Source organism: Ranitomeya imitator, chromosome 4 (genome assembly GCF_032444005.1).
Source record: "Ranitomeya imitator isolate aRanImi1 chromosome 4, aRanImi1.pri, whole genome shotgun sequence".
In the NCBI taxonomy this organism is placed as follows: domain Eukaryota; kingdom Metazoa; phylum Chordata; class Amphibia; order Anura; family Dendrobatidae; genus Ranitomeya; species Ranitomeya imitator.
In genome coordinates this window covers 627,864,166-628,008,344 of record NC_091285.1, presented here as the reverse complement: position 1 = coordinate 628,008,344, position 144,179 = coordinate 627,864,166, and the positions used below count along the sequence as shown (strand labels likewise).

The following is a 144,179-nucleotide window of genomic DNA, read 5'->3' as shown; positions in this document are numbered from 1 at the left end:
CATCCGTAAATTCCTGCCACTGACAATACCATTGTGTTGACATGTATGATGGTACTTAACATAGTCAGGGGCAGTGTCCGATATTTACCCAAATAAATACTTTGTGCCAAATTACTAGGTCTGAAACTACGCAGAGGAGCCCACCCCTGTACCTAATGATTGCACCCTTTTGGTTTTTCTTTTTGTTGTAATGCGAGACATTAACATGTATTTATTTTTTGGGACTACTAACTGGCAGACACTCATTACAATCGGCCGCCACTGACAACACCAATGGTGCCCACTGCCTGTGTACCCCTGCAAGAGAATTCAAAGTGCCTACAGCCCAAATTTATTATGTTAGGCCTTCGAAGCCTGTCTGCGGTCCCTCCTTCCACTAGGCCTCCACTGACCTGTCTACTGCTGCCCGTGTACCCCTGGAACCAATGTTAAAGTGCCTACAGCCCTAATTTATTATGTTAGGCCTTCAAAGCCTGTCTGCGGTCCCTCCTTCCACTAGGCCTCCACTGACCTGTCTACTGCTGCCCGTGTACCCCTGGAACCAATGTTAAAGTGCCTACAGCCCTAATTTATTATGTTAGGCCTTCGAAGCCTGTCTGCGGTCCCTCCTTCCACTAGGCCTCCACTGACCAGACCAATGCTGGCCGTGTACCCCTGCAACCCAGCTGAAAGTGCATGGAGCCTCCTTTTTTTTCTTTGTTTTATATTTAGAAAGCCCAGATGAACTACGCTGTACCAAGGTTCAAGCTACCCAGTCGACATTTCTTTTGCGAGAAAAGCCATCCCAGCCCTCCACCGGCAAGAAAAAGTCTGCATTGTCAAAGCACTCAGGCAATCAAACAGTAGAAAGGTGCACCTGACAAGAGACGCGTGGACCAGTAGGCATGTCCACAAAAAGTTACGTGTCCATTACGGCGCACTGGGTTAATGTGTTGGATGCATGGTCCACAGAGGACAGCCTACAAAGTCTGTCTGCAGTCCCTAATTCAAATTGTCCTCCGCTGACCACACCACTGCTGCCCGTGTACCCCTGGAACCAATTTTAAAGTGCCTACAGCCTAATTTTGTTATGTTAGGCCTACTACGCCTGTCTGCGGTCCCTCCTTCCAATACTCCTCCACTGACCACACCACTGCTGCCCGTGGACCCCTGGAACCTATTTTTAATTGCATAGAGCATCCTTTTTTTAATAGTAGGCGTACAAAGTCTGTCTGCGGTCCACTATTGAAATTGTCCTCCACTGACCAGAGCAATGCTGCCTGTGTACCCCTGTAACCTTTTTTAAACTGCAGTGAGCCACATTTTTGGTTTAAGGCCTACTACCTGTGTCTGTCTGCGCCACTCAATACAGCTGTCCTCCTTTGAAAAAAGCAGAGCGTCAATAGTCTTGTTTTCAGCCTCTAGGAATTTGAAAACTGCATTGGTGCTACTACTACTTCGGTAGGGCCTACTAACGGTGTCTGCCGCTCCAAGGTGTGCCCCAGGTTTCCTCTCCATTGCTTGGGTCTTCCGACTCTCGTTTAGTAGTTGTTGAAAACTACACTGCATTAGGCTTACAAATTGGGTATGGGGTGTAGAGACGGTGTGTTCCACTCCAAGGTGTTCCCCAGGTTTCCTCTCCATTGCTTGGGTCTTCCGACTCTCGTTTAGTAGTTGTTGAAAACTACACTGCATTAGGCCTACAAATTGGGTATGGGGTGTAGAGACGGTATGTTCCACTCCAAGGTGTTCCCCAGGTTTCCTCTCCATTGCTTCGGTCTTCCGACTCTCGTTTAGTAGTTGTTGAAAACTACACTGCATTAGGCCTACAAATTGGGTATGGGGTGTAGAGACGGTGTGTTCCACTCCAAGGTGTTCCCCAGATTTCCTCTACATTGCTTCGGTCTTCCGACTCTCGTTTAGTAGTTGTTGAAAACAACACTGCATTAGGCCTACTAGTTGGGTTGGGGCCTTCTATCTGTGTCTGCCGCTCCTTGCTGTTCTCCAGTGAACAAAGCTGTGCCGCCGGTTTACTACTGTTGCCAATTTTGAACTGCATTTAGAATACTTACTGATTTGGGCCTACTCTCTGTGTCAGCCTCTCATTCCAGTTGTCCTCCACTGAACAAAACAATGCCCCCTGGTTAGTCCTGTTACCAATTTTGAACTGCATTTAGCCCACTTTATTCTTTGGGCCCATATCTGTTTCCCCCTCATCCTGCCCATTGCCCAGCCAGTAATAGATGAGTCTGCTGGTACATTGACCCATAATGCAACATTCCCCGTGCACGCTACACTGCAAGATTGTGACCCTGCTGAAAGTCAGGTCCCCCTTCCCGCATACCATACCACATTACACGGGGACAAAGAGGAAGGTGCAGATGAAGGTGCAGGTTCCTTCATCAGGTGGGGGGAGGAATACTCGTTGGCGACGTCACTGGCACAGGGCCTCTCATAGTACGCAAAAGTGTTGCTGCCGGTGGGAGGCGCCCCCGCCGTGCAAACACACCGCTGTACTTTGAGGGGCCCTGTGCCAATGCCAACGAATGGGCCCCCCCTGCTTGCTCAGAATCACAGCACTTGCAAAGTTGAAATACTTACCTCTCCCTGCTCCACTGCCGTGACGTGGTCCAGATGTCCTTGGCCCACTAATTGCTTGAACCAGCCGTACCCCCCACAACTTTAGCCAAATGACCCCCAATTTCAAATGCCTTACAATTATTATAAGCTAAATTACGATTGACAAGCTTCAGTAGCAAGAATGGATGTTTTTGCCAATACAATGGGCTCTGTACATGTTTTTCTGGCCTCTACTCACTGCCGACTATGCTCCCCCATTGACTTGCATTGGGTTTCGTGTTTCGGTCGATCCCCGACTTTTCGCGATAATCGGCCGATTCCACTCGACTCGACTTTTGAGATAGTCGGGTTTCGCGAAACCCGGCTCGACTCTAAAAAGGTCAAGGTCGCTCAACTCTAATCCTCACATGTAGCACCAGTCACTGCCTCACAACTGTAAAATACTGATAACTATAGCCAGAATAATTTGTAAAAGTTTCTTTCAAATAAAATCATGGACGTCTGTTATGAAAGGCAATTCAGTACCACAATGGACATAGCGGTCAGAGCACATACAGTGATCTGACAATAACCCAAAATCATAGAACGAGCTCTGAGACGTGGGAACTCTGCAGACCGCAATCCCTAATCCTCTCCAAACAACACTAGAGGCAGCCGTGGATTGCGCCTAACGCTACCTATGCAACTCGGCACAGCCTGAGAAACTAACTAGCCTGAAGATAGAAAATAAGCCTACCTTGCCTCAGAGAAATACCCCAAAGGAAAAGGCAGCCCCCCACATATAATGACTGTGAGTTAAGATGAAAAGACAAACGTAGAGATGAAATAGATTCAGCAAAGTGAGGCCCGACTTTCTTAACAGAGCGAGGATAGAAAAGGTAACTTTGCGGTCTACACAAAACCCTAAAGAAAACCACGCAAAGGGGGCAAAAAGACCCTCCGTACCGAACTAACGGCTCGGAGGTACACCCTTTGCGTCCCAGAGCTTCCAGCAACAAATTAGACAAGCTGGACAGAAAAAATAGCAAACAAATAGCAAAGAAGAACTTAGCTATGCAGAGCAGCAGGCCACAGGAATGATCCAGGGAAAAGCAAGTCCAACACTGGAACATTGACAGGAAGCCAGGATCAAAGCATTAGGTGGAGTTAAGTAGAGAAGCACCTAACGACCTCACCAGATCACCTGAGGGAGGAAACTCGGAAGCCGCAGTACCACTTCCCTCCACCAACAGAAGCTCACAGAGAGAATCAGCCGAAGTACCACTTGTGACCACAGGAGGGAGCTCTGCCACAGAATTCACAACAGTACCCCCCCCCTTGAGGAGGGGTCACCGAACCCTCACCAGAGCCCCCAGGCCGACCAGGATGAGCCACATGAAAGGCACGAACGAGATCGGGAGCATGGACATCAGAGGCAAAAACCCAGAAATTATCTTCCTGAGCATAACCCTTCCATTTAACCAGATACTGGAGTTTCCGTCTAGAAACACGAGAATCCAAAATCTTCTCCACAATATACTCCAATTCCCCCTCCACCAAAACCGGGGCAGGAGGATCAACAGATGGAACCATAGGTGCCACGTATCTCCGCAACAATGACCTATGGAATACGTTATGTATGGAAAAAGAATCTGGAAGGGTCAGACGAAAAGACACAGGATTAAGAACCTCAGAAATCCTATACGGACCAATGAAACGAGGTTTAAACTTAGGAGAGGAAACCTTCATAGGAATATGACGAGAAGATAACCAAACCAGATCCCCAACACGAAGTCGGGGACCCACACGGCGTCTGCGATTAGCGAAACTTTGAGCCTTCTCCTGGGACAAGGTCAAATTGTCCACTACATGAGTCCAAATCTGCTGCAACCTGTCCACCACAGTATCCACACCAGGACAGTCCGAAGACTCGACCTGTCCTGAAGAGAAACGAGGATGGAACCCAGAATTGCAGAAAAATGGCGAAACCAAGGTAGCCGAGCTGGCCCGATTATTAAGGGCGAACTCAGCCAAAGGCAAAAAGGACACCCAGTCATCCTGATCGGCAGAAACAAAGCATCTCAGATATGTTTCCAAGGTCTGATTGGTTCGTTCGGTCTGGCCATTAGTCTGAGGATGGAAAGCCGAGGAAAAAGACAAGTCAATGCCCATCCTACCACAAAAGGCTCGCCAAAACCTTGAAACAAACTGTGAACCTCTGTCAGAAAGGATATTCTCTGGAATGCCATGTAAACGAACCACATACTGGAAGAAAAATGGCACCAAATCAGAGGAGGAAGGCAATTTAGACAAGGGTACCAGATGGGCCATCATAGAAAAGCGATCACAGACCACCCAAATGACTGACATCTTTTGAGAAACGGGAAGATCAGAAATAAAATCCATAGAGATATGTGTCCAAGGCCTCTTCGGGACCGGCAAGGGCAAAAGCAACCCACTGGCACGAGAACAGCAGGGCTTAGCCCGAGCACAAATCCCACAGGACTGCACAAAAGCACGCACATCCCGTGACAGAGACGGCCACCAAAAGGATCTAGCCACTAACTCTCTGGTACCAAAGATTCCAGGATGACCAGCCAACACCGAACAATGAACCTCAGAGATAACTTTATTGGTCCACCTATCAGGGACAAACAGTCTCTCCGCTGGACAACGATCAGGTTTATTAGCCTGAAATTTTTGCAGCACCCGCCGCAAATCAGGGGAGATGGCAGACACAATTACTCCTTCCTTGAGGATACCCGCCGGCTCAGACAAACCCGGAGAGTCGGGCACAAAACTCCTAGACAGAGCATCCGCCTTCACATTTTTAGAGCCCGGAAGGTACGAAATCACAAAGTCAAAACGGGCAAAAAACAGCGACCAACGAGCCTGTCTAGGATTCAACCGCTTAGCAGACTCAAGATAAGTCAAGTTCTTATGATCAGTCAATACCACCACGCGATGCTTAGCTCCTTCAAGCCAATGACGCCACTCCTCGAATGCCCACTTCATGGCCAGCAACTCTCGGTTGCCCACATCATAATTTCGCTCAGCAGGCGAAAACTTCCTGGAAAAAAAAGCGCATGGTTTCATCACTGAGCAATCAGAACCTCTCTGCGACAAAACAGACCCTGCTCCAATCTCAGAAGCATCAACCTCGACCTGGAACGGAAGAGAAACATCTGGTTGACACAACACAGGGGCAGAAGAAAAACGACGCTTCAACTCTTGAAAAGCTTCCACAGCAGCAGAAGACCAATTGACCAAATCAGCACCCTTCTTGGTCAAATCGGTCAATGGTTTGGCAATACTAGAAAAATTGCAGATGAAGCGACGATAAAAATTAGCAAAGCCCAGCAACTTTTGCAGACTTTTCAGAGATGTCGGCTGAGTCCAATCATGGATGGCTTGGACCTTAACAGGATCCATCTCGATAGTAGAAGGGGAAAAGATGAACCCCAAAAATGAAACCTTCTGCACACCAAAGAGACACTTTGATCCCTTCACAAACAAAGAATTAGCACGCAGGACCTGAAAAACCGTTCTGACCTGCTTCACATGAGACTCCCAATCATCCGAGAAGATCAAAATGTCATCCAAGTACACAATCAGGAATTTATCCAGGTACTCTCGGAAGATGTCATGCATAAAGGACTGAAACACTGATGGAGCATTGGCAAGTCCGAATGGCATCACTAGATACTCAAAATGACCCTCGGGCGTATTAAATGCAGTTTTCCATTCATCTCCTCGCCTGATTCGCACCAGATTATACGCACCACGAAGATCTATCTTGGTGAACCAACTAGCCCCCTTAATCCGAGCAAACAAATCAGATAACAATGGCAAGGGGTACTAAATTTAACCGTGATCTTATTTAGAAGGCGGTAATCTATACAAGGTCTCAGCGAACCATCCTTCTTGGCTACAAAAAAGAACCCTGCTCCTAATGGTGACGATGAGGGGCGAATATGCCCCTTCTCCAGGGATTCCTTCACATAACTGCGCATAGCGGCGTGCTCAGGCACGGATAAATTAAACAGTCGACCTTTTGGGAATTTACTACCAGGAATCAAATTGATAGCACAATCACAATCCCTATGCGGAGGTAGGGCATCGGACTTGGGCTCATCAAATACATCCCGGTAATCAGACAAGAACTCTGGAACCTCAGAAGGGGTGGATGACGAAATTGACAGAAATGGAACATCACCATGTACCCCCTGACAACCCCAGCTGGACACCGACATGGATTTCCAATCTAATACTGGATTATGGGCTTGTAGCCATGGCAACCCCAACACGACCACATCATGCAGATTATGCAACACCAGAAAGCGAATAACCTCCTGATGTGCAGGAGCCATGCACATGGTCAGCTGGGTCCAATATTGAGGCTTATTCTTGGCCAAAGGCGTGGCATCAATTCCTCTCAATGGAATAGGACACTGCAAGGGCTCTAAGAGAAACCCACAACGCTTAGCATACTCCAAGTCCATCAAATTCAGGGCAGCGCCTGAATCCACAAATGCCATGACAGAATACGATGACAAAGAACAGATCAAGGTAACGGACAGAAGAAATTTTGACTGTACCGTACCAATGGTGGCAGACCTAGCGAACCGCTTAGTGCGCTTAGGACAATCAGAGATAGCATGAGTGGAATCACCACAGTAGAAACACAGCCCATTCAGACGTCTGTGTTCTTGCCGTTCAACTCTGGTCAAAGTCCTATCGCACTGCATAGGCTCAGGTTTAAGCTCAGGTAATACCGCCAAATGGTGCACAGATTTACGCTCACGCAAGCGTCGACCGATCTGAATGGCCAAAGACATAGACTCATTCAAACCAACAGGCATAGGAAATCCCACCATGACATCCTTAAGGGCTTCAGAGAGACCCTTTCTGAACATAGCTGCCAGCGCAGATTCATTCCATTGAGTGAGCACGGACCACTTTCTAAATTTCTGACAATATACCTCTATCTCATCCTGACCCTGACAAAGAGCCAGCAAATTTTTCTCTGCCTGATCCACTGAATTAGGTTCATCGTACAGCAATCCGAGCGCCAGGAAAAACGCATCGATATTACTCAATGCAGGATCTCCTGGCGCAAGAGAAAATGCCCAGTCCTGAGGGTCGCCGCGCAAAAAAGAAATAACAATCAAAACCTGTTGAACTGGATCACCAGAGGAGCGAGGTTTCAAGGTCAGAAATAATTTACAATTATTTTTGAAACTCTGAAACTTAGTTCTATCTCCAAAAAACAAATCAGGAATAGGAATTCTTGGTTCTAACATAGATTTCTGATCAATAGTGTCTTGAATCTTTTGTACTCTTGCCGAGAGCTGATCCACAAATGAAGACAGACTTCTAATGTCCATCGCTACACCTGTGTACTGAACCACCCAAATGTCTAGGGGAAAAAAAAAGGCAAAACTCAGTGCAAAGAAAAAAAAATGGTCTCAGAACTTCTCCTTTCCCTCTATTGAGAATCATTAGTACTTTTGGCTTCCTGTACTGTTATGAAAGGCAATTCAGTACCACAATGGACATAGCGGTCAGAGCACATACAGTGATCTGACAATAACCCAAAATCATAGAACGAGCTCTGAGACGTGGGAACTCTGCAGACCGCAATCCCTAATCCTCTCCAAACAACACTAGAGGCAGCCGTGGATTGCGCCTAACGCTACCTATGCAACTCGGCACAGCCTGAGAAACTAACTAGCCTGAAGATAGAAAATAAGCCTACCTTGCCTCAGAGAAATACCCCAAAGGAAAAGGCAGCCCCCCACATATAATGACTGTGAGTTAAGATGAAAAGACAAACGTAGAGATGAAATAGATTCAGCAAAGTGAGGCCCGACTTTCTTAACAGAGCGAGGATAGAAAAGGTAACTTTGCGGTCTACACAAAACCCTAAAGAAAACCACACAAAGGGGGCAAAAAGACCCTCCGTACCGAACTAACGGCACGGAGGTACACCCTTTGCGCCCCAGAGCTTCCAGCAACAAATTAGACAAGCTGGACAGAAAAAATAGCAAACAAATAGCAAAGAAGAACTTAGCTATGCAGAGCAGCAGGCCACAGGAATGATCCAGGGAAAAGCAAGTCCAACACTGGAACATTGACAGGAAGCCAGGATCAAAGCATTGATCCACCAACAGAAGCTCACAGAGAGAATCAGCCGAAGTACCACTTGTGACCACAGGAGGGAGCTCTGCCACAGAATTCACAACAGACGTCTTGAAAAAAATTTACGGACAAGGCAAAAAAAGTGTCCTATTTTTACGGACTATCCTAGAATTTCTGGATGATTGGCAATCCTGGAGAACAGTAACAAATTACCTCGCCAGGTTATTATTTCAGGTTACTTACTAATTTGCCCTATATCGGGTTTCTATGATGTTGTAACAGCAGACTGTAAAGCTGGAGTCTTTCATGCAGCTATTGACTGTCTTATTTAGTTGGGTTAATGGTTAGACTGGTTAGTTTTAAATCTGATAAAAAGAATAAATAAATAAGCTTTGGCCAATATTTCCATCCAATTTATGTGTTTGAGTCATTATTTTCGCTGAGATAAAGGGAATTCTAAGTAAATTTCCAGACAGATGGTTATACTAGGTTTGCACATTCCACATGCTCTTCAGCCAGGATCTACCTGTAAGGCTGCGTGTCCACGTTCAGGATGGCCGGCGGTATCGTCGGAGCGGCTTTGCCGCTCTGCGGTAAGCCCCGCCCCCTTTCTGGGACGCGATGATGCCGGATGTGTTCACAGCACACATCCGGCATCATCGCACCCATCGCATAGGGCCCTGTGCTATATCTTGCGGCGACGCAGCGTCGCCGCAAGATATACGGACATGCTGCGATCTGAAAAGACGCGCAGCATGTCCGGATTCGCAGGGCCGCCGCGTGCGTGTTACCACGCATAGTGGAGACGGGATTTCATTAAATCCCCTCCACTATGCTGTAACATCTGGACGCTGCGTGTCTGACGCTGCAGCTCTATGCAGCGTCAGACACGCAGCGTTTACTGCACGTGGAAACATACCCTAACACAGCTTAGCTACAAGGTTGTGTGGGACATCTCCATGGGGGCAATCTGGCTCATCTGTGAGGCGACCATGGTGGTAGTCGTGGCGGGGGGCTGTAGTGGCACCCCACAAAGGAAACATGATGTCCCTTCTGCTGTATGTGCAGCAGAACACTTACTTTAACCCCTTAACTGCCAGAGCTTTTTTTGGTTTTGCATTTTCGGTCTTCGCTCCCATTCTTTATAGAGCCATAACTTTTTTTATTTTTCCATCAATATGGCCATATGAGGGCTTATTTTTTGCGGGACGAGTTGTACTTTTGAACGATACAATTGGTTTTACCATGTCGTGTAAAAATTCCAAGTGCGGTGAAATTAAAAAAAGTGCAATCCCACACTGTTTTTTTGCTTGGCTTTTTTGCTAGGTTCACTAAATGCTAAAACTGGCCATTATGATTCTCCAGGTCATTACAAGTTCATAGATACCAAACATGTCTAGGTTCTTTTTTATCTAAGTGGTGAAAAAAAATTCAAAGTTTGCTAAAAAAAAAAAAATAATTGCACCATTTTTCGAGATCCATTGCGTCTCCATATTTCGTGATCTCAGGTTGTGTGAGGGCTTATTTTTTGCATGCCGAGCTGACATTTTTAATAATACCATTCTTGTGCAGATACGATCGTTTGATCGCCCATTATTGCATTTTAATGCAATGTCGTGGTGACCAAAAAAGTAGTCCTGGTGTTTTGATTTGTTTTCTCGCTACGCAGTTTAGCGATCAGGTTAATGCTTTTTTTTATTGATAGATCAGGCAATTCTGAATGCGGCGATACCAAATATGTCTATGTTTGATTTCATTTTTAATGTTTTATTTTGAATGGGGAGAAAGGGGGTTGATTTGAACTTTATAGTTTATATTTTTTTCATATTTTTAAACACTTTTTTTTAACTTTTGGCATGCTTTAATAAGCTGCCACAACTTCATCGGCTCTCAAGACCTTTGGTTGTCATGCCGACACACTGGTGACTCGTGACACAGGTCACCGGTGTGCGCATTTCCGGCCTAATGGCCGGAAGCGCTTGTTAAATGCCGCTGTCAGAGTTTGACAGCCGCATTTAACTAGTTAATTGCTGCAGGCGGATCGGGATTCCACTCATGGCTATTGCGGTCACATGTCAGCTGTTCAAAACAGCTGACATGCCCCGGCTTTGAGGTGGGTTTACTGCCGGAGCCCACATCAAAGCGGGGGATACTGCCATTGGCGTAATAGTACATCCGATGGCAGTAAGGGGTTAATTACCGGAGTCCCCTCTGGCTCCATATTCTTGGCTTCCAGTTCCGAGTTTGCTCAAATTACTCCAGACTCCATGTCCATACATACCAGTAAAAGATACATTTCTCTAATTTAGCAGACAGTTCTCCCTCCATCTCTATAACACAACACGAACATGTTCCTGGTGAGTGTCCTGGCAAGAAAATTACAATGTCATCAAGGTAAATCACAACATATCTTCCAATGCAATCAGAGAAAATATCAATCATAACATTTTGAAACATAGCAGGTGTATTAGATAATCCAAAATGCATGACAAGGTTTTTCAAAAAGACCCTCCGATATTAAAAACGCTGTTTTCCACTCATCACCCATCCGGATGTGTATCAAATTGTAAGCCTTTCTAAAATCTAGTTTAGAGAACACCCTGGCCCCCAGAAGCTGATTATATAGGTCGGGGATGAGTGGAAGTGGGAAAGTATTTTTAACCGTGATCTTGTTTAGTTCTCGGAAATTAAGGCAAGGACGGAGACCCCCATCTATTTTAACAAATGAAAATCCAGCAGCTATAGGGGAGGAGGAAGGACAGATATGACCCTTCTGTAAACTTACGTTAACATATTCTTTCATGGCAGTCCATTCAGGCCCCGACAAATTGTAAAGGCGAGTTATTGGTAATTTGGTGCTAGGAATAAGATTGTACATTTTTTAGACATTTCTTGTAACAATTGGGGCTCCATTTCACAATCTAATTCTGAAAGTAATCAATTATAGGATTGTGAATCTGCAACCATGGAAACCCCAGAACCAATTCAGCAGGTAAATTATCTAACACAAAACAGGAGATGGATTCAAAGTGGAGTGCTCCCATTTGGAGAGTGAAATCCACCGTTGCTCTCTTGACTAAATTGTGAGCTAAAGGTGCCTTGTCAAGGGCAATGACTTGAATGGGTCTTTCTAAACTAACTGTCCCTAACCCTAACTTCAGAACCATTCCCGAATCCATAAAGTTAGCAGCAGACCCACAGTTAATGAATGCCAATGTTAATAACACCTGGTTCTCGAAGGAACTCATCGTATTTATCAGTATTTTATCAGAGGAAGAAAAATTTACCTGGGAGTCTGGGTGACCTCCTCGGCCGCTACCCAGACTCAGACATTCTCCCAATTGTTTGATAGCTTGAAGATGAGTTGGGCAAACCTTAAGAAAATTTCCAGAGAGACCACAGTATAGGCAGGGTCCGAGATCTTGTCTCTGTCTTCTCTCCGCAACACGAAGACTGGCAACTGTAACCTCGGGTAAATGGACCTGCTCAGGGAAAGTATTACATGTAGCCTGCTGTTCACCACGTCTCTCACGGATTCTGCGGTCCATTCGTATGGCCTGAGTAATGGCCTCCATCAGAGAACAAGGAATGTCGTGGAGGACCAGAGCATCCTTGAGGGTTTTTGAAAGGCCTCTTTGGACCTGGCACCTGACAGCAGCATCATTCCGTTTGAACTTTGGTGGACCACCGCCGGAACTCAGTACAGTAGTCCTCAGCCATACGACCCTCCTGTGCCAAGTTCATGATCATAGCCTCAGCAACCTGTATTCTGTCGGGTTTGTTGTATATCAGACCTAAACTGTAAAAAAAAACATGCATCAACAGAACCATTCTGTGGCTTGTGGGAACAAATAAAATTCCCAAGTCTGAGGACACCCTCACAGTAGGTTATTCCCACTCGCTGAAACTCCTCCCCTGACGACCAGTGGCGTATGGTAAAAAATAACCTACAGCTCTTCCTGAAAACCATAAACTGGTCTTTCTCTCCTTAAAATTTATCAGGGAGGGATATTATAGGTTTGGGAGACCAACTGTACATCAGGGGGTATTGACGTGACAGCCACTGCCAGGAGAGGGAAGATATGGGGGTCTTTATCAGGTTATGTATCTGACCCTGCAACTGATATTGTGTTGACTTCAGTCTCTTGCAATCCTTTGTCAGATCCTGAGTCATCTGTGTCAAATTCACCACCTGGTCACAAAATGTGTGAACAGGATCCATACTGGCGAAAAAGAAAAATGGCCAGACAAAATGTGACGCTAGTCACTTCTCATAGCCAAGCCTTGAGTCAGAATGGTCAAGGAGTCCAAGGTCAAAAGCCAGGAGGGTACGTCATAAACAGAAGGAAGAGATAAAAGTGTGGTCAGGTAATGTTCTGAGGTCAGAGTACCGGGAGGATAACGGATCAGAGCTGAGGGGGTTAAACAGACAGATGGTCAGAACGAAGTCCAAGGTCAGGCAACAACAGATCAAGCACACAGAACTCAAGGCACAGGGGCACAAACCTCACAAGCTGAATGTACAGCTGGCAGAGGTCTGGGAGACACAGCTCAGTTAACTAGCATGGCAATCACCTGGAATAATGAACAGTTGGACATAGTCTAAGCTTCCCAGTCTCAGATTGGATAGTTGAGCTGTCACACAGCTCAGCACGTCCTTGTAACAGATTGGATGGCCAAGCTGTCAATCAAAGTACTGACAGCTTCAGCACACCCCTATACCAGATTGGACAGCCGAGCTGTCAGTAACTGCATCGCAGAAACTCTGAGGGGTGGAACTGTGACAGCACCCAATCAGATGACTGATTTCATTTTCTCACCTGTATAAAGCTGGAATCATGCTGCTAACAACATCCCTGTATTTCTGTACCAGTGAAAATAAGTGAGTTACAATCTGGCAGCTGTCAGGGAAACACAACTCCGCTGCCTCCAACTGTCAGGACAATTACGCAATTGATTTACGAGTGATGAATGGGGCTGGATGTGGAGTATGCTAGGTCTGTTAAGGCCCCTTCACATTAAGCGACGCTGCAGCGATACCGACAACGATCCGGATCGCTGCAGCGTCGCTGTTTGGTCGCTGGAGAGCTGTCACACAGACCGCTCTCCAGCGACCAACGATGCCGGTAACCAGGGTAAACATCGGGTAACTAAGCGCAGGGCCGCGCTTAGTAACCCGATGTTTATCCTGGTTACCATCCTAAAAGTAAAAAAAACAAACACTACATACTTACATAACGCTGTCTGTCCTCCAGCGCTGCGCTCTGCACTCCTCCTGTACTGGCTGTGAGCACAGCGGCCGGAAAGCAGAGCGGTGACGTCACCGCTCTGCTTTCCGGCTGACCGACGCTCACAGCCAGTGCAGGAGGAGTGCAGAGCACAGCGCTGGAGGACAGACAGCGTTAGGTAAGTATGTAGTGTTTGTTTTTTTTACTTTTAGGATGGTAACCAGGGTAAACATCGGGTTACTAAGCGCGGCCCTGCGCTTAGTTACCCGATGTTTACCCTGGTTACCAGTGAAGACATCGCTGGATCGGTGTCACACACGCCGATCCAGCGATGTCCACGGGAGATCCAGCGACGAAATAAAGTTCTGGACTTTCTTCAGCAACCAACGATCTCCCAGCAGGGGCCTGATCGTTGGTCGCTGTCACACATAACGATTTTATTAACGATATCGTTGCTACGTCACAAAAAGCAACGATATCGTTAACAATATCGTTATGTGTGAAGGTACTTTTAGAATTTTATGAGATCCCTAACTTCCAGGATATCCTGGAGGTCCCAGGTGGTAGATATTGTCATGTTTCCTATTGCGATTTTAGCTTTCTATACGGATGAAACATGGCATGGATAGCATCATCCATCAGACCAATATTATGATGGAGGGGTTAGAATGGCCTTACATTGATGTGAGTGAATGTGTTACCTCATAGGAAATTGTGATTTTAGCTAATACACTGTTATGTATAGTACAAATGATTGGATGATCGCAGCTTCAAGTCCCCTAAGGGGACTAATAAATACAGTAAACAGTGAAAATAAATGTCTTTAAAATATGAAAAAAAGTTAATCAGTGTATCAGCTAAAATCACGATCTCCTGTGAAGGCCAGCTAAATGTTGGTTTTCACAGAAATATCACAATGATCAGATCATGGAAACTTCCCCCTGCCGGAATGTGTTACGTGCCGCTGTCAGAGATTAATAGCAGTATTTAACAGGTTTTAACTGCGGGAGGAGCTCCTCTCCACCCACGGCTGTTAGAGGCATATGATGGCTCAATAAATCAGCCATCATCTGCCAGGAAAGATGCATTTGGGGTTGTAAAATAAAATGTGACTTCACTTTCTTACCTTACTTAATATCAGTGTTTTATTATTATAGCAAGAGAAGGGAAATTGGGGAAGGGGAGTCAGCTCATCAGCACTTGGTACAAATGTCATTGCACGGAGCCGTGTACGTCAGGACTTCAGCAAGCCGAACACTGGAAAAAGAATCTTCCATCACTGGAGGATTTCTTTTCCAATGTTCTAATACTGAGTCCCCAAAACATAAATATGAACAAGCTCACTAGATGTAGATAGGCTGAATATTCAGTGCAGACCATAGTATTACACCGAAATCCAAAAATGCATCTTTAGTCCAGCCACAGGAATAGAGCATAAAATCATCTTTATTGAATATTGAATAAAAACATGTTGTAACAGAGTAACATCATAAAATGAGACACCGAGCTGACGTGTTTCGAGCGATTAACCCGCTCTTAATCATGGCGTAAGATACGTTGCATGATGTTATTCTGACGGGCACAAGGGGGCATTCTTTGCGTCTGGAGGAGAGAAGGTTTTTCCACCAACATAGAAGAGGATTCTTTACTGTTAGGGCAGTGAGAATCTGGAATTGCTTGCCTGAGGAGGTGGTGATGGCGAACTCAGTCGAGGGGTTCAAGAGAGGCCTGGATGTCTTCCTGGAGCAGAACAATATTGTATCATACAATTATTAGGTTCTGTAGAAGGACGTAGATCTGGGGATTTATTATGATGGAATATAGGCTAAACTGGATGGACAAATGTCTTTTTTCGGCCATACTAACTATGTTACTATGTTACATGTTTTTATTTAATAAAGAAGATTTTATGCTCTTTTCCAGTGGTCGGTCTAAAGATGTACTTTTGTTGTAAAACATTTATTTATACTCTGCATTGAATGAAACTTGCAACACCAAGAAGGAAAAGTGGAATTATAAAAATCACAGGATGGACAGACATGATACTGATATAGAAACGATGAAAAAAGTGTGATATCTTGATTGAGAAAAGGTGTGACAGTAATCAGACCTCCATGTGGCTAGGGAATTTTAACTCAGCTTCCCAAAAATGTGACAAATCACAGTTAATTTAGGTTTTAAAGGGTGGGGGGGAGGAGCAATCACTTTTTCATACAGGGCCCTGTAGGTTTGGATTTCTTTTTCCCTTAATAATAAAGCACTTCACTTAAAAACTACATTTTGTGAATACTTGTGTTATCTTTGTCTAATGTTTAATTTTTTTTGGTGATCTGAAACATTTAAGTGTGACAAACATGCAAAAGAATAGGAAATCAGGAATGGGGAAAACACTTTTCACACACCTGTACCACAATATATGTACAAGATGCATAACACTTATTCACATGATGTGATTGGAGTCTTCAGGCATAGGAACGAGACAGTCATTGTCCACACCTCTTACAAATGTAGATGCAATCCTTATGTCAATTATTAGTAACTAGATGGTGTCCCGATTCTAACGCATCGGGTATTCTAGAATATGTATGTATATAGCAGCCACATAGTATATAGCACAGGCCAGGACATATTCTTGAATACCCGATGCGTTAATACAGGCCACGCATTATAACAGTGGCCATGCAGCATATAACAGTGGCCATGCAGTATATAACAGTGGCCACGCAGTATATAACACAGCCCACGCAGTATATAACATTGCCCACATAGTATATAACACTGGCCACATAGTGTATAGCAGCCATGCAGTATATAACGCAGCCCACACAGTATATAACACTGCCCATATCTACTATATAATTGTCTAAGGGTCACTTCCGTCTTTCTGTCTGTCCTTCTGTCTGTCACGGATATTCATTGGTCGCGGCCTCTGTATGTCATGGAATCCAAGTGGCTGATTGGTCTCGCCAGCTGCCTGTCATGGCTGCCGCGACCAATCAGCGATGGCCACAGTCCGATTAGTCCCTCCCTACTCCCCGCAGTCACCGCTCACACAGGGTTAATGCCAGCGGTAACGGACCGCGTTATGCCGCGGGTAACTCACTCCGTTACCGCCGCTATTAACCCTGTGTGACCAAGTTTTTACTATTGATGCTGCCTATGCAGCGTCAATAGTAAAAAGATCTAATGTTAAAAATAATTAAAAAAAAAAATTATCATATACTCACCCTCCGGCGCCTTTCCCGCTCCTCGCGATGCTCCGGTGCTAAGGATGATATGCGACAAGGACCTTCCATGACGTCACGGTCATGTGACCGCGACGTCATCACAGGTCCTGCGCGCCTATGCGAGAAGGACCTACCATGACGTCACGGTCATGTGACCGCGACGTCATCACAACCTGGGACCGGAAGCTGGCAACAGAACTACAAGGGGCCCTCGGATCGGAAGGTGAGTATATGTTTAATTTTTAATCTGTGACATACGTAGCTGGCCAATATACTACGTGACTGGGCAATATACTACGTAACTGGGCAATATACTACGTGAATGGGCAATATACAACGTGGCTGGGAAATATACTACGTAACTGGGCAATATACTACGTGAATGGGCAATATACTACGTGACTGGGCAATATACTACGTGACTGGGCAATATACTACGTGACTGGGCAATATACTACGTGACTGGGCAATATACTACGTGACTGGGCAATATACTACGTGGCTGGGCAATATACTACGTGACTGGGCAATATACTACGTGGCTGGGCAATATACTACGTGGCTGGGCAATATACTACGTGGCTGGGCAATATACTACGTGGCTGGGCAATATACTACGTGTCTGTGCTGTATACTACGTGGCTCTGCGCTGTATACTATGTCACTGGGCAATATACTACGTAGCTGGGCAATATACTACGTGGCTGGGCAATATACTACGTGACTGGGCAATATACTACGTGGCTGGGCAATATACTATGTGGCTGGGCAATATACTACGTGACTGGGCAATATACTACGTGACTGGGCAATATACTACGTGACTGGGCAATATACTAAGTGGCTGGGCAATATACTACGTGACTGGGCAATATACTACGTGACTGGGCAATATACTACGTGACTGGGCAATATACTACGTGACTGGGCAATATACTACGTGACTGGGCAATATACTACGTGGCTGGGCAATATACTACGTGACTGGGCAATATACTACGTGGCTGGGCAATATACTACGTGGCTGGGCAATATACTACGTGGCTGGGCAATATACTACGTGTCTGTGCTGTATACTACGTGGCTCTGCGCTGTATACTATGTCACTGTGCAATATACTACGTAGCTGGGCAATATACTACGTGGCTGGGCAATATACTATGTGACTGGGCAATATACTACGTGGCTGGGCAATATACTATGTGGCTGGGCAATATACTACGTGACTGGGCAATATACTACGTGACTGGGCAATATACTACGTGACTGGGCAATATACTACGTGACTGGGCAATATACTACGTGGCTGGGCAATATACTACGTGGCTGGGCAATATACTACGTGGCTGGGCAATATACTACGTGGCTGGGCAATATACTACGTGTCTGTGCTGTATACTACGTGGCTCTGCGCTGTATACTATGTCACTGTGCAATATACTACGTAGCTGGGCAATATACTACGTGGCTGGGCAATATACTACGTGACTGAGCAATATACTACGTGGCTGGGCAATATACTATGTGGCTGGGCAATATACTATGTGGCTGGGCAATATACTACGTGACTGGGCAATATACTACGTGACTGGGCAATATACTACGTGACTGGGCAATATACTAAGTTGTTATGTAGGCAATCCAGTGACACAGTGTGCCAGCAATCAGAGCACATACAGTGATCTGACAACAACCCAAAAACAATAGAACGAGCTCTGAGACGTGGAATCTCTGTAGACCGCAATACCTGAACCTATCCTAACACAACTAAAGGCAGCTGTGGATTGCGCCTGTCACTACCTATGCAACTCGGCACAGCCTGAGGAGCTGACTAGTCTGAAGATAGAAAAACAAGCCTGACTTGCCTCAGAGAAATACCCCAAAGGTAAAGGCAGCCCCCCACATTTAATGACTGTTAGCAAGATGAAAAGACAAACTTAGGGATGAAATAGATTCAGCAAAGTGAGGCCCGATATTCTAGATAGAGCGAGGATAGCAAAGAGAACTTTGCAGTCTACAAAAAACCCTAAAGCAAAAAACCACGCAAAGGGGGCAAAAAGACCCACCGTGCCGAACTAACGGCACGGCGGTGCACCCTTTGCGTCTCAGAGCTTCCAGCAAAAACAAAAGACAAGCTGGACAGAAAAAGTAGCAACAAAAGCAAAGAAGCACTTATCTAAGCAGAGCAGCAGGCCACAGGAAAGATCCAGAAGCTCAAGTCCAACACTGGAACATTGACAAGGAGCAAGGAAGACAGAATCAGGTGGAGTTAAATAACAAAGCAGCCAACGAGCTCACCAGAACACCTGAGGGAGGAAGCTCAGAAGCTGCAGTACCACTCGTGACCACAGGAGTGAATTCAGCCACAGAACTCACAACACTAAGTGGCTGGGCAATATACTACGTGACTGGGCAATATACTACGTGACTGGGCAATATACTACGTGACTGGGCAATATACTATGTGGCTGGGCAATATACTACGTGACTGGGCAATATACTACGTGACTGGGCAATATACTACGTGACTGGGCAATATACTACGTGACTGGGCAATATACTAAGTGACTCTGTGCTGTATACTTCCTATGTAAGCAGGCTTTACCACGTTATTAACCATAGGTAAATGTTCACACTAGGCAGTCAGCTAAGGTACCCATCCGTTCTGAGATTACCTTGACAATTGGTGGATGGGCTCACAACTTTTGGCCAAATCTTGTGCTAAGAATCTCATGTGTTTTTTCATATATTTCACAAGCCATTATGCTATTCCCATTTCATGTATCGCACATTTCCTTGCTCTAGCACAGATTAATTTTGAGTGCAGCCATTAATCTATTTGCTATATGACTTTTTGGTTATGCACCAGTTCAGATTAGATTGCTGTTCAGTCAGTTTTTCTATATCTACTCTGTGCTGTATACTACGTGACTGGGCAATATACTACGTGACTGGGCAATATACTACGTGATTGAGCAATATACTACGTGACTGGGCAATATACTACGTGGCCTGTGCAATATACTACGTGACTGGGCAATATACTACGTGGTCTGTGCAATATACTACGTGACTGGGCAATATACTACGTGGCTGGGCAATATACTACGTGGCCTGTGCAATATACTATGTGACTAGGCAATATACTACGTGACTGGGCAATATACTACGTGACTGGCCAATATACTACGTGACTGGCCAATATACTACGTGGCTCTGTGCTGTATACTACGTCGCTGTGCAATATACTACGTGGCTCTGTGCAATATACTACGTGACTGGGAAATATACTACGTGGCCTGTGCAATACACTACGTGACTGGGCAATACACTACGTGACTGGGCAATATACTACGTGGCCACCATCTAGTAGTATATAACACTGCCCACGTAGTATATAGCAGTCATGTAGTATATAACATCCCACGTAGTATATAGCAATGTGGGCACTATATGCGTGGTTAAAAAAGACTTAAAATAAAAAAACGTTTTTTACGTACCGGTAATAGGATTTTACAGAGTCCACGACAGCACCCACAACGAGAGAGGGGATCCGCCCACCTTCCGGACAGGAACCTACAGGTTAAAAAGGGGCGGTCCTCCTCGCCCTCCAGTTTGTGTTCCAGAGTACAAGGGATACCGCCAATGAATCAGTACATGACAATATTATCTTAAACGCTACTAAATACCACCACCTCTATAGAGTGATCTCTAAGGCACACCTTCCAACAAAGTGCAGGAGTAAGTAACTAAATACGGGGGGGAATGTATGGGTGCTGTCGTGGACTCTGTAAAATCCTATTACCGGTACGTAAAAACCGGTTTTCCTATCGCCACGACAGCACCCACAACGAGAGACTTTCAAAGACTATTTAACTGGGAGGGACCACAGCACTAAGTACTGAACGGCCAAACTGTAAGCTGGAATTAGCAGATAGATCACGGCGATAGTGCTTATAAAAGGTGGAAGGTGATGACCAAGTTGCCGCCTTACATATCATTTCAATGGGGACATCTGCCTTCTCCGCCCAGGATGATGCCATGGCCCGAGTGGAGTGCGCCCTGATGCCTTCTGGTGGTGTTACTCCCCTGGCAGAATAGGCAAGACATATCGCTTCTCTAATCCATCTAGCGATAGAGTTCTTCGTGACACCAGAACCTTTTTTCTGATTCTGGAAAGAAACAAACAGAGCCCTACTCTGTCTCCAGCTTTGTGTCCTATCCAGGTATTCTAATATCGCCCTCTTTACATCTAGGGTATGATATTTTTTCTCCTCTTCTGAACCTGGATTTTCATAGAAAGATGGTAAATAAATCTCCTGACTTCTATGAAATTTAGTTGCTACTTTTGGTAAATATGCAGGATCAGGTTTTAGGACAATCTTATCCTGGAGAATTATTAGATAGGGAGGATCTACTGATAACGCATGTATATCACTGACCCTCCTGGCAGACGTTAATGCTAAAAGTAGAGCTGTCTTTAAAGTTAAATTTTTTATCGAAATAGAGTCTAATGGCTCGAACGGAGGTTCGGTCAACGCCTCAAGCACCAAATTTAGATCCCAAGGGGGTATTCTTACAATATGGATTGGGTTAGAACGCTGACATGCCTTAATAAACCTAGCAACCCATCTATTACCAGCTACATCACTGTTATATAGAGCTCCCAAGGCTGAAACATGAACTCTCAGAGTGTTGACTGCTAAACCCAATTCCCAGCCCTTCTGAAGGAATTCTAAAATAGCTGAAATCGGGGCCTTATCTCCTAATGGTTGCTGATGAAACAAAAGGAATTTTTTCCAAATTTTTGTATAGATCTTTGTAGTAACCTCCTTCCTGCTTTTCAATAAGGTAGTAATTAAAGCATTGGAGAACCCTCTCTCCTTCAGAAGCTCCCTCTCAAGTTCCAAGCCGTTAAGTGAAGAGTCTCCAAATTTGGATGACGAAATGGACCTTGAGAAAGGAGTTCCGAAACCACTGGCAACACCCAGGGATCGGTCACTGACATTGTCCTGAGGAGAGAGAACCAAGGCCTCCTGGGCCAGAAGGGGGCAATTAGGATCACTCTGGCTCCTTCCTCCCGGATCTTCCTGAGAACTATCGGAATCAGACACATAGGAGGAAAGGCATATGCCAGCTGGAAGTCCCAACGGACACGAAGGGAATCCACTATGAATGGTTGGTCTGCTATGTGCAAGGATGCGAACCTCCTGACCTTCCTGTTCTTCCTCGTAGCAAATAGATCTATTATCGGCAAACCCCACAGATTGACTATTCGATCGAATATCTGTTGGTCTAGGGACCACTCTCCCTGACGAAGGGAATGGCGACTGAGATAGTCCGCCTCTATATTGAGTTCCCCTTTTATATGAACTGCCGACAGGAATTGTAAGTGATTCTCGGCCAGAGACAATATCTGTGCTGTAGTGGTCATTAGGGATCGTGATCTTGTCCCCCCCTGATGATTGATGTAGGCTACCACAGTCATATTGTCTGTTTGTATCTGTACATGTGCATTCCTCAGGGATGGTAGTAAGCAAAGAAGAGCCTGTTTGACTGCCACAAGCTCTCTTAGATTTGAGGAATTCTGGGATTCTTGAATCGACCATCGCCCTTGGGTTAGAATGTCTCCCATATGGGCTCCCCAACCGAACGGACTGGCATCTGTTGTAATTACGTTGTTCGGAGTGATGGTCCAGAGAACCCCTTTTGACAAATGTGCCAGATTGAGCCACCATCTCAGATCGTGAAGAGTGGCGGGTGATAGACCGAATTTTCTGCTCAGAGCACCGTGAAGATCTTTCTCTGCTTGAAGAACCTCGTATTGAAGCATTCGAGTATGAGCCTGAGCCCATCTCACTGCCGATATACATGCAGTCAAAGATCCTAGTAGAGACATTGCGTCTCTTAAACTTAAGTTTGGAGTTTTCCTTACAGCCGTGATTCTTTGAATGATCTTCTGCTTCTTCTCTTCTGGTAGGAAGGATGACTGATCTTCTGAGTCTAGAAGAACTCCTAGAAAGATTTGACGTCTTGTGGGTTCCAGTTTTGACTTTTCCCAGTTGACTATCCACCCGAGTTCCTGTAGGGATGATATTATGGCATTTACCCTAAACGTACACTGAGCAACTGAATTTCCAACTATCAAAAAATCGTCTAGATAGGGCACTACAAGGGTTTCCTTTTCCCTAATATGAGCCATTACTTCCGAGATAACTTTAGTAAAAATTCTAGGTGCCATGGATAGACCAAAGGGCATTGCCAAATATTGGAAATGTTTAATCTGATGGTTTACCCATACTGCCATCCTGAGGAATTGCTGGTGATTTCTGTGAACTGGAAGATGGTAGTACGCATCTTTTAGATCCAAGACCGACATGTAGCACCTAGGAAACAAAAGCTTAGTTGTTGATTTAATGGATTCCATCTTAAAAGCGTGGTACTGAAGATATTTATTCAATTTACGTAAATTTATGATAGTCCTAAAGGACCCATCAGGTTTAGAGATTAAGAATAGCGGAGAATAAAAACCCGTCTTCTCCTGATGTTTTGGTACCTCTTCAATAACTCGCTTTGTAAGCAATTGTTGAATCTCTAATTCTAAGGCCTGTTGTTGGGCCGGAGTGTCCAGTGATGTTATCACAAAATGATTTGGTGGAGTTCTCAAAAATTCTAATTTTAATCCTGACTCAATCACCCCCATTATCCAGGCACTAGAAGTAATCTTTTCCCATTTATCTGAGAAGAACTTTAGTCTTCCCCCTACTGGTAGATCAGTCTTATCTGTAATTACGTCTACGTCTTGAGAAAGATGAAGGGTTCTTATAGTATCCACCTTTCTTCTTTTGATCCGATGTTTCCCAGTCGCGATTATTTCCCTGCTGGTCTGACTGGAATCTTCTGAAGGGCATGCGTCTCCGGAAGGCATTCCTAAAAGTGGGATTAAACGTTTTAGGAAATCCCTTTTTTCTGTCTTCTGCCTTTGCAAGGATGTCATCCAGCATCGGGCCGCATAGGTACTCACCCCTACATGGAATGGAGCACAATTTGGCTTTTGCCTGAGCATCCCCCTTCCAGGTTTTTAGCCAAAGTGCCCGTCGGGCTGCATTTGAGAGACCCACCGATCTTGCAGCCAATTTCAGGGAATCAATCGAGGCATCCGCTAGATAAGCCGCTCCTTCCCTGACCTGAGACAGGGAGTTTAACAATTTATCCCTGGGTACTTTTGCTTTAAGCTGTTCCTCCAGCTGAGTCACCCAGACCATAACTGATCTTGCCGTACAGGTGCCTGCGATTGTGGGCTTAAAGGCTCCAGATGATGCTTCCCACACCTTCTTAAGGAGCATGTCAGCCTTCCTGTCTGAAGGATCTTTAAGGAGTCCTACATCCTCTAACGGTAGCGAGCCTGTTTTTGAGGTAAAGGCTACTGCCGCATCTATTTTTGGGATCTTCATCCACTGGGATAAGGTGTCATCCTCAAAGTGGTACCTTCTTTTTGCAGCCGAAGGTAAGAACCCTTTATCCAGCTTGTCCCACTCCCGTTTGACAAGATCTTTAATGGTATCTACCACCGGGAAAGCTTTGCGACTTCTCTGGCTCAGCCCTGCGAACATGATCTCCTGGGTTGTTTTCGGCTCTTTACTCTCAGCCACACCCATAGTCGCACGGACTGCCTTAATTAAGGTCTCCATATTATCTGTGGCAAAGCAAGGCCTTCCTTCCTCATCTGAGGAGGATGGTGATGAACTCTCCGAGCACTCGCCCTCTTGCAACGAAGGGCTGGAATCGGATACCATTTCCATACTACTCTTCTCATGCCGCTTAGATTTAAGAGAAGATTTTATTTCTTCCCTAATTACTTCCCTCAAATCCGATACACGAAGGGGGGCCTCTTCCTCTAACGTACGGCATATACACGTCTGACATAATCTCTTTACATAGGTGTCAGGTAGTGGCTCCGTGCATAACGCACACTGCTTATGTTTGGACTTTGAGGCCTTCTTCCCCTATAACAAAACATAGTATAGAAGACAGTTGTATCAGCCAGTGGCTCAGATATAACACTCACCACTGCTGATGAAATTAGAGTACCGGTTTCTGAGGGGGTGAGGTGCGATGTGACGTGCCAGGATCCTGCTGCCCGCGTGCCACATTTCCACTCAGATCTGCTGCTGCTCCTTTGCTGCTCTCCTTTTCGGTGTTCGGCGTCTCCTGTGGAAGACATGTTGCCGCACACCACTCACCAAGCGCTGCCTTCTTTTCAAAGGTCCCGCGCTCCTCCTCCCGGCCTCCTCCGGAAGTCGTTAGATCACTTCCGGGTCATAAGCGCCGACCTGCTCCCGCAGCGTCGCGCGCATGTGGACGACCCTGGGTGGCGTGCCTTCCCCTGGGAACGCCACTTCGGCGTTCAGCCGCTCCTTGCCAGACGAGGGGGGAAGCTGGACACAGGACTTCCCCCGACGCTGCTTCCGGGCCCCCGACTCTGCCGTTCTCACCTGGACACCGCACAGAGGCTTGGCGGACCCGGGTAGGTGAACGAGACCTGTAGGCTCCCGCCGTCCGGACAGGAACCCAAACTGGAGGGCGAGGGGGACCGCCCCTTTTTAACCTGTAGGTTCCTGTCCGGAAGGTGGGCGGATCCCCTCTCTCGTTGTGGGTGCTGTCGTGGCGATAGGAAAATAAACATGTACTCACCTTCCGAAGGCCAATTGAAGTCCTGGCACATGTGTGCGGTGCACGCGGCAGCTTCCGATCCCAGGGTTGGTATGAGCACATGACCGTGACGTCATGGAAGGTCCTTTTCGCATAGCATCCTTAGCACCGGAACCTGCCGAGGACAGCGCCACGTCGGAGGGTGAGAATAACCATTTTTTAAATTATTTTTATTTTTAACATTAGATCGTTTTACTATTGATGCTGCATACGCAGCATCAATAGTAAAAAGTTGGTCACACAGGGTTAATAGCTGCATTAATGGAGTGCGTTACACCGCGGTATAACGCGGTCTATTTACGCTGCTATTAACCCTGTGTGAGGGCTGACTGGAGGGGAGTATGGAGCGGGCACTGACTGCGGGGAGGAAGGAGCGGCCATGTTGCCGCCGGACTGTGGCCATCGCTGATTGGTCGTGGCAATGGTCATGGGCGTTTTGCCACGACCAATCAGCGACTTGGATTTCCATGACAGACAGAGGCCGCGACCAATGAATATCCGTGACAGAAAGACAGACAGACAGACAGACGGAAGTGACCCTTAGATAATTATATAGTAGATAACAATAATAATTAGTTTGATACAACTGTGGTCATGTTAATTTTTATCCACACCATGGACTATACTGATTATGGTTTACGTAGATCAATTAAAGGGTTGGACTAATTTAACCAACATATCCTCAGTGCCCTTTAACACTGCGCTTTGTCCTACCTTAAGTTGGTCCTGTCAGGGCTACGTCCGAACCCTCTGCAACAGGAATTGGGTATATGAGGTGACAGGGCCGTTGAATATAATGGTGGTGTCTGAGTCATCATTGTCCTGTCGTGCTTCATTTTTGGGCATGTACGCCTACTGGAGACGGACACCCAGGCATAGTCTAGTACATCTGAGTGTCCACCTTCTGTTGGTGTACACGTCTGAAATTGATGCACACAGTGACTCAGACAACACCATTATAGTCAATGGCCCCATTGGCATATATGTCCAATTCCCATTTTGCAGGGTATTCGGACGTAAGCTCTGACGGGACCACTGTATGTGGCAAAGAATGCAGTGTGGAAGTGGCATCACCAAAGTGTGCATTCTTTGTCATTGCACATGAAATTGTATTTGTAGTATTTTTTTTTACTATTGTTCTCTTACTTTTTGCCTTTGATGTGTCCAAATTAAATGTGTTTTATTCCCAGACCGTGGGTCTTGACATGTCATGTGTCGGCCTTTGCTGCCGTAAATGTCTCCACTAGATTTGGTGAGATTGGGCAGTAAGGTCAGCCATACATATTAGATGGCTATCGGCTGCAAGGTCGTTCAGCTGACAACCATCGACTCCTACTTTCTTATACACAGGAGCGTTCTTTTGGCTGAGCGCACCTGTGTTCTCTGCTGATTGACACGTCGGCTGGTGGCTTATCTCTGGGAGAAAAATGTGATCAGCAGTCCAAAATCAGACATGTGCGATCGACATCTCCCCCGACCACCAGTCGTCCGGCGCCCCGTACACCGTCTGCGGAACACGACAATATTGGTGGCTTCATACAACATAACATAAGTCTAAAGTGTATGGCAGCTTAAGGCCTAGATTGGCATTTTGCACCTAATTAATCTCAAAGACCAATTTGATGCTAATTGCATGCAAAGAGTTGTAGTTTTACAGAAATTCCCTTTAAGGCTGCCGTCACACTAGCAGTATTTGGTCAGTATTTTACATCAGTATTTGTAGCCAAAACCAGGAGTGGGTGATAAATGCAGAAGTGGTGAATATGTTTCTATTATACTTTTCCTCTAATTGTTCCACTCCTGGTTTTGGCTTAGGATACATGTCCACGTTCAGCAGGGGTGTCAAACTGCATTCCTCGAGGGCTGCAAACAGGTCATATTTTCAGGATTTCCTTGTACTGCACAGGTGATAATTTAATCACCTACACAAATAATGAGTTGGTGATTAAATTATCACCTGTGCAGTACAAGGAAATCCTGAAAACATGACCTGTTTGCAGCCCTCGAGGAATGCAGTTTGACACCCCTGACGTTCAGGATGGCTGGCGGTTTTGACGGAGCGGCGAACTAGCTCCGCCCCCTTCTGGGGATGTGATGATGCCGGATGTGTTCATTGCACACATCCGGAATCATCGCACCCCACACATAGGGCCCTGTGTTATACCTTGCGGCGACACAGCGTCGCCACAAGGTATACAGACATGCTGTGATCTTAAAAGACGCGCCGCATGTCCGGAGTCGCAGGGCCGCCGCGTGCGTGTTACCACGCATAGTGGAGACGGGATTTCATTAAATCCCCTCCACTATGCTGTAACATCTGGACGCTGCGTGTTTGATACTGCGTCTCTATGCAGCGTCAAACACGCAGCGTTTCCTGAATGTGGACACATACCCTTAGGCTTCCGTCACACTAGCAGTATTTGGTCAGTATTTTACATCAGTATTTCTCAGCCAAAACCAGCAGTGGGTGATAAATACAGAAGTGGTGCATATGTTTCTATTATACTTTTAATCTATTTGTTCCACTCCTGGTTTTGGCTGAGAAATACTGATGTAAAATACTGACCAAATACTGATAGTGTGACTGCAGCCTAAGTCACAGGCTTCCCTAGGGGAGTTTCCTAATTTCAGCAATAAATAGCAACTGACTCTGATATAAACTCAGTTCCTGCATTAAAAAAATCATGTTATTGTGGGAAAGACTTTAACCCCCCTTACCGACCTCCACCGAACTAGTACGGAGGAGGTCGGTACCCCCGCTTTGATGCAGGGCTCCGGCGGTGAGCCCACATCAAAGCCGGGACATGTCAGCTGTTTTGAACAGCTGACATGTGCCCGCAATAGCGGCGGGTGGAATCACGATTCATTTGCCGCTATTAACTAGTTAAATGCCGCTGTCAAACGCTGACAGTGGCATTTAAGTACCGCGTCTGGCCATCGGGCCAGAAATGAGCGCATCGCCGACCCCCGTCACATGATCGGGGGTCAGCGATGTGTCAGCATAACAACCAGTGGTCTCCTTGAGACCTCTATGGTCGTTGATGCCGGATTGCTATGAGCGCCACCCTGTGGTCGGCGCTCATAACAAGCCTGTAATTCAGCAACATAGGAGCGATCTATGCATCGCTCCTATGTAGCAGAGCCGATCGAGTTGTGCCAGCTTCTAGCCTCCCATGGAGGCTATTGAAGCATGGCAAAAGTAAAAAAACAAAAAAGGTTAAAAAAATATAAAAAAAGATAAAATAAAAGTTTAAATCACCCCCCTTTCGCCCCCTTCAAAATAAAACAAAAAAAATCAAACCTACACATATTTGGTATCGCCGAGTACGGAATCGCCCGATCTATCAATAAAAAAAAGGATTAACCTGATCGCTAAATGACGTACCAAGAAAAAAAATTAGAAACCCCAGAATTACATTTTTTTGGTCGCCGCGACATTGCATTAAAATGCAATAACGGGCGATCAAAAAAACGTATCTGCACCAAAATGGTATCATTAAAAACGTCAGCTCGGCACGCAAAAAATAAGCCCTCACAGGACCCCAGATCATGAAAAATGGAGACGCTACGGTTATTGGAAACTTTTTTTTTTTTTTAGCAAAGTATGGAATTTTTTTTTACCACTTAGATATAACGTAACCTAGACATGTTTGGTGTCTATGAACTCGTAATGACCTGGAGAATCATAATGGCAGGTCAGTTTTAGCATTTAGTAAAGCTAGCAAAAAAGCCAAACAAAAAACAAGTGTGAGATTGCATTTTTTGTGCAATTTCACAGCACTTGGAATTTTTCTCCCGTTTTCTAGTATACAAGATGCTAAAACCAATGATGTCGTCCAAAAGTGCAACTTGTCCTGCAAAAAACAAGCCCTCACATGGCCATATTGACGGAAAAATAAAAAAGTTATGGCTCTGGGAAGGAGGGGAGTGAAAACCGCGACAAATCAGCACCTGTGTTCTCTGCCAGGAGATGCAGAATCCGCACCAGAAATTCCTAAGCCTAATCCGCAACGTGGGCACATAGCCTCAATCACTTGCGGATCTGCAGCGTTTCTGCACGGTAAAAAACGCAGCGGATCCGCAGGAAATCCGCAACGTGTGCACATACCCTTAGTCTATGTGCACACGTTGCAGATTTTGCTGCGGATCTGCAGCTGCGGGTCCACAGCAGCTTTCCATGCGTTTACAGTACAAATGTAAACCTATGGAAAACGCAGTCCGCAGTGCCCATGCTGAGGAAAAAAAAGCACGGAAACACTGCGGTTTACATTCCGCAGCATGTCAATTCTTTGTGCGGATTCCGCAGCGGTTTTACACCTGCTCCACAATAGGAATCTGCAGATGTAAAGCCGCAGGTGGACACAAAATCAGCGATAAATCCACAGGTAAAACTGTGCCTTTTACCTGCGGATTTGCTGCGGAAAAATCCACAGAGTTACTTTCTACCTTTCTGAAACGGTTTTTCCATCTTTTCCACTCTCCACCACAAGATGGCGTCCGAAAACACTATTTGTTAATGAAGCGGCCATCTTTATTCACCTCCCACCTTTGAGTGGACCAACATGGCGGCCTGTATTTCACCGGAAGCCGGAAGATTAACAGGAAGTGCCATAGAAGTTTGCACAGCGATGGCTGCCCGTGTGTGTTACGTGCTGCTCCTGTCCGTGCTGCTGGCGGCGGCCGTGTCTCCGGGCCGGGGTGAGAAGTGACAGCCGTTATATCTATTACTGTAGTGACTGACGGAGGGGGGAGACATACGAGCACTTCCGGTCGGGGGTCCTGACACCTGGTGGTCGCTGTCTGCTGGTCGCCTGGCTGTGATAGAGGCCGTGCACTAATATGGCGGCTGTAATGCAGACTATTACTTATAATAACTTATATATGGCCGGTGTAAACAACATATTATCATCTTTCTGAGGGCAGGAAATCCCCCCACCCTGTTATTTTTGATCAGTGGGGTCCCGGCTATCTGTCCTCCCCTCCCCAGTGTTTGATCAGTGGGGTCCCGGCTATCTGTCCTCCCCTCCCCAGTGTTTGATCAGTGGGGTCCCGGCTATCTGTCCTCCCCTCCCCAGTGTTTCATCAGTGGGGTCCCGGCTATCTGTTCTCCCCTCCCCAGTGTTTGATCAGTGGGGTCCCGGCTATCTGTACTCCCCTCCCCAGTGTTTGATCAGTGGGGTCCCGGCTATCTGTTCTCCCCTCCCCAGTGTTTGATCAGTGGGGTCCCGGCTATCTGTCCTCCCCTCCCCAGTGTTTGATCAGTGGGGTCCCGGCTATCTGTACTCCCCTCCCCAGTGTTTGATCAGTGGGGTCCCGGCTATCTGTCCTCCCCTCCCCAGTGTTTGATCAGTGGGGTCCCGGCTATCTGTCCTCCCCTCCCCAGTGTTTCATCAGTGGGGTCCCGGCTATCTGTCCTCCCCTCCCCAGTGTTTCATCAGTGGGGTCCCGGCTATCTGTACTCCCCTCCCCAGTGTTTGATCAGTGGGGTCCCGGCTATCTGTCCTCCCCTCCCCAGTGTTTCATCAGTGGGGTCCCGGCTATCTGTTCTCCCCTCCCCAGTGTTTGATCAGTGGGGTCCCGGCTATCTGTCCTCCCCTCCCCAGTGTTTGATCAGTGGGGTCCCGGCTATCTGTCCTCCCCTCCCCAGTGTTTCATCAGTGGGGTCCCGGCTATCTGTACTCCCCTCCCCAGTGTTTGATCAGTGGGGTCCCGGCTATCTGTATTCCCCTCCCCAGTGTTTGATCAGTGGGGTCCCGGCTATCTGTCCTCTCCTCCCCAGTGTTTGATCAGTGGGGTCCCGGCTATCTGTATTCCCCTCCCCAGTGTTTGATCAGTGGGGTCCCGGCTATCTGTCCTCCCCTCCCCAGTGTTTGATCAGTGGGGTCCCGGCTATCTGTCCTCCCCTCCCCAGTGTTTGATCAGTGGGGTCCCGGCTATCTGTCCTCCCCTCCCCAGTGTTTGATCAGTGGGGTCCCGGCTATCTGTCCTCCCCTCCCCAGTGTTTGATCAGTGGGGTCCCGGCTATCTGTACTCCCCTCCCCAGTGTTTGATCAGTGGGGTCCCGGCTATCTGTCCTCCCCTCCCCAGTGTTTGATCAGTGGGGTCCCGGCTATCTGTCCTCCCCTCCCCAGTGTTTGATGAGTGGGGTCCCGGCTATCTGTATTCCCCTCCCCAGTGTTTGATCAGTGGGGTCCCGGCTATCTGTCCTCCCCCTCCCCAGTGTTTGATCAGTGGGGTCCCGGCTATCTGTCCTCCCCTCCCCAGTGTTTGATCAGTGGGGTCCCGGCTATCTGTCCTCCCCTCCCCAGTGTTTGATCAGTGGGGTCCCGGCTATCTGTCCTCCCCTCCCCAGTGTTTGATCAGTGGGGTCCCGGCTATCTGTACTCCCCTCCCCAGTGTTTGATCAGTGGGGTCCCGGCTATCTGTATTCCCCTCCCCAGTGTTTGATCAGTGGGGTCCCGGCTATCTGTATTCCCCTCCCCAGTGTTTGATCAGTGGGGTCCCGGCTATCTGTATTCCCCTCCCCAGTGTTTGATCAGTGGGGTCCCGGCTATCTGTCCTCCCCTCCCCATTGTTTGATCAGTGGGGTCCCGGCTATCTGTCCTCCCCTCCCCAGTGTTTGATCAGTGGGGTCCCGGCTATCTGTACTCCCCTCCCCAGTGTTTGATCAGTGGGGTCCCGGCTATCTGTCCTCCCCTCCCCATTGTTTGATCAGTGGGGTCCCGGCTATCTGTCCTCCCCTCCCCAGTGTTTGATCAGTGGGGTCCCGGCTATCTGTACTCCCCTCCCCAGTGTTTGATCAGTGGGGTCCCGGCTATCTGTCCTCCCCTCCCCAGTGTTTGATCAGTGGGGTCCCGGCTATCTGTACTCCCCTCCCCAGTGTTTGATCAGTGGGGTCCCGGCTATCTGTATTCCCCTCCCCAGTGTTTGATCAGTGGGGTCCCGGCTATCTGTCCTCCCCTCCCCAGTTTTTGATCAGTGGGGTCCCGGCTATCTGTCCTCCCCTCCCCATTGTTTGATCAGTGGGGTCCCGGCTATCTGTCCTCCCCTCCCCAGTGTTTGATCAGTGGGGTCCCGGCTATCTGTACTCCCCTCCCCAGTGTTTGATCAGTGGGGTCCCGGCTATCTGTACTCCCCTCCCCAGTTTTTGATCAGTGGGGTGTCCTGTATTGGAGGAACGGACTGAATCAGGTATATCTCTTTAACTTTAAAGTCTGACCCTTTGTGCGCTGGTTTTACGGAGACGCTGATACTGCGTCCTGCCCCTACAATCCATCAGGCACTTTAGTATATACGCCCTGGCCGGTGGGTATATTTTGCCCTGCAACACACCTATATATAAGTCCGGGCCCTGCAATATATCAGGCACTTTAGTATATATGCCCTGGCCGGTGGGTATATTTTGCCCTGCAGTACACCTATATATGAATCAGCTATATTTTACCCTATATTTTGCCCTGCAGCACACCTGTATATAAATCAGCCATATACTGATTTATATTGACATATATTCCCTAGTAGTACTATGTACACATAGCCATATAGGGCTCCTGTGCGTAATTAGCTAAATTAGCTTGTGTATTATATATTTCATTCACTTGTACACACATTTATATTTTCCTTCTATATAAGCATCATGATGTTTTATTAGTGAACACATATTTATAGGTCACTATACTTTCTTTGCACATATTGTTGTTATACATTTTTTACTCTGTATATATATTTTTTTTTACATATATTTCCTTACACATATATTCGTTCACACTTTTGTGTTTTATTTTTACTTGCTTATTTTTCTTTTTATACGCACCGATCTTTTATGGCTGTGTACATAGGGATATATGGACTAGATTTAGGGTGTGTCTGTTTCTAGTTACATTGGGTTCTTAGACTTTTTCAGTATATATATATATATATATCCTTTACATATACCATCTCTTAGTATTTTTTACTGTTAGTTCCGTCCGTTTATTTATGTACAATTATATATATTTCTTTACTCCATATACAGGCACATTGTTAGTGCCATTGCTATAATTATTATAATAAAGGCTTATTTTTCATATATGTGTCTTCTATATTTTTCCATTTGGTTCTGTATTGTCTGGGTTTCTTTTGGTAGTGTTTTTACCTCCCCTCCCCAGTGTTTGATCAGTGGGGTCCCGGCTATCTGTCCTCCCCTCCCCAGTGTTTGATCAGTGGGGTCCCGGCTATCTGTCCTCCCCTCCCCAGTGTTTGATCAGTGGGGTCCCGGCTATCTGTACTCCCCTCCCCAGTGTTTGATCAGTGGGGTCCCGGCTATCTGTCCTCCCCTCCCCAGTTTTTGATCAGTGGGGTCCCGGCTATCTGTCCTCCCCTCCCCAGTGTTTGGTCAGTGGGGTCCCGGCTATCTGTACTCCCCTCCCCAGTTTTTGATCAGTGGGGTCCCGGCTATCTGTACTCCCCTCCCCAGTTTTTGATCAGTGGGGTCCCGGCTATCTGTCCGCCCCTCCCCAGTTTTTTTTTTTTTTTAACCAGTGGGGTTCCGGCTATTGGACCCCCATCGGTATACCTATTAGGCGTGGGTCACACTTGCAGGAGTCTCGCGTCTCCATACCCGGCACTTGGGACCGTAGTGTGCGGCTCCATGTATTTCTATGTAGCTGAACGCTCCGGTCCCGAGTGCCGGATATTGAGACGTGAGACTCGTGCGAGTCTCTCACAAGTGTGACCCCGGCCTTATAATCATAGACTTTCCTGTCTGACATTTCCCCTTACCCATCTCTTCCAATATTGCCCTGGCGCCCGTTATCTAATGTGGTGACTTCCGTGTATGTGGCCACAACACTGTGCAGAGAATGCAGGTGATAATAATAATAATAATAATAATAATAATTTTTATTTATATAGCGCCAACATATTCCGCAGCGCTTTACAAATTATAGAGGGGACTTGTACATACAATAGACATTACAGCATAACAGAAATACAGTTCAAAACAGATACCAAGAGGAGTGAGGGCCCTGCTCGTAAGCTTACAAACTATGAGGAAAAGGGGAGACACGAGAGGTGGATGGTAACAATTGCTATAGTTATTCGGACCAGCCATAGTGTAAGGCTTGGGTGTTCATGTAAAGCTGCATGAACCAGTTAATTAATTTTTTTTTTTTTTTTTTAATATAGGTGATGTGTGAGGACAAACCTGTTCCATCAGCTCGTGACTGCGCCGTCACCCCCTCCCCACCTCATCACAAGGGACTTTCTGGTGAACATGTTTACTGTCTGTTACATCTGTGAGCCAAAACCAGGAGTGGGGGGTAAACACAGACGTGGTGACGGGTTTCTCTTATACTTTCCCTCTGATTGTTCCACTCCTGGTTACAGACACCGAGGTAATAACATACAGACCAAATACTGAACATGTGAATGTGGCCTCAGGTTTTCTTTTTCTTGTTCAGATACTCAATTTTTTTTTTTTTTACGACATAATAGGGCTTAATTTTTCTGTTTAATTTTTTGTCAAGGTAAAGACAAATATGCTATGTTTTATATTTTTCACTTTTTTATTTACATCTGCAAAGGACCCTTAGGGTATGTTCACACGTTCCTGATTTCCATCCTTTGTTTTTCAGGACTGTTTTTTAAAAAACTGCAGCTCTTGGCAGAAAACGCAGGTCCTTTTTTTGGTCCTTTTTTTGATGCGTTTTTTGATCCTTTTTTTGATCCTTTTTTTTATGCAGTTTTCTATGCAGAGTCTGTGTGTTTTCTAGGAAGTTTTTTAGGGTTAAAATGGCTGAAAATACCCTACCCCTAACCCTACCCCTAACCCTACCCCTAACCCTACCCCTAACCCTATTCTAACCTTAGTGGGAAAAAAAAAAAAAATTCTTAATTATTTTTTATTGTCCCTACCTATGGGGGTAACAAAGGGGGGGGGGGGTCATTTACTATTTTTTTTTTTTATTTTGATCACTGAGATAGATTATATCTCAGTGATCAAAATGCACTTTGGAACGAATCTGCCGGCCGGCAGATTCGGCGGGCGCACTGCGCATGCGCCCGCCATTTTGCAAGATGGCGGTGCCCAGGGAGAAGACGGCCGGACGGACGCCGGGTAAGTATAAGGGGGGGAGATTAGGGCACGGGGGGGAGGGGGGGGGGGGCATCGGAGCAGGGGGCGGTGGGATTGGAGCACGGGGGGGTGGGATCGGAGCACGGGGGGGCAGCCACACTCCGCCCACGCACTTCCGCCCGCTTCCCCGCACTTCCTGCTGCAGCGGTTCTGCACCACAAACCGCAGTAAAACCCGCAGATATTTTTTTCATCTGCGGGTTTTACTGCGGGTTTGACCTCACAATGGAGGTCAATGGGTGCAGAACCGCTGCGGCTCCGAAAAAAGAAGTGACATGGTACTTCTTTTTTTCCCGCAGCTATTCAGCGCGGCTTTTTTTTTTATTTTCCGCATTGTGGGCACAGCAGTTCCTGTTTTCCATAGGGTACAATGTAATGTACCCTGCATGGAAAACAGCTGCGGACCCGCAGCGGGAAAATCGCGGCAATTCCGCATGAAAAAAAGGATCGTGTGAACATGGCCTTACACCATTTAAATAGCTGTTCATCAGAAATAATTTTTACATACTGGACATTTTTTGTCTCAATGGGGACAGGGCAAGAAGCAACTATTTCATCTTCCAGTGTCTCTTTAGTTTTTTTTTTATACTTCTGTTTTTGCTATTCTATATATTTTTCCCCATTTATTATATACACTCTGCCCTTTTATAAGGTTGTAACCTTTAATGGGGCTTTTGAAGGGTTGTCCAGGCTTTTCAGTAACCCCTCCACGACCTTGGGATTTTGCGTTTTCGCTTTTTGCTCCCTTTCTTCCCATTGCCCTTTTGCGTGTAGCAGAAATGATCATCTGCTATGAACGCCGGTCACGCGCCGGCGTTCATAACAGATCAGTAGTGACAAGCACGGGGGTTTTCTGCAGACCCCCGATTGTAATGTAAACCCATCAGCACCTGGTTATCATGTGACACGGCCGCCAATGGGTGGGGGTTTGACGCTGTCAGAGATTGACTGCAAAATTTAACATGTTCATTGCCGCTGGTGGATCGTGATTCCACGTGCAGCTGTTAAAGGCTCATGACAGCTGATCAGATCGGCTGTCGTGTCGGGAGAGATAAGGACTCTGCGCCGGAGACTGGCCGACTGCTCCCTGGGTGGCACTGTAGAATCCTGATGGCGTACATATAGTGACTGCAGACTTTTATCAAAATCCTGGACAGCCCCTTTAACATATCAATACTTTTTTTTTTTTTTCAAACTTTTCACATGTAACTAGGTGCTGTTATATTCGACTCAGCTATTGAAGAATTTCAGCCTCCCGGCTGGATAGCTGAGATAACCAGTCTAGGATCCAGCAGGTCCTGTTCCTGCCATCCACCCAGAGATCACGTGTTCACTGGGTCTGAAGAGTAAGGCCGGGATCACACATACGCGAGATACGGCCGAGTCTTTCAGGTGAAAACCCAGCTCTGACGCCAGCACTCCAGAGCGGAGTGTGCAGCCGCACAGCAATACATGGAGCCACACGCTCCGCTCGAGCTGGGTTTTCACCTGCGAGACTCGGCCGTATCTCGCGTATGTGTAATCCCAGCCTTAGGGTACCGTCACACAGTGCCATTTCGATCGCTACGACGGTACGATCCGTGACGTTCCAGCGATATCCATACGATATCGCTGTGTCTGACACGAAGCAGCGATCAGGGATCCTGCTGCGAATCGTACGTCGTAGCAGATCGTTTGGAACTTTCTTTCGTCGCTGGATCTCCCGCTGGCATCGCTAGATCGGTGTGTGTGACACCGATCCAGCGATGCGTTCGCTTGTAACCAGGGTAAACATCGGGTTACTAAGCGCAGGACCGCGCTTAGTAACCCGATGTTTACCCTGGTTACCAGCGTAAATGTAAAAAAAACAAAAACACTACATACTTACATTCTGGTGTCCGTCAGGTCCCTTGCCGTCTGCTTCCCGCACTCAGTGACTGCCGGCCGTAAAGTGAAAGCAGAGCACAGCGGTGACGTCACCGCTGTGCTGTGCTTTCACTTTATGGCCGGCAGTCAGTGAGTGCGGGAAGCAGACGGCAAGGGACAGACACCGGAATGTAAGTATGTGCTGTTTGTTTTTTTTTACGCTGGTAACCACGGTAAACATCGGGTTACTAAGCGCGGCCCTGCGCTTAGTAACCCGATGTTTACCCTGGTTACCCGGGGACCTCGGCATCGATTTACCTACGATCACGGCCAGGTCGTATCGCTCGTCGCGATCGTAGGTAAATCGTATAGTGTGACGGTACCCTTAAGAGGCGCCGGCAGTGATTCCTAATCTATATACACAAGGTTCAGGGCTGTGTATACAGAGATTGGAAAAGTACACATGGCAATAAACCTTGTTTTTCTTCTATCTGGTCAGCCTGGTTGTGTGTTACTCCGGCTTCATCATTTTATACAAACTGCTCACACGCCTTTATGATGAGCTTCTGCTTCTAAAACACAGCGTCTTTGGGGTATGTTCCCACATTCAGTAAACGCTGCGGGTTGGACCTGCGTATATCTGCATCGTCCAACCCAGATGTTACAGAATAGTGGATGGGATTTCAAGAAATCCCATCTCCACTATGTGCACACGGGGGCGCCTTCGGCTTCCCTGTGGAGACGGACATGTGGCGCGTCTTTCCAGACCTCAGTATGTCTGTTTATCTTCTGGAGACGCTCAGTCTCCACAATTTAAATATCTCCGTACAATGTATTGGGCGCGGTGATTCCGCACGGTTCAGCGATCACATGCAGAATCACCTGCGTACAATAGACGGCAGCGCTTTGGACGCAGCGGACATGCGCTGCCGATCCTGACTGTGTAGACATAGCCTAACAGCTCCAGCAAAGTGGATGGGATATATAGAGATCTCATACAGTCATGGACAAAAATTTTGAGAATGAGACAAATATTAATTTTTCCAAAGTCTACTGCTTCATTTTTTCTAATGGCAATTTGCATATACTCCTGAATGTCAGAGTGATCAGCTTAACAGCAATTACTGTATTGCAAAGTCAATATTTTCCCAGAAAATGAACTTTAACCCCCAAAACACATTTCAACATCATTGCAGTCCTGCCTTAAAGGGAGCAGCTAACATCGTTTTAGTGCTTGATCCATTAATACAGGTGTGGGTGTTGATGAGGACAGGGCTGGCGATCAATCAGTCATGATTAAGTAAGAATGACATCACTGCACACTTTGAAAGGAGGCTGGTGCTTGGTATCATTGTTTCTCTTCAGTTAACCATGGTTATCTCTAAAGAAACACGTGCAGCCATCATTGCACTGCACAAAAATGGCCTAACAGGGAAGAGTATCGCAGCTACAAAGATTGCACCTCAGTCAACAATCTGTCGCATCATCAAGAACTTCAAGGAGAGAGCTTCCATTGTTGTCAAAAAGGCTCCAGGGCACCCAAGAAAGACCAGCAAGCGCCAGGACCGTATCTTAAAACTGTTTCAGCTGCGGGATCGGACTACCAGCAGTGCCGAGCTTGCTCAGGAATGGCAGCAGGCTGGTGTGAGTGCTTCTGCACGCACTGTGAGGCAGAGACTCTTTGAGCAAGGCCTGGTTTCAAGGAGGGCAGCAAAGAAGCCACTTCTCTCCAGAAAAAACATCAGGGACCGACTGATATTCTGCAAAAGGTTCAGGGAGTGGACTGCTGAGGACTGGGGCAAAGTCATTTTCTCTGATGAATCCCCTTTTCGATTGTTTGGGACATCTGGAAAACAGCTTATTCGGAGAAGAAGAGGTGAGCGATACCACCAGTCTTGTCTCATGCCAACTGTAAAGCATCCTGAAACCATTCATGTGTGGGGCTGCTTCTCAGCCAAGGGAATCGGCTCACTCAGAGTCTTTCCTAAAAACACAGCCATGAATAAAGAATGGTACCAGAATGTCCTCCAAGAGCAACTTCTCCCAACCGTCCAAGAGCAGTTTGGCGCCCAACAATGCCTTTTCCAGCATGATGGAGCACCTTGCCATAAAGCAAAGGTGATAACTAAATGGCTCATGGAACAAAACATAGAGATTTTGGGTCCATGGCCTGGAAACTCCCCAGATCTTAATCCCATTGAGAACTTGTGGTCAATCATCAAGAGACGGGTGGACAAACAAAAACCTACAAATTCTGGCAAAATGCAAGCATTGATTATGCAAGAATGGACTGCTATCAGTCAGGATTTGGTCCAGAAGTTGATTGAGAGCATGCCAGGGAGAATTGCAGAGGTCTTGAAGAAGAAGGGTCAACACTGCAAATATTGACCTGCTGCATTAACTCATTCTAACTGTCAATATAACCTATTGGTACTCATAATATGATTGCAATTATATTTCTGTATGTGATATAAACATCAGACAAACACTAATAAAAACCAGAGGGCAGCAGATCATGTGAAAATATAATTTTGGTGTCATTCTCAAAACTTTTGGCCATGACTGTACACACTGTGCTGCTTTTTTGCTGCGTTAATTGACCTGCGGTTTGTGTTTCATATCCACAACATGCCAATTTCTCTTGCGGGGACGCCGAGTTTTGTGTGTAGATTTCCCCCATAGACTTGCAATTGATGCTGAAAATTAGCACCCAAAAAAAATTGCATGTAATCTGCACATGACTGCATCAACAAAGTTCTCAAAGGCAAATGCCAGAAAGTAGCTTTATTTAAAGCTCGACTTAACAAAAGACAAAAAACGCAATAATATCACAAGTACCAGTAATCTAATTTGAATAATAAGAGCAGAAATGGTGCAACTGAAAAACTGACCAAATGCTCATGGTGGGAATGTAGCCTTAGGCTGTGTTCACATGCAGTGATTTTTCTTCTTTTTTTTTTAAATGCAGAAAAGCTAATTTTACAGAACTAGCACAGCCTATGAGACATTCTGAAATCTCACACTTTGTTTTTTTTCTGACTGAATTTGAGATCTGCGGCGTGTCAACTCTTCCAGTGTTTTTGCATCATTTTTTTTTTTCACCCATAGAAAGCAATGAGAAAATTGCTGCAAACTGGTTTTGCTGTGTTTTTGATGAACAAAACACTTTCTTAAAGGGACCTGTCAGCAGGATTGTGCACAGTAACCTACAGACAGTGTCATGTCGGCGCCGTTATACTGATTACAATGATACCTGGGTGATGAAATCCGTCTTGTGGTTGTTGTTTAATCCTTATTTTCAGTTTTGAGTTAATGATATGCTTGTGCTCCGGGGTGGTCCTGTGGGGTCTTCATGTGGTGCTCTGATTAGATATTCATACTGATGGCTTCTGGCAGGTCACTAATCCCTCACTGACCGGCCCCCTAGTTTACATAATGAATATTAAGTGTATTTTTTAAAAAAAAATTCCCCTTTGGCAGGTGGCGGCATCTATAATGTGAATTTAATTATTATTTTTTTTATGGTATCCAACAAAAATCCGTTGGAAAATGGCGCCGGCCAATAGCTGCTGTTACGCAGGCCGCGCCATCTTGCTAGTGTTAAAAAAATAAATAAATAAATAAAATAAAAAAAAAATTGCCTCTTCCAAGATTGCACCGATAGATGCTACTGTGCAGGTGTGCCCAGCGGCATCTTAAGGTACCGTCACACTAAGCGACGCTGCAGCGATACCGACAACGATCCGGATCGCTGCAGCGTCGCTGTTTGGTCGCTGGAGAGCTGTCACACAGACCGCTCTCCAGCGACCAACGATGCCGGTAACCAGGGTAAACATCGGGTTACTAAGCGCAGGGCCGCGCTTAGTAACCCGATGTTTACCCTGGTTACCATCGTTAAAGTTAAAAAAACAACCACTACATACTTACCTACCGCTGTCTGTCCTCCAGCGCTGCGCTCTGCACTCCTCCTGTACTGTCTGTGTGAGCACAGCGGCCGGAAAGCAGAGCGGTGACGTCACCGCTGTGCTTTCCGGCTGCCCGGCGCTCACAGCCAGAGCAGAGAAGCACAGCGCCGGGGACAGACAGCGGTAGGTAAGTATGTAGTGGTTGTTTTTTTAACTTTAACGATGGTAACCAGGGTAAACATCGGGTTACTAAGCGCGGTCCTGCGCTTAGTAACCCGATGTTTACCCTGGTTACCAGTGAAGACATCGCTGAATCGGTGTCACACACACCGATTCAGCGATGTCAGCGGGAGATCCAGCGACCAAATAAAGTTCTGGACTTTCTTCCCTGACCAGCGACAGCACAGCAGGGGCCTGATCGCTGCTGCCTGTCACACTGGACGATATCGCTAGCCAGGACGCTGCAACGTCACGGATCGCTAGCGATATCGTCTAGTGTGACGGTACCTTTAGTGGAGACATTTGTTTTCTCTAACAAGATGGTGCCGTCTGCGGAGTAGCTGCCATTGGCGGTCCGATAGCTCCTACTGAGCAGGTGCGACAGATAACGGCACCGACCTGACGCTGTAGGTTACTGAGCACAATCCTGCTGACAGGTTCCCTTTAAACATGTACTACAGACAAGTTACACATAATCTGCACAGAAAAAATCCTGCAAAAATGCACAAAAAAGTTGTGAAAATGCAGAATTTTTATTGCCAAGAAAGCAGGTTTTGGTTGCAGAAGAATAAAATGTCACATGTAAACACAGCCTTAAATCGTCAGTGCAGGGAAAAGCGTAGACCTCCTGGATGTTTATAGTCTATGGGTAGTCAGGAAGTAGATAAATTGGGACTTCTACAGCCGTAAGGAAAGCTTCCAACACCCCCCCCCCCCCGGGCCAACTTTAAGGTCTAAAAGGAAAGAAAATCAGAGGAGGAGTGGAAACGGAATTTACAGCCGTAGGTACATGGCCAAAGAGCGTTTATAGGAACTTTCGCTCTCGTCTATCCGCTGGTGTAATCATGAGTTCATAGTCTGTTTGGTTTGTTTATCCCAGTAGAAAAATAATTATCGGCAGCGCATCACCCAGTGATATGGAGGACGTGCTGCCGACAACGTGATACTGTATATGGGCAGAACGGTCATCAATCGTAGCTCCACAGGCTGTATTGGCTGATGGTGCAGTCAGATATGCCGACGTTGGCCCGTCAGTGATTATGGATTATAGCCAACTGATAGCCGGGATTATTGGCCTGTTTACCCTCATGGGGACAGAATAACATCATGTCATCGGCAGCACATTCCCTGTGTAAAATTTGATCACCCAAATAAAACGAGAACGAATGAGAGTTCCTATGACGGCGTGTTTGTTGATTTATCTACTGATATAAATGCGGTTATTCTACTTCTTCCTCTTCTGGTTTGGGGAAGTGAAAAAGTACAATGGCTTGTATTATTACTTGGAGTAGAACAGGCCCCTTTGTCCAGTCCACACTGTGACCCTGGATAGATGATTTAAAAAAACAAAACAGAACTACTGTCCTGGATATACATGTATATGTATTACGACTAGTGATGAGCGAACGTGCTGGGATAAGGTGTTATCTGAGCATGCTCATGTGCTAACTGAGTGACTTTGGTGTGCTTGAAAAATGTTAAGAGTCCCTGCAGCTGTCGAACAGACAATTGAGCCTCGAGGACTTAAAGATATATTTCGAGCGCGCCGAACACACTCTGTTAACACCCAAGCATGCTGAGATAACACCTTATCAGAGCATGTTCCCACACTTATTACGACCTATGGTGACTTCTTCTTGCAGCTCAATGAACATAGGAGAGATCTCATTGGTACCACCAGGAAGGGCCATGGCAGGAATCAGCCGCCTTCTTCATGTCACAGGGAGGTGTTGTGCTTCCCCTTCAGGGTCCTCGGCTGGGGATTAGTGGGGCCGCTCTTGCTGCTCTTCTCCCTGTGTAATGTATAATGGTCAGGCTAACGCGAGTGTGCATACGCCATCTCAGTGTGTAGAAAGAAGAGCATGCCCTCTATTAAAGGGAACCTGTCGCCTGAGCTGTGCTTTACAATAGGGTATTTTTTGTCCCCTGATTCCCTACCTATGCTGCCGAAATACCTTACAAAAGTGTCCTTTTTCGCCTGTCAATCAGGCTGGTCAGGTCGGATGGGCGTGGTCACAGCGCTGTTTCTCCCCCACATCTTGCTTATGTTCCCGTTGGTGGCGTAGTGCTTCTCGCATGCGCAAGTGCCGAATGCACTGCGCAGCTGTAGAAAAAGAGCGCGCTCGCCGCTATTCAGCGGTTTATCGGCGGGCGCGGCCATCGAGTCTCCTGCTTCCCGGGGCTTCAGGAAAATGGCCGCGGGATGCCGCGCGTGCGCAGATGGACATCGCGGCGGCCATTTTCCTGAAGCCGAGTTCGAATCTCGGCTTCAGGAAAATGGCCGCCGCGATGTCCATCTGTGCACACACGGCATCCCGCGGCCATTTTCCTGAAGCCCCGGGAAGCAGGAGACTCAATCTGCGCACGCGTGGCCTCAGGAAGATGGCCGCGCCCGCCGAGAAACCGCTGAATAGCGGCGAGCGCGCTCTTTTTCTACAGCTGCGCAGTGCATTCGGCACTTGCGCATGCGAGAAGCACTACGCCACCAACGGGAACATAAGCAACATGTGGGGGAGAAACAGCGTTGTGACCACGCCCATCCGACCTGACCGGCCTGATTGACAGGCGAAAAAGGCCACTTTTGTAAGGTATTTCGGCAGCATAGGTAGGGAATCGGGACAAAAAATACCCTATTGTAAAGCACAGCACAGGCCCTATTTAACGGTATTTTTATCTCCTACTGAAAAAACGGGGTGACAGGTTCCCTTTAAGTTATTTTTCGGTATGAAGAGACGTACAGGAGGATGGAAACCTGGTAGAAAAGTACCTGGCTGCCCAGAATTTTGTCTTTTGCCGGTGACACATGTTGAGCTGATTTTATTTTAGACAATGTATTATATTGGACAACTTGCTTAACCCCTTTACCCCAAAGGGTGGTTTGCACGTCAATGACCAGGCCAATTTTTACAATTCTGACCACTGTCTCTTTATGAGGTTATAACTCTGGAACGCTTCAACGGATCCTGGTGATTCTGACAGTGTTTTCTCGTGACATATTGTACTTCATGATAGTGGTAAAATTTCTTTGATAGTACCTGCGTTTATTTGTGAAAAAACGGAAATTTGGCGAAAATTTTGAAAATTTCGCAATTTTCAAACTTTGAATTTTTATGCAATTAAATCACAGAGATATGTCACACAAAATACTTAATAAGTAACATTTCCCACATGTCTCCTTTACATCAGCATAATTTTGGAACCAAATTTTTTTTTTGTTAGGGAGTTATAAGGGTTAAAAGTTGACCAGCAATTTCTCATTTTTACAACACCATTTTTTTTTTAGGGACCACATCTCATTTGAAGTCATTTTGAGGGGTCTATATGATAGAAAATACCCAAGTGTGACACCATTCTAAAAACTACACCCCTCAAGGTGCTCAAAACCACATTCAAGAAGTTTATTAACCCTTCAGGTGTTTAATAGGAATTTTTGGAATGTTTAAATAAAAATGAACATTTAACATTTTTTCACAAACAATTTACTTCAGCTCCAATTTGTTTTATTTTACCAAGGGTAACAGGAGAAAATGGACCCCAAAAGTTGTTGTCCAATTTGTCCTGAGTACGCTGATACCCCATATGTGGCAGTAAACCACTGTTTGGGCGCATGGGAGAGCTCGGAAGCGAAGGAGCGCCGTTTGACTTTTCAATGCAAAATTGACAGGAATTGAGATGGGACGCCATGTTGCGTTTGGAGAGCCACTGATGTGCCTAAACATTGAAACCCCCCACAAGTGACACCATTTTGGAAAATAGACCCCCTAAGGAACTTATCTAGAGGTGTGGTGAGCACTTTGACCCACCAAGTGCTTCACAGAAGTTTATAATGCAGAACCGTAAAAATAAAAAATCATATTTTTTCACAAAAATTATATTTTTGCCCCCAATTTTTTATTTTTCCAAGGGTAAGAGAAGAAATTGGACCTCAAAAGTTGTTGTCCAATTTGTCCTGAGTATGCTGATACCCCATATGTGGCAGTAAACCACTGTTTGGGCACATGGGAGAGCTCGGAAGGGAAGGAGCGCCGTTTGACTTTTCAATGCAAAATTGACAGGAATTGAGATGGGACGCCATGTTGCGTTTGGAGAGCCACTGATGTGCCTAAACATTGAAACCCCCCACAAGTGACACCATTTTGGAAAGTAGACCCCCTAAGGAACTTATCTAGATGTGTGCTGAGCACTTTGACCCACCAAGGGCTTCACAGAAGTTTATAATGCAGAGCCATAAAAATAAAACAAAATTTTTTTCCCTCAAAAATTATATTTTAACCCCCAGTTTTGTATTTTCCCTAGGGTAACAGGAGAAATTGGACCCCAAAAGTTGTTGTCCAATTTGTCCTGAGTACGCTGATACCCCATATGTGGGGGAAGAACCACCGTTTGGGCGCATGGGAGGGCTCGGAAGGGAAGGAGCGCCATTTGGAATGCAGACTTAGATGGAATGGTCTGCAGGCGTCACATTGCGTTTGCAGAACCCCTAATGTACCTAAACAGTAGAAACCCCCCACAAGTGACACCATATTGGAAACTAGACCCCTCAATGAACTTATCTAGATTTGTTGTGAGAACTTTGAACCCCCAAGTGTTTCACTACAGTTTATAACGCAGAGCCGTGAAAATAAAAAATCTTTTTGTTTTCCCACAAAAATTATTTTTTAGCCCCCAGTTTTGTATTTTCCCAAGGGTAACAGGAGAAATTGGACCACAAAAGTTGTTGTCCTATTTGTCCTGAGTACGCTGATACCCCATATGTTGGGGTAAACCCCTGTTTGGGCACACGGGAGAGCTCGGAAGGGAAGGAGCACTGTTTTACTTTTTCAACGCAGAATTGGCTGGAATTGAGATCGGACGCCATGTCGTGTTTGGAGAGCCCCTGATGTGCCGAAACAGTGGAAACCTCCCAATTATAACTGAAACCCTAATCTAAACACACCCCTAACCCTAATTCCAATGGTAACCCTAACCACACCTCTAACCCTGACATACCTCTAACCCTAATCCCAACCCTATTCCCAACCGTAAATGTAATCTAAACCCTAACCCTAACTGTAGCCCCAACCCTAACTGTAGCCCCAACCCTAACTGTAGCCCCAACCCTAACTGTAGCCCCAACCCTAACTGTAGCCCCAACCCTAACTGTAGCCCCAACCCTAACTGTAGCCCCAACCCTAACTGTAGCCCCAACCCTAACTGTAGCCCCAACCCTAACTGTAGCCCCAACCCTAACTGTAGCCCCAACCCTAACTGTAGCCCCAACCCTAACTGTAGCCCCAACCCTAACTGTAGCCCCAACCCTAACTGTAGCCCCAACCCTAACTGTAGCCCCAACCCTAACTGTAGCCCCAACCCTAACTGTAGCCCCAACCCTAACTGTAGCCCCAACCCTAACTGTAGCCCCAACCCTAACTGTAGCCCCAACCCTAACTGTAGCCCCAACCCTAACTGTAGCCCCAACCCTAACTGTAGCCCCAACCCTAACTGTAGCCCCAACCCTAACTGTAGCCCCAACCCTAACTGTAGCCCCAACCCTAACTGTAGCCCCAACCCTAACTGTAGCCCCAACCCTAACTCTAATGGGAAAATGGAAATAAATACATTTTTTTTAATTTTTCCCTAACTAAGGGGGTGATGAAGGGGGGTTTGATTTACTTTTATAGCGGGTTTTTTAGCGGATTTTTATGATTGGCAGCCGTCACACACTGAAAGACGCTTTTTATTGCAAAAAATATTTTTTGCAATACCACATTTTGAGAGCTATAATTTTTCCATATTTTGGTCCACAGAGTCATGTGAGGTCTTGTTTTTTGCGGGACGAGTTGACGTTTTTATTGAAAACATTTTCGGGCACGTGACATTTTTTGATCGCTTTTTATTCCGATTTTTGTGAGGCAGAATGACCAAAAACCAGCTAGTCATGAATTTCTATTGGGGGAGGCGTTTATACCGTTCCGCGTTTGGTAAAATTGATAAAGCAGTTTTATTCTTCGAGTCAGTACGATTACAGCGACATCTCATTTATATCATTTTTTTATGTTTTGGCGCTTTTATACGATAAAAACTATTTTACAGAAAAAATAATTATTTTTGCATCGCTTCATTCTCAGGACTATAACTTTTTTATTTTTTTGCTGATGATGCTGTATGGTGGCTCGTTTTTTGTGGGACAAGATGACGCTTTCAGCGGTACCATGGTTATTTATATCTGTCTTTTTGATCGCGTGTTATTCCACTTTTTGTTCGGCGGTATGATAATAAAGCGTGGTTTTTTGCCTCGTTTTTTTTTTTTTTTTCTTACGGTGTTTACTGAAGGGGTTAACTAGTGGGCCAGTTTTATAGGTCGGGTCGTTACGGACGCGGCGATACTAAATATGTGTACTTTTTATTGTTTTTTTTTTTTTTATTTAAATGAAGAAATGTATTTATGGGAATAATATATATTTTTTTTTTTCATTATTTTGGAATATATTTTTTTTTTTTTTTTTTTTTTACACATTTGGAAAAAATTTTTTTTACTTTTTTACTTTGTCCCAGGGGGGGACAATACAGATCAGTGATCTGACAGTTTGCACAATCACTGATCTGACTTGCAGCGCTGCAGGCTTCACAGTGCCTGCTCTGAGCAGGCTCTGTGAAGCCACCTCCCTCCCTGCAGGACCCGGATCCGCGGCCATCTTGGATCCGGGGCTGGAGCAGGGAGGGAGGGAGGTAAGACCCCCGCAGCAACGCGATCACATCGCGTTGCTCCGGGGGTCTCAGGGAAGCCCGCAGGGAGCCCCCTCCCTTCGCAGTGCTTCCCTGCACCACCGGCACATCGCGATCATGTTTGATCGCGGTGTGCCAGGGGTTAATGTGCCGGGGGCGGTCCGTGACCGCTCCTGGCACATAGTGCCGGATGTCAGCTGCGATAAGCAGCTGACACCCGGCCGCGATCGGCGGCGCTCCCCCCGTGAGCGCTGCCGATCGCTATGACGTACTATCCCGTCCAGGGTCAGATAAGCCCAGGGCACCTCGACGGGATAGTACGTCTAAGGTCACAGAGGGGTTAATTTGAAGATCTAGGATAATGAACCGGGATGATGAATTTGGGACAAAGTTATTATTCCTGCAGACATGGCCGCCAATTTCATGGAGCCTGTGATCAAACAAGCACAGGTTAGTAGAAGCAGCATAGAGCGGTGAGACTGGGAGTGAAGCTGAGCACGGATAGGTGTGTAATGGCAGCGAAGGTAGATCTAGTGCCCATAACGTCTATGCTCCGTATTACACAGAGCTTTCCCATGATCTGTAGAGGGTTTTAACGTTCACTATTTGGTCAGTATTTTCCGTCAGTATCTGTAAGCTGAAACCAGGAGTGGGTGATAAATGCAGAAGTGGTGACGGGTTTCTATTATACTTTCCCTCTGATTGTTCCCCTCCTGGTTTTGACTAACAAATACAGTGCCTTGCGAAAGTATTCGGCCCCCTGGAACTTTTCAGCCTTTTCCCACATGTCATTCTTCAAACATAAAAATACCAAATGTAAATTTTTGGTGAAGAATCAACAACAAGTGGACCACAGTTGTGAAGTTGAACGAAATGTATTGGTTATTTTAAATTTTTGTGGAAATTCAAAAACTGAAAAGTGGGGAGTGCAATATTATTCGGCCCCTTTACTTTCAGTGCAGCAAACTCACTCCAGAAGTTCATTGTGGATCTCTGAATGATCCAATGTTGTCCTAAATGCCTAATGATGATAAATATAATCCACCTGTGTGTAATCAAGTCTCCGTATAAATGCACCTGCTCTGTGATAGTCTCAGGGCTCTGTTTGAAGCACAGAGAGCATCATGAAGACCAAGGACCACAACAGGCAGGTCCGTGATACTGTTGTGGAGAAGTTTAAAGCCGGATTTGGATACAAAATGATTTCCAAAACTTTAAACCCTTTCTGACATATGAAATACTATCCCGTCGAGGTGGTATGGGCCCGTATGACCACCGACGGAATAGTACGTCTAACACGATCAGCCGCGCTCACGGCTGATCGCGTTGCTCCAAGCGTCTCCTCCGTCCTCCTCCCTGCAGGCCCGGATCCAAGATGGCCGCGGGGCTCCTTCCGGGTCCTGCAGGGAGGTGGCTTGCAAGCGGGTGCTCAGAGCAGGCACCTGCAAGCCTTCTACAGTGCCTGTCAGATCAGCGATCTGACACTATAACATGATGTCCCACGCTGGGACAAAGTAAAAAAAAAAAAATTTACATGTGTAAAAAAAATTAAAAAAATCCTAAATAAATATTGTTCCAATAAATACATTTCTTTATGTAAATAAAAAAAACAATACAAGTACACATATTTAGTATCGCCGCGTCCGTAACAACCCGACCTATAAAACTATCCCACTAGTTAACCCCTTCAGTGAACACCGTAAAAAAAAGAAATTAGGCAAAAAACAACGCTTTATTATCATACCGCCAAACAAAGTGGAATAACACGCCATCAAAAAGACGGATATAAATATTGTACCGCTGAAAACGTCATCTTGTCCCGCAAAAAACGAGCTGCCATACAGCGTCATCACTGAAACAATAAGTTATAGTCCTCAGAATAAAGCGATGCAAAAATATTTTTTTTCTATAAAATAGTTTTTATTGTATTAAAGCGCTAAAACATAAAAAATATATAAATGAGGTATCGCTGTAGTCGTACTGACCCGAAGAATAAAACTGCTTTATCAATTTTACCAAACGCGGAACGGTATAAACGCCTCCCCCAAAAGAAACTCACGAAATGATGGTTTTTGTTCATTGTGCCTAACAAAAATCGGAATAAAAAGCGATCAAAAAATGTCATGTGCCCGAAAATGATACCAATAAAAACGTCAACTCGTGACGCAAAAAACAAGACCTCACATGACTCTGTGGACCAAAATATGGAAAAAATTATAGCTCTCGGAATGTGGTAACGCAAATAATATTTTTTTGCAATAAAAAGCGTCTTTTAAGTGGGAACAGGATCTGGACTTCCTATCTGACCCGATAGATTGGGAGGAGGGACTGGGTGAAGTATTACGGGTATCTGCCTGTGTCAATCATCTCGAACAATTGAAAAGAGTACACCTTAGATGGTATCAATATCCGGTTCAGGTGGCTCACTATGACCCTGCCGGGTCGGACAAGTGCTGGAGGGGGTGCGGTCACAGGGGAACTCTGGAACACACCTGGTGGTCGTGTCCAATTCTGCAGCCCTGGTGGAGAGATATGGACCTTTTAATTGCACAGGTCTTGGGGATCCAGCTGACTCTGTCACCTAGGCAGGCCATTCTTCACATCGGCCTGGAGGACATTCCACACATACTTCGAGGTACACTATCACATATTCTAATAGCTGCCAGGTTATTAGTCGCCTCAAGATGGAAAGACACTAATTCTCCCAATATTAGTGAATTAATTAATAAACTTAATGTCCACTTCCAATATGAACTCTCCTTGGCTCACTCCATGACTGCCAAAACCAAAAGACAAAATATTTGGCACCCTTGGTTACATAGTGGTCATTCCTCTATTGACCCACACCACCACGTTTGATCGTTTACTTGAGTGGGAATAAGTAAGAATAATTGACATGTCTGTTTTTGTGTTTGTAATATTCTTATTCTGCCATAGTTTGCCAGGACCCCTTGTCTATAACTGAATTGCTAGATAATGTCTTGCGAATGCTTATACTCCTTTCCTCCCCCCTATTCCCCCTACCGTACCTATCCCTCATCCCCCTCCCCCCGCTGCTTCTCTCCTCTACTTCTTCCTTTCTGATTGGTTTGGTTTTTCTCCTTACTTATTTCTGGTCATTTTTAGTTGACCTCTGTTACTGTTATTACTGTTTGACTGCACTGTATTGTTTTGGAAATCTTCAATAAACACTAATTGATTAAAAAAAAGCGTCTTTTAGTGTGTGACAGCTGCCAATCATAAAAACCCGACATAAAAACCCGCTATAAAAGTAAATTAAACCCCCCATTATCACCAAATTAGTTAGGGAAACATAATAAAATAAAAAAATGTATTTATTTCCATTTTCCCGTTGGGGTTACATTTACGGTTGGGTTAAGGGTGTGTCAGGGTTAGGGGTATGATTAGGGTTAGGGGTGTGTTTGGGTTAGGGTTGGAGTTAGAATTGGGAGGTTTTCACTGTTTAGGCACATCAGGGGCTCTGCAAACGCAACATGACGTCCGATCTCAATCCATACAATTCTGCGTTGAAAAAGTAAAATGGCGCGCCTTCCCTTCCAATCTCTGCCGTGCGCTCAAACAGTGGTTCCCCCTCACATATGGGGTATCAGCGTACTCGGGACAAATTGGACAATAACATTTGGGGTCCAATTTCTCCTGTTACCCATAGGAAAATACAAATCTTGGGCTAAAAAATCATTTTTGTGGAAAAACAAAAAAAGATTTTTTATTTTCACAGCTCTGTTATAAACTTTAGTGAAGCACTTGAGGGTTCAAAGTGCTCACCACACATCTAGATAAGTTCCTTGGGGGGGGTCTAGTTTCCAAAATGGGGTCACTTGTGGGGGGTTTCTACTGTTTAGGTACTTCAGGGGCTCTGCAAACGCAGCATGACGCCCGCAGACCATTCCATCTAAGTCTGCATTCCAAAAGGCCACTTCTTCCCTTCCGAGCTCTGCCATGCGCCCAAACAGTAGTTTTCTCCTACATATGGGGTATCAGCGTACTCAGGACAAATTGCACAACAACTTTTGAGGTCCAATTTCTCGAGATACCCTTGGGAAAATACAAAATTGGGGGCTAAAAGAAAATTTTTGTGGAAAAACAAAAAAAGATTTTTTCATTTTCACGACTTTACATTATAAACTTCTGTGAAGCACTTGGGGGTTCAAAGTGCTCACCACACACCTAGATAAGTTCCTTAAGGGGTCTACTTTCCAAAATGGGGTTACATTTGGGGGGTTTCCATTGTTTAGGCACATCAGGGGCGCTCCCAACGAGACATGGCGTTGAAGCATTCCAGAGTTATAACCTCATAAAGGGACAGTGGTCAGAATTGTAAAAATTAGCCCGGTCATTAACATGAAAACCACCCTTGGGGGTAAAGGGGTTAAACATTCCAAGGAGCACTCTGCAAGCAGTCATATTGAAATGGAAGGAGTATCATACCACTGCAAACCTACCAAAGCCCGGCAGTCCCTCTAAACTTTCATCTCAAACAAGGAGAAGACTGATCAGAGATGCAGCCAAGAGGCCCATGATCACTCTGGATGAACTACAGAGATCTACAGCTGAGGTGGGACAGTCTGTCCATAGGACAACAATCAGTCATACACTGCACAAATCTCGCATTTATGGAAGAGTGGCAAAAAGAAAGCCATTTCTCAAAGATATCCATAAAAAGTGGTGTTTAAAGTTTGCAACGAGCCACCTGGGAGACCCCAAACATATGGAAGAAGGTGTAATGGTCAGATGAAACCAAAATACCAAAATCAAACTTTTTGGCAACAATGCCAAACGATATGTTTGGCGTAAAGGCAACACAGCTCATCACCCTGAACACACCATCCCCACTGTCAAACATGGTGGTGGCAGCATCATGGTTTCGGCCTGCTTTTCTTCAGCAAGGACAGGGAAGAGGGTTAAAATTGATGGGAAGATGGATGGAGCCAAATACAGGACCATTCTTGAAGAAAACCTGTTGGAGTCTGCAAAAGACCTGAGACTGGGACGGAGATTTGTCTTCCAACGAAACAATGATCCCAAACCTAAAGAAAAATCTACAGTGGAATGGTTCACAAATAAACGTATCCATGTGTTAGAATGGCCAAGTCAAATTCCAGACCTCGATCCATTTGAGAATCTGTGGAAAGAGCTGAAAACTGCTGTTCACAAACGATCTCCATCAAACCTCACTGAGCTCGAGCTGTTTGCCAAGGAAGAATGGGCAAGAATTTCAGTGTCTCGATGTACAAAACTGATAGAGACATACCCCAAGTGACTTGCAGCTGTAATCGCGGCAAAAGGTGGCGCAACAAACTATTAAGTTAAAGGGGCCGAATAATATTGCACGCCCCACTTTTCAGTTGTTGAATTTCCACAAAAAATGTAAAATAACCAATAAATTTCGTTCAACTTCACAATTGTGCTCCACTTGTTGTTGATTCCAGAAATCACCCCCCAAAAATTTTAATTTGGTATCTTTGTTTGAAGCATAATTGGGAAAAGGTTGAAAAGTTCCAGGGGGCCGAATATTTTCGCAAGGCACTGTAAGGGTATGTGCACACGTCAGTATTTTTAGCGTTTTTTTTGCGGAATTTCGCTATAAAAACGCTATAAATCCGCATTAAAAAACGCTAAAATGATGCATCCTATCATTTAGAATGCATTCCGCATTTTTTGTGCAGATGTATGCGTTTTTTTCTGCAAAAAAACGCATACCGCCAAAAATCCGGACATGCTCTATCTTTTTGCGGATTTCTAAGCAAAAAAGTCATTCCGGAAAAAAAAAAATCCGCGTTAAAACGCGCAAATTCCGCGAGAAATCCGCGCAAAAAAAACCCGCGGATTTCTTGCAGAATTCTCAGGATTTTGTAAGGAAAAAATCCTGACGTGTGCACATACCCTTAGTAATGTAAAATACTGACCGTGAGAACGGGGCCTTAGACCAGTGATTAACCCCTTTACCCCCAAGGGTGGTTTGCACGTTAATGACCGGGCCAATTTTTCCAATTCTGACCACTGTCCCTTTGTGAGGTTATAACTCTGAAACGCTTCAACGGATCCCAGTGATTCTGACATTGTTTTCTCGTGACATATTGTACTTCATGACAATGGTAAAAATTCTTTGATAGTACCTGCGTTTATTTGTGAAAAAAACGGAAATTTGGCGAAAATTATGAAAATTTCGCAATTTTCCAACTTTGAATTTTTATGCAATTAAATCACAGAGATATGTCACACAAAATACTTAATAAGTAACATTTCCCACATGTCTACTTTACATCAGCACAATTTTGGAACCAAAATTTTTTTGTTAGGGAGTTATAAGGGTTAAAAGTTGACCAGCAATTTCTCATTTCTACAACACCATTTTTTTTAGGGACCACATCTTATTTGAAGTCATTTTGAGGGGTCTATATGATAGAAAATACCCAAGTGTGACACCATTCTAAAAACTACACCCCTCAAGGTGCTCAAAACCATATTCAAGAAGTTTATTAACCCTTCTGATGCTTCACAGGAATTTTTTGAATGTTTAAATAAAAATGAACATTTAACTTTTTTTCACAAAAAATTTACTTCAGCTCCAATTTGTTTTATTTTACCAAGGGTAACAGGAGAAAATGGACCCCAAATATTGTTGTACAATTTGTCCTGAGTACGACAATACCCCACATGTGGGGGTAAACCACTGTTTGGGCGCATGGCAGAGCTCGGAAGCGAAGGAGCGCCATTTGACTTTTCAATGCAAAATTGACTGGAATTGAGATGGGATGCCATGTTTCGTTTGGAGAGCCCCTGATGTGCCTAAACGTTGAAACCCCCCACAAGTGACACCATTTTGGAAAGTAGACCCCCTAAGGAACTTATCTAGAGGTGTGGTGAGCACTTTGACCCACCAAGTGCTTCACAGAAGTTTATAATGTAGAACCGTAAAAATAAAAAATCATATTTTTTCACAAAAATTAACTTTCCGCCCCCAATTTTTTATTTTCCCAAGGGTAAGAGAAGAAATTGGACCCCAAAAGTTGTTGTGCAATTTGTCCTGAGTACGCTGATACCCCATATGTGGGGGTAAACCACTGTTTGGGCGGATGTGAGAGCTCGGAAGGGAAGGAGCGCCGTTTGACTTTACAATGCAAAATTGACAGGAATTGAGATGGGACGCCATGTTGCGTTTGGAGAGCCCCTGATGTGCCTAAACATTGAAACCTCCACAAGTGACACCATTTTGGAAAGTAGACCCCCTAAGGAACTTATCTAGAGGTGTGGTGAGCACTTTGACCCACTAAGTGCTTCACAGAAGTTTATAATGCAGAGCCGTAAAAATAAAACAAATAATTTTTCCCTCAAAAATTATTTTTTTAGCCCCCAGTTTTGTATTTTCCCGAGGGTAACAGGAGAAATTGGACCCCAAAATTTGTCCAAAATTTGTTGTCCAATTTGTCCTGAGTGCGCTGATACCCCATATGTGGGGGGGAACCACTGTTTGGGCGCATGGGAGGGCTCAGAAGGGAAGGAGCTCCATTTGGAATGCAGGCTGAGATGGAATGGTCTGCAGGTGTCACATTGCATTTGCAGAGCCCCTAATGTACCTAAACAGTAGAAACCCCCCACAAGTGAGACCATTTTGGAAACTAGACCCCTAAGGAACTCATCTAGATGTATTGTGAGAGCTTTGAACCCCCAAGTGTTTCACTACAGTTTGTAACGCAGAGCCGTGAAAATTAAAAAAAAAAAATCTTTCCCCCCAAAATTATTTTTTAGCCCCCAGTTTTGTATTTTCCCAAGGGTAACAGGAGAAATTGGACCCCAAAAGTTGTTGTCCTATTTGTCCTGAGTACACTGATACCCCATATGTTGGGGTAAACCCCTGTTTAGGCACACGGGAGAGCTCGGAAGGGAAGGAGCACTGTTTTACTTTTTCAACGCAGAATTGGCTGGAATTGAGATCGGACACCATGTCGCGTTTGGAGAACCCCTGATGTGCCTAAACAGTGGAAACCCCCCAATTATAACTGAAACCCTAATCCAAACACACCCCTAACCCTAATCCCAACAGTAACCCTAACCACACCTCTAACCCTGACACACCCCTAACCCTAATCCCAACCCTATTCCCAACTGTAAATGTAATCTAAACCCTAACCGTAACTTTAGCCCCAACCCTAACTGTAGCCTTAACCCTAGCCCTAACCCTAGCCCTAATGGAAAAATGGAAATAAATACATTTTTTTAATTTTTCCCTAACTAAGGGGGTGATGAAGGGGGGGTTTGATTTACTTTTATAGCGGGTTTTTTAGCGGATTTTTATGATTGCAGCCGTCACACACTGAAAGACGCTTTTTATTGCAAAAAATATTTTTTGCGTTACCACATTTTGAGAGCTATAGTTTTTCCATATTTTGGTTCACAGAGTCATGTGAGGTCTTGTTTTTTGCGGGACGAATTGACGTTTTTATTGATAACATTTTCAGGCACGTTACATTTTTTGATCGCTTTTTATTCCGATTTTTGTGAGGCAGAATGACCAAAAACCAGCTATTCATGAATTTCTTTTGGGGGAGGCGTTTATACCGTTCCGCGTTTGGTAAAATTGATGAAGCAGTTTTATTCCTGGGGTCAGTACGATTACAGCGACACCTCATTTATATCATTTTTTTTATGTTTTGGCACTTTTATACGATAAAAACTATTTTATAGAAAAAATAATTATTTTTGCATCGCTTTATTCTCAGGACTATAACTTTTTTTTTTTTTTGCTGATGATGCTGTATGGCGGCTCGTTTTTTGCGGGACAAGATGACGCTTTCAGCAGTATCATGGTTATTTATATCTGTCTTTTTGATCGCTTGTTATTCCACTTTTTGTTCGGCGGTATGATAATAAAGCGTTGTTTTTTGCCTCGTTTTTTTTTTTTTTTCTTACGGTGTTTACTGAAGGGGTTAACTAGTGGACTAGTTTTATAGGTCGGGCCGTTACGGACACGGTGATACTAAATATGTGTACTTTTATTGGTTTTTTTTTAATTTAGATAAAGAAATGTATTTAGGAAGGCAAAGTTTGACCAGCTTAGAGATGCCCTTAATCTGGTAGACTGGGACAATATCCTCAGAAATAAGAATACAGATAATAAATGGGAAATGTTTAAGAACATCCTAAATAGGCAGTGTAAGCGGTTTATACCTTGTGGGAATAAAAGGACTAGAAATAGGAAAAACCCAATGTGGCTAAACAAAGAAGTAAGACAGGCAATTAACAGTAAAAAGAAAGCATTTGCACTACTAAAGCAGGATGGCACCATTGAAGCTTTAAAAAACTATAGGGAGAAAAATACTTTATCTAAAAAACTAATTAAAGCTGCCAAAAAGGAAACAGAGAAGCACATTGCTAAGGAGAGTAAAACTAATCCCAAACTGTTCTTCAACTATATCAATAGTAAAAGAATAAAAACTGAAAATGTAGGCCCCTTAAAAAATAGTGAGGAAAGAATGGTTGTAGATGACGAGGAAAAAGTTAACCTATTAAACACCTTCTTCTCCACGGTATTCACGGTGGAAAATGAAATGCTAGGTGAAATCCCAAGAAACAATGAAAACCCTATATTAAGGGTCACCAATCTAACCCAAGAAGAGGTGCGAAATCGGCTAAATAAGATTAAAATAGATAAATCTCCGGGTCCGGATGGCATACACCCACGAGTACTAAGAGAACTAAGTAATGTAATAGATAAACCATTATTTCTTATTTTTAGGGACTCTATAGCGACGGGGCCTGTTCCGCAGGACTGGCGCATAGCAAATGTGGTGCCAATATTCAAAAAAGGCTCTAAAAGTGAACCTGGAAATTATAGGCCAGTAAGTCTAACCTCTATTGTTGGTAAAATATTTGAAGGGTTTCTGAGGGATGTTATTCTGGATTATCTCAATGAGAATAACTGTTTAACTCCATATCAGCATGGGTTTATGAGAAATCGCTCCTGTCAAACCAATCTAATCAGTTTTTATGAAGAGGTAAGCTATAGGCTGGACCACGGTGAGTCATTGGACGTGGTATATCTCGATTTTTCCAAAGCGTTTGATACCGTGCCGCACAAGAGGTTGGTACACAAAATGAGAATGCTTGGTCTGGGGGAAAATGTGTGTAAATGGGTTAGTAACTGGCTTAGTGATAGAAAGCAGAGGGTGGTTATAAATGGTATAGTCTCTAACTGGGTCGCTGTGACCAGTGGGGTACCGCAGGGGTCAGTATTGGGACCTGTTCTCTTCAACATATTCATTAATGATCTGGTAGAAGGTTTACACAGTAAAATATCGATATTTGCAGATGATACAAAACTATGTAAAGCAGTTAATACAAGAGAAGATAGTATTCTGCTACAGATGGATCTGGATAAGTTGGAAACTTGGGCTGAAAGGTGGCAGATGAGGTTTAACAATGATAAATGTAAGGTTATACACATGGGAAGAAGGAATCAATATCACCATTACACACTGAATGGGAAACCACTGGGTAAATCTGACAGGGAGAAGGACTTGGGGATCCTAGTTAATGATAAACTTACCTGGAGCAGCCAGTGCCAGGCAGCAGCTGCCAAGGCAAACAGGATCATGGGGTGCATTAAAAGAGGTCTGGATACACATGATGAGAGCATTATACTGCCTCTGTACAAATCCCTAGTTAGACCGCACATGGAGTACTGTGTCCAGTTTTGGGCACCGGTGCTCATGAAGGATATAATGGAACTAGAGAGAGTACAAAGGAGGGCAACAAAATTAATAAAGGGGATGGGAGAACTACAATACCCAGATAGATTAGCGAAATTAGGATTATTTAGTCTAGAAAAAAGACGACCGAGGGGCGATCTAATAACCATGTATAAGTATATAAGGGGACAATACAAATATCTCGCTGAGGATCTGTTTATACCAAGGAAGGTGACGGGCACAAGGGGGCATTCTTTGCGTCTGGAGGAGAGAAGGTTTTTCCACCAACATAGAAGAGGATTCTTTACTGTTAGGGCAGTGAGAATCTGGAATTGCTTGCCTGAGGAGGTGTTGATGGTGAACTCAGTCGAGGGGTTCAAGAGAGGCCTGGATGTCTTCCTGGAGCAGAACAATATTGTATCATACAATTATTAGGTTCTGTAGAAGGACGTAGATCTGGGGATTTATTATGATGGAATATAGGCTGAACTGGATGGACAAATGTCTTTTTTCGGCCTTAGTAACTATGTTACTATGTTACTATTTAGGGGAATAATATATATATATATTTTTTTTTACACATTTTGAAATTTTTTTTTAACTTTTTTTACATTGTCCCAGGGGGGGACATCACAGATCGGTGATCTGACAGTGTGCACAGCACTCTTTCAGATCACCGATCTGATAGCAGTGCAGGCTGCTTCACAGTGCTTGCTCTGAGCAGGCTTCTGTGAAGCCACCTCCCTCCCTACAGGACCCGGATCCGCGGCCATCTTGGATCCGGACCTGGAACAAGCAGGGAGGGAGGTAAGACCCTCGCAGCAACGCGATAGGCAGCTGACACCCGGCCGCGATCGGCCACGCTCCCCCCGTGAGCGCCGCCGATCACGCTGGACGTACTATCCCGTCCGTGGTCATGGGGGCTCACCCCACCTCGACGGGATAGTACGTCCGATGTCAGAAAGGGGATAAACCAAATTCTTGCAGGGCATCTTATTAGCTATCAAGCTGATAGAAGTTCCCAAGTAGGGCTATAATAAAAAAAAAGGAAATAAAATGTTTTTACATTTGGCCTTTTTTTTTTTTTTAAACTGGCGTAGCTCAGCTGGGTCCTGGCCAAGTGCGCCCCATCTACTATATAATTGTCTAAGGGTCACTTCTGTCTGTCTGTCACGGATATTCATTGGTAGCGGCCTCTGTCTATCATGGAATCCAAGTCGCTGATTGGTCACCGCAAAACAGCCATGACCAATCAGCGACAGGCACAGTCCAGAAGAAAATGGCCGCTTCTTACTCCCCGCAGTCACTGCCCGGCGCCCACATACTCCCCTCTGGTCACCGCTAAGCGCTAACACAGGGTTAATGCCGGCGGTAACGGACCGCGTTATGCCGCGGGTAAAGCACTGCGTAACCGTTGCTATTAACCGTGTGTCCCCAACTTTTTACTATTGATGCTGCCTATGCGGCATCAATAGTAAAAAATCTAATGTTAAAAATAATAAACACCCTCCGTTGTCCGCAGAGCCGGCCGCCATCTTCCGTTCCCGGCGATGCATTGCGAAATTACCCAGAAGACTTCGAGACCGCTATGTCATCTGGGTAATTTCGCAATGCATCCTGGGAACGGAAGATGGCGGCAGCCGTGCGCCTATCGCCGGAGCTCCGCTGGACCACACGAGGTGAGTATATAACTTTTTTTTATTTTACTCATTTTTTTAACAGGAATATGGTGCCCACACTGCTGTATACTACGTGGGCTGTGTTGGATACCGCGTGGCTGCTATATACTACATAGGCAGTGTTTATATACTACGCGGGCTGTGTGATATACTCCGTGACTGGGCAATATACTACGTGGCTCTGTGCTGTATACTACGTGGCTCTGTGCTGTATACTACGTGGCTCTGTGCTGTATACTACGTGGCTCTGTGCTGTATACTACGTGGACATGCATATTCTAGAATACCCGATGCGTTAGAATCGGGCCACCATGTAGTAAATTCATCATAATTTACATCACAAAGGTGGAGTATAATTTCCCGCAGTGGCGCACAGCTGCTAAAATCTGCGCCAAATTTATTAAGATGGACACGACTCATGGTGACAGGTGCCCGGGACTAAGATTTGCCAAATTCAGTAAAACTGGTATACAAAACTCCGTTCATAATGAATCGGCAATGGTTATTACTTTTTTTTTTTTTTTTCCCCTTGGCAAAAATTTATATTTAATATAAAAAATAAGTCCCCACATATTAAAAAAGGAAAAAAAATTTGATTAAACAAGCAATAAAAAAAGAACTTGAGCTTCTAAAAACGTGTGGGGGGGATGTGTTTGCTCATGAACATGGGGTGAGTGGGGAATGGCCCAGTATAGAACTGGTTAAGGGGCAAAATAGACCCCAATGCTGTATTGGCTAATGTTGGGGCGTTTTGTTAAACGTTAAATGGAACCTGATGTTATGGGTGATACAATAGTGACCTGTCATGTCCATATTTTGATATGGTCAACGTGCCTGATGCTTCATTCATGATGACGTTAATATCATGGATTTGTTACTGAGAAGCCTGCTATGTATTCATATATTATGTTGTATCTTTTTATTTTTTTGTTTGTTTTTTTACAGCTGCACCCATAGAAACATCTGATGGAGAAACTCTGATGAGCGAATGGAAGGTAGTAGAGGTGGACCAGTCAGATGACATGGTAAATATGAAGGCGGTCGAGGAGAATTCCTTGACTGGGCCACAAAACGGCACCCAACTCGAGAGCCAGCCGGAGGCAGAGACTGTCCAAGAAGAAGGCACAAATGTGAACACCACACAAGAAATAGCAGATTATGACAATGGCGGAAACTCTGAGGATGAACAAGAGTATGAATCAGAAGAGCCCTGGTGGGAGGAAGAGGATGACTGGATGGAGAAAGATTCTGCAATGAAGGAGCTCAAGGAGGATGGAGATTCCAAAGCTGAGAAGCCCCTTTGGGAGACATGGTTTGATGCAGTGCCCAAAACTGAAAGGCCACCATGGGACTTGAAAGCATCGGAAGAGGTTGTAATGGAGAAGCCCCAGGAGTGGGAAAAGTTTGATGTGAAGGTGAATAAAGGAGGAGATGAGGCTCCGTGGTGGGCATGGCCTGTAACAATGAAGCCCTGGTGGGGAGCAGAGACCAAAGCTGAAAGACCCTGGTGGGAGGAAGAGGAAAAAGCTAAGGAGCCCTGGTGGGAGAGGGGTGAAGAAGTGAAGATTCCCCAGGACAACGAATGGTTCCCAACAAAGAAGCAAGATGAGGCTAAAAAAAGACTAGAGGACCCCGATGAGTATGATGCATTGGAGGTTTACATAGATAATGATGTGGATACCGATGATGTCCTTGAAAAAAGGCCAGTCCAAAAAGAAATCTTTCCACCTGAAATGAGAGAGCACACAGTTTTCCACGAGAAGTCAGGAAGCGTCTATTTCTGGGCCTTCTTAGTTACCTTAGCAATCCTAGTTGCCGTGCTGTTCATGGTCTATCACAAGAAACGCCTATCACAGCAAAAGGTGAACAACTCAATTAGATTTTTTTCTTCTTTTTTGTGTTGACGGGTTGTGTTGTTGAAAGCCTTGTCAATTCTGAATTATTAGCCGGGGGTATTCCATTAGGACCCCTCATGCATTACACTGAGGAGTCTCTGGCTCCTCCATACATGACATTGATTTCTTTGTGTAATGCTTCATAATACTGTTATTCATGGCCCCAGGCTGCCTCTTACATCTGAGCCCACTCGCTGAAGGGTTGGCATGTCAGGTATTCCTCTAATCTTTTTTTTTTTTCTGTAATGATCACAGGTAACATTTAGTGCCGATATGTTTAATGTGTAACTTCTTGCTTGTTTCCTTCCTTTCTCAGAGATTCATTTTTGCACTGGAAGGAGGACTATTTGGAGACAAAAAGCGTCCGAATTCAGGGGAGTACCAGAAATTGGATAATAAGGTGAGAATGGCAAGAATGTGGGGTGCGACAAGTGCTGTAATTCTTTTAGGCATGTTTCATACAAAATTGCTTTACTACCAATCAGTCGTCATGTGTAGCCTTGGAGGGCAATACAATAAACCTCATATTCACCCTCCATAACTGGAATATTATGGGTAACCCTATACCCTGAGCTACACCAATATGATAAAGCAAAATGGGATGGAGGATGTGATATTGAAGACTAGGAGGGGAATTCATAGAGCTAAAAAGACTGAGGGGAAGAAGTGTCCTGTCCTTAATAGAAGTCTCACAAAGTCATTGATTTTAGCAGTATTGGATAACCATAAAACTAGACTTGGACTTGTATTGTATCGCTAAAATGATTAAAAGAAAATCCACACTGTACTCCACAGCAAGCAGAAGATAATGAAGAATAAAGAAATATTACACAGTAATACGACAAGAAACAAAGTAAAGAGGACTTGTCAATGATACAAGGAACGTGTGCGCTTGTATCTCTGTACAAATGTTATACTCGATCATAAGTGAACAGAAAAAGACTAGGAGGAAAAATACAGCGCAATAAGGTTTTATCCAAGGGAGATAAAACTGTTTAAGGTTCTCTTTTTTTTTTTTTTTTTTTTTAATATAGCGCTAACATATTCCGCAGCGCTTTACAGTTTTTCACACATTATCATCACTGTTCCCGATGGGGCTCACAATCTAGAATCCCTATCAGTATGTTCTTGGAACATGGGAGGAATCCGGAGAACCCGGAGGAAACCCACGCAAACACGGGGAGAACATACAAATCCTTGCAGATGTTGTCCTTGGTGGGATGATACAAAACCTGATTTATTTGTGTATACACAACATTTCAATCGCGTATACATCCAGCTGCTGCAGGACCAATGGGTCTTCAGGCCAGGAAAACACAGATAAGGAAGATTTGTGGATAATCTGCACTACTGGTATCTCATGTAATAAATCCAAAAAAGTACACACGGTTATTCTTTATTTAGTCTACGCGTTTCAAAGTACTACAGACAAGAAAAGCCTTTTCATAACAATCCTTTCAAGGCTGCTGTTATCCCAGATGCTTGTGCACCTTTTTCTACCACACTTTTTCCTTCCACTCAACTTCCCATTAATATTCTTGGATACAGCACTCTGTGAGCAGCCAGCTTCTTTAGCAATGACCTTTTGTGTCTAAGGCTAAGGTCACATTGCGTTAGTGCAACCCGTTTAGCGCTAGCGGGTTGCGCTATCGCAATGTTTTTAATGTGGCCGCGTCCCGGGGTCGCGGTAACGTCCCCGCTCTCGCAGATCCCCGATCTGCGAGAGCGGGGAACGGACCGCGGGCGCGCCTCGGATGCTGCAAGCAGCGTCCGCGGCGCGCCAGGAAACACCGGCGCGTCGCTAGCGCGTGCCGAACATGGCACGCGCTAGTGCTGCGCGTTCCCATTGCCGTGAATGGGCGAGCTAACGGACGCGTTGCACGGCATTAATTTCGCCGTGCAACGCTGTCCGTTAGCGCGTTCCCATTAACGCAATGGGAACCAAGCCTTACCCTCCTTGTGGAGTGAGTCAATAACTGCCTTCTGGACATCTGTCAGGTCAGCAGTCTTCCCCATGATCGTGGAGCCTGCTGAAACAGACTAAAGGTACCTTCACACTGAACGATATCGCTAGCGATCCGTGACGTTGCAGCGTCCTCGCTAGCGATATCGTTCAGTTTGACACGCAGCAGCGATCAGAATCCTGCTGTGATGTCGTTGGTCGGAGCTAGAAGGCCAGAACTTTATTTCGTTGCTGGACTCCCTGCAGACATCGCTGAATCGGCGTGTGTGACGCCGATTCAGCGATGTCTTCACTGGTAACCAGGGTAAACATCGGGTTACTAAGCACAGGGCCGCACTTAGTAACCCGATGTTTACCCTGGTTACCATCGTAAAAGTAAAAAAAACAAACTACATACTTACCTTCCGCTGTCTGTTCCCGGCGCTGTGCTTCCTGCACTGGCTGTGAGCGCCGGCCAGCCGGAAAGCAGAGCACAGCGGTGACGTCACCTCTCTGCTTTCCGGCCGCTGTGCTCACAGCCAGTGCAGCAAGCACAGCGCCGGGGACAGACAGCGGAAGGTAAGTATGTAGTGTTTGTTTTTTTTACTTTTACGATGGTAACCAGGGTAAACATCGGGTTACTAAGCGCGGCCCTGCGCTTAGTAACCCGATGTTTACCCTGGTTACCAGGGGACTTCGGCATCGTTGGTCGCTGGAGAGCTGTATGTGTGACAGCTCTCCAGCGACCAAACAGCGACGCTGCAGCGATCGACATCGTTGTCCGTATCGCTGCAGCGTCGCTGAGTGTGAAGGTACCTTTAGGGACATTTTTAAATGCTTAGGAAGCCTTTGCAGGTGCTTTTTAATTTACTTAGATAATGACTTTTGGGTTTTCATTGGCTGTAAGCCATAATCATCAACATTAACAGAAATAAACACTTTAAATAGATCACTCTGTTTGTAATGACTCTATAATATGAGTTCACTTTTTGTATTGAAGAACTGAAATAAATTTAACTTTTTGTTGATATTCTAATTTAGTGAGAAGCACCTGTATGTATGGCAAAGCTGGTACAAATAGCGGTCAGGCCAAGTAGTTTATGGCTGGAGATATCTAAGGTTTATGGGCACTGTTGGCAGATGGACGCAGTACCTCCAGCACCCACAGAATGAGGCTAAGGATCTAGCCAAACATAAGACCGCTCTTGGAAGAGTTCGCAAGTTATGGTATTACATTTTTAAGACTTTATACATGAGTCAAAATGACATTTCTTCTGTTTTTCAGATTTGATCTATCTGCAGCCATCAGTACAATTTGTCAGCCAGGATGTTGCCGCCCTAAATTCTCGGCTTCTACTCAACACTCCACTAATGTCCACCATCAATCTCTGGAGCGAATGTGACCATATACGATCGTAAACAGGCTGACAGAAGTGCTGAATGAAGGCTTGGATTTCACTGGTGGTTGGGATCTGAGGGGGAAAAATGCACTTATAGAAATAATTTGTATACATGATTAATCTTGTGATCTGATGCTGACAATTAGCTCTTTTTGTTGTTTTTTTTTTTACATATTTTACACTGTTTTCTCATATTTAGCTTTCTGGAGACATTACTGCACCTTACAATGCCCCTAGATTAGAGAGAGGCTCATCGGGTTAGCTCCAAGGTTGTCGGACCTGTTCAACTGGGCCCTTAGACGCCAGCTGAGGTGGGTGTCTTGTAAAAGGTGCAGCTTTGACACCCGCTAGGACACCATTGTGAGAATGGTTTTCAAGCTGATCTGCTCCAAAATCCTGAAGAAAAATGCTTCCAATAAGAAAATCCATTGTGCTTTACATACAGCAAGATTTTTTTTTTTTTAGTATCTTTCTAATGAGATTTTGAAAATCTCGCTGTGGAAATAACAAAAGTGGTGTCATTTCTGTGAGGTAGACTACTTGACACCACCAAGCTAAAAGGAAAAGAAAGAAAAAAGTCTTAAAACTCATCAGATTTTTCTATCTCTAAAAAAGAACAAAAAAAACCCCCTGAATATACCCTCATTAATTGTCATAAAATGGCAATTTGCACTTAAAATATAGATTATTTGCCATTTTAACTACTGCATTTAGTGCAGCTCACAGAATTATGACTATGATCTGTGTAAAATAATACTCTTACAAGAGCCACTATAATCCCTTTTGTGGGATGGGAGAAGTTCTTACTGTGGTCTCATGCAGTCGCTCAGTAGAAGACTGTCCGAAGCAGGAGACCCTTCTCAACTATTTCATAACAGAGCATATGAAAAATGGATTGTCAAGTTGAGGCCAGCCCTAATGAGGACCTTTCATTTCTCATTAATTTTTTAGCTGGTGAAATGCCGCTGTTCTCCTGAATGCGCTGTTGTTTTTCTTTTGTTTCTACGCCTTTCCGTTCCTGAAATATGGCCTCCTATTGCCTGAATATAAAGCTAGTTTTGTTGGCCAAGGGGGCTTGGTCTACAGCTCTTCTCTGGTTGTCTTTTGAGGACTAGCCCCCTTGACTATCAAGCCTAGATTTACATACAGGGAAGAGAAGGCCATATTTCAAGAAGGGAGAGATAGGAGTAAATAAAAAATGTCACCAGATTCGGGAGAACGGCCGCATTTACCCCAGGTAAATAAAAATACGTATTTATGGCATTGAGCGTCCCTCTTTAAAGGGAGAGCATATTAGGATATGCCATGCCTTAATGATCGGTGGTGACACAATCTCTGGGACCCCCAACAATCCTGATGAAGGAAACTTTGTACCATTATAGCCCTACATCACAGCCCCATCCACCCGTTGTTGGGGCCATTCATGTGAATGCGGACTCCTCCATTTCTCTCTTAAAATGGATAATGGCTCCACTTCCTCAGTTTGATGAGCCTGGTTAACAGCAGTCGCTTATTTGCTGTGGTACATCCATGCCCCCCAAAAAATTGAGGCCAAAAAATCTTGGGCACATTCCCTTTCATGAAAAAAAAAAGTGTTGCTTGTGTCAGACATTTCTTAAAAGAAAAAAAAAATCTTTGTGTCTTCAGTCTCGGCGCCATTTTACTCTTCCACTTCTATAATAATCCTTTTTTTTAAAAATAAATGATTCATGTTCTTCAGTTCTCCGAAGAGCCTTTCCCCCCTTCATGTTTAAGGGCGTTTATTGTGTGATCTTGGTGATTGTGCTTTTTTTTTTATATATTTTAAGGCTTTTATTAACTCCTTTGACTTATGATTTTCATATCTTGGGCTATGCAGTAGGTGCCTGTAACCTGTACACAGTACAGGCGGACATTTTGTGGCTTCCAGGCGGACATTTTGTGGCCTCCGTGCAGACACACACAACGTGGAGGTAGTTTCCCATAGCAGCCAATCAGATGAAAGGTTTCATTTTCTCACATGTGTAAATCGGGAATCTTGTTGCTATGGGCGACAACGTCCCTGTATTTCGGGCCCAGTGAAATTAATAAATTACAAAATGGCCGTCTCCTTTGTTTAGGTGAAAGGGCAACGAACTGACTCAGGGAATAAGAAAGCTCCAGCTCGTGTGCCTTTCATAATAGAGTGCAGGATATATTTAGTCATACGCTTTTGAAGGGGAAAAAAAAATGTTTGTACTGTAGTAAACGTAGAGGAACACTTTTCTGTTTCCGGAGCACCTTTTCTGAAAAAAATGTTGTGCCATTTTTGTTGTTCTTCCTGAAAATGTTTGGGGAAACTATATATTTTTTTAATATGCTGTTTGGTAATAGTTTAATAAGTTTATTTTTACAAATAGTTTATTTACTTCAGGCCATCGGGTTTCACTCAGGAATAAAGGGTTCTGTATAAATTGCCGGAAGGTGAAATGATTTGTTGATTTGATAAATAAACCTGAAGAATTTGCACCTTTCATGACTGGTCTTTTGGTCATTTTCTGTGTAAGTCCAAGTTCACACAATCAGTATTTGGTCAGTATTTTACCTCAGTATCTGTAAGCCAAAACCAGGAGTGAAAACAATCCGAGGAAAAGTGTAATAGAAACACGTCACCACTTCTCTGTTTATCACTCACTTCTGGTTTTGGATTACAACTACTGAGGTAAAATACGGAACATGGAAGTAATCTAATATTCTGTATGTTATGGGCTGTGAATTGATCTGGGGTCCATATTTTATTGAAGGTCATATTTTTCCAACCTACTATACCACAGGCCTCTTGGTGTTAATACTGACTATCTCTTAAAAACACCCATGAAGTCAAAATCGTAACTACACCTGTAGATAAGTTTCCAAAATGGGGTCACTTAAGGGAGGATTCTGCTCTTGTAGCACTTAGGGGCTCTCTATGTGGAGTCCACAAACTATTCTACGCTCCAGGAGGCAAATAGCGCTCAGTCTATCCCCCCGAGGCTCGCTGTATGGCTAAGCAGTACTGTACAGCCACATATGGGGTATTTCTACATTCAGCAGAAATTGTGGGACACATTTTGGTGCTATTTTTACCCATTTGTGAAAATGGGAAATCTGGCGCTAAAACAAGATTATTCTGATTAAACATTTAATTATTTTCTCTTCACTGCTCAATGGTATACAATTCTGTGACATATGTGGTACCATTATGATCATTGCACCCCAAGATGAATTGATTGAGCGGTGTAGTTTGTAAATTGGGGTCACTTATTGGGAAGGCGCTCCTTCCCTTCTGAATTTTGCACTGTGCCTTTAAACTAGTTCCAAATTACATGTAGGGTATTGGCACACTCAGGAAAAATGGACCACAGTTTGATGTAAAAATTTCTCCTATTAGCCCTTAGAAAAATAAAAACTTGGGGCTAAAACAACATTTTATTGGTTAAAAATTAATTTATTCATTCTTCACCACCCAATGGTATAAATTTCTGTGAGGTAAGTGTGTTGTCAATATGATCACTGCATCTCTAAATGAACTCATTAGGGGGTGTAGTTTGTACAATGAGGTCTTTTAAGGGGGGGGGGTTCGGCTGTTCTGGCACCTCCGGTGCTCTGCCAGTGTGACATGGCACCCTCAAACAATTCCAGCACAATCTGAACTCCAATATGGCGGTTTTTCCTTTCCGAGCTTTGCACTGTTCCCAAAAGTAGTTTTTGACCACATATGGGGTATCGTACTCGGGATAACTTGCACAATACATTTTGGGGTCTCCATTTTTCTCATGTTATCCTTGTGAAATTGAAAAAAATTGGGGCTAAAACAACTTTTTGTGGGAAAAATATTTTTTTTGCTTTTTCAAAGATCAACGTTGTAAAATTATGTGGAGCACCTGTGGGTTTAAGGTACTCGCCATATGTCTAGATAAATTCCTTGAGCTGTCTAGTTTCCTAAATGGGGTCACTTGTGGGAGGTTTACATTGTTTAGGCTCATCAGGAGCTCTCCAAATGCGACAATTTCATCAAAGTCTGGGTGCCAAAACATCACTCCTTCCTTTGAGTCTGGGTCACTCCTTACTTTCTGAGCCTTGCTGTGCACCCAAACAGTAGTTTTCCCCTACATATGGGATATTTGCGTACTCATGAGAAATTGCACAACATATTTTGGGGTCCATTTTCTCCTGTTACCCTCGTGAAAATTTGGTTATAAAATATGACATACCAACAAGAGTCAAACGCAATAAACAATGTACTAAAAAAACCTCAAGTAGCCTAATTTACTTAACAGGTGTAGAAATGGTGCAGAAAATTTGCACCATCAAATATCTTTAAAATTTGGTATTGGCATACTTATGCTGACCTGGAGAATCATGTTGCCAGGAAATTTTTACAGCACAATGAAATTCATATAAATGAAAGACAAAAAAAAAATCAAACATTTTTTTTTCTTTTCACCATTGCACTACACATGGATTTTGTTTCCTTATTCCATTCCCCCCCCCCCCCCCCCCCCCCAGTAAAATGACGGTGGGAATTCACAACAAGAATTAAGCTCTCCTACACCTATGTTGATGGGGGGAAAAAAAAAGTTATGGTACTCTCCACAACCAAAAGAATACCATACCCACAGCAGGGAAGCATGGTGGATGCAGCATTGGACTTTGGGACTGTTTTTCGGCTGCTGGCATTAGGGCTTTAGTTAAGTTTAGTTAAGGGGGAGGAATTTGAACAGTTTCAAAAATCTGTGAATTTTATAACCAAACCTTCAGGCCTCTTATAAAAAGCTTAAGATAAAGAGAAATTTCACCTTTCAGCATGACAAAGGACGCTAAGTATACCTCCAAATCAATAAAAGAATGGCTTTGCTAGAGGGTCAAAGCTTTGGCATGGCCGAGCGAGAGCCCAGACCTGAATGATTCTTCAAAAATGTGATAAAATGGCCCCAAAACATATTTCACACTACAACCCATTTTAGTCATGTCAGGATGGGTTGAAAAATAGAAAGAGGTGGCACTCACTATCCGGTAAAACATTCCTTTACTTAATAACACTGGTACAGCGGGAGAGGAGCAGACAATCTGTGAACGATGGACGTTTTGTGCTAGCTGCGCTTCAACGGGCATAGGATAGAAGGTGTCCGCTCCTGTTCCGCTGTACCCGTGTTATGGACTAAATTAAGGAATATTTTACCGGATGGCAAGTACCACTTCTTTCTCAGTTTTTGGACTATAAATGATTCATTTTTTGGTGTGCACCCGTATTCCCTCAGTTGTCTGGTGTCCAGCCTACACCCAGGTAGATTTCAATCTCAGCTGAGGAAGTCACAGAAGAAAGTGCCGGCAATGCACCATTTTTTTAATGGTTTCAGGAAGGGTGGAAGACTCTAAAAACACCATTCGAGATGAGCATCAGCTGACAGAAGAGCAGCATCGTGGGCAAACATAACTCACTCAGCCAAAGAGCAGGACTGTGACGTGAGAAGAAATAAATCTGTTTGGCTGACTTAGCACAGTGTTTTTTTTTTTTGTTTTTTTTTCCTCCAGCTTCATCCTTCATGCTTATCTGTAAATATGTTCTGCTCAATCATGCGGACAGCTTCATAACAGGACAAGGAGACTGACTGAGCAGAATTGATGTACAAATAAGCATGGAGGACAATGAAACTGAAAAAAATAAACTCTTGTACTCAGTGAGATTTATTTTTTTCCTCATGTCACAGCTCTGTTCCTCGGTTGTGTGAGGTATATTTGCTCAGCATTCTGCCCTTCAAGTCAGTCGATATTTGTCACGAGCAGTGTTTCTTTAGTCTGCAACCTGTAATGACGTGACCAGGAAGGGGTGGCAGTTTGAAAAATGTAATTGGGGCAGGCTTGGACCGTTCTACTGGGAAATCCCTCAGTGCGCCCTTGAGCTAGAGTGCACTTAACGTGGTTGCACATAGTACAACGGGCAGAAGGGTCCCTGCATGTATAGGCGCTAGTTACAGCTAGATGGGCTTCCTCATAACGGGGTCACGTTCTCCCTGCCTCGCAATACCTAAATATGCTGCCAGCCTATCAGAGGTCAGTGGCAGCAGATGACATCACTGCATTGTGCTGCCTTCAACATGAGATGGAACACTAAGGAGGAGCCACTTGTGGAACTAATGATAATTAAGTAGAATCATATTTATTTATTTTTTTACTTCCATGAGCACCTGAGTGGGGGATATTATACAATATGCTGCCCAGAGAGAGGGACATTATATTACATCGGGGTCCAAGAGGAGTACGTTAGATTATATAGGAGGCACATGAGGGAGATATTATACAGTATGGGATCCAGAGGGCCCAAGAGTGGGACTTTACATGAGGACCAGAGAGGGGGCATTATACTACATGGAGCCCAAGAGAAGGACATTATACTACATGGGGCCCAAAAAAATGGGAACAGTATACTGTATGGGGACCACAGGGGAGGAGATTATACTGTATCACGCCTCAGAGGTGGCTATTATTACTATTTTTGAGGTCAGAACGGGAAATGTTAGTGTAAGGGGTCACCTTAACAATGCCCCCCACATTAACAATGTTGCCTCATACATTATTATTATTTATATAGCACCATTCCATGGTGCTGTACATGAGAAAGGGGTTACATACAGGGTTATAGATATCATTTACAGTAAGCAAATTTATGATGGCAGACTGGTACAGAGGGGAGAGGACCCTGTCCTTGCGGACTTACATTCTACATTATTAATTTACAAGACCACAATTTTTCACTGTTCCAGCTGTATCAAGGTATTATTATATGGCTGCCACAAGGAAGGGGGGAATCACTCTTGAATTTTAACAAAAAGGACATTACCACTGTTTGGGGGCACAAATAGAAATGTTGTTATTATACGGAGACCACTAAAAAGGACATATGCATTAATACGGTATGGGTGCCATGGGAAGGGCATTTCTACTCTGAAAGGGTCACAAAGGACATCACTACTGTAAAATATTTTCTTTTTGGTGATACTGCTACTGTGCAGGTCACCAGAGTGGCACAATGGCACTTTTCTTTTTCATCTCGTGCAGTGTAGAAGTGGGGAAAAAATGGGGAAGTGCTCTAGAAGCAATCTACCATATATGTTTGTGTGTTATATTCTGCAGAGATGAGTCATAAGTGGACCAACGTCATAGCGAGCTGCATCGGATGAAAACAAAAAGTGTAAATTAATGACTTCAATTGGAGATGTTACTTGTGAGTCACTGGATTACCTGTACACTTACACTATAAATTATCTACGGAGCTTCATTGTAGAACTGTCACTGGTGGTTACCTGTATACTACACACTATATACAGATCTGTATACAATGTTACTCATGATCACTGTATTACCTGTACACTGAAGCTCCTGTGTATGTCACCGGTGATTATTATATTACTTACCTATACACTATATACAGAGCTCCTATGTATAATATCACCGGGGATCCCTGTATTACCTGTACACTATATACAGAGCTCCTGTGTATAATGTCACTCGTGATCCCTGTATTACCTGTAAACTATCTACAGAGCTCATGTGTATAATGTCACCGGTGATCATTGTATTACCTGTACACTATATACAGAGCTCCTGTGTATAATATTACCGTGATCATTGTATTACCTGTACACTAACACTATATACAGAGCTTCTGTGTATAATGTCACTGGTGATCCCTGTATTACCTGTACACTATATACAGAGCTCCTGTGTATAATGTCACTGGTGATTCCTGTATTACCTGTACACGATATACAGAGCTCCTGTGTATAATATCACCGTGATCATTGTATTACCTGTACACTGACACTATATACATAGCTTCTGTGTATAATGTCTTTGGTGATCCCTTTTAGTACATGTACACTATATACAGAGCTCCTGTGTATAATGTCACTCATGAGCACTGTATTATCTGTACACTATACACAGAGCTCCTGTGTATAATGTCACTGGTGATCCCTTTATTACCTGTACACTATATACAGAGCTCCTGTGTATAATGTCACTGGTGATTACTGTATTACTTGTACATTATACACTATATGCATAACTCCTGTGTATAATATCCCTGGTGGCAAAATTAGTGTTTGTACTGTGGATTTTGTTAATGATAAGTATAGAGGTAATATTTGGTCACTATGTTGTTGTAATATGTGGCCTTTGAGCTGCATGTGACCCTTGTATGTGGTAATATTCAGTCACTGTGGGGGTAATACAGTATGTGGTCTGGTCATGGTGTGGCGGTGTGTGACCCTTGTATGTGGTATTATTGGTATATATTAGTCTTGGTATATTGGATTGTGGTGTGTATTGAGGTCACTAGTTCTCTCTGATAACAATAAGGGGAAGATTCTTTATTTCTATTAGAGTTTGAGGCCACGTTCAGTATTTGTTCAGTATTTTACCTCAGTACTTGTAAGCCAAAACCAGGAGAGGAACAATCAGAGGAAAGTATAATAGAAACACGTCACCACTTCTGTATTTATCACCCACTCCTGGTTTTGGCTTACAAATACTGAGGTAAAAAAACTGACCAAATACTGAACGTGCGAGTCTGGCCTACAGGTAACCTGAGAGTTTCACTTTTTTTTTTTTTTTTTTTTTTTTTTTTACTGCTTCTAACAAGCTTATTTCTTTTGCTTTCTGTTTAACAAATTTCCATAAAATCATTTATTTAATTTGGTCAGAGATAAGAAAATCAGCAGGTGAATCATTTTCTTCTCCCGTATTAATTGTCCCACTAATCCTGTTAATACCTTCCTGCAGGGCCGGACTGGGACTAAAATTCAGCCCTGGCATTTGAAGTTACACAGGCCCACTTGTCACATGGTGACTGTATAATATCTTTGCACACTTGTAGGCAAGGCCGGTTTTAGGCAAAGTGGGGCCCTAGGCAAAGTTTAAAATAGGGCCCCAAATGCTAACATATTGCACATCACACAAAGCATTTCGGTTGTATTTACAAGCGCTGAGTTCAGGCCGCTAAATGAGTTTGATCGACAATACTGAAGTTGTTCAACGCTTGTTTCCCGGACTCTTTCCACCAGCTGAGGAATAATGATGGGACAAGAACGATCACTAATAGATCACTAACAGATCACCATATAGTATCATGTTATCAGCAGCACATCTACAGTTTACGCCGGCGATGTGCTCCTGAGAACAATGATTTCTGTTCCAGCAAAAACAATCTGAATATGCAGCATTTTACTTGTTTAGTAAAATACACCTCATAGTCCTCCATATATTATAATGTGCACCACAGTCCTCCACATAGTATAATACACTCCCTATAGTCCTCCATATATTAAAATACACTGCTCAGTCCTCCATATAGCATAATACACTCCTCATAGTCCTCCATATAGCATAATACACTCCTCAAAGTGCTCCATATAGTATAATGCACCGCCATAGTCATCCATGTAGTACAATTCACTTCCCATAGTATAATGCACCCCATACTTCTTCATATAGTATAACGTATTCCCCATAGTCCTCGATACAGTATAATGCAGCCCACATATAGTATAATGCAGCGACCACTCTACAGAATATAATGCAGCCACCCCAGAGTATAATGCAGCCACTCCATAGAATATAATACAGCCCACCTCCCCATAATATATAAGGTAGCCTGTTATGATAAGGTAATTCAGTACCACAATGGACATAGAGGTCAGTGCACATACAGTGACCTGACAATAACCCAAAAACATTGAACGAGCTCTGAGACGTGGGAACTCTGCTGACCGCAATCCCTAATCCTCTCCAACCACACTACAGGCAGCCGTGGATTGCGCCTAACGCTCCCTATGCAACTCGGCACAGCCTGAGAAACTATCTAGCCTGAAGATAGAAAATAAGCCTACCTTGCCTCAGAGAAATACCCCAAAGGAAAAGGCAGCCCCCACATATAATGACTGTGTGTTAAGATGAAAAGACAAACGTAGAGATGAAATAGATTTAGCAAAGTGAGGCCCGACTTTCTGAACAGAGCGAGGATAGGAAAGGTAACTTTGCGGTCAACACAAAACCCTACAAAAACCACGCAAAGGGGGCAAAAAGACCCTCCGTACCGAACTAACGGCACGGAGGTACACCCTCTGCGTCCCATAGCTTCCAGCAAGCAGGAAAAAAACATAGACAAGCTGGACAGAAAAAAACAGCAAACAAAATAGCAAAGCGATACTTAGCTATGCAGAGCAGCAGGCCACAGGAACAATCCAGGAGGAAACAAGTCCAATACTAGAACATTGACTGGAGGCCAGGATCAAAGCACTAGGTGGAGTTAAATAGAGCAGCACCTAATGACTTCACCACATCACCTGAGGAAGGAAACTCAGAAGCCGCAGTACCACTTTCCTCCACCAACGAAAGCTCACAGAGAGAATCAGCCGAAGTACCACTTGTGACCACAGGAGGGAGCTCTGCCACAGAATTCACAACAGTACCCCCCCCTTGAGGAGGGGTCACCGAACCCTCACCAGAGCCCCCAGGACGACCAGGATGAGCCATATGAAAGGCACGAACAAGATCGGGAGCATGGACATCAGAGGCAAAGACCCAGGAATTATCTTCCTGAGCATAACCCTTCCACTTAACCAGATACTGGAGTTTCCGTCTTGAAACACGAGAATCCAAAATCTTCTCCACAATATACTCCAACTCCCCCTCCACCAAAACCGGGGCAGGAGGATCAACAGATGGAACCATAGGTGCCACGTATCTCCGCAACAATGACCTATGGAACACGTTATGTATGGAAAAAGAATCTGGAAGGGTCAGACGAAAAGACACAGGATTAAGAACCTCAGAAATCCTATACGGACCAATGAAACGAGGTTTAAACTTAGGAGAGGAAACCTTCATAGGAATATGACGAGAAGATAACCAAACCAAATCCCCAACACGAAGTCGGGGACCCACACAGCGTCTGCGATTAGCGAAACGTTGAGCCTTCTCCTGGGACAAGGTCAAATTGTCCACTACATGAGTCCAAATCTGCTGCAACCTGTCCACCACAGTATCCACACCAGGACAGTCCGAAGACTCAACCTGCCCTGAAGAGAAACGAGGATGGAACCCAGAGTTGCAGAAAAACGGCGAAACCAAGGTAGCCGAGCTGGCCCGATTATTAAGGGCGAACTCAGCCAAAGGCAAAAAGGACACCCAGTCATCCTGATCAGCAGAAACAAAGCATCTCAGATATGTTTCCAAGGTCTGATTGGTTCGTTCGGTCTGGCCATTAGTCTGAGGATGGAAAGCCGAGGAAAAAGACAAGTCAATGCCCATCCTACCACAAAAGGCTCGCCAAAACCTCGAAACAAACTGGGAACCTCTGTCAGAAACGATATTCTCTGGAATGCCATGTAAACGAACCACATGCTGGAAGAACAATGGCACCAAATCAGAGGAGGAAGGTAATTTAGACAAGGGTACCAAATGGACCATCTTAGAGAAGCGATCACAGACCACCCAAATGACTGACATCTTTTGAGAGATGGGAAGATCTGAAATAAAATCCATAGAGATATGTGTCCAAGGCCTCTTCGGGACTGGCAAGGGCAAAAGCAACCCACTGGCACGAGAACAGCAGGGCTTAGCCCGAGCACAAATCCCACAGGACTGCACAAAAGAACGCACATCCCGCGACAGAGATGGCCACCAAAAGGATCTAGCCTCTAACTCTCTGGTACCAAAGATTCCAGGATGACCAGCCAACACCGAACAATGAACCTCAGAGATAACTTTATTCGTCCACCTATCAGGGACAAACAGTTTCTCCGCTGGGCAACGATCAGGTTTATTAGCCTGAAATTTTTGCAGCACCCGCCGCAAATCAGGGGAGATGGCAGACACAATTACTCCCTCTTTGAGGATACCCGCCGGCTCAGATAAACCCGGAGAGTCGGGCACAAAACTCCTAGACAGAGCATCCGCCTTCACATTTTTAGAGCCCGGAAGGTACGAAATCACAAAGTCAAAACGGGCAAAAAACAGCGACCAACGAGCCTGTCTAGGATTCAACCGCTTGGCAGACTCGAGATAAGTCAAGTTCTTATGATTAGTCAAGACCACCACGCGCTGCTTAGCTCCTTCAAGCCAATGACGCCACTCCTCGAATGCCAACTTCATGGCCAGCAACTCTCGATTGCCCACATCATAATTTCGCTCAGCAGGCGAAAACTTCCTGGAAAAGAAGGCGCATGGTTTCATCACCGAGCAATCAGAACTTCTCTGCGACAAAACAGCCCCTGCTCCAATCTCAGAAGCATCAACCTCGACCTGGAATGGAAGCGAAACATCTGGTTGACACAACACAGGGGCAGAAGAAAAACGACGCTTCAAGTCTTGAAAAGCTTCCACAGCAGCAGAAGACCAATTGACCACATCAGCACCCTTCTTGGTCAAATCGGTCAATGGTTTAGCAATACTAGAAAAATTGCAGATGAAGCGACGATAAAAATTAGCAAAGCCCAGGAACTTTTGCAGACTTTTCAGAGATGTCGGCTGAGTCCAATCATGGATGGCTTGGACCTTAACAGGGTCCATCTCGATAGTAGAAGGGGAAAAGATGAACCCCAAAAATGAAACCTTCTGAACACCAAAGAGACACTTTGATCCCTTCACAAACAAAGAATTAGCACGCAGGACCTGAAACACCGTTCTGACCTGCTTCACATGAGACTCCCAATCATCCGAGAAGATCAAAATGTCATCCAAGTACACAATCAGGAATTTATCCAGGTACTCTCGGAAGATGTCATGCATAAAGGACTGAAACACTGATGGAGCATTGGCAAGTCCGAATGGCATTACAAGATACTCAAAATGGCCCTCGGGCGTATTAAATGCAGTTTTCCATTCATCGCCTCGCTTAATACGCACAAGATTATACGCACCACGAAGATCTATCTTGGTGAACCAACTAGCCCCCTTAATCCGAGCAAACAAATCAGATAACAACGGCAAGAGGTACTGAAATTTAACCGTGATCTTATTTAGAAGGCGGTAATCTATACAAGGTCTCAGCGAACCATCCTTCTTGGCTACAAAAAAGAACCCTGCTCCTAAAGGCGACGATGACGGGCGAATATGCCCCTTCTCCAAGGACTCCTTCACATAACTCCGCATAGCGGCGTGCTCAGGCACAGATAAATTAAACAGTCGACCTTTTGGGAATTTACTACCAGGAATCAAATCGATAGCACAATCACAATCCCTATGCGGAGGTAGGGTATCGGACTTGGGCTCATCAAATACATCCCGGTAATCAGACAAGAACTCTGGAACCTCAGAAGGGGTGGATGACGAAATAGTCAGAAATGGGATATCACCATGTACCCCCTGACAACCCCAGCTGGACACAGACATGGATTTCCAATCTAATACTGGATTATGGACTTGTAGCCATGGCAACCCCAACACGACCACATCATGCAGATTATGCAACACCAGAAAGCGAATAACCTCCTGATCTGCAGGAGCCATGCACATGGTCAGCTGGGTCCAGTACTGAGGCTTATTCTTGGCCAAAGGTGTAGCATCAATTCCTCTCAATGGAATAGGACACTGCAAGGGCTCCAAGAAAAACCCACAACGCCTAGCATACTCCAAGTCCATCAAATTCAGGGCAGCGCCTGAATCCACAAATGCCATGACAGAATATGATGACAAAGAGCAGATCAAGGTAACGGACAGAAGAAATTTTGACTGTACCGTACCAATGGTGGCAGACCTAGCGAACCGCTTAGTGCGCTTAGGACAATCAGAGATAGCATGAGTGGAATCACCACAGTAGAAACACAGCCCATTCAGACGTCTGTGTTCTTGCCGTTCAACTCTGGTCAAAGTCCTATCGCACTGCATAGGCTCAGGTTTAAGCTCAGGTAATACCGCCAAATGGTGCACAGATTTACGCTCACGCAAGCGTCGACCGATCTGAATGGCCAACGACATAGACTCATTCAGACCAGCAGGCATAGGAAATCCCACCATGACATCCTTAAGGGCTTTAGAGAGACCCTTTCTGAAAATAGCTGCGAGCGCACCTTCATTCCATTGAGTGAGTACGGACCACTTTCTAAATTTCTGACAATATACCTCTATCTCATCCTGACCCTGACACAGAGCCAGCAAATTTTTCTCTGCCTGATCCACTGAATTAGGTTCGTACAGCAATCCGAGAGCCAGGAAAAACGCATCGATATTACTTAATGCAGGATCTCCTGACGCAAGAGAAAATGCCCAGTCCTGAGGGTCGCCACGTAAAAAAGAAATAATGATCCTAACTTGTTGAACTGGGTCACCAGAGGAGCGAGGTTTCAAAGCCAGAAATAGTTTACAATTATTTTTGAAACTCAGAAATTTAGTTCTATCTCCAAAAAACAAATCAGGAATAGGAATTCTCGGTTCTAACATAGAATTCTGAACCACAAAGTCTTGAATATTTTGTACTCTTGCCGTGAGCTGATCCACACATGAAGACAGACCTTTAATGTCCATCGCTACACCTGTGTCCTGAACCACCCAAATGTCTAGGGGAAAAAAAAGGCAAAACACAGTGCAGAGAAAAAAAAATGGTCTCAGAACTTCTTTTTTCCCTCTATTGAGAATCATTAGTACTTTGGGCCTCCAGTACTGTTATGATAAGGTAATTCAGTACCACAATGGACATAGAGGTCAGTGCACATACAGTTACCTGACAATAACCCAAAAACATTGAACGAGCTCTGAGACGTGGGAACTCTGCTGACCGCAATCCTTAATCCTCTTCAACCACACTAGAGGCAGCCGTGGATTGCGCCTAACGCTCCCTATGCAACTCAGCACAGCCTGAGAAACTATCTAGCCTGAAGATAGAAAATAAGCCTACCTTGCCTCAGAGAAATACCCCAAAGGAAAAGGCAGCCCCCACATATAATGACTGTGAGTTAAGATGAAAAGACAAACGTAGAGATGAAATAGATTTAGCAAAGTGAGGCCCGACTTTCTGAACAGAGCGAGGATAGGAAAGGTAACTTTGCGGTCAACACAAAACCCTACAAAAACCACGCAAAGGGGGCAAAAAGACCCTCCGTACCGAACTAACGGCACGGAGGTACACCCTCTGCGTCCCAGAGCTTCCAGCAAGCAGGAAAAAAACAAATAGACAAGCTGGACAGAAAAAAACAGCAAACAAAATAGCAAAGCGAAACTTAGCTATGCAAAGCAGCAGGCCACAGGAACAATCAAGGAGGAAACAGGTCCAATACTAGAACATTGACTGGAGGCCAGGATCAAAGCACTAGGTGGAGTTAAATAGAGCAGCACTTAATGACTTCACCACATCACCTGAGGAAGGAAACTCAGAAGCCGCAGTACCACTTTCCTTCACCAACGGAAGCTCACAGAGAGAATCAGCCGAAGTACCACTTGTGACCACAGGAGGGAGCTCTGCCACAGAATTCACAACAGTAGCCCCCATAGAATATAATGCAGCCCCTCATAGTATATAACACAGCCTCCCTCTTAGAATATAGTATACCCCCACAATAGTGTACAACAGCCACATAGTATATAACACGGCCTCCCCCATAGAATATAATATACCCCCCATAATATATAGCACAACCTGTATAGCAGATAACACAGCCCACGTAGCATGTATACAGCACAGCCCACATAGCAGTATATAGCACAGCCCACTTAGCAGTATACAGCACAGCCCACACAGTAGCATACAGCACATCCCACACAGTAGTATACAGCACAGCCCACACAGTAGTATACAGCACTGCCCACACAGTAGTATATAGCACAGCCCACAAAGTAGTATACAGCACAGCCAACACAGTAGTATACAGCAGAGCCCACAAAGTAGTATACAGCAGAGCCTACATAGTAAAATACAGCACTGCCCACACAGTAGTATACAGCACTGCCCACATAGTAGTATACAGCACTGCCCACATAGTAGTATACAGCAGAGCCCACATAGTAGTATATAGCACAGCCCACACAGTAGTATATAGCACAGCCCACACAGTATACAGCACAGCCCACACAGTAGTATACAGCACAGCCCACACAGTAGTATACAGCAAAGCCCACACAGTAGTATATAGCACAGCCCACACAGTTGTATACAGCACTGCACACATAGTAGTATACAGCAGAGCCCACACAGTAGTACATAGCACAGCCCACATAGTAGTATACAGCAGAGCCCACATAGTAGTATATAGCACAGCCCACATAGTAGTATACTATGGTGGTGATGGCGAACTCAGTCGAGGGGTTCAAGAGAGGCCTGGATGTCTTCCTGGAGCAGAACAATATTGTATCATACAATTATTAGGTTCTGTAGAAGGACGTAGATCTGGGTATTTATTATGATGGAATATAGGCTGAACTGGATGGACAAATGTCTTTTTTCGGCCTTACTAACTATGTTATGTTACTATGTTATACAGCAGAGCCCACACAGTAGTATACAGCACTGTCGACACATTGGTATACAGCACTGCCGACACAGTGGTATACAGCACTTCCCACACAGTGGTATACAGCACTGCCCACACAGTGGTATATAGCACAGCCCACACAGTGGTATATAGCACAGCCCACACAGTAGTATACAGCACTGCCCACATAGTAGTATACAACACAGCCCACATAGTAGTATATAGCACAGCCCACATAGTAGTATACAGCAGAGCCCACATAGTAGTATACAGCACTGCCCACATAGTAGTATATAGCACAGCCCACATAGTAGTATACAGCAGAGCCCACATAATAGTATATAGCACTGCCCACACAGTAGTATATAGCACAGCCCACATAGTAGTATACAGCAGAGCCCACGTAGTATATAGCACAGCCCACATTGTAGTATACAGCAGAGCCCACACAGTAGTATACAGCACTGCCCACACAGTAGTATACAGCACTGCCCACATAGTAGTATACAGCACTGCCCACATAGTAGTATACAACACTGCCCACACAGTAGTATATAACACTGCCCACATAGTAGTATACAGCACTGCCCACACAGTAGTATATAGCGCAGCCCACACAGTAGTATATAGCGCAGCCCACATAGTAGTATACAGCACTGCCCACATAGTAGTATACAGCAGAGCCCATACAGTAGTATACAGCACTGCCCACATAGTAGTATATAGCGCAGCCCACATAGTAGTATACAGCACTGCCCACATAGTAGTATACAGCAGAGCCCATACAGTAGTATACAGCACTGCCCACATAGTAGTATATACCACAGCCCACACAGTAGTATACAGCACAGCCCACACAGTAGTATACAGCACTGCTCACATAGTAGTATACAGCATAGCCCACATAGTAGTATATAGCACAGCCCACACAGTAGTATATAGCACAGCCCACATAGTAGTATACAGCACTGCCCACATAGTAGTATACAGCACTGCCCACACAGTAGTATACATCACTGCCCACACAGTAGTATACATCACTGCCCACACAGTAGTATACAGCACTGCCCACACAGTAGTATACAGCACTGCCCACATAGTAGTATACATCACTGCCCACACATTAGTATACATCACTGCCCACACAGTAGTATACAGCACTGCCCACACAGTAGTATACAGCACTGCCCACATAGTAGTATACACCACTGCCCACATAGTAGTATACAGCACTGCCCACATAGTAGTATACAGCACTGCCCACATAGTAGTATACAGCACAGCCCACAAAGTATATAGCACAGCCCACACAGTAGTATTTAGCACTGCCCACACAGTAGTATATAGCACTGCCCACAGTAGTATACAGCCGAGCCCACACAGTAGTATACAGCACTGTCCACATAGTAGTATACAGCAGAGCCCACATAGTAGTATACAGCAGAGCCCACACAGTAGTATACAGCACTGCCCACATAGTAGTATACAGCAGAGCCCACAGAGTAGTATATAGCACAGCCCACATAGTAGTATACAGCTGAGCCCACAGAGTAGTATATAGCACTGCCCACATAGTAGTATACAGCAGAGCCCACATAGTAGTATACAGCAGAGCCCACACAGTAGTATATAGCACAGCCCACATAGTAGTATACAGCTGAGCCCACAGAGTAGTATATAGCACAGCCCACATAGTAGTATATAGCAGAGCCCACATAGTAGTATATAGCACTACCCACATAGTAGTATACAGCAGAGCCCACACAGTAGTATATAGCAGAGTCCACATAGTAGTATATAGCACAGCCCACATCTCTCCTCCCCACCTAGAATGGCCTCACAGTCCAGTAAAAAAAAAACTCAAGCTCCTCACCTTTCCTCGTGCCCGCGGTTCTCCCTGCCTCTGTCTCAGCGGCTACCGCTGCACTGCCTGGGACACAGTGAGTGCGCGCGCACCCGCAGTGTCAGAGGCAGAGCGGGGAATTATGGGAGAGGGAGCGTCAAGTGACGCTCTCTCCTCCATCATTGTATTCAACTGTACCGGCGTCATAGAAGCCGGTATAGTTGAATGCGGTGGCGGTGCAGGGGGAGGGAAGGGTGAGTCGGCGTGCAGTGGCCCGCTACTGGCACCGGCCCTTCTGGCATTTGCCAGAACTGCCCGATGGCCAGTTTGGCCCTGCCTTCCTGTGAGGGCTCACTCACACGAGCGTATAACGCGGCCGAGTGCTACAAGATATTTTATTGAATAGCTCTTTGCCCAATACTATGGGACAGTGCAGATCTGCGATTATTTTCTCATGCCGATCCAGCATACAAGTCTATGGATGCTTGTGAAACATGGGATTGCACAGACAATGGAGAAGATGGATAAATTATGTTCTCCATCTTCGCACTTGTGCTGCGATTCTCTCAATCGACAGCCATGTGACCCCGATCTAAATGTCAGTTAGGCCGGGTTCACATTGCGTTGGGTGTGTCGTTTAGACGGACTACGTTATACCGCGGCATTAACGTGGTGTTAAGTAGTCCAATGTCGGACGCATCGAGCATCAAGTAGTGAAGCTAGTGATGTGCCGTCATTGAGCGACGGACCCCGAGACGCGGGCTGCAGCTTTTCCGGGTCCGTCACCGCTAGCGCAGATAGAGCATCTGCTAGCTGTATCTGTGCTAGCGTGCTGCCATAACGGCACTTGCGTTAACAGCAGCCTGTTAACATATGTGTTGAACGGACTGCTATTAATGCAATGTGAACCCGGCCTTACAGTATATGATTTTCAAAACTGGCATCACTGCCGGATCTTTGCCTTCCTGACAATTTGTCGTAAGCTGGCGTACACACCACCGCTTTACCAGCGCACTGCACATGTTCAAGGAGGCTTTGGTGATGTAGGACACAGCCATTCTCATGAGCGCACCAGAAATCATGTCATTTAAATGATTGACAGCAGCTGCAGCATCTGAATGATTAACAGCAGTGACCGGAGATTGTCCATCTGTTGCGGTTACAGGCAGATGCCGGCTAAATAACCAAACCTTCCTCCTGAATCCAGCGGGGCAATCCCACATTTGGGGAGCTGTCCTGCTGTCTTGGGAGGTCAGCTATATGTCCTAACAGCTATGGCTGACTACAAAGGTGGCGCAGAAAACAGATGCCTACTTTGTAGTTTTGACAAAAGACTCAAAATCCCTGCTATCAAGCGACAATCTGGTTCTAGAAACGTAATTTCTCGCAAATGTAAGTCCATGAGGAAATGAGGAGTCACAGATTGTACTGTAGAAATCACTTTAATAAAATTTCACATTTCTGAAACAGTTTCACACTCCACCACAAGATGGCGTCCGAAAGCACATCTTTATTCACCTCAGACCTTGGGGTGGACCAACATGGCGGCTCTATTTCACCGGAAGCCGGAAGATTAACAGGAAGTGCCATAGAAGTTTGCACAGCGATGGCTGCCCGTGTGTGTTACGTGCTGCTCCTGTCCGTGCTGCTGGCGGCGGCCGTGTCTCCGGGCCGGGGTGAGAAGTGACAGCCGTTATAGCTATTACTGCAGTGACTGACGGAGGGGGGAGACATACGGGCACTTTCGGTCGGGGGTCCTGACACCTGGTGGTCGCTGTGTTGGTCGCCTGGCTGTGATAGAGGCCGTGCACTAATATGGCGGCTGTAATGCAGACTATTATATATGGCCGGCGTAGATGTTGCTGTATTGGGGCAGCTTTATAATGGGGGTTATTGTGGGTGGGTGTCCGCTGCCCTAGCAGGTGTCAGGTGGCCGCATGTTGGACGAACAGTGTTGTCCTTTATTGTATAAATCTCCCCTATTGTAAATATGTTTAAAGATTCAATTTTGGTAAACATTTGGGCCTTAATTCATCATTTGCATTTTTTTAAAGGTGTTGTTCACTCCCTTTTAGATGAATTAGCCCCCCCTGATAAAATAACATGCAGTCCTTCCGTATCAGCGCCGCTCTGACAGTGCCAGGTTTCCCAGGGCTGCAGGCCACTGTTTTACCGTGTGAGTGCTGCAGCCCATCAGTGGCGGCCACTGTTTTACTGTGTGAGCGCTGCAGCCAATCAGTGGCGGTCTCTGTTTTACCACGTGAGCGCTGCAGCCCAACGGTGGCGGCCACTGTTTTACCGCGTGAGCGCTGCAGCCCAACGGTGGCGGCCACTGTTTTACCGCGTGAGCGCTGCAGCCCATCGGTGGCGGCCACTGTTTTACCGCGTGAGCGCTGCAGCCCATCGGTGGCGGCCACTGTTTTACCATGTGAGCGCTGCAGCCCATCGGTGGCGGCCACTGTTTTACCGCGTGAGCGCTGCAGCCCATCGGTGGCGGCCACTGTTTTACCGCGTGAGCGCTGCAGCCCATCGGTGGCGGCCACTGTTTTACCGCGTGAGCGCTGCAGCCCATCGGTGGCGGCCACTGTTTTACCGCGTGAGCGCTGCAGCCCATCGGTGGCGGCCACTGTTTTACCGCGTGAGCGCTGCAGCCCATCGGTGGCAGCCACTGTTTTAGGCTACTTTCACACTAGCGTCGGAATCTCCCCGTCGCAATGCGTCGGGCAGAGATTCCGACACTAGCGTTTGACGCACTGCACAACGGGTGCAGCGGATGCATTTCTCCGGCGCATCCGCTGCCCCATTGTGAGGTGCGGGGAGGTGGGGGCGGAGTTCCGTCCGCGCATGCGCGGTCAGAAAAAGCGGTCCGTCAGGAGCAAAAAACGTTACATGTAACGTTTTTTGCTCCCGGCGGTCCGCCACAACACGGCGCAATCGCGTCGCTAATGTTAATCTATGGGGCAAAAACGCATCCTGCAAACAACTTTGCAGGATGTGTTTTTTTACATAAACGATGCATTGCGACGTCTGGCAAAAAACGCTAGTGTGAAAGTAGCCTTACCGCGTGAGCACTGCAGCCCATCGGTGGCGGCCACTGTTTTACAGCGTGAGCGCTGCAGCCCATCGGTGTCAGGTAGTGGTCAATAATGTTGTAATTTTTTTTTTTTCTTTTTGTATTTCCTTTTTTTTTTTATTCTCCCCCCCCCCCCCCCCATGCCTTATCCTTTATAAATGGGGCACATGGCTCATAAATGTTGCGAAAAATGCTCTTTATTTTTGTCTTGAACTTGTTCCTCATATTCCTCGCACAGTGCGCAAAATAAAAAAATGAAATATCAAAAGACTGCAAAATAACCCCAGGTGTGGGAGCACGGTGCCAAAAGGCATTATAAGCTAAACGTGAGTTCTAAAGAGGAAAAATGAAGACAAAAGTCATCCCAGCAAATGTAAAAAGATTTCTATTTTATTAACCCCTTACTGACAGAGCCAATTTGGTACTTAATGACCGGGCCAATTTTTACAATTCTGACCACTGTCACTTTATGAGGTTATAACTCTGGAACGCTTTAATGGATCCCGCTGATTCTGAGATTGTTTTTTCGTGACATATTGTACTTCATGTTAGTGGTAACATTTCTTCGATATTACTTGCGATTATTTATGAAAAAAACGGAAATATGGCGAAAATTTTTTAAAATTTGCATTTTTCAAACTTTGTATTTTTATGCCCTTAAATCAGATATGTCACGAAAAATAGTTAATAAATAACATTTCCCACATGTCTACTTTACATCAGCATAATTTTGGAAACAAAATTTTTTTTTGTTAGGGAGTTATAAGGGTTAAAAGTTGACCAGCAATTTCTCATTTTTACAACACCATTTTTTTTAGGGACCACATCACATTTGAAGTCATTTTGAGGGGTCTATATGATAGAAAATAACAAAGTGTGACACCATTCTAAAAACTACACCCCTCAAGGTTCTCAAAACCACATTCAAGAAGTTTATTAACCCTTTACGTGCTTCACAGGAACTGAAACAATGTGGAAGGAAAAAATGAACATTTAACTTTTTTTTGCAAACATTTTAATTCAGAACCATTTTTTTATTTTCACAAGTGTAAAAACAGAAATGTAACCATTAATTTTGTTATGCAATTTCTCCTGAATACGCCAATACCCCATATGTGAGGGTAAACTACTTTTTGGGCGCACCGCAGAACTTGGAAGTGAAGGAGCGCCGTTTCACTTTTTCAATACAGAATTGGCTGGAATTGAGATCGGAGGCCATGTCACGTTTAGAGAGCCCCTGATGTGCCTAAACAGTGGAAACCCCCCACAAGTGACACCATTTTGTAAACTAGACCCCTTAAGGAACTTATCTAGATGTGTGGTGAGCACTTTGAACCCCCAAGTGCTTCACAGAAGTTTATAACGTTGAGCCGTGAAAATAAAAAAAATCACATTTTTTCTACAAAAATGATCTGTGCCCCCAAATTTTTATTTTCACAAGGGTAACAGGAGAAATTAGACCACAAAAGTTGTAGTGCAATTTCTCCTAAATACATCGATACCCAATATGTGGGGGTAAACCACTGTTTGGGCGCACCGCAGAGCTTGGAAGAGAAGGAGTGCCGTTTTACTTTTTCAATGTAGAATTGTCTGGAATTGAGATCGGACGCCATGTCGCGTTTGGAGAGCCCCTGATGTGCCTAAACAGTGGAAACCCCCCACAAGTGACCCCATTTTGGAAACTAGACCCCCCCCATGGAACTTATCTAGATGTGTGGTGAGAACTTTGAATGCCCAAGTGCTTCACAGAAGTTTAGAATGCAGAGTCGTGAAAATAAAAAATATTTTTTTTTCCACAAAAAAGATATTGTAGCCCCCAAGTTTTTATTTTCACAAGGGTAACAGGAGAAATTGGACCGCAATAGTTGTTGTCCAATTTGTCCTGAGTATGCTGGTACCCCATATGTGGGGGTAAACCACTGTTTGGGCGCACGGCAGAGCTCGGAAGGAAGGAGCGCCGTTTTGGAATGCAGACTTTGATAGAATGGTCTGCGGGCGTTATGTTGCGTTTGCAGAGCCCCTGATGTACCTAAACAGTAGAAACCCTCCACAAGTGACCCCATTTTGGAAACTAGACCCCCCAAGGAACTTATCTAGATGTGTGGTGAGAACTTTGAATGCCCAAGTGCTTCACAGAAGTTTAGAATGCAGAGTCGTGAAAATAAAATAAAAAATTTTCCACAAAAAAGATTTTGTAGCCCCCAAGTTTTTATTTTCACAAGGGTAACAGGAGAAATTGGACCCCAAAAGTTGTTGTCCAATTTATCCCGAGTACGTTGATGCCCCATATGTGGGGGTAACCCACTGTTTGGGCGCACGGCAGAGCTCAGAAGGGAGGGAGCACCATTTGACTTTTTGAGCGCAAAATTGGCTGTCGTGTTTGGAGACCCCCTGATGTACCTAAACAGTGGAAACCCCCCAATTCTAGCTCCAACCCTAACCCCAACACACCCCTAACCCTAATCCCAACCTGATCCATAATCCTAATCACTAACCCTAACCATAATCACAACCCTTACCCCAAAACAACCCTAATGTCAACCCTAACCATAACCCTAATCCCAACCCGATCCATAATCCTAATCACTAACCCTAACGATAATCACAACCCTTACCCCAAAACAACCCTAATGTCAACCCTAACCATAACCCTAATCAAAACCCTAAATCCAACACACCCCTAATCCTAATCTCAACCCTAACCTCAAACCTAACCCTAATCCCAATACACCCCTAATCACAACCCTAACCTTAACCCTAATCCCAAACCTAACCCTAATCCCAAGCGTAACCCTAATGCCAACCCTAACCCTAATACCAACCCTAATCCAAACCCTAACCCTAATCCCAGCTCTAACCCTAACTTTAGCCCTAACTCTAACCCTAAATTTAGCCCCAACCCAAGCCCTAACCCAAGCCCTAATTTTAGCCCCAACTGCTCTTCTCCTGCCGGCCGACAGATGGCGGGCGCACTGCGCATGCGCCCGCCATTTTCTTTTGCCAAAAAGATGCCGGCGGCCAGGAGGAGCAGCAGGAGGATCCAGGGACACTGGTGAGTATAATAGGGTCCCTGAATCCCCCTATTTCTCTGTCCTCTGATGTGCGATCACATCAGAGGACAGAGAATTACACTTTGCTTTTTTTTTTCTTTTTTTTTTTTTTTGCGGTCGCCTGTTGTGAATTCTGTGGCTGAGTTCACTTCTGTGGTCACAAGTGGTATTGCAGTCTCTGGGCTTCCTCCCTCAGGTGTTTTGGTGAGCTCGTTGGCTGCCTTGCTATTTAGCTCCACCTGAGTCTGTCTTCCTTGCTCCTTGTCAATGTTCCAGTGTTGGATCTGAGCTACTGCATCTTTCCTTGGGCCTGCTGCTCTGCTAGATAAGTGCTTCTAGTTTGTTTTCTGTTTTTTCTGTCCAGCTTGCTATTAACTTTTGCTGGAAGCTCTGAGAAGCAAGGGGTGCACCGCCGTGCTGTTAGTTCGGCACGGTGGGTCTTTTTTGCCCCTTTGCGTGGTTTTCGTTTTAGGGTTTTTTGTAGACTGCATAGTTCTCTTTGCTATCCTCGCTCTGTCTAGAATATCGGGCCTCACTTTGCTGAATCTATTTCATTCCTACGTTTGTCTTTTCATCTTGCTAACAGTCATTATATGTGGGGGGCTGCCTATTCCTTTGGGGTATTTCTCTGAGGTAAGTCAGGCTTGTATTTCTATCTTCAGGCTAGTCAGCTCCTCAGGCAGTGCCGAGTTGCATAGGTAGTGATAGGCGCAATCCACTGCTGCTTATAGTTGTGTGAGGATAGATCAGGTACTGCAGTCTACAGAGATTCCACGTCTCAGAGCTCGTCCTATTGTTTTTGGTTATTGCCAGATCTCTGTATGTGCGCTGATTACTGCACGCTGTGTTGCCTGATTGCCAGCCATAACAGTACAAGGAGCCCTTCAATGATTTCCAATAGAGGGAAAAAAGAAATCCTGACATCATTTTTTTTTCTTAGCTCTGTCTTCAGTCTTTTTTTTCCCCTAGACATTAGAGTGCTTCAGGACACAGCTGTGGACATGGATATTCAGGCTCTGTGCTCCTCAATGGATAATCTCGTTGTAAATGTACAAAAGATTCAAGATACTATTGATCAGAAATCGATGCTAGAACCAAGAATTCCGATTCCTGATTTGTTTTTTGGTGACAGAACTAAGTTCCTGAGCTTCAGAAATAATTGTAAGCTATTTTTGGCCTTGAAACCTCATTCTTCTGGTAATCCTATTCAACAGGTTTTGATTATTATTTCTTTTTTGCGTGGCGACCCACAGGACTGGGCGTTTTCTCTTGCACCAGGAGATTCTGCATTGAGTAATGTTGATGCATTTTTCCAGGCGCTGGGATTGCTTTACGATGAGCCTAATTCAGTGGATCAAGCTGAGAAAAATCTGCTGGCTTTATGCCAGGGTCAGGATGATGTAGAAGTATATTGTCAGAAATTTAGGAAATGGTCAGTACTCACTCTGTGGAATGAATCTGCACTAGCGGCTTTGTTCAGAAAGGGTCTCTCTGAAGCTCTTAAGGATGTAATGGTGGGATTTCCTATGCCTGCTGGTTTGAATGAGTCTATGTCCTTGGCCATTCAGATCGGTCGTCGCTTGCGCGAGCGTAAATCTGTGCACCATCTGGCGGTATTGTCTGAGAGTAAGCCTGAGCCTATGCAGTGCGACAGGACTATGACTAAAGTAGAACGGCACGAACACAGACGTCTGAACAGACTGTGTTTCTATTGTGGTGATTCTACTCATGCTATTTCTAATTGTCCTAAACGCACTAGGCGGTTCGATAGCTCTGCCGTTATTGGTACTGTACAGTCCAAATTCCTTTTGTCCATTACCTTAATGTGCTCTTTGTCATCATATTCTGTCATGGCGTTTGTGGATTCAGGCGCTGCCCTGAATCTGATGGATTTGGATTATGCTAAACGTTGTGGATTTTTCTTGGAGCCTTTGCGGTGTCCTATTCCGTTGAGAGGAATTGATGCTACACCTTTGGCCAAGAATAAGCCTCAGTACTGGGCCCAGCTGACCATGTGCATGGCTCCTGCACATCAGGAAGTTATTCGCTTTTTGGTACTGCATAATTTGCACGATGTGGTCGTGTTGGGGTTGCCATGGCTACAAACCCATAATCCAGTATTGGATTGGAACTCTATGTCGGTAACCAGCTGGGGTTGTCAGGGAGTACATGGTGATGTTCCATTTTTGTCTATTTCGTCATCCATTCCTTCTGACATCCCAGAGTTTTTGTCGGACTTTCAGGATGTATTTGAAGAGTCCAAGTCTGATGCCCTACCTCCGCATAGGAATTGTGATTGTGCTATCGATTTGATTCCTGGTAGTAAATTCCCTAAGGGTCGTTTATTTAATTTGTCCGTACCTGAACACACCGCTATGCGCAGTTATGTGAAGGAGTCCCTGGAGAAGGGACATATTCGCCCATCGTCGTCACCATTGGGAGCAGGGTTCTTTTTTGTAGCCAAGAAGGATGGTTCGCTAAGACCGTGTATTGATTACCGCCTTCTTAATAAGATCACTGTTAAGTTTCAGTATCCCTTGCCATTGATTTCTGACTTGTTTGCTCGGATTAAGGGGGCTAGTTGGTTTACTAAGATTGATCTTCGTGGTGCGTATAATCTGGTGAGAATCAGGCAGGGAGATGAATGGAAAACGGCATTTAATACGCCCGAGGGTCATTTTGAGTATCTGGTGATGCCGTTCGGACTTGCCAATGCTCCATCTGTTTTTCAGTCTTTTATGCATGACATTTTCCGTGAGTATCTGGATAAATTCTTGATTGTTTACTTGGATGACATTTTGATCTTCTCAGATGATTGGGAGTCTCATGTGAAGCAAGTCAGAATGGTTTTCCAGGTACTGCGTGCTAATTCCTTGTTCGTGAAGGGATCAAAGTGTCTCTTCGGTGTGCAGAAAGTTTCATTTTTGGGGTTCATCTTTTCCCCTTCTACTATCGAGATGGATCCGGTTAAGGTTAAGGCCATCCAGGATTGGACTCAGCCGACATCTCTAAAAAGTCTGCAGAAATTCCTGGGCTTTGCTAATTTTTATCGTCGCTTCATCTGTAATTTTTCTAGCATTGCCAGACCATTGACCGATTTGACCAAGAAGGGTGCTGATTTGGTTAATTGGTCTTCTGCTGCCGTGGAAGCTTTTCAGGAGTTGAAGCGTCGTTTTTGCTGTGCCCCTGTGTTGTGTCAACCTGATGTTTCTCTTCCGTTCCAGGTCGAGGTTGATGCTTCTGAGATTGGTGCAGGGGCGGTTTTGTCACAGAGAGGTTCTGGTTGCTCAGTGTTCAAACCATGTGCTTTCTTTTCCAGGAAATTTTCTGCTGCTGAGCGTAATTATGATGTGGGCAACCGAGAGTTGCTGGCCATGAAGTGGGCATTCGAGGAGTGGCGTCATTGGCTTGAGGGTGCTAAGCATCGCGTGGTGGTTTTGACTGATCATAAGAACCTTACTTATCTTGAGTCTGCCAAGCGCTTGAATCCTAGACAGGCCCGTTGGTCGTTATTTTTTGCTCGTTTTGATTTTGTGATTTCATACCTTCCGGGCTCTAAAAATGTGAAGGCGGATGCTCTGTCTAGGAGTTTTGTGCCCGACTCTCCGGGGTTATCTGAGCCGGCGAGTATCCTCAAGGAAGGAGTCATTGTGTCTGCCATCTCCCCTGATTTGCGGAGAGTGTTGCAGAAATTTCAGGCTAATAAACCTGATCGTTGTCCGGCCGAGAAACTGTTCGTCCCTGATAGGTGGACTAGTAAAGTTATCTCTGAACTTCATTGTTCGGTGCTGGCCGGTCATCCAGGAATCTTTGGTACCAGGGAGTTGGTTGCTAGATCCTTCTGGTGGCCATCTCTGTCACGGGATGTGCGTGCTTTTGTGCAGTCCTGTGGAATTTGTGCTAGGGCTAAGCCCTGCTGTTCACGTGCCAGTGGGTTGCTTTTGCCCTTGCCGGTCCCGAAGAGGCCTTGGACACATATTTCGATGGATTTCATTTCTGACCTTCCCGTTTCTCAAAAAATGTCGGTCATTTGGGTGGTCTGTGATCGCTTTTCTAAAATGGTCCATCTGGTGCCCTTGGTTAAATTGCCTTCCTCCTCTGATTTGGTGCCTTTGTTCTTCCAGCATGTGGTTCGTTTACATGGCATTCCTGAGAATATTGTTTCTGACAGAGGTTCCCAGTTTGTCTCGAGGTTCTGGCGAGCCTTTTGTGGTAGGATGGGCATTGACCTATCTTTTTCCTCGGCCTTCCATCCTCAGACTAATGGCCAGACCGAACGAACCAATCAGACCTTGGAAACATATCTGAGATGTTTTGTTTCCGCTGACCAGGATGATTGGGTGTCATTTTTGCCGTTGGCTGAGTTCGCCCTTAATAATCGGGCCAGCTCGGCTACCTTGGTCTCTCCATTTTTCTGCAATTCTGGGTTCCATCCTCGTTTCTTTTCAGGACAGGTTGAGTCTTCGGACTGTCCTGGTGTGGATTATGTGGTGGACAGGTTGCAGCAGATCTGGACTCAGGTAGTGGACAATTTGACCTTGTCCCAGGAGAAGGCTCAGCTGTTCGCTAATCGCAGACGCCGTGTGGGACCCCGACTTCGTGTTGGGGATCTGGTTTGGTTATCTTCTCGTCATATTCCTATGAAGGTTTCCTCTCCTAAATTTAAACCTCGTTTTATTGGTCCGTATAGGATTTCTGAGATTCTCAATCCGGTGTCTTTTCGTCTGACCCTCCCAGACTCCTTTTCCATACATAATGTATTCCATAGGTCGTTGTTGAGGAGATACGTGGCACCTATGGTTCCATCTGTGGAGCCTCCTGCCCCTGTTTTGGTGGAGGGGGAATTGGAGTATATTGTGGAGAAGATTTTGGATTCTCGTGTCTCTAGACGGAAACTCCAGTATCTGGTCAAATGGAAGGGTTATGCTCAGGAAGATAATTCCTGGGTTTTTGCCTCTGATGTCCATGCCCCAGATCTTGTTCGTGCCTTTCATGTGGCTCATCCTGGTCGGCCTGGGGGTTCTGGTGAGGGTTCGGTGACCCCTCCTCAAGGGGGGGGTACTGTTGTGAATTCTGTGGCTGAGTTCACTTCTGTGGTCACAAGTGGTATTGCAGTCTCTGGGCTTCCTCCCTCAGGTGTTTTGGTGAGCTCGTTGGCTGCCTTGCTATTTAGCTCCACCTGAGTCTGTCTTCCTTGCTCCTTGTCAATGTTCCAGTGTTGGATCTGAGCTACTGCATCTTTCCTTGGGCCTGCTGCTATGCTAGATAAGTGCTTCTAGTTTGTTTTCTGTTTTTTCTGTCCAGCTTGCTATTAACTTTTGCTGGAAGCTCTGAGAAGCAAGGGGTGCACCGCCGTGCTGTTAGTTCGGCACGGTGGGTCTTTTTTGCCCCTTTGCGTGGTTTTCGTTTTAGGGTTTTTTGTAGACTGCATAGTTCTCTTTGCTATCCTCGCTCTGTCTAGAATATCGGGCCTCACTTTGCTGAATCTATTTCATTCCTACGTTTGTCTTTTCATCTTGCTAACAGTCATTATATGTGGGGGGCTGCCTATTCCTTTGGGGTATTTCTCTGAGGTAAGTCAGGCTTGTATTTCTATCTGCAGGCTAGTCAGCTCCTCAGGCAGTGCCGAGTTGCATAGGTAGTTGATAGGCGCAATCCACTGCTGCTTATAGTTGTGTGAGGATAGATCAGGTACTGCAGTCTACAGAGATTCCACGTCTCAGAGCTCGTCCTATTGTTTTTGGTTATTGCCAGATCTCTGTATGTGCGCTGATTACTGCACGCTGTGTTGCCTGATTGCCAGCCATAACAGTCGCCGGTAAACAGTTAATTACCAGCGATTGCAAAACAGGGGTCGGTAAAACCGACCCCGATCATGTTCTTTGGGGTCTCTGCTACCCCCGGCAGCCGAGACCCCAAAGATTCTCCCGGTGGCGGGCGCCTTGCGCATGCGCCCGTCATTTTGAAGATGGCGGCGCCCATCGGGAGCCACGAGGAGCACCGGGGGAGACAGGTAAGTATTGGGGACCCCATTTCTCTGTCCTCTGATGTGCGATCACATCGGAGGACAGAGAAATTAAAAAGAAATCGCGGTTTTGTTTTTTTTTGTTTTTTTGCGATCGCCGGTAAACGGTTAATTACCGGCGATCGCAAAAGCGGGGTCGGTAAAGAAAATCCGACTCTGGGGGGCGCTATTTACTTTTTCCACAGCGCCGTTAATTAACGGCACTGTGGTTTAAGTACCCTTAGCGGCCGCCGTTAAAAGGCGTATCGGCGGTCGTTAAGGGGTTAAATAAAGTTTCTATAAAAATCCAAAGTAGCGACACACAAATACATACAGCGGTGGGCAAGAGACTGAGGGGACCCCACAATACTGTAATATACACACTGCCCAAGCTGAGTGAAAGATTTATCAGATATTTATAATAATAATACATATTCAGCTAAGATAAGTGAAAATTTGCATGAAAAAGCACAAAAAGCCGACCTAGTGCGACCTAACCCTAATACACATCCAGCTAAGGTACGTGGGCATATGTATGTATAAGGTAGGTGGCATCCCCAGATGGAGAGCACAAAATAGTCATGAAATAGATGTTACTTCCCCTCCAAGGACCATTTACTACCTGCCTTATATGTGCATGTGCCCATAGCTGAAAATGGATTAGGGTTAGTTCACACTAGGGGTTTGTTGGTGCTTTTTTTGTGTGCACATTTTTTACATTACCAGCTATGTCTATGAGACTTCAGAAATCTCATGCACACAGCTTTTTTTTTTTGTCGTTAGTATTTTGTGCTTTGAATGTTTTTTTTTTTTTTTTTTTTTGCACAATGGAGCAGGTCACTTCTTTCAGTGTTTTTTTTTTTTTCTACGTTTTTCACCCATTGACATGAATGGGGGGTGAAAAAAATGCTGAAAATCCGCAGCAAAAACGTAGGTTTTGCTGCATTTTTTTTGTACCAAACTTGATTCTATAGAATAGGAGTTTATTTTTTTTCCAGCACTAAACTGTGTCAGCATGCACAAGAGACAAATGTAGCATGCCAAAACCGCAGCAAAAAAAGCATCAAAAATGCAAGGAAAATGTGCTTTTTTTTTTCTGCCAAGAGATCAGGTTTTGCTGCTTAAAAAAATGCTGAAAAAACGCCCTGTGTGAACTTACCCTTATTATTACTAACATATTATCTGATAAATCTGTCACTCGGCTTGGGTAGTGTTGATATTACACTACTCTATTTATTGTGGGGTCCCCTCAGTCTCGCGCCCACCATTATATGCATTTGTGTGTCGGTACTTTGGATTTTTATGGAAACTTTTTTACTATTTATTATTACTAATATACGGTATATCTTTTTAAATCTACTGAGATGACTTTAGTCCTGGCATTTTTTTTGTGTTTAGGATTCAAGATAGCAACCAGGCGTACATAAATTCACTTGGCGGAGGGCCAGGGTGCATTTGCATAAAAATATTACGACTCTTTAAAAAAAAAAGTCACAATTGATGAATCGGCTGTAGATATCTAGAAAACAAGACCCATGCTCACGGTGGCGAGCTTATAATATATATCCAAGCAATTAAAGAAAAACTAGACCTAATCCCCCCCCCCTGCAAATTAAAAGTAGAATTTTCACAAAAAAACTAGTCCTCAATAGGCAAAGATGCAAAACTATATCCGACTTCTTGTGTTATAAGACCTCCATAAGTTAGGACATATACTACACTCTTAAAGGGGTTGTGAATCCATTTTTATTTATTTGTTTGGGGGGAGGGGGGTCAAACTGTCATATTAAAAAAAAAAAAATAAAAAAATTAAGTACCGCAACACCTCACAGTTCCTCTTCTACCTCCTGTTCCAATGCTTCCCTGAGTCTCCGCTGGTCTCTACTTTCTGGTCCCTCTTGAGACACAGGAAATGCCACCTAGCCAATCATTGGCCACAGAGGTGACACGCCTCAGCCAGTGATTGGACAAGCAGTTTATTCCTGTGTATCAGGAAAGTGAGACCAGGGAAGCATTGGTAGTAGAGCTGCAGAAGGTGAAGGAGAGGAGTCTCTCTTCATTTGTGACTCTTCATTAGGATCATGTATTAGAGACCTCCATGAGATGATGTTGTGCCGTTTTAGCTGCCATATTCTCCCCTAGTTGGGATACATCTTGGTGAGAATATTCCATAATGCAACATTTGATGGAACTGACCTGTTTTCCGTTTTATATGTCCAATGAGATATGTATAAAAAAGGAGACGCACAGAGGTCTTGGACATGAAAGGAGTCTGTACTACTGTCCTGAGATATGATCCTACACATCTAGTGGCATCTGCTCTACCCCCACTACAGTTTAGGGGTCCAACAAAAAAGTAAATGCCAGTGTAAATACATAGAAGATACCGAATAAAGAGAACCTTGAGCTTATGGTCTAAAATGGAATTACAAGGACTAAAAGACCCTGACGAAGGACTCAGTTCAGAAATGCGCTGTACTTGGATCGGCGGACCTTAAAGGCATAAGTCCCCCCCATTTCCCCTGAGCGGCTGCTATTGCACCCAAACACTTTATTTATCCCATATTTGCACCTACTTTGTGCTAGCACCGCCACTTTGTATTGTTCTTTTCATTGTCTCTTGTTCATGCACTGCTGCAGGGTCACTCTTTGGCACAAGCCCGCTACACTCATTAACTCCTTATTGTACCTGTTTTAGTGCATATGAATACACCGTAGCACCTTTTATTTTATAATTTTGGTGCAAATAGTGGTGGTTTTAATATATATTTAATATACCGGTACTTTTTTTTTTTTTGCCGCCAAGTATCTTTTCATAAAACATTTAACGATTGTTTCTGACAATATTTTCTGACATTGTTTTTATTTATGTGGCTATAACTTATGCGTTCAAACTACCGTTTTTGGTCCACTGTCTTTTCCGTCATTTTATGTCTTTATTACCTTACTAGCTGACGAGCCCGGCGTTGCCTGGGCATAGTAAATATCTGTGGTTAGTTATAGCACCTCACATCTCTTATTTTCCCATCACGCCTCTCATTTTCCCAATCACATCTTTCATTTTCCCCCCTCACACCTCTCATTTTCTCCCTCACTTCTCTCATTCCCCCCTGTAGTGCTACCGTTTACCACTTCTGTTTAATAAAGGTATTTTTATCAAAACATCCATTAGTCCTGATTAGTGTTGAGCGATACCCTCCGATACTTGAAAGTATCGGTATCAGATAGTATCGGCCGATACCCGAAAAATATCGGATATCGCAGATACCGATATCCGATACCAATACAAGTCAATGGGACATCAAGTATCGGAATGTATCCTGATGGTTCCCAGGGTCTGAAGGAGAGGAAACTCTCCTTCAGGCCCTGGGATCCATAGTGAGGTGTAAAATAAAGAATTAAAATAAAAAATATTGATATATTCACCTCTCCGGCGGCCCCTGGACATCACGCTGGTAACCGGCCGGCTTCTTTGTTTAAAATGAGCGCCTTTAGGACCTGCGAATGACGTTGCGGCTTCTGATTGGTCACGTGCCGCTCATGTGACCGCCACGCGACCAATCAGAAGCCGCGACGTCATTCGCAGGTCCTCAATTCCTAGAATTAGGAGTTTAGTGAATGAGAATGACGTCGCGGCTACTGATTGGTCGCGTGGCGGTCACATGGGCGGCACGCGACCAATCAGAAGCCGCGACGTCATTCTCAGGTCCTAAAGGCGCTCATTTTAAACAAAGAAGCCGGCCGGTTACCAGCGTGATGTCCAGGGGCCGCCGGAGAGGTGAATATATCAATATTTTTTATTTTAATTCTTTATTTTACACATCCCTATGGATCCGATACCACAAAAGTATCGGATCTCGGTATCGGAATGCTCAACACTAGTCCTGATACTTCCCTTTTAGACCATAAGTTCGAGGTTTTCTTTGTTCGGTTTCTTCAAATTTTTGAATGGTCTACCACTCATCCACCTAGCAAATATAAACCACTATATATATATATATATATATATATATATATATATATATATATATATATATATATATATATATATATATATATATATATATAATTTTCCTGATATATAGGCATTTCTACTTTCAGTTTGTGTAAATACATAGTATAGTGTGACAGAATGCGCCAGAGAAGGGAAGTAAATCAGAGGATAGTAAAATGTCTGCAAATCTCTCGAGGAATGAGCTGATTGTTTGTGAGAACATTCGTTCCCGACTATCCAACAAGGTGCCGGCAATCGCACATCTCCAAACAAAAATGCTGATTTGGCAGGTGGTAAACAATCTTATCATCAGCACATTGTCTCATGTGACCTGGAGATGTGTTGCTGATAACATGAGGGGGTCAGAATGATGCTGTTGTCCATAGTTTTGACCCCCATTGTTCATCATCAGCCTGTGTACGCAGGGAGCGTGCCGCAGCTGATGTATGAAGACCTATTGATCGTACCAGCCATCGATCTGTCCCCTCATAAACAAACGCAGATTAACTTGTGCATTGTCTAGTGTTGCACTTAAGGTACCGTCTCACAGTGGCACTTTGGTCGCTACGATGGCACGATCCGTGACGTTCGAGCGATATACTTAGGATCTCGCTGTGTCTGACACGCTCCTGCGATCAGGGACCCCGCTGAGAATCGTACGTCTTAGCAGATCGTTTGAAACTTTCTTTCGTCGTCAAGTGTCCCGCTGTGGCGGCATGATAACATGGTGTAACAAAGGTGTGCACGATATTCTCCACCTCCTCTGCTGATTCTACATCGCAAATACGTCATGAAATTATCGCTCCAGCGCCGTGCATTGCTAAGTGTGACAGCAGTCTACGACGCTGGAGCGATAATGGAGCGACGCTGGAGCGTCACGGATCGTGCCGTTGTAGCGACCAAAGTGCCACTGTGAGACGGTACCCTTTGACATGACGATTTCTGGCCATCAGTGTACACGGGATATTAGACTGGTCGCTTACACAGCCTGATGAGGAGACACAACGATCCCCTCTATGACTGTTCCCTCGCCATATACAGTATCAAGGTATCAGCAGCACCTCCTCCGTGCACACCAGGCGATGTGATGTACTGATGATGACATATATTTTTGGCATAAATGATGCAGTCAACTTAAGAACCAGCGTTTTGAAGGGTGCATTGCACATGGGTGGTCATGGCCTAACAGTGGCCCCGTGGTTTACCGTCTTACATGCACCTTTCAGGCCCTAACCGGATGCCCGTGCGCTTTATGCCGGTAGACATAACACAGAATTATTCCAGTGCACTAGAGATTAAGCTCCTAGAAATTTTCCAAGAGTGGCAGTACTAAAAAAAAAAAATATTTTTAAATTTATAAAAATATTTCAAGAAACCTTCCACCATAAACATGTTTTTTTTTTTTTTAATGTATGGAAAAAGAAACAAAGCTACACATCTGTTATTGCTGCATCTGTAATGACCCAAAGAATGGTTTGATAATACTTGAAGACAGCGCCCACAGAAGGGCGGACCAGAGGAGTGATGGCCGACAGAATGTGCAGGCGCGGGATTTCCGTACACTCACATGATGTGAAAGGGAAGTCTGAAAAATGGGGAGGAGAGAACCTGTAGCGCACGTCCCATAGCCTGGAAGAGCGAAGGCCACATCCAGGAGGCGTGCAGGCAAGACTAATGTCACCTGTATACAACCTGTGTGCCCATTTTATTAACGCAAAAAGCTCAGTGATAGGTTAAGGTGTAAGCAGGCCTGGACGTTAAGGGGTAAATTTGTGTATGTTTCAGTGAACCAGTTTTCAAGGTGTGCACTGCTGACTGTAGTTATAGGTCTTCTCCTCCCTTCTAAATGTTTAATTAACCAAATAATGAGGTAGCTGACAACAATATGGATGCGGCTGAGACTCTGACCACCAAGGGCACATGATTCTTTTTCATAGTCGTGCTGCCATTGGTTTGTCTCGGGTGAGCAAAGTGTTCTGCCAAACCATAGAGACCGATGTACAGACATCTGAACATAAGAAGCGCTGATCGACCATACTGCAAGACGATCAGTAATAAGATCGCTCTGTCCCCAGACAATCGTCCTTAAGGCCCCGTCACACTTAGCGACGCTACAGCGATCCCGACAAAGATACGACCTGTCAGGGATTGTTGCTGCGTCGCTATGTGGTCGCTGGTGAGATGTCAAACTGTGAGATCTCCCCAACGACGCAGCAGCGATGCGGCGGCCTGTAGCGACCTGTACAACGATGTCACATGGCAGCTATTTCATGACGATTAACAGACCTCAATGAGGGACGTCCTGTCATGAGGTCGTTGGTAAGGTGTCAAACACAGCGATGTGTGCTACCCAGCGGGACCTCAACGATCAAAAAAAGGTCCAGGCCATTCCGACACGACCAGCGATCTCACAGCAGGGGCCTGGTCGCTGCTACGTGTCACACATAGCGAGATCGCTACTGAGGTCGCTGTTGCGTCACAAAACTTGTGGCTCAGCAGCGATCTCGCTATGTGTGACGGGGGCTTAAGTTTACACGGGAAGATGCACTCAGACAGACTGTTAACAAGCTGTGCAATGGAGACACAAAGAAATACATTTGTTGCTTAAAAGGTGTTGTCCAGGCTTGTAGTTTGTCTGCAGTGACTCTGTGACTGCAAACTTGTGACTCCTCGCAGCAGGGACTGCGCACTGCCAGATGTATGCGGTTTGCTTATTTCCTGCCACATTGCGACTACACGGATCTGGCCTCATTCCCATTGTATTGAGCGAGGTCAGGTACATGTAACCGGCATGTGATGTAAATTGCTTACTTGCTGTCACACACCCGCCCCGCTCCAACAATGGAGAATTCTAACTGCGTGCACACTGTGAGGATTCATAAGCCTGCAGTGACATAAAGTGACTGCAGACTTGAACTACAAGCCTGAACAACCCCTTTAAAGAAAATCTGTCAGCAAAAAAAAAAAAGTGTATACTTGCAGTGATATTGGTGACCTGCAGATAGATACTGTGTGACATGCGACTAAAGGGGGGAAAATATATTGTCCCTGCTGCCGTTCACTTCCAGTTACTGGGGCGCTGATGGTCTGGTTGGATTGTTTAGAAGATCAACTTAAAAATAAGGTGGCTAAGGACAATGTTTTAGCCATGATTTAATTTGGTGGGGCAGCAGCATTCGTTGTGGATGCCTCAGCTGATATGGTCATAATGGCGGCCAGATCAGCAGTAGTTTCCAATGCAACTCATAGGGATCTGTGTCTGAAATGCTGGCCGGGGACATTCAGGCAAAATTTATGCTGGATTCCACGTGAGGGCGAATATCTGTTTGGTACTGCCCTGTACAATATTCTGGAGAAAGCAGGTGACTGCAGAAAAGGATTTCTAAATCTGTTCATTCCGTCCTATAAAAAGTCCTTTTGGAGGAGAAGGTTTAACCGTAGAAGACCTCCCAGAGATTAGGATAGATACAGTTGTGGCCAAAACTATTGACACCCCTGCAATTCAGATAATACTCAGTTTCTTCCTGAAAATGATTGCAATCACAAATTCTTTGGTATTATCTTCTTTTAATTTGTCTTAAATGAAAAAACGCAAAAGAGAATGAAGCAAAAAGCAAAACATTGATCATTTCACACAAAACTCCAAAAATGGGCCAGACAAAAGTATTGGCACCCTCAGCCTAATACTTGGTTGCACAACCTTTAGCCAAAATAACCGCTCCCTGTAACCATCAATGAGTTTCTTACAATGCTCTCTTGGAATTTTAGACCATTCTTCTTTGGCAAACTGCTCCAGGTCCCTGATATTTGAAGGGTGCCTTCTCCAAACTGCCATTTTTAGATCTCTCCACAGGTGATCTATGGGATTCAGGTCTGGACTCATTGCTGGCCACCTTAGAAGTCTCTAGTGCTTTCTCTCAAACCATTTTCTAGTGCTTTTTGAAGTGTGTTTTGGGTTATTGTCCTCCTGGAAGACCCATGACCTCTGAGGGACACCCAGCTTTCTCACACTGGGCCCTACATTATGCTGCAAAATTTGTTGGTAGTCTTCAGACTTCATAATGCCATGCACACGGTGAAGCACTCCAGTGCCAGAGGCAGCAAAGCAACCCCAAAACATCAAGGAACCTCCGCCATGTTTGACTGTAGGGACCGTGTTCTTTTCTTTGAATGCCTCTTTTTTTTCTCCTGTAAACTCTATGTTGATGCCTTTGCCCAAAAAGCTCTACTTTTGTCTCATCTGACCAGAGAACATTCTTCCAAAACGTTTTAGGCTTTTTCAGGTAAGTTTTGGCAAACTCCAGCATGGCTTTTTTATGTCTCGGGGTAAGAAGTGGGGTCTTCCTGGGTCTCCTACCATACAGTCCCTTTTCATTCAGATGCCGACGGATAGTACGGGTTGACACTGTTGTACCCTCGGACTGCAGGGCAGCTTGAACTTGTTTGGATGTTAGTCGAGGTTCTTTATCCAACATCCGCACAATCTTGCGTTGAAATCTCTTGTCAATTTTTCTTTTCCGTCCACATCTAGGGAGGTTAGCCACAGTGCCACGGGCTTTAAACTTCTTGATGACACTGCGCACGGTAGACACAGGAACATTCAGGTCTTTGGAGATGGACTTGCAGCCTTGAGATTGCTCATGCTTCCTCAGAATTTGGTTTCTCAAGTTCTCAGACAGTTCTTTGGTCTTCTTTCTTTTCTCCATGCTCAATGTGGTAAACACAAGGACACAGGACAGAGGTTGAGTCAACTTTAATCCATGTCAACTGGCTGCAAGTGTGATTTAGTTATTGCCAACACCTGTTAGGTGCCACAGGTAAGTTAAAGGTGCTGTTCATTACACAAATTAGAGAAGCATCACATGATTTTTCGAACAGTGCCAATACTTTTGTCCACCCCCTTTTTCATGCTCGGTGTGGAATTATATCCAGTTTGACTTTAGGACAATTATTTTTGTGTTTTTTTTCATTTAAGACATTAAATGAAGATAATAATAACAAAGAATTTGTGTTTGCAATCATTTTCAGGAAGAAACTGAGTATTATCTGACAGAATTGCAGGGGTGTCAATACTTTTGGCCACAACTGTAGGATCGAAGAAAAATTAACAATAGAGGCTTTCTGTTTGGAGCTCCCTCCCATGAAGGCAAAACCCTGACCTGATATTACCACCATAGTGTGACTGAATAATACCACCATACTCTAACCAGATATTAGCACAGTAGTGTGAGTGAATGATACCGCTATGTCATGACAGTACCACCATAGTGTAACTAAATGATGCCACCATATCCTGACCAGATATTACCACCATAATTGTATTCAGTATGAAAAAGCGGTTTTAACGGGTGCCGGTAGATGAACCACGAATCACCGATGATCAGGAAAAATAATAACTTTCCGGTAATTTCATTTTCCAGATCCATGACAGCACCGTTACATGAGAGATAGCTCCCGCCCCCAGGAACAGGAAACCTGCAGCAGAGATAAAAGAAGGGGGCGGAACCTCTCTCCTCAGTTTGTTTACTGAGTATGCAAGGTAACCGCTTTGTCAGTTCGGGTTTATGTACATTACATTTATTTCCAAGGGTTGTTACTTGGTATTACATATTTAATGCAAATATTATCCCCATCAGTTATTTATTTTTATTTTTTTGTTGAGTTCCTCTACTTTTTTTTTTTTTTTTGTGTGAATCAGTGCGGTGCTGGCATGGATCTGGAAAATCAAATTACCGGTAAGTAATTATCATTTTTTCCCTTCCCCATGACAGCATCTTTACATGAGAGGAAGAAATAGAAAAAGACTCCTAGGGTGGGACAATAGCAGATAAAACTTTTCTATAGGCCTAGCCTATAGTGTCGGAAGAAAGTAGAGGGTGAAGGCCATACCGCAGCATTGCAAATTTGTTCTACCAATGCATTTACCCTTTCCGCCCAGGATGTGGCGATAGCTCTTGTAGAGTGGGCCGTTACACCCAGTGGATGGGCTTGCCCCGAAGGGGAGTAGGAAAGTGAGATTGCCATACGGAGCCACCGTGCGATAGTAGATTTTGTGGCCTTTTTCCCCCTGGAAGGAGACAAAAAGGGCTGAAGACTGTTACTATGGTTTTGATACTTCTAGATACTGAAGTAGGAAACGTCTGACATCAAGGCAATGAAAGGTTTTTCCTCCCTGGGATTTTGAGTTGGCACAAAACGAGGGCAAAATTATCTCCTGGTCCCTTTGGAATTTTGAATTTACCTTTGGTAAGAAGGCCGGGTCAGTGTTAATTATTACTCTGTCAACCAAAAAGGTAGTGTATGGGGGATCTACAGAGATAGCTTAGAGTTCACTAATACGTAAGGGCAACCAGGAGAACAGTTTTTAAGGTTAGCGCTTTTACTGATATGGAAGTAAGAGGCTCAAAGGGAGGTGAGGTTAAGGCCTTCAGCACTAAATTTAGATCCCAGGGAGCTACCTTTGGCCAAGGTTTAAATGGTCTGTCCGTGAAGGAGGCTCGGATGAACCTATACACCCAGGGGTGATCAGCCAATTTTTGGTCAAGCAAGGCGCTAAGCGCCGAAACTTGCATCTTTATGGTGCTGGTAGACAATCCTCTTTCCAACCCTTTCTGGAGGAACTCTAGGACCTTGGTTATTGGGACTTTTTGGGTGGTATTTGACAGGTGTTGTCCTGAAAACTCTAGAAATTTTTCCCATACTTTCTGATATTTATCAGTTGCAACTTTTTTCCTGCTAGATAGCAGAGTGGCAACTAACTGATCTGAGAATCCCTTTGCTAGCAGAAGTCCCCCCTCAAGTTCCAGGCAGTGAGATGTAGGCTGTGCACTTGAGGATGTGGTGCTGGACCCTGGTGTAGGAGATTTGGAACATCTGGAAGGATCCATGGGTCCGAGATGGACATACGTCTGAGCCAGGTGAACCATGCCCTCTTCGGCCAGAAGGTTGCGACCAGAATTATTCGCGTCCCATCCTCTCGGATTTTCTTCAGGACTGTTGGGATTAGCGGAATCGGTGGAAACGCGTAGGCAAGTTGGAATTTCCATTGGTGCAACAGCGCATCCACTCCTTCTGGGTTTTCCCTTGGGTTTAGGGAATATCCTCTTTACCTTCCGGTTTTATTTTGTGGCAAAGAGATCCACTTGTGGAGTACCCCAGATGGCGCAGATTTCTCCAAAAATTTCCTGATTTAAGGACCACTCGCCCTGGTGCAGCACGTGCCTGCTTAACAAGTCTGGAACAAGGTTATCCGTCGCCTTTTAGGTGTGTGCTTGTCAAGGATAAGAGGTGGCTTTCTGCCGAAGAAAGCAGTCTTTTGGCCTCTTCCAACAGAGACCTGGATCTTGTTCCCCCTTGTCGATTTATGTATGAGACTGCTGGGCTATTGTCAGACAATACTACTAAGTGCCTTCCTTTAATGTTTTCTTCTGTTTGAAGAATTGCCTGCCTTACCGCTGTTAGTTCTTTCAGGTTGGAGGATGCTGCCTCCATTTGAGGATCCCATTGGCCTTGTAGAACTTGATCTGTTAAATGCGCCGCCCAGCCTAATGGGCTCGCATCCGTGGTTAGTACCAATGGATTTTGGACCGATCATGGCACCCCCTTTTTAAAATTTTCAGATTTTAGCCACCAATTTAAAGAGTCCTGAACTTGTGGCCATAGAACGATTTTCCAATTTAGATTGTAGGGGCTTTTTGCCTGTTCGGCCAGGATCTGCCACTGTAACTCCCTTGAATGCATTTGTGCCCATTGAACTGCCGGAATTGTTGCCGTTAACATCCATAGAAAAGACATGGCCTCCCTTACCGAGATGGGCCGTCTTTGTTTGTTTTATCTTTTGCTTTATGACTTCGATTTTCCTGTCTGGAGGGACACAAACTTGTTTGATCGAGTTTAGCTGAATCCAAAGGAATTCTTGTATCTGGACTGGAAACATTCTCATTTTTTTTTGTTTGTTTGTTTTTTTTGTTTTTTTTTTAGTTTATTATACATCCCAGTTTGGACAGCAGGTCCCGTACTCGTGACTGTCTTTACGCAGTCTCCCTGTTTGTCTGCTATAAGGAGAAAATCGTCTAGATAGGGTACTAGTAGGATATTTTCCTTCCTCACAAAGGATGCTATCTCAGAAATTATCGGCGTAAAGATTCGAGGGGCCACTGATACCCCAAAGGGGAGACACTGGTACTGTAAAAGAGTGGGAATTTGATCTTGCTGTACTACCAACCTCAAATATTGTTGATGTTCTACGCAAGTTGGAACATGGTAGTAAGCATCTGTGAGATCTATCACTGCCATGTAACAGCCCGGATATAGTAGTTTTACCATTGTTTTTAATGTTTCCATTTTGAATTTTTCTACTTGGATGTATTGGTTCAGTGATTTTAAATTGAAAATAGTTCTTAGTGAACCATCCGGTTTTGGTGTGAGGAACAGGGTCCTGTAAAACCCCTTTCCTATCTCTTGTGTTGGTACTTTTACACGGACTTCTTTTGCCATAAGGAGATGAAACTTCCCTCTCTAATATTACTTGGTTTCTTTTGGCCTCATGGGTGATTTTTAGCCATTGAGGAGGGTGGGTGATGAAGTTTAACCTTAGGCCTTCAGATAAAAGACTGATTATCCATTGTGAGGTTTGTAATTTTTCCCACTGATGAACAAAGAACCGAAGCCTTCCCCCCCCCCCCACCTGGAACTCTGTGTCATTGTTGTTTGGGGTCTGGTTTTTGAGGGGGCTTATTGAAGAGGAATCCTCTCTCTCTTCTCTCGTTCCAGGACTTTCCTCACATAGACTTGTCCCCTGGCCGGCCCCGGCCTGCTTTCCCTGATCCCTCGAAAGGATCGTCGAGTATCACTCAAACGGCGTCTCGAGAAGGGGGAGGAGGGAAGTGGTTTTTCTTATCCGCCGCTTACTCTAGAATTTCGTCTAATGCTTTTCCAAACAAATATTGCCCTTCGCAAGGGACTGCGCACAGTTTAACTTTTCACTGAAAGTCAGCAGTCCAATTTTTTAACCATAGTGCTCTTCTGCCAGAGTTGGAGAGGGCACATGCACGGGCAGCAAAACGTACCGAGTCAATGGCGGCATCCGCTGGGAAACCCACCGCATTTTGTAATGAGGGTATTACTTCCAAGAGTCTATCTCTTGGACACTTGTCTCTTATTTGCTCGCTCAGTTCTTCTAACCATTCAACCATGGCCCGAGCTGTGCAAGTGGCGGCTACCCCCATTTAAATGCCCATGTTGATGCTTCCCATGCCGATTTTAGGAAGGCATCCGCCTTTTTGTCAAGAGGATCTTTTAAAGCTCCCATGTCCTCGAAAGGAAGCGCTATGCCTCTAGAGGTACACTCAATTGCGGTGCTTTTCCCCATTTCTCGCAGATTTCTTCGTCAAACGGATATTTACGCTTAAGGGCCTGAGGGACTGACTTTTTTTATTTGGCTTTTTCCATGCTCTTTTAATTAAGTTTAATACATTATCATGTAAAGGAAAAACTCTTCTTTTTTTTCCCTCCAGATTGCTAAACATAGAGTCCTGGATTGATTTTTATTCTTTTGGTGTTTCAACCCCCATGGTAGATCTAACTAGCTTAAGCAGCTTCACCATGTCTTCAGACAGTACTACATACGGGCGACCACACTCTTCATCTGAAGAGTCTAAGGCCATGTTCACACAGTGCGTTTTTTTCTGCGGAACCGCAGCGTTTTTGCCGCTGCGGTTCCGCAGCTGTTTTCCATGCAGGGTACAGTACAATGTACCCTATGGAAAACAGGAACCACTGTGCACACAATCCTGAAATTCAGAAAAAAAGCCGCGCTGAATAGCTGCGGGAAAAAAGAAGTACCATGTCACTTCTTTTTCCGGAGCCGCAGCGGTTCTGCACCCATAGACCTCCATTGTGAGGTCAAACCCGCAGATCAAAAATATATCTGCGGGTTTTATTGCGGTTTGTGGTGCCGAACCGCTGCAGCAGGAAGTGCGGGGAAGCGGGCGGAAGTGCGTGGGCGGAGTGTGGCTGCCCCGATCTCACCCCCCCGTGCCCTAATCTCCCCCCCCTTATACTTACCGGGACTCCCGGTGTCCGTCCGGCCGTCTTCTCCCTGGGCGCCGCCATCTTGCAAAATGGCGGGCGCATGCGCAGTGCGCCCGCTGAATCTGCCGGCTGGCAGATTCGTTACAAAGTGCATTTTGATCACTGAGAGAGGTTATATCTCAGTGATCAAAATAAAAAAAATAGTAAAGGACACCCCCCCCCCTTTGTCACCCCCATAGGTAGGGACAATAAAAAAATTAAGAATTTTTTTTTTTTTTTCCCACTAGGGTTAGGGGTAGGGGTAGGGTTAGGGTATTTTCAGCCATTTTAACCCTAAAAAACTTCCTAGAAAACACACAGACTCTGCATAGAAAACTGCATCAAAAAACGCATCAAAAAACGCACCAAAAAAGCACCATAAAAAGGATCTGCGTTTTCTCTAGTCACCTTCCACGACAGCCACTTCGGAGGTTGTCTTCCCCGCCCTAATAGGGGACAGGAACACAAGAGGTTAAATACCCCTCCCCTTCCTGCACCGCCAGTGTTTTCCTGTCCCCTATGGGGCATGAAGAGTTTCTGAAGGGGCTGCCGTGGCCGGCGACGGAGCTCCACTTACCCAGAAGCCGGGCGGCATGAAGGTCGGGTTTCCCTCCTTGATAATGCCGCTCCCGTCTCCTCTCTTCGGAGCGACTCGGGACCCTCTCGCCCCTCCGGCGCTCCCTTTGGGGGCAATGCGGGGCGGTGATGTGCTTGCCGGGGGCCTCCTGCAGCCCCCCGGTTCCCTCCTCCACAGCTGCAGCGCTGGAGGTGGCGCGCATCCCGGGCTGGGGCCGGAGAGCCTGATGACTTCCGGGTTAAAGCGTGCCACTTCCGGTTCAACCAGGAAGCGTGCCATGGAGCGCACGCCGGCCGGCAATGGCGTCCAGCAGCAGAAGCACGCCATACAAACAGCGTCGGGGGCGTTCTTGGACCTACCCCAATTGGGCCACACGTGGGGGGAGGAGCACTGCACGCTGGACCACCGATCCTTATAAAAAGATCCGGGTAGCAAGGTAAGCTGTCTGACTGTTAGCAACCTGACGGACATGGACAGTGACAGACCCCCTTGCTCTGCATCTGCAGATGCCAGCGTTCCCCCTCCTACCAAAGTAAGTAGCAGGTGTTGGGCCCAGCTATCCCCTATATACATATGTGCTTTTATGTATATATGTATATATAGATATTCCTCTAAGTGGCTTAGCAAACCCTCTCTCTCTCTCTCTTAGGGAGAAAAGGTTTCCGACCCTAAAAAGTCAAGCCGCAAATGCAAAGTGTGTACGGCCAAACTCCCATCAACATACGGGAAAAAGCTCTGCCAATCCTGTACGGATGAGGTCCTGCGCGCCGAACAACCCTCGCTGTTGGATAGCATTAGATACCTCATTAAAGATGAGGTCCATTCTTCTATGGCTACCTTCTCGCAGATGTCGGTGCCTCAGCCACCCCCTCCAAAAAAGAGGAAAAAAGCCCCAGTAGAATCCGACCCGGACTCGGGAGAAATCCAGTCCTCAGGTTCAGAGGATAACTGGGAAAACGAAGGCTCCACTTCTACCCCCACCTGTAGATCAGAAAACAAAAAATATTATTTTAGTTCTGAGGACATTAGTGAACTAATCGGTTTAGTAAGAAGCACCATGGGGGTAGAGGATGAAGAAGTTACACTCACAGTACATGATGAGATGTTTGAGGGTCTGAAACCCAAAGACCAAAAAGGGTTCCCGGTGCATAAGAACTTACGAGATCTAATTCTGCATGAATGGGACCTCCCTGAAAAAGGTCTGACTATACCATCGGAACTGAAAAACCGGTACCCATTAGATGGGGATAACTCCTTATGGGAGACCCCGAAAGTAGATGTTCAGGTGTCTAGGGTAACTAAAAAAACTGCCCTCCCCTTTGAGGACTCTTCGCAACTCAAGGATCCGATGGATCGTAAAATAGAGAGTTTATTAAAAAAGTCCTGGGACACCTCCACAAATCTGCTAAAATCTAATATAGCCTCTACTTGCGTGGCCAGATCTCTATTTATCTGGTTACGCAAACTTGAGGATCACTTGACTCAAGGCACCCCAAGAGAGGAGATTTTAGACTCCCTACCCTTACTACAGAAAGCTACAGGGTTCCTAGCCGATGCATCTGCTGAATCGGTTCGAGTAGCCGCGAAAGCTGCCGATCTCTCTAACTCGTCCAGGAGAGCACTCTGGATAAAATCCTGGGGAGGCGATTTTGTCTCCAAGTCCAAATTATGTAGCATACCCTTTCAGGGTCATAATGTATTTGGACCCGTCCTGGACGATATTTTGGATAAGGCGGCAGATAAAAAGAAATCTCTCCCTGAGCAAAAGACTCCAAAAAAACGCTTTTTTCGTCCCTCCCGTGATCAAACCTCACAGAGAGGAAAAGGCAAAACGGGAAGATGGAGTTATCCTAAGGGAGGCAGGGGAAAAAATATCCTGGCCCCTCAGGCCCAGCAAACCCCAGATAAACAATGACTGTACTCCGGTCGGGGGTCGACTCTCACGATTTTTCACCGAGTGGCAAAACATCTCCACAAATCAGTGGGTCCTTCGTACCATTCAAGAAGGATTAAAAATAGAATTCGTGAGACCACCCCCACATTGCGTAAAGATAACCTCCCTTCAAAACCCAGATCTCCAAAACTCCTTGTTACAAGATCTACAAAAATTAATACAATCAAATGTGATTTCTCAGGTGCCGAAGTTAGAGGAAGGACGTGGTCATTATTCACGCCTTTTTCTAATAACCAAGCCGTCGGGGAAGAACAGAATTATCATAAATTTGAAACCCTTAAACGATTCTGTCCGATACAGGAGATTCAAAATGGAGACAGTCAAATCCGTGATTCCCCTCATCGGTCAGGGTTGGATGATGGCGACTGTGGACCTGAGGGATGCGTACTACCATGTGCCAATCCATCCAGAGCACAGGAAATTCCTCAGGTTCGCAGTCTCCAAGGGTCACCAAATCAAACATTTTCAGTTCAATGTTCTCCCCTTCGGCATCTCTTCGGCCCCTCGGGTCTTCACAAAGATTATGGCGGAAGCGATAATCTTCATCCGTCAGCAGGGAATATGCATAGTCCCGTATCTAGACGACCTGCTTATCATGGCTCCATCTGCCTCCCGTCTGGAAACAGACGTATCAAAGTCCCTAGAGATATTACAAACCCTGGGTTGGATCCCAAATCTGGAGAAATCGGAGGTCCATCCCTCCACAAGAAGAAAATTCCTGGGGGTGCTACTGGACTCGGATGTAAGAACATCTTTTCTACCCAAAGATCATCAAATCAACCTTGTCCGCAAGGTAACCAAATTCAGAGGCCAGCGTGCACCGACCCTCAGAGAATCGATGTCTGTACTAGGGTCCCTGACCGCATGTATACAATCGGTTTCCTGGGCCCAGGCTCACACACGAACTCTCCAGACTTATGTTCTCCTACATTCCAGGAGACGACAGACTCCATTGAATCAGAAGATTCTTCTCCCTGGCCATGTGAAATCGGCGCTAAAATGGTGGCTAGATTATCAAAATCTCCAGAGAGGGGTCAGCTGGGACCACCTTCCCCTAAAAACACTCCGCTCAGATGCCAGCAAAAGAGGCTGGGGTGCGGTGGTAGAGGGTTTCCACTTTCAGGGACAATGGACATCGGACATCAGCAGCAGCTCCTCGAATCTAAGAGAATTGAAAGCTGTGGAGGAGGCCCTAAAGGCATCATCAGCACTGATCAAAAATCATCACGTTCGTATTTACTCGGACAATATGACCACAGTGGCCTATCTACGACATCAGGGGGGGACAAAGTATGCCTCTCTAAAAGAAGTGGCCGCAAGAATATTCTTCTGGGCAGAGAGGAACCTTCTATCGGTCACAGCAGTACATCTGAGGGGATTGGACAACACTCAGGCGGATTTCCTCAGCAGGAAAGACGTTCATCCGGGAGAGTGGTCCCTAAACCAAGCAGTATTTCAGTCCCTAGCCGAAAAATGGGGTACTCCAGAGGTGGATTTATTCGCCAACAGGCAAAATGCGAAGGTGGAAACATTTTTCTCCCTTCATTACAAAGACAAGGCACAGGGAATAGATGCCTTTTCACACCAGTGGAAATTCAACCTTGCATATGCCTTTCCTCCCATTCCCATGCTGGCGAAAACCCTGCAAAAAATCAGGACAGACGAAGTGACCACAATCTTGGTTGCCCCATTGTGGCCCGGGAGGAGTTGGTACGGCGCCCTATTAGATATGGCCCTGGAAGGTCCCTGCCTTCTACCTCAAAAGACCGATCTCCTACACCAGGGTCCTCTACTACATCCGGACCTAAACAGACTGAACTTGGCTGCATGGCTACTGAAGCCACAATCTTAAAAGCTAAAGGACTCTCAGATGACGTAATCCAGACCCTTCAAAAAAGCAGAAAGGCAGTAACCAATGCCATCTACACTAAGGTCTGGAAAAAATTTACGTCCTGGTGCTTCCCAGAAGTTCCAGACCCCTTCAATCCTGATATAGCAAGGATCTTACAATTTTTACAGAAGGGCTTGGATATAGGCCTTACCCCTAGCACACTCAAAGTACAAGTATCGGCCCTTAGTAGCTTTTTTGACTCAAATTTAGCCAATCACCGCTGGATCAAGCGATTTATGACAGCCGCATCCAGAATTCGTCCTACACTCCGTACTAGGGTACCCTCCTGGGACCTCAATACTGTACTTAACGCACTAACCCAGGATCCATTCGAACCCCTGGATGCTATATCCATAAAAAACTTAACTTTGAAAACAATCTTTCTAGTCGCAATCACTACGGCTAGACGTATTGGTGAATTACAGGCCCTGTCAATACAGGAACCCTATTTAACGGTCACTGCGGATAGCATTGTACTAAAACTAGACCGATCCTTTTTACCTAAAGTGGTCTCAAATTTCCACAGAGATCAGGACATTCTACTTCCTTCTTTTTGCCCAAACCCCTCCAACCCTAAAGAACAGGCCTTCCACACCTTGGATGTTCGCAGGGTGGTTCTATTTTACTTACAACAAACTGAAGCCTGGCGAATTGATCAAAATTTATTCATTCAGTTCTCCGGACGAAATAAGGGAAAGAAGGCGGCAAAAAACACCATCGCAAACTGGATGAAACAGTCTATTTGCTTGGCTTATTCATCGCAGGGACTAGATCCACCTGCCTCTCTGAAGGCACACTCTACCCGAGCAATGGCAACATCGTGGGCAGAGAGGGGGAATGCCTCAGCAGAGCAGATATGCAGAGCCGCCACCTGGTCGTCCATCCATACGTTCACCAGACATTACCGGCTAAATTTCAATAGGGATTTAACGTTTGGCAGACGTGTTCTGCAGGCTGTAGTCCCTCCCTAGAGAAATTAGCTGTTGGTACTACTCCGAAGTGGCTGTCGTGGAAGGTGACTAGAGAAAATAGATTTATTCTTACCGTTAATTCGGTTTCTAGGAACCTTCCACGACAGCACTAATTTCCCTCCCTACCTGATATTCTTATTGGATGATTCCTGCACTTTTGTGGTAACTATACATGCTACTGTGTCCAGGAAAACACTGGCGGTGCAGAAAGGGGAGGGGTATTTAACCTCTTGTGTTCCTGTCCCCTATTAGGGCGGGGAAGACAACCTCCGAAGTGGCTGTCGTGGAAGGTTCCTAGAAACCGAATTAACGGTAAGAATAATTCTATTTTCTGCAAAGAGCTGCGGTTTTTAGTCCTGAAAAAAAGGATGGAAATCAGGAACGTGTGAACATACCCTAAGTCTGAGTCATCACCGGGTGGTAATTCCCCCAGTTCACCTTCAGATTCCATGTCAGAGTTTTGGGCAGGCGTAGGAGGTGGATTTTCAGAGCTATGTAAACCATGCCGTTTCATTTGCTATTTTAGGGTATGTGCACACGATGCAGATTTAGTGCAGAAAATTCTGCACCACATTTCCTACGTGTGCACATAGCCTTACTGTGATTTTTAACTTCATCCCTAACAATAGCCTTTATGTTTTGGAGTAAGGACGATGACTCCTCAGCCACAGTTTTATCTATACATGATCGGCAAATCCGCTTCTTATGTTTTAGGGATAGCTTTTCAGAGTGCACACTCTTTATTTTTCTGTTTGGCCATAGCTTTCTTTCCCTGCATAATATGACACAGAAAGACACTATTACTGATGTGTTTTTTGCCTTGCAAAGGCACTTGCCCACCAGAACCTCAGTACCATGGCAGCCTGTGGGTTGCTTTCCACTGGAACCGGCGATTCCGTGGTCGGGTCCGCCATTCTGCCAGAGAGGCTATTGCCACCGTTGCTTCTGCTCTGCCTCTTTAACTATTATGGGGTGAGAGCGGTGTGAGCGTCCCTGAACTCTCCCCTCCGGGAGTGTCAGCACACAGCTCCCCCCCCCGGCGTGCGACGTCACGTCCGGTTAAACCGGAAGTCATCCCATTCACTTAACCCCAGCTTTGTGATGGGCACGCCTCTTACCCCGGCCCGGCCTCCGGCCAGGAGCTGTCGGCGGGGAGGACGCACCGCAAAGCAGCTTCCGGATCGGTGAGTTGCACGCACCCTGCCGCACTCAGCTGCCCTTGTCGCAGACCTTGGTCTCCGGACCAGTATTGTCAGAGGGGGATCCCTCTGGTACAGCGCCGCAATCTCCCCGCAGGAACAGGAAACCAAACTAAGGAGAGAGGTGCCGGCCCCATCTTTGATCTCCGCTGCAGGTTTCCTGTTCCTGGGGGGCGGGAGCCATCTCTCATGTAACGGTGCTGTCATGGGGAAGGGAAAAACTGAGGTTCCTTTTAAAGGGTATCTCCGGGGCTTCTCAGAAAAAAGTATCTAAACACGAACAGGCAGGTAATTGCAGCTTACCTGCCTGTTGTGCACGGCGCAGTTCTTCCCAGGCACATAGCGATCACAGACGCTCCTGTCGGGGATTCCGCTACCTCTGCTGATTTGATGGGCTTCTATTCCCGATGTCCTTATGATGGACTGCCAGCTTCCCCAGTTAGGCAGCGGGGATCCGGCTATCAATCAGAATGAGCTTGGAAGTCCCATTCTGTTTACAGAGTGGACTGGAAAAGAAGTCGTAGACATGACATCAGCAGAGACTTATGAATCTGCGGCAGGAGCGGTCTGTGATCGCTCTGTGCTGGGGAAGAACGGCGCCGTGCACAACATGCAGATAAGCTGCAATTACCTGCCCGTTAGTGCTCTAGATATATTTTTTGTGTTTCCTAATGTCCCGGATGTTCCCTTTAACATTGCATTTTGCAGTTAATACAACTTCATCAGGTATATATATAAACAGGATATTACTTCTGACCTTTATAGCGTTTAGTGTCAGCGGACAGGTATTACTCACGGTTTTGCATAAAATGAACATTTGAAAACTATCAGCCACTAAATAAATGTCCAGATTTTCCATTCACTAACCTCTGGAAACAATTAGGGATACACACAAGATATCTGTTCAAGTATAGTTAGATGCAGATTACTGGCATCCCTTTGATGTTTCAATAGATATTATCACCGTAGTGTGACTGAATACTACCGCCATATAGTGACCAGATGCTATCACCGTAGTGTGACTAAATGATACTTCTATACTACAAGCAGAGTAATATTGCTATACCTTGAACTGACTGTGGTGTGACTGAATTATACTGCCATGTTATGACCAATTATTACCATTATACTGTGTTTGAATAATACTGCTACAGCCATGTCCAGATATTACCGCTATACTGTGATTCAACAGTACCACCATGTAATGATCAGATATTACCCGTATACTGTATTTGATCAGTACCGCCATACCATGACCTGATAATACTAACCTACTATGAATGAGTAATGTTGCTACGTAAGATCTTTGAATCGTTGTAGTCTGTCACTTTGGCCATCTTTTCCATTTGGCTCACACCGGTATTACCGTAAGTGGATTTTTTTTTTTTCTTGAAGTATTTTCTGCCAAGACATGGCCACAGTTCAGCCACAGATACCCCCCGACGTTCCTGCCACAGATACCCCCCGACGTTCCTGCCACAGATACCCCCCCGACGTTCCTGCCACAGATACCCCCCCCCCGACGTTCCTGCCACAGATACCCCCCGACGTTCCTGCCACAGATACCCCCCGACGTTCCTGCCACAGTCACCTATGCCCTATTTGCTTGCTCATGTCTCCCGCAGGCTCACTCAGGCAGCTTGTACACTTGGACTGGATACATGTAAAACATAGGCTTTAATGAGGCTTTACTGACATGACACTAGCAACAAGCAGCGAAAAAGGAGAAATAAACCAAAAAATCGATTACTAAGGAATTTGTCAAATTTCCCACTACGTTTTAAAGGGAAATCAGATCACAAAATATTATAGTTGTCACCATGGGGACTGGACAGGTCTTTAATCTTATGTTCTGTCTATAGAGGAGATTAATTTGTTTATAATGTTGTGGATATGTTACTGAACAGTGTCTTAAGTATTCATATATATATATATTTTTTTTTTTTAATATTAATCAGCCGCACCTGTAGAAGACTCAGATAAAAATAGAGATATGAGCAAGCCAGACCCTCAGGAGGATGACGAGCTGAAACCAGGGAATCCTTTGCAGAAAGAGCAAAACAGCGTTATACCTAAGAGCCAGCCTGAGACGGAGCTGAAAGTTGTGGACAAAGGGCAAGAACATGCAAAGTCTGGTCCAGAGAAGATTCATGATGGGCCACAACCTAAAGAAGGACAGGCCCAGCAGGAGGGAAAGACTGACGAGAAAGGACCCAAGAAAGAAGAACCAGTTGGAAAGAAAAATGCATTACAGAAGGAGGTAGAATCTGAAGACGTTAAGGCCAGTAAGACACAGGACATGGCTAGTGAGGTGATACACTCTGAAGACAGTAAGGCCACGAACGCTGATGAGGCGCCGCAGTCTCAAGAAACTATTGCCAAAAAGCCACAAGGGAAGAAGGATGATGAGGGAGCTCAGGGTCAAGACATTAATGCCGGAAAGCCACAAGAGAAGACTAATGAGGGAGCTCAGGGTCAAGACATTAATGTCGGAAAGCCACAAGAGAAGACTAATGAGGGAGCTCAGGGTCAAGACATTAATGCCGAAAACCAACAAGAAAAGAATAATGAGGGAGCTCGGGGTCAAGACATTAATGCTGAAAAAACACAAACGGTTCAAGAAAAGAAGACTGGTAACGTGGTGCAGACTGAAGAAGATAATGACAATGAGAAAAAAAAGTCTTCAGATAAGCTGCAGGGTCAAGTAGAGCCAAAAGAGACGGAAGGAAATAAGGAAATAGATAAGCAGAAGGATGAGCCTGATGGGGAGGTCTATGATGATAAAGACAATAAAGATATTGAAGAGTCAGAAGGACAAGATACGCGAACAATTGGAATGGATGAGAATGTAAATTCGGAACCTAATGTGGAGAATGATGACGATAATGTTGTTGTTAATGAAGATATATTAATCCAACAAGAAAAAAATCGATCTCCTAAGGAAAACATTGGTCTTCAAGAGGAGTCAGAAAGCAGCCATTTCTTTGCCTATCTGGTTACGTCAGCTATCCTTGTTGCAGTCCTGTACGTAGCTTATCACAACAAACGCAAGGTATGTCATGTAATCTGATTTTTTTTTTTATTATATAATTGCTACTTTAAAGGGTACATATCATTTTGAGAAAAATACAAATGTGACAGATAAATTAATAAGACTTTTCCCAAATACGTATCATCATTACAGACAGTTTTGTCTTTTGCGATCTTTATTAACTCTTTATTGGGAAGAATATAAACAAAACAGTAATTCTTCCACTTATTTTTTTTTTTTTTTTCCATTTTCACCTATTGTGCTGCAATATGCAATGTGTGGGTCAGCACTTATCTGCAATGCCAAATTTTGATGGTTTTATGTATTTTTCTTTATTGATTTTGTACACTTTTTGTTTTTGCACCATATTCTGAGAGCCATAAGTTTCAGTTTCCCATCAGGGAAGTTGTACAAGGGCTTATTACCAATTAAAACTGCAGCAAAAAAATATTTTGTGGTACATGTGACATTTTGATTTATTTTTTCATTAAACTCTTTGGAAATAACTGAAGACCAAAACATCAATTCTATATTTTGTTTATTTTGCCTTCCATCCACCGTTCAGTATAATTGTCGTTATTATTTATTCTGCGAGTTGACACAATCACGACAATACGAAACTTGTATGTTTATACATCTCTTAGCTACTTTTGCAGAATACATTTTTTTTGCCATGTTCTGATACTTATGACCTTATTTTTATATAGGTGGAGTTGGATTAGTGTTTTTGCGATACAAGTTGTACTTTTTTGCTGGTACCAATTTTGTCTACATACAGTTTTATTTTATTTTGATCTTTTTTTTTGAGTATACATGAACAAAAAGCATTGTTTATTTTTTTATAGTCCATCATGCAGTATAAGAGATGTCCAAAGGGGTTGTTTCCTTTCAAATTAAATTCATCCCTCTCAGCGTTTTTCTGTTTAAAAAAAACTAGACTATGCTCGTGCTTGCCTTCACCGCGTTCACAGGCGAGTCTCTGCTGCTGCTTGGTGAATATTATTGATCAGTCATGCAATATATAGCCTACCTGAACCAGGAGGACATAGCTGCTTCTAAAGGCTTATTCTTTTAGAGAGGATTCTGTTCTAAGTGCTTACTCTACAAGTTCAGGAGATAGCTGTGTTAATCTGTAAGAGCTGTATGTGGCCATTTCTAAAAGGTTCTACAACAGCAGGAGATGACTGCTTCTGAAAGTTAATTTGGTAGAGGAGGACACAGCTGTTTCTAAAGGTTTTTCAGCTAGAGCAGAATATAGTTGCTTGCATACAGGGCCACTCTACATTGAGCCGAAGGCTGTATCAAATCTTACAGAATTCAATTTCACTGTACTTTTTATAGAACATGATCCAGCATGACGTAAGACTGCAGTTTCCATGCTACATACTTACTCTTTTGCCCTGACAGTGGTATTTTTTCCAGCTCAGAGTCAGGAAGTCTCACAAAAGGCTGTCACATTTAGTACTAAAATATTTTACTAAGTCTAATCTGTATTTTATTCCATGATCGGGTAACTTCATGCTTGGTTTCTGTCATTCTTAGATTATCGCTTTTGCACTTGAAGGAAGGCGTTCAAGAGGTGGTAGGCGACCAAATTCAGGGGAGTACCAGAGATTAGAGCATAAGGTGAGAGAGATGTGAATGTGTAGTGTAACAAATAATTCTTTAAGGGATTTTCTCCGCAATAATTGCCTATCCACAGAATAGATTATAAGTGTCTGATCACTGGAACCTTATGATCATGAGAACAATGGCCAGTGTTTCCTGATTTTAATGAAGCAGTAGTTGAAAACAGACGTTGCCGCTTTATTTCAAGTTTATGAAACTGATGGAGATAGCCGTGTACAGTGTGATTGGTGGAGGTCCTACTGCTGTCACCTTTTATTGTCAGACACTTATCAATGAACTTGTATATAGTTGGTATGTTTCAGTTCTGGGAACACTCCTTAAAGAGTAGCCATCGTCTTTTCCATATATCAGTAGTACACATAAAAATTATACATTTTGTAACATAACTTATCAGAAAAAATTGCTATGTTCTCCTACTAGACTGATTTTTCACTTTTGTAAACTCTGTACTCAGTGAAGACACATTTTCCCATTAATGAGATAGGAGAGAGCAGTTGGTGCTCGTAAACTTCTATGGAGAACTGTAACTATTATGTCTGATTGTCCGCCTCCAGTAGGCATACACTCCTGAAAATGATGCACGACGGAGCAGACATTCTCCCCGTCAGCATCATTCTAGCCTATGGTCCCATTTTCGCATATGCCCGAATCCCGTTTTGCAAGGGTTGGACATAAGGACAAGTGGGACCAACGAACAGGTGTCAAAACGCAGTGTGAAAGCATCCTCAGAGGCCTCTCAGACAGCCAAATTGGACCTCCTGCTTTTCGCTGAGGGGGGGCAGAACCCCCAAACACGTGTCTACAAATTGAGATTCTTGTTTGGTTTTAATCTCAAGTCGTATGGCAAGGCTCAATAAAGGATTGATATTTAGGATTGCTACTTCCAATAGCTGGCACCAGAGTTCTAGTCCTCGTCCTTCCTCTCTGGAGAGTATATTTGCATTAAAATGAAAGTAATTCCAGAAAACTCAAACCTTCAGTCGTGTTGATTGGTTGTTCTCTATACTACAATGCTTTGGTATTGCAATGTATAGTGAAAATGATGGTCTACTGTGAAGGCCAGCCTGTGACAGAAGACTGCGACGTGGGCCGTCAAGCAGGCCTCTGACTGCCATGACAACCCGTCAGCCCCTTATAACTAGGTCTGCCAAATCATAAAAAGATCACAGTCCTTTAGAAGTGGGGGTGAAAAGCGTACAAATACATGTGCTTGGATGAAATTAAGCCAATTTTTAATGGTCTTGGCATCACGGGTGGCTGCAGCAGGCCCGCCATAGAAGAAAAAGAATCGTAATCCAGAAAATGGTGCAAAAGGCTGCGCCATAGAACTGAGTTTATATATTTGTCTGCGAATCAAACAAAGCAGAAAAGGGATTGTCCACTATAGAAAACTTGTTCTGACGCTTTACTTGGGGCCATGACTCCACCTCATGACATCCTTCAGAGTAAAGCAGTTCTGCAGCTTCACCCGTAGAGGGAGCTGTATGCACTGGTCATTGACCATAGCAGGAAGCACCAGGCTCCTTTTAGCCACGTGGCACATTGTGAATATATTGTATTACATCAAAGACCAAATACATGAAGCCTTATAACTTTTATACTTTTTATTTTTCAGATTTGACCCATCTGCTGCCTTCAGTATAATATGTCCTCCCGGATCTTGCCATGCAGAATTGTCACAGATAACACTCCACTTTTGTATGCCAGTGATTATAGCACACAGTGCCACCCTAGATTTATCGTTTACCCACATGTGTACTTCTAGACCCGTCTTTTGGAGAGAAGCGGTCACTATCTGTGGTAGATTCCTCTTGAGCTATATTTTGCACATTCACGAAACTCTCACTAGATCTGTCTGAATGATTTTCAGAATCCGAGTAAATGATGTATGGGGAAATATAATGTTCCAACCTTTGCCTGGAGCTAGAATTAATATTGTATTTAAGGTATGAGAGTGTAAGAATATGTTCTACAAAGTTTAATGGAATCACACACAAATACCAGGACCCAATACACATCAGAAGATCAGCAGACTTTAATCTGATGTGTATGAGGGCCTCCTGACACTTCCCCCCAAATTGTGATGAAGGACCGGGCAGCTAAAATGTAATCTCTCGATCCTTTTGTTCTCAGGGCGATCCTTTTGTTCTCAGGGAAAATAAACCGCTGCCAGGAGAATGTGGCAGTGGCTTACTCCCTTCTCCCCAATGAGAACACGAGTGACCGACCATGCAGAACAGTCATGACTATGATGGGGTTGGGAGAGACAGCTGCCAGGAATACTCATTTTCTGTCATGTGATTATTTACCTGTGGCCATAATTATATCCATCCTTTGGGTGGCATGTGTTGTAGACACCATCAGAGATCTGTGTCTCACCTTGTGTACACAGCATTCAGACTTGTGCCCATACATATTACTGTACTAAAGGGCAGATTTCCCAGCTGTAATGATGGTTATCACCCTGCTTTTCCGGCACAGTTATGGCCAAACAATGGCCACCTACAATTTTAAACGCTGAGAGAAGAGGGCATCTCAAGGACTTGTACTTGATCTTTGCAGGAAATGTTTTACATGGCTTATAGAGAGAAACTGTGCTTTATTATATAACAGTTTTCGAAAGCTATCCGCACTGAAATCATGCTGTGGAATTGAAATCCGCATCAATGTTCCATTTCTGCTGCAGATTTTTCCCGTAGCATGCGGATGAGTTTTTAGCAAAGCTTGGGGCCTCGCACAAATTAGATAGTTATGGGCCTAGTGACACCTCTGGAAAACAAAACGGTTGACCACTGATAGTCAGCAGCCCAGATCCTTCTCTCCCCCAACGTCATCTGTTAGGGGTGAGTCAATAGTACCTCATATTCGTTAGATTGTTTTGCGATATCGTAAGATTCAACGACTTTGGTCTAATGGGCATGGGCGCTCCAATCCACAATGCTGCTTCTGTACCGTGTCAGAAATCCTCTACGTATCCGATCCAGGTGGGTACGTAGTATTCGCCCCAGATGGCCCTGTGTGGTGCATTTCCTGGTGGGTGCAGACTTTACTCCTTTTTTTTTTTTTGAGGTGCAATGTTCCCTCTAGTAGTCGTTCACCCCAGGTACTTTTATATTGGTTACTGTCCCATTGTTTATATGGCGGGTCGGAGATATTCACTATGTAGGTAAAATTATGAACAACTCGAGCCATTGCTGACATTTGTCGACCATGGTGCTTGACCTGCCTCACTGAGCACCATGGCAAATGTGGTAATTCGGTAGCCTGACTCTTCAGGCCGGTTTCACACAGCTGACCTTCAGTGACCGAGCACAGACAGGAATGTCCGGACCAGCGATGTGTCTCCTGACTGAACTCGGTGGCCTCATATGTATTACACAAGGCTGTAGAGCAGTGGTCCCCAACTCCAGGCCTCGAGGGCCGCCAACAGTGCAGGTTTTCAGGATTTCCTTAGTATTGCACAGGGGTTGGAATCATCACCTGTGCAGATGATCACATTACCACCGATGCAATACTAAAGAAATCCTGAAAACCTGCACTATTGGTGGCCCTCGAGGCCTGGACTTGGGGACCCCTGCTGTAGAGTTTGGGTCAGTAGACCCACAGACTTTCAGGACATCGTGAATGTCGGACGTGTGAAACAGACCTGATAGGAACAGAATTTAGAATTGTTTTGCACTATGTAAAAAGATAGAATTCAGTATATAACTGTTCATTATGTGGTAGATTAATGTCATAAAATGGCGGCTTTCATTAGAATAGATTATTTTGTATATTAATAGGTGGTTTTAGTTGAGTTTAGAGAATTATATGACCATAATCTGTATGGAAATGCACGTATGAGGCAATTTGTGGAACGGGAGACCAGCTGCTTGAGGTTTTCACTGTGGTTTTGTGACAAACTCTTGTTAGAAAAGGGTTCGAGCAGAAGACCCTTCTTTGCGAAGTCCCTGTGCCCTGATGGGGAATGTAAAATTAGGTTTTTACTGCTGCGATATTCTCTGTTGTTGGCGAAACCATCTTATTCTCTTCAGTGTGACAATTTACAGCTAAAAAAAAAAAAAAGTAAAACAATCTATTATCGTTCACCTCAACGGTTTTAGAAAATGTCAGAACTGAAAAATGTGGTAGTCACAGCCCCTCCATACATATTACAGTAAAGTGAAAGGATTTGCCAGCGCATCTCGTACGTATGATGGCGGGTGAGCGTCACTGAAGACGCCACTTGTGCACAGTCGTCAGGCATTGCGCACGTCCTGTTCTAATAGGTATGATCACGGCACGCTCCCTGGCCGGTACGAGACGCCATCAGTATATCGGCGATTTTCAGTATATTGAGATGATCAGCTCTTGTTTAATGCCCCTTGTAAACGGGCCGATGTGCAAAATGTTTACGCAGTTTTCCAGTCCTGGTACTGTTGGTGTTATGGTCGGCAGCACATTTGCTATTTAGACAAGAGATGTGCTGCCGAAAACAATGCTTCTTAGGTCCTCAGAAAAGATGCTATCGGCGAACCAATGATCACTTGCTCGTTAGGCTACGTTCACACTAGCGTTGCGCCGCCCTGCGTCGGCGACGCAACGCGCGACGCACGCAAAAACGCGTGCGTTTTGCGACGCGTGCGTCGTTTTTTGACCAAAATCGGACGCACAGAAAATGCAACTTGTTGCATTTTCTTGCGTCCGACGCTAGCGTCGAAAACGACGCAAGTGTCGAAAAACGCCACCCAAAAAACGCACGCGTCGCCGCTGCGTCGCCGGCGCAACAGCGACGCACATTGGCGGAACGCCAATGTGAACGTAGCCTTTGTCAGCTCACCGCCCGTGGGCCCATGATCGGGAAAGAACTTGTTGCTTTTTCAGTCCCTGTCTTTGTATATTTAAAGATTGTATGTCCTTCGATTAAAGTATAAAGCGCAGACAGAATAATGTGATTTACAGAGCTAACTTAATTGGACCAATGCAATAATACGGTATATATATATATATATATATTTTTTTTTTTTTATAAAAATCTTCCTTGACCATAGTCATAGGGAATAGATCCTCACATGTACTTGTCATTAACAGGGTTGTCTCATCCTCTGCAGAAGCGCACCGCTTGTTGGGCGTCCTGCTTGCACTTCTGCATGATTGATAGTTCGGACCAGTGGCATCCGTCATTCTGGTGGTCTGGACTGTGCATGCCACTGTTGCTACATGAGGCAGCTTTGTTGTCTATACAGCCTGCAGTCGGGATGGATTGAGAATTAACCGCTTGCACCAGCTCCAGAACAACGCTTATCAGCTCTCTAGAAATCGCTTCTGACCACTGACCATGTTCTGCCACCGCTGCTAGACTGCAGTGGGTGGCTGGTAACCTAGGTGCCGAGAAGTGAACAGTAACACTAAGAACGGTTAGGACTGTTCATAACAAGTATATTGCAAAGTTGTTTGTTTTCTTGCAAGGGTAACCCTTTAATCAGTTGAGGCTTGTGTCTTGTACCTCAGAATATATAATTGTGAGCTTCTGACCTGTACTGAAGCGATCACATAGAAAGAGTCATCTCTATAAAATAATGTTTGGTGCAGAGTTGTGTCCACCATACAGCACTGTCACCTTATTCCTTAGCTATGGCTGCTACATGTAGAAAAATATTTGGGGGTTTCTTTCCCCGCGCCAGTACAATACACATCAGAAAATACCAATTTATCAAATGACATACTGAAGCAGTGGGGACTGTAGGGAGGTGTGAAGTCAGAGCTCAGAAGTAGTCAGCAGAATGATGGATGACATTTTGAGCAGGACTATTCGAAAGGGAGCGCAGTCCGATCTACCATGAAAAATATAGGAAGCAGCTGAGGAGATTAGTACATGTTGTAGTATAACAAGTACCTAATCTCTGCTTAGGAGTCCAGTGGGAGGAACTAACTTTTGGACCGCCCACTGGACACCTAAGCCCACAATGAACAGAGATATAGATCAATAAATTACAGGTTATACTGATTATTTTCAGGCAATACTTTGTCTGTCTGCTTTAGCGCCTCGTAAAAACATTGCATGATTGTGAGAAATCTTAGTCACACTCCACTTTACAATGCAGTTTTCCAGACATTTCTATAAACTCCGACATTTGTTTCCAGTTTCTGCACTTTTTCCTCCACCGCTTTCGCCAATCTGTGATAACAATGTCATTTTTAGGAACTACTCCTACCCTCCAGCTTAAAAGGACATTTATCAGCACAGGATGACTGTTCAAACCAAGTCCTGCCTCCCGGTGCTTAACGGTGGAGCGAAAAATATAATAATAATACACCTCCCCACTTACTGGTTTGACTTCGATCTCCACCACCATCTTCGTTGACAGCTGTGACTTCATACAATGGTGGAGATGGCGGGAAAACGAGCAGGAGGGAATAAATGTTTGGCCCCACCATGGTGAATCGAGCGCCGGTGCTTGGTTTGAACCAAGGCTGTGTAGTCGGTAAGCCAAACCTCCGACTGCCCAATTTCCATGACTCCGACTCCACCAAAATGGGCTCTTTCTCCACGACTCCGACTACACAGCCCTGTCAAGCTGCCACAACAATATACTTTCTCATGTTATAAGGATCTTGATTATGTGATTTTTGTCTGTTTTTATTTTAAAATTTTTTGTGATTTTTTTTTTTTTAATGAATGTCATTATTTGTGCAATTTGCGTATCCACATACAGATGCGAGAAATGATTTTGTAATTTACTTGTGATTTAATGTGTGTATGTGGTGTGTATGTGGTGATTATTTCTCGTACAGGCGGACATTTTGTGGCCTCTGTGCAGACAGTGAGAGTTGCCCATAGCAGCCAATCAGATGACCGGTTTCATTTTCTCTCCCTTGTAAAGCTGGTTATTTGGTTGTCATGGGCGACACCTTCCCTGTATATCTACTTTTTAGTTTTTAAAGATGAGGCCCAGTGAAATCATTGAGCTACAAAATGTCCACCTTCATTTTTTTAGGAGAAATTACCACATGCTTGTCGGGTCACCAGCAGTGACTTGCCTCAGGGACCAATAAAGCACCAGTTTATATGGCGTCCTGAATATCGTAAATGTCGCCATTATGCAAATCTCTTTACAATGGCCGAGAACTTGATAATGATGATAATTCCACAAATATTTCAATGTAAAAATTTCCATGGCGCATTTTCTTTAAAAACAAAAAACAAAATAAAACTTAAAGGGGTTGACCGCAAACAAAAAGTACACAATAATCAATAGATTTTCGAGTAAAAATGTGTTACAATTAGATGGAAAAAAATGTTCTTGCACATTTACAGCACGGAATGCTTTCTGTGAGGTAAAACATTTTTGTTAGGCAATCCCCGTATGTGTTGCGGCTGTCGAACATGCAGGACATGCAGCTGCACCCGAGCATGCCGAGATAACACCTTATCCGAGCACGTTCGCTCATCACTAGTGACAACCCCTTTAGAGAGGAGCCGTCATCTCTCTTGACTAGAGTTGGTGCGAATCGATAATCTTGTCTCATTTGATAAGTCTCAATAGTGATCTGTGGGGTGGGAGTATGGATTTTTACCTCATGGCGTCCACGGCCTGGCTAGTCAAAAGAAGAACCGTGGATGCCAACAGGTAAGAGGCTGAACTCCCTCTCCTATTCCAGCGGTCGCAGATCACTGTAGAATAGATTTGCACGCAACTCCTGACATGTATTTTTTTAAGGCTATATTTTTTTTTTCATTTTCAGGGCATCTTTTATTGGAACTGTGCAATGTGCCTTTCGCATTTTTCTTCCTGGAAGTGGAATAGTTTGACAACTGGGTCCTTACAGCAGGACATGTCCCTACACACACTAAGGGCGCAGCCAGATGGCCGTATTAACCCCTTACCGACCTCCGCCGCAGTAGTACTGCGGAGGTCGGATCCCCTGCATTGGTGCGGGCTCCGGCGGTGAGCCCGCATCAAAGCCCGGGACATGTCAGCTGTTTTGAACAGCTGACATGTGCCCTCAATAGCGGCGGATGGAATGGCGATTCACCCTCCGCTATTAACTAGTTAAATGCCGCTGTCAAACGCTGACAGTGGCATTTAACTACCGCTTCGGGCCGGAAATGAGCGCATCGCCGACCCCGTCACATGATCTGGGGTCAACGATGCGTCGGCATGATAACTTGAGGTCTCCTTGAGACCTCTATGGTTGTTGATGCCGGATTGCAGTAAATCTACTACATAGGGGCAATCTGACGATTGCTCCTATGTAGCAGAGCCGATCGAGTTATGCCAGCTTCTAGCCTCCCATGGAGGCTATTGACACATGGCAAAAGTAAAAAAAAAAAAAAAAGTTTTAAAAAATATGAAAAAATATAAAAGTTTAATTCACCCCCCATTCAAAATAAAGCAATAAAAAAAAATCAAACCTACACATATTTGGTATCGCCACGTTCAGAATCACTCGATCTATCAATAAAAGAGAAAGGATTAATCTGATCGCTAAACGGCGTAGCGAGAAAAAAATTAAAAATGCCAGAATTACGGGGTTTTTTTTGCGCCATGACATTGCATTAAAATGTAATGACGGGCGATCAAAAGAATTTATCTGCACCAAAATCTTATCATTAAAAACGTCAGCTCGGCACGCAAAAAATAAGCCCTCAACTGACCCCAGATCACGAAAAATGGAGACACTACGGCTATTGTAAACTTGCGTTTTGTTTGTTTTTTTTAGCAAAGTTTAGAAATTTTTTTTTTTTCCACTTAGATAAAACATAACCTAGACATGTTTAGTGTCTATGAACTCGTAATGACCTGGATAATCAAAATGGCAGGTCAGTTTTAGCATTTTAATGAACCTAGCAAAAAAGCCAAACAAAAAACAAGTGTGGGATTGCACTTTTTTGCAATTTCATCGCACTTGGAATTTTTTTGCCCGTTTTCTAGTACACGACATGCTAAAACCAATGATGTCGTTCAAAAGTACAACTCGTCCCGCAAAAAGCAAGCCCTCACATGGCCATATTGACGGAAAAATAAAAAAAGTTATGGCTCTGGGAAGGAGGGGAGCGAAAAACGAAAATGCAAAACTGATTAACCCCTTCAAGACCTTGCCCTTTTTCACACTGAGATCGGACTGCAGTGCTCGGACTGACTGTGGCTCTCCTGACAAGTGTGACACCTTTGATGTATTTATATGCAGCTGTCACACTCGGGTCGGGAGAGCTGCAGCCAGTCCAAGCGTTGAGGGCGGATTTATACAGCGGTCTGACCGTGCCCGGATACCGCCTAATTAGCTCTGAATGTTTGTGACTGTATATGGGGCACCCCTAATTGGCAAGGGAAATGTTAACCATTGGTTGTCTACTTTTAAATAATTTCCGTGAGGTTTAATAAAGGAAAAGCACAAAGTTGCAAGAAAAGCTCCTCTAGCGTTGCGATTTCATGAGAAATAGGAGTAACTACTAACACAGACATGTCAGGAGAGCTTTCCTTAGAGGTGTTCCATTTACATGATCCTCCCAGTATGTAGCAGGTGTAATAATAGCAAATACCTCCAATTAAAAATGTATAGTTTACCTGATTCACCATGTCTCTTTCCTCATGTGCAGGCATTACAGGACCTTTGGTATCTATGGTTACGACCACTAGCAACTAGCTGTCACTTTAGCAGTGGTTGTAACCATGGATACCTAAGGTCCTGTAACATGAGGAAAGGGACATAGTGAACCAGAAAAACCGTTATAAATTCTAATTGAATGTATTTGCTAATATTATTGTTATTATTGCACCTACTACATATTGGGATAGGATCTTGGAGATGGGAACACCTCTTTAAATATGAAGATGGCTCAGGGCGTCATTTACTGGTGTGTTTTTTTTGTTTTTTTTTGTACATTATGGAAAATGTTGCTTACACACGATCCATATTGAATTGTTTCTCACATATGCCATGTAAATCATAGAAATGATCTGTACCACTTCAGGTCACAGGGCTGCAATCATGAATAAGAAAGTGAAATTATTTATGTTCTATTTAAATAAACCTGAGGAATTTGCACCTTTCGTGACTGGTTGTCATTTCTGTACATTCATTTAATAATCTTAATTTTCGGGGTTTGGATAAAGCTGTTGTTCATGATTATTTTCTTTCTGATACCACAGGACATAAATCATTAGCGTAAAATACCCTTAAACTAGGAGGATGTGAAGAATTCGTTATGACACTTTTGATTTAGATTTTTTTTGTTTGCCTTCTTTTTGCCTTCAGTACGTCCATCTGTGTTTTCCTCCAAAGCTGGGAACATGGACAGCTCTTCTGCAGGAATTCGAGGGCATTAAGCTGTATTAGCGAGACCCTCTTTGTCCCGATTCAGCTAAGGAGACCACTCTGTTTACCTCCATTACGAACACTTTTATATGTAGTGAGATACTGGACTACATAATACTCTAGAATGTCATGATCAGTTGTACTATTAAATGGAGTCTGTCAGCACAAAATGACTGTTCAACCCAAGTACAGGCACTCTGTCCACCCTTGCTGTCATCGAACAGTTCAGTGCCCCTTCCAACCTATTTGTTTGGCATCTATCTCCACTTTCCTTCTACTTGACAGACATTTCTAGAGGCAAAGGTTGGAGATAGATGTAAACAAGTCAAGTAGGTGGGAAGGTGCACTGAATTGTTTAGTCATATCAATAGTGCACCAGATCTCCTGTGCTTGGTTTGACAGGCGCCCTTCAGAGAGTAGGTCCAGCGATGTACAATGGCATGTAAAAGTTTGGCACCCCTGGTCAAAATTGCTTTTATTATGCACAGTTAAGCAAGTTGAAGATGAAATGATCCCTAAAAGGGCTAAAGTTAAAGATAACACATTTCCTTTGTATATTAGGCATTTTTTGCAGTTCGAGCACCCTGCTTGGTTACCTAGTAGCACCCCCATTTGAAAGTAGCGCAGGTTGTAAACAATTTTTAAAGCCAGACAAGTCTTTCAATTCTTGTCTGAGGGATTTTCATCCATTCTTTCAGTTCTGTGAGATTCCTGAGCCATCTTGCATGCACTGCTATTTTGAGGTCTAGCCACAGCTTATCAATGATGTTCAGGTCAGGGGACTGTGAGGTCCATTGTAATACCTTCTATTGTGGATTTTGATGTTTGTTTAGGATCATTATCTATTTGTAGAAGCCATCCACTTTTCAACTTCAGCTTTTTTACAGATGTTTGGTGTTATGTTTGCATCAAGAATATGTTGAAATGTCATTGAATCCATTCTTCTACCCGAGAAATGTTCTCTGTGCCATTTGCTGCAACACAACCCCAAAGTGTGATTGATCCACCCCCATCTTAATGATTGGCGAGATGTTCTTTCCTTGAAATTCTGTGCCCTTTTTCTCCACCCAAGGCTTTAATCATTGTGGTTAAAGAGTTCTATTGTAACCTCATCGGTTCACAGGACTTGTTTCCAAAATGCATCAAGCTTTTTTTAGATGTTTTTGCACACTTCTGATGCTGAATTTTGTGAGGATGCAGGAGAAGTTTTCTTCGGATGACTTTTTCCATGAAGGTCATATTTGTGCAGGAGTCTCTGTTCTACTCTTCAATGTACCACTACTCCAAAGTCTGATAAATCTTTCTGAAGGTCTTTTGCTGTCAAACGGTGGTTGCCTCCCTAGAAATACTAGGAGCACCTCACAGGAAATTTTGCTTGGTCTTGCCGACCTAATCTTGATCTCTACTGTTCCTGTTAAAATCATTTTCTTAATTATATTTCAAATTGAGAAAACACTTGAAAACACTTTGCCAGCTTCGTACACCTTTCTCCTTCTTGGTGGGCCTCCATCATTTTCAGACTGCTAGGCAGCTGCTTAGAAGAACCCATGGCTGCTGTTTTTATGGCACAAGGTTATAGGAGGCTTTATTTTTATAAAGCTGGGAAATATGCATCACCTGGCCTTTCCTAACAATCATGGTGAAGAAGCCATAACCCTAACAGGCTAATTAAGGTCTGAAACCTTGGTCAGAGTTTTCTGAGCACACAAATCTAAACTTTTGCATCAGCGCATTTTCCTTTTTTATAATTTTTAAATTGAAAAAAAATACTATGCCTAAAATGCAAATGAATTGTCATCTTTAACTTTAGGCCTTTTAGAGATAATTTCATCTTCAACTTGCTTAACTATTCACAATAACGGTAATTTTGACCAGGGTAAATTTTTATATGCCCCTGTATTTTACTAGATTATGATGACTTGAGTCTCTTTTGGGTTTTACCTCCTTGAACAAGTGAGAGTTCAATATCCCATGCTATTGTTATTCTTTCTCCAAACTTCACAGTTCTTCCCACTTTTGCTGGAACCATTCCCTTGGCAGACTTCAGCTCTTCTATTCGGCCTCAGCATGCCAATGATTGACGTGGGTCCATCACTCCAGAGGGCACGTTTCTTCTGCTCCTTTATTCCAGAGGTGGTGGCTGGTGATTCTTCAGACATGTACACATTAATAGAGATCATATTATACTCCCTTTTCTGAAAACAGTCCCTGGGGTGCAGTCTCCAGATGTTAAGGTGTCCAATGTGTGATGTGAACACCTGCTTTACCAGTAAGTGACACTTTTACAGGTCTCCCGAATGGCTTTGGCTCGCTGTCCATTCTCACCGCACCCTTGCTGTGTCTGGAAATACCGGTATGTTGAAATTAATGGAGTTTATCTTTGCTGTCCGGTGTGTACACATAACTGATTTGGCTCATAGATGAAGGAACAATAGCTGTACCAGAATTATAAATAGGTTTCATAGTAATGAGTATTAGTAGAATGGGATGGGGGAGTTACTGTTCATAGTCCAAGCTTATCTAGGAAGACGGGTGACTTTGTGGTCTGGGTGCAGCACAGACCTTGAAAACCTGGCTGGAGTCGCCTATAAAAAGGGTTCATGGGATTGTTAAAAACTGGCTCAATTAGGTGGGTCAAATATATCTTAAGGGATGGATTATATACAGTGGCTTGCAAAAGTATTCACTTCTCTTGGCTTTTTGCCTATTTTGTTACATTACAACCTGTGCTTAGCCACTTCCCGACATGTGCCGCACTAGTACTGCTCTGCAGAAACTGAGTTCCCGCAAATGGCAGTACTAGTTCAGCACACCGATCGTGCGGCCTCATGCTGAGCGCCGCGGCGGTCAGGTGCAAGTGTCAGCTGTATGTGACAGCTGACACCTCACAGCAATGCCCACGATCGATGCTAGCACTGATAGCGGGCATTTAACCCCTCTGATGCCTCTGTGATTAGTGACAGCGACATAGAAGGGAGGGGGTTTCCTGCACGCTTCCATCAGGGCAACGCAATGCGATCGTGTTGTCCTGATGGTCTCAAGATGGCCACGCAGTACTTCCTGGTCCTGCAGGGAAGGTGGCTTCCCAGTGCCTGCAGAGAGCAGAACCAGTGACGCCCCCTTCCTGCCTGTCAGATGCTGCTCAGATCAACGAACTGATGTAATACAGTAATGTCCCATACTAGGACAATGTAAAAAAAAAATATATATATATATATACATATTTGGTATCGCAGCGTGTGTAACGACCCACTCTATAAAACTGTCCCACTAGTTAACCCCTTCAGTAAACACCGTAAAAAAATAAAAACGAGGCAAAAAACAATGCTTTATCATACAGCCGAACAAAAAGTGTAATAAATCACGATAAAAAAGAATGTAAATAAAAATTGTACCGCTGAAAACGTCATCTTGTCCCGCAAAAAAAGAAACTGCCATACAGCCCTATAAGCAGAAAAATAAAAAAGTTATAGCTCTCAGAATAAAGCGATGCAAAAAATATTTTTCCTATAAAAGTTTTTATTGTGCAAAAGCGCCAAAGCATAAAAAAATTATAAAAATTGGGTATCACTGTAATTGTACTGTCTGAACAATAAAGCTGCCTTACCAATTTTACCACATACAGAACGGTATAAAAGAAAAAAATTATTGAATTGTTGTTTTTTGTAAATTCTGTCTCCCAAAAATTGGAATAGAGCAATCAAAAAATGTCATGTGCATGAAAATGATACCAATAGAAATGTGAGCTACTCGCCCACCCCCCCGCTCCCCCCCCAATGAAATTCAGCAAATTCTCCACTCCCAAATGCAAATGTGCCCCCACCCTTCTGAGCCCCAGTGTGCCTAAACAACATTTAGCGCCCACAGGTTTGGCATTTCTGTAGTGAGAGCCCGCCTAACTTACGGGTACGTGTCTCCAGAACCATGGACTGGGCATAATGTACTGGTCACTACAACGGCAGTTTGCAGTTTTCACTCAGCAACGTCCACCCACTTGTTTCTAGAAAACACCCATGGAGTCAAAATCGTCACTACACCTGTAGCTAATTTCCCAAAGGGGTATAATTTCCAAAATGGGGTCACTTGGGGGATTCTATTTTTCTAGCACTTAGGGGTTCTGTATATGGAGTCTGCAAACTATTGTAGGATAATCTGCGCTCCAAGAGGCAAATAGCGCTCCGTCCCTCCCGAGTCTCCGTATGGCTAAGCAGTACTGTACAGCCACATATGGGGTATTTCTACATTCAGCAGAAATAGCGGGACAAATTTTGGTGCCATTTTACGGTTTTCCCAGTATGGAAAATGTAAAATTTGGGGCTAACACACAATCTTGGTGGTAAAAATGTGAATTATTTTTTTTCTTCACAGCCGTAGGGTATAAAATTCTGTGACACCTGGTTCTGCTGTTCTGGCACCTCAGTGGCTTTGCCAATGTAACATGGCAGCCGCACACAAGTGCAGCAAAATCTGCACTGTAATATGGCGCTACTTTCCTTCTGAGCTTTACACTGAGCCTCAAAAGTAGTTTTTGACCATATGTGGGGTATCTGTGTACTCAGGATAAATTTCAAAACAATTTTTGGCATCCATTTTCTCCTGTCACCCTTAAAATACAAAATTTGGAGATAAAAAAGATTTTTTGGGGGAAAAATGTGAATTTTTTTCCCCCCTCCCGTTACCTTTGCAAAAATATACCATGTTCCAAATTATTATGCAAATGACACTTTTCTCGGATTTTCCTAACTGGTCGGTGCAAATGACAGTCAGTCTAATAAGTCATCACCCGTTAGATTTATACATCAAATTTTATTGAAGAAACCTCCCAATGATTACAGTATAGTCTCCAAAATGAATAAAAACTCAAAATGCACTGTTCCAAATTATTAGGCACAGTAGAATTTCTAAACATTTGATATTTTAACCAACGTGTATAACCTTATAAACATTTTAAATAAATGAAAGAGAACATTTCTAACCAATAGTTTTATTAACAAATTGTTAAAAAAATATTACAAGTTTAACCCCTTTACCCCCAAGGGTGGTTTGCACGTTAATGACCGGGCCAATTTTTACAATTCTGACCATTGTCCCTTTATGAGGTTATAACTCTGGAACGCTTCAACGGATCCCAGTGATTCTGACATTGTTTTCTTGTGACATATTGTACTTCATGACAGTGGTAAAAATTCTTTGATAGTACCTGCGTTTATTTGTGAAAAAAACGGAAATTTGGCGAAAATTATGAAAATTTCGCAATTTTCCAACTTTGAATTTTTATGCAAATAAATCACAGAGATATGTCACACACAATACTTAATAAGTAACATTTCCCACATGTCTACTTTACATCAGCACAATTTTGGAACCAAAATTTTTTTTTGTTAGGGAGTTATAAGGGTTAAAAGTTGACCAGCAATTTCTCATTTTTACAACACCATTTTTTTTTTAGGGACCGCATCTCATTTGAAGTCATTTTGAGGGGTCTGTATGATAGAAAATACCCAAGTGTGACACCATTCTAAAAACTGCACCCCTCATGGTGCTCAAAACCATATTCAAGAAGTTTATTAACCCTTCTGGTGCTTCACAGGAATTTTTGGAATGTTTAAATAAAAATGAACATTTAACTTTTTTTCACAAAAAAATTTACTTCAGCTCCCATTTGTTTTATTTTACCAAGGGTAACAGGAGAAAATGGACCCCAAAAGTTGTTGTACAATTTGTCCTGAGTACACCGATACCCCATATGTGGGGGTAAACCACTGTTTGGGCGCATGACAGAGCTCGGAAGCGAAGGAGCGCCATTTGACTTTTCAATGCAAAATTGACTGGAATCGAGATGGGACACCATGTTGCGTTTGGAGAGCCCCTGATGTGCAGGGGCGGACTGGGCCGGGTGGCAGGAATGCATATGCCCCCCGGGCCGGTGCCTGAGCAGCTGGACAGGGCCGCTGGAGGACCGGCAGCGATTTCCGCCAGCCGGCCCTTTAAATCTTGTAAAGGCAGGTCCTGTGTGTGCGCGCGCGCATTGCCGGCGGCTGAGAAGCGCCGCGGCGGCCGTGCTAGTGCACGAGCACGGCCGCGTTCCTAGGTCCTGCGCGCGCTCGTCTGCTGCCTGTGCCAGCGCAGGCACACAGGAGATCAGACCACGAAAGATTTGAAATGTCCCGCGCGCGCGCATAGGGCGCCTCCAGGCTCCACCTGACTGTGCGTCTGACGCTGGCCGGCCTGCACCAGCGTCAGAGAAAACTGGCTGCTCACCACTGCCTGTCTGCCTGGGATCCTCTTCATCGCCGACGCTGGCCAGGACCCGTCCCACCTCAGCCCTTCATCCTCCCGACCTCACCAGGGACCTGGGTTAGTCCCAACTCCCAAGATGAATTTTTTTTATGTATATACAGCAGTTGCACCTATATAATGTGTATAGACTGCTATATATGCATTATATAGGTGATACTGCTGTGTATAATCACTATACTACCTATATAATGTATGTATAGCAATCTATATCTTATATAGGTGACAGCTACTGATGCATATATATACCTTATATAGGTGACACTGTGGGGTGTGTTTATGTATATATATATGTACATGTATACACAACAGCAGTATCATCTATATAACATATATACATCAGTAGCAGTATTGCCTATATAACATATAGACTGCTATACGTAAATTATATAGGTGGTATAGTGATTATAAACAGCAGTTGCACCTATATAATGTGTATAGACTGCTATATATACATTATATAGGTGATACTGCTGTATATAATCGCTATACCACCTATGTAATGTACGTATAGCAGTCTATATGTTATATAGGTGACACTGCTACTGATGCGTATATACCTTATATAGGTGACACTGGGGTGTGTGTATATATCACACCACTGTATACACAGCAGTATCACCTATATAACGTATATACACATCAGTAGCAGTATTGCCCACATATATAAGATACAGATTGCTATATATACATTATATAGGTGATACTGGCTGCTACTGCTGTATATAATCGCAATATCACCTATATAATGTATATACAGCAGTCTATATATAGGCAATACTGCTACTGATGTGTATAGTTGTAGTATCACCTATATATTGTATGTGATAATGTGACTGCTGTACATACATTATATAGGTGAAACATATATATATATATATAATCAGTTTCACCTATATAATGTATGTATGTACAGCAGTCACAGTATCACATACAATATATAGGTGATACTACAACTATACACATCAGTCGCAGTATCAACTATATATTGTATATACAGTAGTTTCAATGTGATATATATTCAGCAGTCGCGGTGTCTCTTATGTGATGTATGCATCATAATATAGTATAATGCTGTCTTAAATATGTATATATATATATATATATATATATATATATATATATATATATACAGTATATAATTGTCTAAGGGTCACTTCCGTCTGTCCTTCTTTCTTTCTGTCACGGTTATTCATTCGCTGATTGGTCTCGCCAGCTGCCTGTCATAGCTGCCGCGACCAATCAGCGACGGCCACAGTCCGGAAGAAAATGGCCGCTCCTTACTCCCCGCAGTCAGTGCTTGGCGTCCGCATACTCCCCTCCGGTCAGCGCTCACACAGGGTTAATGGCAGCATTGACCGCGGTGTAACGCACTCGGTTACCGCCGCTATTAACCCTGTGTGACCACATTTTTACTATTCATGCTGCCTATGCAGCATGAATAGTAAAAATATCTAATGTTAAAAATAATAAAAAAATAAAAAATAGTTACATACTCACCCTCCGGTGGCCCCCCCGGATCAGGAACCGGCCTTTTCCGCTCCGCGCGACGTCCTGGTGACCGCTGCATGCATTGCGGTCTCGCGAGATGATGACGTACGTTCTCGCGAGACCGCAATGCAATCTTCAGACCGGACTGCACGCCAAGCATCGGGGAACGGACGCTTCGATCCGGAGGCTCCAGGAGGTGAGTATGTAACTATTTTTTATTTTAATTCTTTTTTTTTTTTAACAGGGATATGGTGCATACTACGTGACTGGCCAATATACTACGTGATTGTGCTGTATACTACGTGACTGGTCAATATACTACGTGATTGTGCTGTATACTACGTAACTGGGCATACTGCCCAGCCACGTAGTATATTGGCCAGTCACGTAGTATATTGCCCAGCCACGTAGTATACTGCCCAGTTACGTGGCTGGGCAGTATACTACGTGGCTCTGTGCTGTATACAACGTGGCTCTGTGCTGTATACTACGTGGCTCTGTGCTGTATACTACGTGGCTCTGTGCGTAGCTGGGCAATATACTACGTAAACTACGTGGCTGGGCAATATGCTACGTGGCTAAAGAGCACCATGTAAATGGACCTGTGGTCGATCATGCGCACTTCGGCGCCATTCACATGTGGCTCTTCAAATAACGCCTTTAAGAGGAGTGTTGAAGGGCAGGACAAAGTATAGCAAAATTCACTTTTCGGGGGTGGGGAGTGTTTGAGTATGTGGACTGGTGGGGTTTTTTGTGGCAGGGCTGCTTTTTTGTCCCTGTCCGGCCGTGTGTGTGTGTGTGTGTGTGTGTGATTATACAGTGGGATTGTGCGTGTGTGCACTATATATACAGTGGGGCTGTGCGTGTGTCAATTATACATTGGGACTGTGCGTGTGTGTTTTATATATATATATATATATATATATATATATATATATATATATATATATATATATATATATATATATATATATATATCTCGCATGTTTGCCGTCACAGGACAACCTGTTCCCGGCGCAGGCACCGGAGAATCCTCACAGAGCATAGTGCGCACGATATGAGGATTCACACATAGTGACTGTAGACATGTAGCTTAAAGGGAACCTGTCACCCCGAAATTCGCGGGTGAGGTAAGCCCACCGGCATCAGGGGCTTATCTACAGCATTCTGTAATGCTGTAGATAAGCCCCCGATGTTACCTGAAAAAGGAGAAAAAGACGTTAGATTATACTTACCCAGGGGCGGTCCCGCTGCTGGTCAGGTCGGATGGGCGTCTCCGGTCCGCTGCGGCGCCTCCTATCTTCTTTCCATGACGTCCTCTTCTGATCTTCAGCCACGGCTCCGGCGCAGGCGTACTTTGCTCTGCCCTGTTGAGGGCAGACAAAGTACTGCAGTGCGCAGACGCCGGAAAGGTCAGAGGCTCGGCGCCTGCGCACTGCAGTACTTTGTCTGCCCTCAACAGGGCAGAGCAAAGTACGCCTGCGCCGGAGCCGTGGCTGAAGATCAGAAGAGGACGTCATGGAAAGAAGATGGGAGGCGCCGCAGCGGACCGGAGACACCCATCCGACCTGACCAGCAGCGGGACCGCCCCTGGGTGAGTATAATATAACGTCTTTTTCTCCTTTTTCAGGTAACATCGGGGGCTTATCTACAGCATTACAGAATGCTGTAGATAAGCCCCTTATGCCGGTGGGCTTACCTCACCCGCGATTTTCGGGGTGACAGGTGCCCTTTAAGATCCGACAACCCCTTTAAGGATGGGCCGCTACTCATGGGCCACTGCTGTGTACTTGCCCCCCAGGCTAAAATTTGCCAGTCAGCCCCTGCTGATGTGCCTAAACATTGAAACCCCCCACAAGTGACACCATTTTGGAAAGTAGACCCCCTAAGGAACTTATCTAGAGGTGTGGTGAGCGCTTTGACCCACCAAGTGCTTCACAGAAGTTTATAATGCAGAGCCGTAAAAATAAAACAAAAATTTTTTCCAACAACAATTATTTTTTTTTAGCCCCCAGTTTTGTATTTTCCCGAGGGTAACAGGAGAAATTGGACCACAAAATTTGTTGTCCAATTTGTCCTGAGTACGCTGATACCCCATAAGTGGGGGGGAACCACTGTTTGGGTGCATGGGAGGGCTCGGAAGGGAAGGAGCTCCATTTTGAATGCAGACTTAGATGGAATGGTCTGCAGGCGTCACATTGCATTTGCAGAGCCCCTAATGTACCTAAACAGTAGAAACCCCCCACAAGTGACACCATTTTGGAAACTAGACACCCTAAGGAACTCATCTAGATGTGTTCTTAGAGCTTTGAACCCCCAAGTGTTTCACTACAGTTTGTAACGCAGTGCCGTGAAAATTAAAAAAAAAAAACTTTCCCCAAAAAATTATTTTTTAGCCCCCAGTTTTGTATTTTCCCGAGGGTAAGAGGAGAAATTCGACCCCAAAAGTTGTTGTCCAATTTGTCCTGAGTACGCTGATACCCCATATGTGGGGGGGAACCACTGTTTGGGTGCATGGGAGGGCTCGGAAGGGAAGGAGTGCCATTTGGAATGCAGACTTAGATGGAATAGTCTGCAGGCGTCACATTGCGTTTGCAGAGCCCCTAATGTACCTAAACAGTAGAAACCCCACACAAGTGACCCCATATTGGAAACTAGACCCCCCAGGGAACTCATCTAGATGTGTTGTGAGAACTTTGAACCCCCAAGTGTTTCACTACAGTTTATAACGCAGAGCCGTGAAAATAAAAAATCTTTTTTTTTTTCCCCACAAAAATTATTTTTTAGCCCCCAGTTTTGTATTTTCCCAAGGGTAACAGGAGATATTGGACCCCAAAAGTTGTCCTATTTGTCCTGAGTACGCTGATACCCCATATGTTGGGGTAAACCCCTGTTTGGGCACACGGGAGAGCTCGGAAGGGAAGGAGCACTGTTTTACTTTTTCAACGCAGAATTGGCTGGAATTGAGATCGGACGCCATGTCGCGTTTGGAGAGCCCCTGATGTGCCTAAACAGTGGAAACCCCCCAATTATAACTGAAACCCTAATCCAAACACACCCCTAACCCTAATTCCAACGGTAACCCTAACCACACCTCTAACCCTGACACACCCCTAACCCTAATTCCAACCCTATTCCCAACTGTAAATGTAATCTAAACCCTAACCCTAACTTTAGCCCCAACCCTAACCCTAGCCCCAACCCTAGCCCTAACCCTAGCCCCAACCCTAGCCCTAACCCTAGCCCTAACACTAGCCCTAACCCTAGCCCTAATGGGAAAATGGAAATAAATACATTTTTTTAATTTTTCCCTAACTAAGGGGGTGATGAAGGGGGGTTTGATTTACTTTTATAGCGAGTTTTTTAGCGGATTTTTATGATTGGCAGCCGTCACACACTGAAAGATGCTTTTTATTGCAAAAAATATTTTTTGCGTTACCACATTTTGAGAGCTATAATTTTTCCATATTTGGGTCCACAGAGTTATTTGAGGTCTTGTTTTTTGCGGGACGAGTTGACGTTTTTATTGGTAACATTTTCGGGCACGTGACATTTTTTGATCGCTTTTTATTCCGATTTTTGTGAGGAAGAATGACCAAAAACCAGTGAATTTCTTTTGGGGGAGGCGTTTATACCGTTCCACGTTTGGTAAAATTGATAAAGCAGTTTTATTCTTCGGGTCAGTACGATTACAGCGACACCTTATATCATTTTTTTATGTTTTGGCGCTTTTATACGATAAAAACTATTTTACAGAAAAAATAATTATTTTTGCATCGCTTTATTCTCAGGACTATAACTTTTTTATTTTTTTGCTGATGATGCTGTCGTTTTTTGCGGGACAAGATGACGCTTTCAGCGGTACCATGGTTATTTATATCTGTCTTTTTGATCGCGTGTTATTCCACTTTTTGTTCGGCGGTATGATAATAGAGCGTTATTTTTTGCCTCTTTATTTTTTTTTTTCTTACGGTGTTTACTGAAGGGGTTAACTAGTGAGCCAGTTTTATAGGTCGGGTCGTTACGGACGCGGCGATACTAAATATGTGTACTTTTATTGGGTTTTTTTTATTTAGATGAATTT

The 144,179-nt window shown here is 44.6% G+C and overlaps 2 protein-coding genes across 3 annotated transcripts; both read left to right on the top strand.

The window, feature by feature from the left end:
- Window positions 1–30,440: 30,440 nt before the first annotated feature.
- On the top strand, window positions 30,441–68,750 carry LOC138676961 (trans-Golgi network integral membrane protein 1-like). Its single transcript, XM_069766683.1, has 4 exons — window positions 30,441–30,544; window positions 61,967–62,883; window positions 63,233–63,316; window positions 66,144–68,750. The coding sequence occupies exons 1-4, from the start codon at window positions 30,475–30,477 to the stop codon at window positions 66,147–66,149; spliced, it is 1,077 nt and encodes a 358-aa protein (XP_069622784.1). The 5' UTR covers window positions 30,441–30,474; the 3' UTR covers window positions 66,150–68,750.
- A 17,405-nt stretch (window positions 68,751–86,155) lies between these two features.
- TGOLN2 (trans-golgi network protein 2) lies at window positions 86,156–123,923 on the top strand. Of its 2 annotated transcripts, none has more exons than XM_069766681.1 (4): window positions 86,156–86,240; window positions 119,307–120,400; window positions 121,922–122,005; window positions 123,624–123,923. In XM_069766681.1, the coding sequence occupies exons 1-4, from the start codon at window positions 86,171–86,173 to the stop codon at window positions 123,627–123,629; spliced, it is 1,254 nt and encodes a 417-aa protein (XP_069622782.1). In that variant the 5' UTR covers window positions 86,156–86,170; the 3' UTR covers window positions 123,630–123,923. The 2 variants fall into 2 exon arrangements, with proteins under 2 accessions (XP_069622782.1, XP_069622783.1); XM_069766682.1 differs by lacking the exon at window positions 86,156–86,240 and adding an exon at window positions 106,138–106,224.
- Window positions 123,924–144,179: the final 20,256 nt, after the last annotated feature.

Coding starts and splice junctions, on each gene's coding strand:
- LOC138676961 (XM_069766683.1), top strand. CDS start 30,475: ATGGCTGCCCGTGTGTGTTACGTGCTGCTCCTGTCCGTGCTGCTGGCG. Junction 30,545..61,966: donor GGCCGTGTCTCCGGGCCGGG/GTGAGAAGTGAC, acceptor GTTTTTTTACAG/CTGCACCCATAGAAACATCT. Junction 62,884..63,232: donor AACGCCTATCACAGCAAAAG/GTGAACAACTCA, acceptor TTCCTTTCTCAG/AGATTCATTTTTGCACTGGA.
- TGOLN2 (XM_069766681.1), top strand. CDS start 86,171: ATGGCTGCCCGTGTGTGTTACGTGCTGCTCCTGTCCGTGCTGCTGGCG. Junction 86,241..119,306: donor GGCCGTGTCTCCGGGCCGGG/GTGAGAAGTGAC, acceptor AATATTAATCAG/CCGCACCTGTAGAAGACTCA. Junction 120,401..121,921: donor CTTATCACAACAAACGCAAG/GTATGTCATGTA, acceptor TGTCATTCTTAG/ATTATCGCTTTTGCACTTGA.